This window comes from Leuresthes tenuis, unplaced genomic scaffold, assembly GCF_036924035.1.
Source record: "Leuresthes tenuis unplaced genomic scaffold, fLeuTen1.0.hap1 SCAF_12, whole genome shotgun sequence".
Lineage (NCBI taxonomy): Eukaryota > Metazoa > Chordata > Actinopteri > Atheriniformes > Atherinopsidae > Leuresthes > Leuresthes tenuis.
The window spans coordinates 22,102,681-22,225,809 of NW_027325366.1; the positions used below are offsets into that span (position 1 = coordinate 22,102,681).

At 38.6% G+C, this 123,129-nt stretch overlaps 5 protein-coding genes across 7 annotated transcripts; 4 read left to right on the plus strand and 1 right to left on the minus strand.

Moving 5' to 3' along the window:
- The first annotated feature begins 22,891 nt into the window (after positions 1–22,891).
- Positions 22,892–69,296, plus strand: LOC140319216 (voltage-gated inwardly rectifying potassium channel KCNH7-like). The gene is made up of 16 exons (XM_072396812.1): positions 22,892–22,967; positions 23,272–23,502; positions 34,840–34,995; positions 43,250–43,690; positions 45,698–45,909; positions 50,181–50,606; positions 53,466–53,865; positions 54,092–54,291; positions 54,458–54,460; positions 57,211–57,463; positions 59,374–59,579; positions 59,744–59,831; positions 59,996–60,157; positions 62,325–62,481; positions 65,679–65,859; positions 66,020–69,296. Exons 1-16 carry the CDS (start codon positions 22,892–22,894, stop codon positions 66,308–66,310), a joined length of 3,483 nt encoding a protein of 1,160 aa, XP_072252913.1. The 3' UTR covers positions 66,311–69,296.
- Positions 69,297–70,558: 1,262 nt separating this feature from the next.
- Positions 70,559–81,412, plus strand: ifih1 (interferon induced with helicase C domain 1). The gene is made up of 16 exons (XM_072397104.1): positions 70,559–71,118; positions 71,489–71,657; positions 71,943–72,074; positions 72,536–72,586; positions 75,093–75,322; positions 75,956–76,166; positions 77,393–77,610; positions 77,858–77,953; positions 78,086–78,209; positions 78,498–78,713; positions 79,156–79,412; positions 79,504–79,653; positions 80,237–80,398; positions 80,490–80,683; positions 80,782–80,875; positions 81,203–81,412. The coding sequence occupies exons 1-16, from the start codon at positions 70,684–70,686 to the stop codon at positions 81,398–81,400; spliced, it is 2,937 nt and encodes a 978-aa protein (XP_072253205.1). The 5' UTR covers positions 70,559–70,683; the 3' UTR covers positions 81,401–81,412.
- A 736-nt stretch (positions 81,413–82,148) lies between these two features.
- fap (fibroblast activation protein, alpha) lies at positions 82,149–93,750 on the plus strand. The gene is made up of 26 exons (XM_072397105.1): positions 82,149–82,438; positions 82,671–82,752; positions 82,974–83,063; positions 83,184–83,278; positions 83,377–83,451; positions 83,583–83,635; positions 85,187–85,259; positions 85,442–85,562; positions 85,659–85,813; positions 86,017–86,114; positions 86,238–86,367; positions 86,506–86,544; positions 86,636–86,734; positions 86,832–86,902; positions 87,013–87,066; positions 87,216–87,340; positions 87,507–87,557; positions 88,064–88,162; positions 89,952–90,021; positions 90,101–90,295; positions 90,449–90,503; positions 90,575–90,674; positions 92,638–92,696; positions 92,815–92,887; positions 93,068–93,141; positions 93,314–93,750. Exons 1-26 carry the CDS (start codon positions 82,436–82,438, stop codon positions 93,413–93,415), a joined length of 2,241 nt encoding a protein of 746 aa, XP_072253206.1. The 5' UTR covers positions 82,149–82,435; the 3' UTR covers positions 93,416–93,750.
- A 461-nt stretch (positions 93,751–94,211) lies between these two features.
- On the plus strand, positions 94,212–96,000 carry gcgb (glucagon b). Its single transcript, XM_072397698.1, has 4 exons — positions 94,212–94,282; positions 94,426–94,531; positions 95,123–95,278; positions 95,481–96,000. The coding sequence occupies exons 2-4, from the start codon at positions 94,437–94,439 to the stop codon at positions 95,599–95,601; spliced, it is 372 nt and encodes a 123-aa protein (XP_072253799.1). The 5' UTR covers positions 94,212–94,282; positions 94,426–94,436; the 3' UTR covers positions 95,602–96,000.
- Positions 96,001–97,604: 1,604 nt separating this feature from the next.
- slc4a10b (solute carrier family 4 member 10b) lies at positions 97,605–121,075 on the minus strand. 3 transcript variants are annotated; one of them, XR_011917958.1, is made up of 27 exons: positions 120,922–121,075; positions 119,802–119,843; positions 115,085–115,166; positions 112,865–113,020; positions 112,601–112,739; positions 111,973–112,133; positions 111,655–111,840; positions 110,512–110,600; positions 107,131–107,288; positions 106,885–106,972; positions 105,306–105,452; positions 105,116–105,219; positions 104,201–104,375; positions 103,836–103,969; positions 103,369–103,614; positions 103,135–103,240; positions 102,587–102,748; positions 102,263–102,376; positions 102,007–102,168; positions 101,675–101,926; positions 101,503–101,571; positions 99,660–99,833; positions 99,072–99,191; positions 98,915–98,979; positions 98,706–98,805; positions 98,465–98,500; positions 97,605–98,373 (listed from the first exon to the last, which is right to left on the minus strand). XR_011917958.1 is itself a non-coding variant. In XM_072397107.1 (26 exons), the coding sequence occupies exons 1-25, from the start codon at positions 120,967–120,969 to the stop codon at positions 98,730–98,732; spliced, it is 3,234 nt and encodes a 1,077-aa protein (XP_072253208.1). In that variant the 5' UTR covers positions 120,970–121,075; the 3' UTR covers positions 97,605–98,500; positions 98,706–98,729. The 3 variants fall into 3 exon arrangements, 2 of the variants coding, with proteins under 2 accessions (XP_072253208.1, XP_072253207.1); XM_072397107.1 differs by having other exon boundaries at positions 97,605–98,500; positions 120,943–121,075; XM_072397106.1 differs by having other exon boundaries at positions 97,605–98,500.
- Between the last annotated feature and the right edge of the window lie 2,054 nt (positions 121,076–123,129).

Consider the following 123,129-nt stretch of genomic DNA (forward strand, 5'->3'; position numbering starts at 1 on the left):
ATTCATGTGCCTCCCCTCCCCCCACTGGTTGACTAGAGGCTGCCCCTTTCTTTGTATGGGTGGCCTTGTCAGTCCTCATCCAGTTCCCAGCAGCAATGGCCTCCACAAATCCTCCTGCTCTCACCGGTGGGTTAAGAGAAGCTTCTTTTGAAAGCATGTCCTCCAAGAACCAACACAAAGGAATCTATTAGACTGACAAAATATTTCTTGTTGTTTTTGGCTACATACATAGTTACGGAAACTGTACTGTGGAGTTCCACTGACATTAAGGATGTAAGTGGAGCATACATATACAGTTTAACATTAACAACATTAAAGATTTATTATCATCATCATCATCATTATTAATATTATCATTATTATCAATAATATTAATATTACACATTACTATGTGTTCTACAGATATTTTAGTACACCATAAGACAAACAGCAATAAGAAATTTAAATGATTAAATAATTGAATTAATAGATCGATAAATACAAATTCACACTATAGATACCCTGTAACACTAGCAAGGGCCATGTCATAAGTAGATTTTCAAAGACATTCAAAATTTCCAGCTGTTTCATAGGGCAGAAATATAAAGCCTCAAAGCAGATACTATATCGTCCTCAGAATCTGTGAGTGAGGACTGAGTGGGGAGCAGTGGGACAGCCTTGGGACTGGGGGCCTTCTTCATGCTGGCTTGCCAGAGAGCTGCCCAAAGCATGGACAATTAGAGGGGTCCCTGGTGCCTCTTTGCTCTCTGTGCGTCTGGTGGGCTGCTCTGTAAGGCACCGGGGGGGCTCAAGCAACTGACTGGGTTGGCTCGGCTGGCTGGGCCAGAGGCATAGAGCTGGGGGAGGCTTGATCTCAATAATCCCTTTGCCCCAAGAGGCTGTCACACCACTCACACTGCTGGAAGCTAGAATGGAAATGGACCGAGGGCTTTCTGAAGCTTTTACCTGCTTGAAGAGCTCATCATTGAGAGACAGAGACATACTGGGAACTCAGTGTGGTTCATACACAGAGACAAGTTGTTTTTATAAGATTGAACCAAAGCCACTGATTTGACACCCAGCACTGTAAAACACCTGTGTCTTCAAATCATGGAAACATGAGGTTACAAACTCTTTCTAAGTAGTTACAAACATTTTTTGATTTGTTCCTTGCAAATAAAAAAGCAGTGTTTTGCACCTCAGACATCTCCACCTCTCCAGAGATCTGAGGCTCCTTTACTTAAAGGATGGAAAGTAAAAGAGCAATAACCCTGTCGCAGTTCCTCTCCGCAGCCATTCTCTGCTTTCATTATTGTACAATTTCAACTTGAAATTCTCTAGACTGTGTCATAATCTATTGGCCGGGTGGCGTATACATGATGTAGAATCACCTTGTTGTACAACTTAAAGTGAGCTGTCCCATATGAATATGGCCACAGTCAAAACCATTGGCCTAATTAGACCGACATGCCTCCGAATGTGAGGGGAAACTTAGTACAAATGGATAAAGGTCTTTCAGCACTGTGCCACCGGCTGTCTCAGTCCCTTAATGTATTACCACCTGCACCCACAATCAGCGCAGGAACATTTAAATGACTGCAATTCAGAGGAGACCAAGCTTCAAACTGGTGGGTAGCACATGAGAGGTGATTTAAGATATTGGCTGTAATGAAGCTGACCGTTGGCAGGTCTGCTCAGAATGTGATAGGAAAAATTAGGGGCGGGAACAGGTCAAAGACATACATATACTGAGGGCAGGGCGGCAAATGAAATGCAGAGTAGAAGTCTACACTCCAATATACTGTTTATTTCATGTCAGGTAAACATCAACCACAGAGATCTTTGGGTGTCGGTAAAAATGATAAAATCAATGTTTTGTGTTTGTTTTCCAACATCTAGAGTATATTGTGGTGTTCCCTTCTTATCACCTCTGACTGCTCTCTTCCACAACAGCAGCCCTCCCCTTATAGACTCAAACACAAAGCGAGCCCTCCTTTGAGCTTAAAAATAATGCATATTCTTTTTTTTCTCCACTTCTGTCTATAATTGTAAACCATGAACAACACTAAACAAACAGAATGAGCTAATCAAAAGGGTTAGGCGACATAAGATGTATAAAGGCAGAAAGATCAAAGAACAAATAAAGAAAAAAGGTCAGTCTGTGGAGGTAGAGCACAAGGAGATGGAAGCCGGGCAACAACTGGGTACGGCTTCTCAGACTGATGGCAACTAACTGATCCTTGTGATTGTGATTGACAGACACTGACCACCACTCTACCGGCCCCGGCTTCTCCACACTGCTGAACACAGCAGGTAGTGTGAAGGCTCGCTGAGATTCCCAATAAAATGGACATTACAGGGATAAACAACAGCCAGCCTCACAGAGGTGAATGTTGGGCACGTAGCACTCCTCCATCACAGAATGTAGCAGGGTTCACTGACTCTGCACTGTTTCGGGATTGCAGAATATAGAGCCACACTCAGGTAAACATCTCATTGAGAAAACTGAAATGACCAAAGGTTTTTCTTTTTGCTTCAAAAGGAGCTTACTGAAACCTCGGAGTGAAAGTCAGATGCTGTGTTCCAGGTATGTTAGAGATAAGTAAGAATTTTGAGTTAGCTCTGAAATAGGTTAGAAACAAAGCAGAGACGCTTACATGCGTCAGTGTTTTGACAGTTGCTGCTGTTAAGAGCATGCTTTAAATAAATGTTTGTCCTTGAAAATGGTAGCATATCATTTGTGTCGTCTCCAAAAATAATACTTTTTGGAGACCACATAAATGTAGTACAATGTAGGTTACATAAGTGTCGTTTTTATCTGCTAAATATCCCCATGAGCAATAAAAATAAAGGCTCAAAGCCATTTACATCACTAATTTTTACATCCATTAAATAGATTAATGCTTTGATAGTATTTCCATGTTTATCTGCAGTCTCTGGGGATTCATTAAAGTGAATGCTCCTTTCAAAATATAATCTATTGCTTAATTAAACTTCCCAAATATGATATTTGAACCCACATATGCGGAGAGAAGTTGCTGCTTTGTTGTTCCCTCATTTGCACAATATTTTAATGAACAAGTTGCTAAGATATATTGCCATTTGCATGTAAATAAAGCTTCTCCTCAAGCACTTAACAGCTTTCATTTGGATTACATGTGTCCTTTTTTGGGGGGCCAGACAAACCTCCCAAGAATAGGAATTCGAGCATACTGACTGTTTCACAGCTTCTAGCTCTGAAGCACATCATTACAATGTGTGAAATTTTAATCAGAGATGTTGTGAAGAAACAGAGATCAGCAAGTGAACGTAATTAATGTCCTCTGTCATAGAGATTATGATGGCAAATTTGAATGTGCAAGTGTTTTAAAGAGCAAGGGGAAATGCATTAACTAAATTACATAGCATGACACAAATGAGCCATCGTGCTTTTCTGTCAGTTTATACATGCACAGATATCCCTTATTATATAGGATGCCATTACTTCCCTTTTAATTGAACAGCGTTTTGTTTGGCGCAGGCCTAGTGAACTTTGCATCAGTCATGCATAAATTTTATGCATGGCTTCTTCATACGTGTCCCAATCAAAGCATATTTGCAAAGAGCAAGATGCAACACTTGACTTGCCTTGTGATGAACATACAATAAACCAAAACTAAATTATCAGAAAATATATATCTATCTTAAATGTTCCTATTGATTTAAAATACACTTTCGATGCACTCAGAAATTTAATTGTAATGATTACTTACTTAAATTAAGCCAGAACTTTATTGCAGAAGTAGCATTTGGCCAGGATAACTTGTTTTATGATGTTCATTTCCACATTAAAATACAGATTGAGCATATGCTGTCATTTGACAGAACTATTATCCAAGTTGTTAGTCCAATCATCAACCTCACCTTCAAGACAAGCTATGGTTTACAGTATGCTGCTGTGAATATAAGGCGTGAAACCACTTATTGGCCCTGCACACACAAAGTCACACAGAATAATCCCCCCCCGGCACACTTATAAATACTTCAGTTCATCAAGTCTGAAGCTCAGAGTAAAGGCACTCAACGTAGTTCAAACTATCTTTGACTAAAGCAAAACAGGACTCATTGCCTTGGTTGAATATTATTCTTGAAATGTTCAATTTCAAGAGTCCTGCAAAATCTAGATTTTGTTTGTTGGACATTTGAAGAATCCTGGCTTGCAAACTCTCTGCAAGTGGAATTAAAGGAAACAAGCTAAATCTGGTCAAGTATGTAATGAAATGCAGAGAGATAATGCTGCTAAGTTATCCCAGTGGTCGCATTATGGGTGTTTTTAATGTGTCGCTAATGTGTGCATCAGAGACAGAGCGGGCGAGAGAGTTACTGCAAGGAAAGACCGCACACCTGGCATTCTGCCCAACAGTTGCCGAGGCCATACTCTTGTTTCTGTCACCAGCGTTTGTTTCACAAGCCTCCTAATCAATTGGAATGCAGCCCCTGAAATAGAACTTGGCAAGAGACTCAACTCCTCTATTGTGCCTGCTGGTCGATGCACAGAGAATACCGCCCATCACTCGTGTCACCTCCCAATTTCCCTCTTTAACATGGTAAGCAGGGACGACATTATACAAATTTTGCATTATTGGCCCGCCAGCTCTTAAGAAGAGGTTTTCTGCTCTTCTGTAAATTACTCTGGTGTTGTTTGCAGTGAGTGTTATGCCAGGTGTGTGTCCTTTTGTGTTTGGTTGACAAGCAATGTTAATGAAATCAGAGCGGATGGCATAGAGAATAAAGAGAACCAGTTAGGTTGGCTTGTGAACACTCCCGGTAAGCAGAATTGGAGGATGTGAATTCATTCTAATTCACTTAAGACAGCAGTGAGTGGGATCAACACTCAAGTACACTGTCATTAGTCCATTTGATACACTGTTAGGCACTGGGATGTAAATTGCAGATTTCTCTCACACTGAATAAACAGCTGATAAACAATCCCCAGCGGGAAACCTGAAGACTGATGGGTCATTGCCTCGGTGACATGCCACTGCATCAGCCTCTGCATGTTGCCGTGTGTTCCCCAAGTAATCAAGGGCAGCCCGCTTCTCACCGTCTTCTTCTTGGCCTGCCAACAGATTCATCACTGGCTGGGTTAAACTGGAATAAAAACACATTAGTGTCATGTTAGACTGATAGAGCGAAGTGCGTAGCTTGCGCTCCACAAAGGTAAAAGTCTGAATGTGTATTGATTTGTGCTACATAAATCTTGTTTTCTGTCTGGACTAGTGAATCAGTGGTGACCCCTTGGGTTAACAAACATTGTTAAGGCTTTCAGCTGGCGTGTGAGCCAACAACGCCTATGCATTGCAATAGCCATGCCCCATCTTGTCATTTCTCAGCCTGCCTGGCTTAACTAATTGCTGGCAATCAAGAGACAATATGATGGGGCTGAAAGAGGTGGTGGGATTCTTGCAGTTTTTTGGCTCTAACAAGGAAGTTAGAGGCTCCTGCAGCCAAAAACTATCAACAATGGATGTGAATTGGTCAGCAGGAGTCTGTGAGTTACAACCTGAATTAATTGGCATAGGGGGATCCAGCATGGCTAGTGCCAGATCACATTAAGCTGTTGAGATTTGACTCAGTAAACTTTCACAAAGGCAAACCCCTCGTTACACTGCCTGAATGACACTATAGCATGGAAACTTTTATGTATCTTTTAGTCCACTATTGGACAGGACTTTATTCATTAAATAAGCTGCTGGATGATTTACATTTACAGGAGAAACTAGCACAAAACGTTTAAGACTTTCATTGACAACTACTATTATCCCATGCTGAGCTGAAAGCACCAAACAACATGTAGGCTGAGCAATATAAACCCTGTTATATTTTGCAGCTCCCCAATGGCCTTTTTTTTTTTTTTTTTTTATAAATCATAGAGACATCAGGTGTTAAATTGTTTAATCTTTCAGTACCATATGAAATCCATTTGTTTGTGGGCTTGGAAGATTACCATTGAAAAAGTAATTACATTATAACAGGAGCTATCATCATCATTTGTCTTTCTGACATTTAAAGACTTAGTAAATGCCAAGTTGCTCCTCAGAGAGAAGAGCTTGATCCTGTGTGATCTCCAAACAATTTTAATTATGAGATCTTTAAATTCTAATGAGATCCATCTGCAAACTTCAAGATTAGAATGGGCTTATGACGAAACATGTGAAAAACTCCAGGTATTGTTCTGACAATAGATCTCACACACCATATGTCTGAAATTATTTTTGCACAATATCTATTTGTTCAATCCGTCAAGTGACTCAGTTATTTTATGCCAGTTGGTCCAGTTGCAAGGGCTTTAGAAGTCATAAATGTTCTCGTATACAACTGGCAAACATTAATCAGTGCGCCTGCTGAGAAGGAGGTCTGTTTGTGTAAGTGTTTGTGTGCTGGCCTGAGAGGTGGAATGGAGAAAGTTTAAGAGAGAGAGGATAACAGAATTAAACAGCCAGATATAGAAAAGGGGGATGGCGCGTCTCCGGAGGCCTCCACACCAGTGCTCACCCTGCTGGCAGGCACGCTATGCACACCAGAGACCTTATTTACCCATCAGCCCTGAAGATGCTTGGGCCCCAGATCTTATTTACTCAGAGACTGGGCAACCATCAGGTGCTGAGGGGATCTGGCCAGCAGCAAAAGCAAATACCCTAGATCAAAACCAACCATGGAGGAAGAAAGGGGAGCACAGCCAAAGCCTTGGTCAAGTGCTAATGTTTACTCTTTGGTTTGAAGGGCTGTGGATGGACTCCATTTGAAAAACTCCAAATTGACATCCCCACCTCATCCTCCCCACCCCCGATCTCCAACTTCTAAAAAGGAAAAAAAAAAACTCATGGCTACCACTGTCTCATATCCATACGTCTAGAGCACCTGCGGTAATGTGGACTTTGCTTGTCTTTTAAACCAAACGCTGCCACCGGTCTTCAGGATCAGACATGGTGTCGGGGGGAAGGCGAGATGAAGACGGAAAAAAAGACCAGCTAATGACTAGCTCTTATGCATCAGTGCACTTACTAATGAGCTTCCAGGGAGAGGCTGGCAAAGCCAGAGCGAAGGCTGAGCTGGGATGTGAGAGGCCTGGGCCATCACTTCCCTGCTGTGATCCCTGCCTTCCCACTCACAAGGAGCCCCGGCTTCCAGCCACTAATGAGTGTTAGAGGGAGAGTCCAAGCTCGCGTCCACCTGCCAGCCTTCAGAGCCCAGCCTGCTGCAAGACAGTAGGGGTCAGACGCATTCCTGAGCTCTTAATAATTTACATCATATTGATTTCCTTTCTGTTAGACACTCTCACCTGCATGGGCTCTAACTCCCACTTTCTCTCTGCCTCACTCTCACCAAAATGAGCACATTCCACCAGAGAGAAGAGTTTGAATGATACAAAAGCATGTAACTGTGCCCTGGCTCCAAACCAGTTAAATACAACATTCAATTTAATAGATTACAGACAATGTCTGTGTCAGTGGGAACAGCAGGCAGTCTAAGCATGTCATCTATGAGATCATGATCCTAGAAAATGAAGGTTTTGTTACAGATACAGTGTTGTGCATGTGGAATATTTTGCACAATGACAGTTAAAACAGATCTTTAACATCTTAAAAGACAAAAGGCACCTCTTATCCCTCATTTGCATTTTGTACCATGCCAGGTCTCTAGTTTAAAAAATGAATAGATAAAGAAGTTATCAAATCTAAGAATGCCAAATCAAAAGGTACAAAAATGCAAGACTGAAAATATATCATGCAGTTTTGCATTCTGCTTAACCTCTAATCAGACTCAAAAAAGAGTACATTAGTATTCTCCCTTTGTCAATACGATAATCTGTATATTTAATCCTTTAAATATTCATCATCTTAGAACTTAGAACTCTCCTTATGCTGATTCATAATTCAGATGATATTATTAAAGTTACATTGGTATGGTACCAATTTACCCTCCTCACAAGAATAACCTTTTATCATCAGTACCACAACTTAAGAATGACTTTTAACACTGACCACCCTTTTTTAATTTTGTGGCTTCAAAGTACACTCTAGCTATCTATCTAGCTAGCTATCTAGCTACCTGCCTGTGGCAAGCCTATATAAGCATATAAACTTCACTCCATAATTCTTGGTGTGATAACCCAACACACATTGCACCACAGCTTTGTTCCTTTCAGCAACTTTGAGGGCATCTGTCCAGTATTAAGCATGAATTGAGTCTAAAGTTACCTTTCAATGCTTGTTTCCATGCATGTGTCATGCTTCCTGGTCTCTCTAATTTGTAGACACCGACTGAGTTCACTTTTTCAAAACTCACTGTTGGCAAAACAGGGGTCAGTGTAGACTAAACTGCAAATCACTAGTCATCACTTTGATGCAAAAGGGCTAACTCAAAGTTGTATTGTTCAAATTTTAAAAACTCCACAATCCGTAACTCTATTCTTTTTGGGAAAATATGAAGTTTCATCACTTTCTTCCAGTCACAGTGGTTTACAACCTTCTTCAAGGTTGGTGTCACTTTACTTTCCAATACATTCTCCATTTCTAAACCCCACGAAGGAGCTGTTTTCCTCATGGAGGTGGAAAGTTTATGACCACTGGCCACATGATCAGATGTCTTTCCTGGATGCAACAAATGCAAGATGTCTGGCTATATTTCCAGGAGATTGCAGGTGATGGATCAGGCATGCAGTGTTATTTCCCAGGTGTATTGGAAAGAGGAAGAGAGTGAATATATTATTTAAGTATTTGTTGCTTCTTGCTGCAGCCTACTTCATACAATTCATGCAATAAAAGATACAATGTGCTCCCATGTTTGTTAAGACTGAATCTTGCATTTTCCCTCGTAGATACATGACATATCAATTGCTTAATACGTCACATATTTGATTGTACTGTGTTTTGGTTCCTTGTATGGGTTTTTTATGTTTGCATAACTATTCTGCCAAGCTGCAAAGTCAGTCAATACAACTGTTTGGAAAATGTAAAATTTCCATAGAGAATAGCATTATTCCGATTGTAAACACAATGTAAGTGTGAAACTGAAGGCAGGGTTTTTTTTTCAGGTCATGAAGACCAACAGTTCTTAGAGAATGTCATACAAACAAATGAAACAGTTGGTTAGTTAGAACTTGTTGGTTATGCATTGATCAACACTGCCCTCTTCTGTTTTACAGGTGTTCCAAAAATGTACAAGTGAAGGGGAGAGTTTTCCAGCAATAAATCACTTTGGCATATCAGCTTTTTAGTTCTCAAATGATTATGAATTATTGTTATCATTATCATTATTATCAACAACATGAAAAAAACCTTCACACCACTGGCACATTGTTGATGACAGATCCAAAAAGCAATTTCAATAACTTTAACTTGATCCATGTGACGGAGTGGATATTGTTCCTGATTTTCTGCAGTTACCAGTTAGTATATTTTTCTGATCAAAAAGGTTTATGTCACTCTGTCTACTGAATAACTATAATCACCTGAATATGTTTGAATTATTATCTGAGTCAAGCAGTAATCACATTACATATCGCAGTAATCATATGATTAACATCACAGCAGTGTGTTGTTGTTTTTTTGTAATTTTGTAATGGTAAAAAAACTCCAACAGAATGACAGCATTTTCTGAACCTGATGCCCAGGTAAATAATCATGAGGCGGAAGAGGAGTGACAGTGGTAAAGATTAATGGTTGTGTAGGGAAGGGAATACTACCACATGGAGCAAAGGCAAAGAAGGACAAGGATATATTTAAATTGTGCAATAGTGTGTTAAATTATCATGATCTTTGCTTCTTATCTGTAGTTTAATTTACTGTGGCGGTGGTAGTGTGTGTGTGGTGGTGGGGGGGTTGTTTTTTTGTTTTCTTTGGAAAGGTTTGTTTCTTTATGTGTCTCGTCTTATTTTACTAGCCATTTGTCCCAACAGTCTTTCATTGTTCATGTTAATTTGTATATCCTTAGTTTTAGAACGTTTATAGCTTTGTTTAAGATTACTTTATTGTCATGTAGTCATTGTCACATGAAATACACAAAATTACTCCTCCGCATTTGACCGATCCAGGTTGCACATGCACAGGATCATGGAGACAGATGTCATACACTGGAGCAGTGGCCAGCCATTCACAGCGCCTGGGGGGCATAGTGCCTTGCTCAAGGGCACGCCAGCCATAGCAAGGAGGTGAACTGACACCCCTCCACCAATCTTTTGAGCAGTGAGAATGGGAATTGAACTGCCAACCTTCAGGTTATTGGACAACCTACTCTCACCACTGATCCACGGCTGCCCGATGATAAGCTGCCCGCTTATCGTCACGTATGCCTTCGGTTTTCTGCAGGTAGGTCCTCATCGTGGAACTGTGAGCATTACACTGGAATGTGAACATTACACTGAAACAAGCATGTTATCAAATCTATGTTTCTGTTTACTGACGAGTTGTTGCAATAGTGTGCAGCAAAATAGAAAAATGTTGCTAAAAAAACAGAATCACAAATAGTTGAAAGCGAGATCATGCACACATACAGGCAGATATACATCCTGCACACTGTACATCTTTAAACACAGAAGTACATACTGTATGCTGTAATACAATATTATATATTTGCAATATCCAGTTTGCAGAAGAAGATGAGTACCTTGTGCAGGTTTCAGCTTTTACATCGCCACAAGGAAAATAAATGTGAAACATAATGGTAGCAAATAGTACTGCAAATTATACTGTGAGAGATGCTGTGTGCTGCCTTAGAGGAGAATGGCATCTTTCCAAATACAGACTCTATCAGAATCTCAGCTACAAACAATACATCATGTTACTATGAAACTAATTTACTACAACGTCCATTGAAAGTAAAACTATGACATAGTGAAGGAGCTACACACCCAGTATTTACAGATAAAGCAGTAGTATACCTTTGCTGTGGTAGTGTTGTGTTAGTAATTGTTATGGGTTTTCCTTCACCGTAGCCTGCATATTAACAAAGTTTCAGAGGAGGACACAGAATATGTTTGCTTTAAGTATCTGTATAATTGTACAGTAAAAATTATTCTTTTAAATTGTTCTGTTAAAATTAAGCTGGAAAGAAGGCAAATATCTTACAGCTGTGGAAATACCTGAGAATGTCATAAGTACATGTAGTTATGCTATTTACTCATCCCATATCCATATATCACTTTCTTTGACACCGTTGACACAATACCTATTCTGGAGATTCGGGGAGTAAGGCACTTGATGATATTTGAAATTGTGTCGGATAACATAAGCATACGATATTAAAATGCAATAAAGAGACTGTCTGCCGTTCACCATAATAATGAACTGGTTTTCCTTCCAACGTCTTCTCCATCCCTGGATCCAAGTGTATGAAAAAAGTTTTTCAGTGTTGAGGAGGAAGGGACACAATCATCTGTCTCAAGACCTAATGTCTACTTGTTATAGTGGATGCTGCTTTCATTGCCGCAGAAAGTTGGTGGGGATGGTTGCAGCGTGGAAGGTTATATCAGGTGTGATGAATAATGAAAATCTGTGGCAAGACAGGCTTGAGCAACAGGAAATCCACTGCAGAATGATAAGGGAGGCATTTCTACTTCAGAATGTTAAGCCAAAAATGTTTTCAGCATTTATGTCATGTCATTTATGCTCCAATCATTTACACCAAACCAATGATGCAGAGTATGTCCAAATACAATTATTAGTTGAAAATAAGTTCATATCAAATTGTTGCTAATTTGAAAGCAAAAGGGCACATTATATTTACTTTTTAGGATTCTGAGGTTTTGGGGTCAAATTGATTGCCAAAGTAATGTTTTCAAACCATATGTGGAAGGGAGGAACAGGAAGTCCAGAACTTAGAGCAGGCAAATGGGGTGGAGTTAATAAAAGGGGCCGGAAGGCTCATTTGGGCATTTCTTCCTGCACTGACACACCTGTGAGCAGCTGAGCTGAGGCCTTTGTTTGAAGCTGAGTTGGTAGGCTCTACTTTTTAGATGTTTTAAAGCATGATTTTAATATTACTTGATCACTAGAGAATAACCATTTGGCTGTTTATTTGTGGTATGAATTCTTTGTAGGCATTATATGTTGGGAAGGGACTGATCTATTGAATGATTGTTTAAAGACATCAGCCAAGAGTCGCCTGCATGCCCAACTGAAATGAAGGATTATGTTCCAGTGTGAAAGGTTTTCAATGGAGATGTGTCTAAAAAAAGCCAACCACTGTTTTTCCCAGGTTTATTTGATTTGAGTTTGTTTTTAATTTATTATTTGGGCAGGTTATTTTTTGAGTGTTCTGCCATCTTTAAGGGGGGAGACTGCGTAGCATTGCGGCCCTTTGCATGTGTGCTCTATTGTGTGGTTTGTCACTTTAAGATTGCTGTGAATAGGTAAATTGAGTGTGTAGTGGTATTACAATCATAAATTGCCATGTGTTTGTGATGTTTTATCTTGCTGTGCATAACTTCAGAAGGCTCCCCCCGGTCGTGCAGTCTAGTCCCAGGGTTGTTTTCTTTTTAACCGTCTTATGTTTGATTTGATTGTATCTTTTGTCTTTTATAATTTACTCACTCTAGAGGTTAGTATTTTATTAAATATATATTAATAAAATTTATATTTTTTGTATAGCAGTCTGGTTCCAGTTTATTCTGGGTCTGTGCAGTTGATATCACTTGGTCACACATATAAAAGAGTAAGTTGAAATAAGCCTTTGGACTATGAGTTTTCAGAAATGTAAAGATGTCCAGCTCCACTTTTTATGGTTGAAACAGATGATAAATCCAAAATTATATCCTGGAATAGGGTTGAGTCTCGCATGGTAATCATATTTCCAGCAGTCTGTAGGCATAATGCAACTTGTTGTAGTAACCACACGATGTCAGCATAGAGACATTACAGCCCACAGACTACAACGCCTTAATACAGCAGTTTTTGGTAACCTCAACAAGGTGTCTAAATACACAACCAGACTGGGATTTTCTCAGCTTTTTTTATATAGCCCACAATCATTGACTGAAATGCAAATGGTGAATACATTAAAAAGATCTTTCTCTACTGAACGATCATAAAGTAATTTCAACTGTATTACTGTTGCTTTTTTATCTAAGTGATTGCCACTGATAAAGGTGCCTCCAACAGCCTCAACCCAGTAAGACTTCAACAACCAAGACATGCTAGTTGCAGACTTCTAGACACATTCAAAGAGCCGCTCGATTTAGATACATTGCATCATTGTAATATCTAAACTTGTGGATGAGCTTCTTATACAGCTGATACAGACTTGTCTCCCTAAATGCATTAAATCCCCCCTTTTATGAAGCTCAGTTTGTACAAGTAATAAACTACACAAATAATTGATACAAAACCACCCACACAAGAAACGTAGACTTAAATAAGAGGAACTCAAAATTAAGTAGGGTAGTGCTTAATGCACTGGGCTCCTTCATCTCATTTAATTAAGAAATAATGTACCATATAGTGTGAACATAAAATCAAAGGCTAAAAGCAACATAAAAAAAGCTTTACCTCAAAGGCTGAGTTCATCAGTGAGAGCTGTATGTCTTGAACATCCAAATTAAAAACCTCGGCTCTATTTTTAGTCATAACTGCATATGCACCACTCATGGTGAACTGCATGATAGTAAAGATCTGAGAGAATGTACATTTAAAGCTTGTTTATGTGGCTGGTATTTCTATAGAAAATAAACCTTTCAGCTATGAGGGGGAAAAAAAAACATAAGCAAGAAACAGTTACATATAAAACAAGCATTTGCTTGTGTCATTGATACATACCTTCTTGTTGTATGAAAAGGCATCCATGCAGTTGTCTTCATTATAAAACAGACCATTATTGTATTTAATTGATTTATTATTATTATCATTGATAATTATTTTTATTTCTGGCTTTCACGTGGGACAAATTACTCAGAATGCTTGTGCATGGTGTGTGGAGGTTGTTTCATGTAAGGCATGTAAGGCAACATTGCTGCCGGTCTGTTTTGATGACTTTGTCATTGGCTTCCCTCCAGAAAAAGAGCAGTGTGCCAGTCACTAAAAGTCCCTCATGCTTGTTGTGCCAATCACACAGAGCATAGAGAGATATGACTTCTCTTAAGCATAACAGGCTTAAATATCACACCCAATAGTTGGGTGTGATATTTTTTGTATTGATAGCTCAAAAGCCTAATTAAGTATTTCTTTACAATATCTATGTCGACCAGCTCATCTGATTAGGGGTAAATGCTAGTTTAGCAGCACTCCCAACAGTTATGAGAAAAGCACCAACATAGAACAACATAGCTGTCGGGAGCAGGGAAGTGACACATGCTCCGTGGCACACCAGTTTCCATGGTAACCTTTGATCACAGAAGGGATAACAGAAAATTAAGCTCTGCCAGCAGTTTGACAACAGTGGTAATAAAACGCTCCTTCGGAAACTTGGCATAAGGATAGCAGAGATGGCTTTTCCTCATCTTGATTAAATTCTTAAGGAAGTTTCTGCTCCTGAGGACGTTATCATTTTATAAAGTCCCCGGAAAAGTGACCCTTGAAAAAGGTCCCCAGAAAAACATTGCTAAAGATGTGAGATGACTGCTAAATGATTTTGAATCATTTTCATTTATATTCGCACAGAAAGAAACCAATTGAGACTGTCGAAACTAATAAGATGTCACCATAATTTGTCTGTAAAAACCACAATCTGTAAAACAGGAAATGGCTCGTCATACCTACAAAAGTTTAAAAGCAGCTAATAAGATATCTTTACTGACACTTGGTGTAAACCTCTCCCTCTATGAGAGTAATTCCAAACCAGAGGTATTAGTTACTGGAGAAAGGGTTTGTAAAAAGATCCACCTTAACTGGACCTTAATTACCTAACCTCATGCATTAGATCATTTAAGCCATCTGGGTAGTCCACCATACAAAAAAATTGTGATTAAAATAAGCATTTTCTATCACAATTATGAGCAAACTCTAACCAGTCAGAACACAGAAGTGCAACAGACTGAGCCAAGTCACCATTATTAACTGTTTTCAGACTTAAAGACCCTATGCAGGTGCAATTTAAAGACTGACTGATCTGAACTTCTGTGTTTTAGCCACTCGTCTTTCAAGAATCGAGCTTTCTTACATCGATAGGTTTGAGAAGAAAATTTCATCATTGATTGAAAATAATCAGTACTCTGAATTAGGCAAAAAGAAATAGTCTCAATTTAGAAATATATTGGTCAGTTAGCTAGCTGGAAGTATAGCTGATGGTTGAAACTGTTTTTTTTTTTTTTTCAGGGTTCATGGTTTGTTTTTAAGTTTTTTTCCATGTTCTCTTCATGTGTTTGTGTGTGTGGCTCCTGTTCCCGGTGGGCGTGGTGGGTGGTGCTGCCTTGATCACTCATTGTCTTTACCTGTGGTTGAGCCTGTCTCTGCTGCTTAAAAGCTCCAGTCTTCCAACCTCTCGTTTGTTTGCCAAGTTTTCATGTTGCTCAAGTTTAAGTCAAGATTTTGTGGCCCTTGCCCCGTCCTGGTTTTACTTACCTTTCATGAAAACCATAACTGGATTCACCACTGCTTTGCCAAGCAGCAAACGAAAGGAAAGCCACTCTATATTGTCATCGTCGTTGCCATTAGCATTACAAATTTGTTTCACCAAAGGGAAGTTACTCCAATATTTATTTGGATAAAAAAAATAACTTACTCAACCATAATTGAAAAGATGTAAGCTGATTGCAGCCCAAGCACACTTTAAAATTAATTAAATGAGAAATTTTAGAATGGGAGCAGTGGTGTTGAAGTTTGGGCACCATTCCCACTAATTCAGTAGTTGTATAGCAGCAGGAGATGTACAACAGCTGTTTGTTTCCTATTAAATTATTAATCTGCTGTCAAATCTAAGTGATTTAGAAGGGTGTTTTTAGTCAGTATCAGATTTTAATTGTCAGTATTTTAATAATTCATGAAGGGAAAATTGTGTCTTAGTGGGAAAAGGTTCAGTAATGGTGTTCTTTTCATATCATCAGGCACTGGGCTTTTACGAACTAAATTATCTGTGTTGTTAAATGTTTGCTGTATAGCCTTAGAGAGTTATTTCCACCGATTTTAAAAGAAAGCAATTTTGCTGATGCCAATTACCTCAACGGAAAGGACTATCATCAGGAAAAGATTGAGAGCTCTAATGTCCCTTCTGGTTGCCTCAATCCTAATTATTTAAAAATGTGAATGATGAGTGACATTCATTCCACTTATGATCTAATGGTCTTTTTTGTGTTTTTTTTTCCTTTGGTACTTGGAGGAAAATCGTTTTTTTATTAGCTGGAATAATATTCACTGTAAGCTTTTTTTACACAATGCTCCAACATGTATGTAATGTATCCACAGAAAAAATTAGGCCCTCAAAGAATTTATATATCGAGACTAATTATTTTTCCACTGACCTTTTGATAAATGACAATGGATGGCTGACCTACAGATGATGTCCGGCCTTGTGATGAATCGGAAGTCATGGCCTGGATATAGGCAATTGGCAGTGCATGCAGCCAGTGGTTCACTGTCAAATGATTTTGTAGTCTGTTTGTGGGTGGCAGCATATGGTTCCTGTGCCTAGAGACTCCAGCTGCATTCACACAGGGCCGAGCAGCGAGGACACTTGGGACAGATGCTGCAGTCTTCCTGACCCTGCAAATTGATAGAATCATGAGATACAGAATGGTTGAAAACAATTCCTGGGTATAGGCAAGCATAAAAAAATAACTTATTTTATTTAATGTAATTTGGACAAATCGTTCTTCAAAGCACATTTTCCGGCCAGCGTGATTGGTCCAACATTTGCGACAGGGCCAGAGGGACAGAGCACTGACCTCCAACAGATTAAATGATATTGTGAAGTCTCACACTAAGCCACAAGTGCAGGGTGGTCTTTTTTTCTCATTGGGAGCAGATGGTGTAGAACGACTGCTGTGGTATATAGGGCTAAGGCACAGAGGCAGAAGCAGCAGTGTTTTGCTATGGATTATTCTCAGAGACGGTGCTGTGATGGTTTATATGAACGATGAGTAAGCCCTGAGACCATCCTCCATGGGTGTGAGCATACAGGCCACATAGGCAGAGAGAGTGGGAGGAGAGAGAGAAAGACAGACTGAGAGACAGAGAGAGCACTTCTGTCGTGAGACCTGGATTAGGCTCTGGCCACTGCATGCTGCTGTGGCGGCTGCTGTTTTGCAGATTGCTCTAGATTCTGAGATTATGTGCTATGTATGAATGACAAACTGAATGAATGAATGGCAGCATGATGTTCAAAACGACACCTCACGGTGTCAACACGTGTTAGAATCATTTGGAGCTGTAAAAGCAAGATGTTTATTAAATGTATTCAAGTGTGTCAGACATTTTTGTAATATTAAGCGAGTGAAGTTGTTTTATTGTGCAAAAATGTGCATCGAGATCACAAATTTGAAGCTGTAGCTCAATGGACCAATCAATGGCCACAGAATGACAAATGTCATCATCGTATTCACTATGAGACAGGATTGTTTATCACTTATGTAAAGTTGACTGATTTCAAGTAGAGTTAATTTGCACAATTCTAAAAAAGAAGATTATATGCCATGTCGCTAAAGTCAAGACTTTATTTAACACCAGCATAAGACCTGTATAAAATTCCTTGTGATGAATTGTTCATTCAGTTGCTTCCACTTTAGATTAAGACTAAAAAAAATTCAGATCTATGATGCAGCTGAGGTGAACAGTGACACTGAATTACTTGTATATGTACTGTATATCTTTACCCAAGGCACAAAGCTCTGCATGATAACATTATTTCTCATGTGTGCAGCTATCAGATAATATCTGCCTTCAGTACCCACCACCCCATCACCATCCTTTGCTTTTACCAGTGAGCACATGTACCAGTATTAATCAAGTGTGATTTGAGAAATTATATTTCTCACATAAGTCATAACAAGGTAAGAGACCCTGAGCTAAATCAACTAAATTTCTATCCTTGCAAGCAAAGCTAAACACAGAGAGAAAGGAATCATTTTAACCTGACTGTAACTGAGCAATAGGTGTGTGCTGAGAAGTTTCAATGTGGCTCTGTCATGAGTAATGGATATGAGCTACAGGCCATCTTATGTAATTCTGATTCTCAATTTGATCAAATACAATAGACAAAGCACTGTGGCCTGGGGAGGCCTCGCTTTATGGGTACAGAGAAAAAATACTGCAAGATTATCTTTGCCTGTTACTTGCAAAGTCAAAAAATTGCTTCCCAAGCTGACTTTTAAAGTAAGCTCATTTCACAAAGCACTGCAAAACAAGTGTTTAGCTCAATCCTCAGAATGTAGGCCAATAATACTGAAGAGGAAAAATCCTTTTTTTTTTGTTTCAGTTCTATCTATTTCTTTATCTATTTACACAGACAAGCACCAGTAGCACCACACATGAAGAACATTGATTGGACAATAAAGGGAAAACAAAACGATGAATAGAAAATATAACGATGAATAAAACTTTAGCTGGTTGCTGCTGACTTATTCCAGTTAGTCTGACATATTAACACCCCTGTACCTCTCCTCCAGCCACCCTCTAAATATTACTACTGCGCTTATTACTACCTCCACCATCACTAATAATGATAATAAAAAAGACAAATGCTGGCACCAGTGGAGGTGTTGGGGCACCACAAGGACACGCCAGAAAGTGCTAGTAGGGTCAGTATTTTTATTACTTCAGTACCTTCTAAGGTTATTGCTTTGAATTTCATCTCTGCATTTTCAATGCTGTTGCTTTTTATGTAGAGATTTTAATTCGATGTGGCAAATGTTGGGCCTACTTTGGATCACCCACCAGACCAATATAGGAGGGGGCTGGCCCAGTGTGGGTTTAATCCTTTCCTAAACCGCTCCCAGACCCTGAGAAGGGAGCCTATCTATTAGGGATTGATGGTCGGATTTGGTCGTGGACTTTGAGGCAGAGGTTTATTATGACCCAGCCTTACCCATCATGTTGCCCATTGCCAAGAAATCTGTCAGGTCACCCAAAGAGAAGAGTTAAAAGAATTACTACCTAACGTGTTTGTTTTTTGTTTGTTTGTTTGTTGTTGTAGTTTTTTAAGTTTTGAAGGTGAGGTTATGGATAAGAATTCATTCTTTATATTGATAAAAATATATATATTGTCTCTGGATGTAATTATGTTGTATCTATATGCATTAATTGTGTTCTCTCACCCTCAATTGGCCAGATGTTTGATGGGTTTAAGCTGAAATACAGGGCCAGATGTTTCAAGACTGGAAGTGAGGTTTTGCATTATGCATACATTTTCATTTGTTCACCACATGGCTGCAGCCTGCACAGATTAGACGCACTTGAATGCCTGCATGAAAAGGAGACTATTGCTTCCATGCATCCATTCATGAAAATCAGAGAATGTGTTTGCGTGTGTTGGTGGCGGGGGGGGGGGGGGGTATGGTATGTGTGTGTGTCTGTGCAATGGTGTTTGAGTGAGAGTGAGAGTGTAAAGATCCAATTGCACATCATAAAAGCAAATGCCTTTTCTCCAAAAGCCAAGGAATGCAGACAGTGGCACTGAAATTGCAGCACCATGGACAGCGTCTCAGTCAGCACGTCAGTCAACTCTCCTCAAAATGATTTGAGTTTGACTTTGGAATCTGTTCTTTTCATTTGAAAATGCAGTTTTTAAATATATGCCTTCCATTTCCAAAACTTTAGAAACAAAACCATAACTACACACTTAAACCCAAAAGTATGGGTCGTAAACCTTCCACCGCCATGCAGAAAAAAACCTACTTGGTATTCTAAAAAGGGTTATATGATGCTGCCAAACAGTTATTGCTGAATCAGCCGTGGTTTATTTGTTTTGGTTGTGACAGTTCAAGCTCTTTTTTTATGTTTGGCTTTGTATTTAAATTTGCATTTTTTTTGTTTTTCCTGTGTTGTTTAAAGTTTTCTTTCCTGATTTTATTTCAGATCAGGTCTCAGTAACTGATAACTACATCTCTTATTAATTTGTGATTACAACTATTAGTTTAGATACTTTCTGATTTTCTTTGTCAGATCTTTTTCACACCTTCCAGTTTTTTACTGCACTATTTCAGCCCCCTCTGTAAACCCATGTGGGCTTATGTTTGCACTTTTGAATTCCCTGCCAGGATTAGGGTCCTCTCACATACTGACAGAACCAGTTACAAATCTGAGCAGTCATGTGAGAGCTGATGCAACTCTTTAATGTTACAGTAGAGGAAGTTTTGTATTACAGCCTCCCTTATTGACATCCCATGGAAAGGGACATAGCAGACAAGAAAGGCACGAATTTCATCTTACACTACTTGTCTTGTTGGCCATTCCCCCATCCTCCACTTTGTCCTCCCTTGTCCTCGCCCTCTTCCTTCGTGCCTTTCTGAATCCATAGTTCCAAAGCTAAAGAAAACAGACCCACGGCACTTTTATCTATTACACTGGCTCTCACTGGAGTGTGAATAATTTTGACTCTTAGTGTTTCCACCTGGATAATTGTGTGCTAACTGGGTTTGCTGACTCAAGTAAACAATATTGACTGCTAGGGCTTTCTAAATGAGCACCTGGTGCAGGAATAGATGTATGAAGAGATTTGTTTGAAGAGTTGGGCTCTAAAGGTCCATCACATTCTAATTGTCTCTCAAAACAAGGGAGTAATGTTAGTCTAGGAATATTGGTGTGCTATAGGTTAGATTGCATCATAGTTGTTAATTATTTGCTTTTACGTCTGGTAATGCAGGCAGTTGAGGAAGACTGTAACAATACAACAAAAATGCATTACATAAAACTACTTGTGAATCCAACATTTTTCTATTCAAACCATAGACTTTACATTTTGTCAAACAGAACAAAAAGTGCTTGATTGGCACTTAGACCATGTTGAATACAAAACTCTTATAGATATTTTAAAACGTATCAACAAGAAGCAGTGCTAATTGGGTATATTTGCAGCAGCCATCATTTGGCTGTGTCGACTCTGGATAGAGACATATTGTTGTGCTATGATAGACTGGGAATCAGGACCTTCTTCCTGATTCCCACAGTCTATCCCCAAAATTATTCTTATTTTGGGGTGATTTTATTGTGTAATAATGAAAACCTAATAATGAATTATATAATCAATTTTTGCAAATATGTCCTCTGACATCATAGATACTGGATCATCATTATGCTTCTCACTTCAGCTCAGCAGTGTCCATGTCAGCAAGTGATAATGAATGCATAAAGCACAGAGAGTAGAGCAGATGCAAAATCTATCAGCAGATGCTGTGGAAGAATGATTTTAGAAAGATGATGACTTGTTTTTAAAAAATGTCTTCCCCAATTTACCAGAAAATAAGTAAATAAATAAAATAAGAAGAAAAATCCAAACAATTTTCTTCTCCTGTCTTCTCCTGATTTGGTCATTCTCATCACAAAGACAGACAGCAACTTTATAAAGTTATTGGCAGTCAAGTGCTGAAATGGACCCTGAAAGGCCCAGCACATCTGGTGTTTTTTCAGCTATTCCTGAAAAGTACCTGCTTTCAAGTTAGAACTATTCTCTAAAAGACAGGAAGTCAACACAGATTATGTATGGTATCTTTTCTAATTTCATATTTTCCTAAAATTAAGAAAAGGTACATTTGTGAAAAGGCTGTACATATTTTTCTATACATTGTGGAACTTCACTGAACATTTATCTTTCTTGACCAAATGTTTCATGAATCAATGGTGCAGATCAGAGTTCTTTTTTTAACATTGTTTGACAAGTTAAGCAACACTGCCTGTACTCACACATTTATGAGGTAACACAGTCTTGACCTCAAGGTACAAAATATTGCATTTTCTCATATTGTGATTACATAACATGCATAAATAGAATTATTTCCCTATGTGCTCAATAAAAAGGTAGTTTGTCCAACTTGAGAAATTACCCTTTGCTTTTCTCACAAGAGTTGAGCCAAAGGAGGATGGATGCCCCTGCTTTGTCTATCCAGTGCAGTTGGTCTACTCCCTTAATGTTAAACAACATTTTTACAAGCCTTTTTCCCGTAATGTTGCACTACGTTTTAAGATAACTTCTTTTTTTTGCTAAAAGGCTTAAGAATGTTCATTTATCAACCATCACTCTTCTCTCCAGAGACATATTCAAATCAACAGCCCTCTAGCACAAATCATCGCCTAAGTGATGTTTTAAGTAGTGCTTGTTCTTGACTTCGACACCATTATTAATATGGTCACTGTCAATTTGGGCACATTCAAAGGTGCAATCTTCACACTGTAATATGTTATATGTGCAAGCCATGCTTAGTTTCAAGAGTGCACTGATGAAACAGCCATGTAACAATGGTTTTGGTTCTTTGATAGTGATGTGCGTTCTAATAATAGTGCAGTTTCTCCCCTTCCTTAAAGTGTCCTGGCAGTTTGTGAAGGGAAATTTGTTGTTTTTCACACAGGGCAGCATATTGTAGGCGCAAAGTCTATTCCGGTGATGTGTCGCTGCACAAGGCTGTGACACTCTACCGGAGATAGAGCGAACTAAGCCCGCTGGTTGCAACGTCACTCCCCCTGGCATATTAACCGCTGTCCACTGTAAGCGCCCAACACACTACGACAGAGCACGTCAGGATCGCACCTAACCTCAACGCGAAATGCTTGGCGAACTGAATCTAACTGACTCTATCCTCCCCGATTCCGCGCGTTTCGGCGAGGAGGCATTTACATGCTCGGGCATACAAGCGGGATAAATAACTCCTCGACGAAGTAGGGAGGTCTTTAAAGTGGAAGGAGAGCTCGCGTCGAGCATGGTAAAGGAAACATTGCAAAGAGCCAACATTTGCAACTTCGGGATTTACTTGTAAAGGCGCTTTTAGTGGAGGTCGTGGAATTATCTGCGCGTAAGCATGCCTGTGAGAAGAGGTCACGTTGCGCCACAAAACACCTTCCTTGGATTAATCATTCGGAAATTCGAGGGTCAGAGTAAGTATTTTACTGATGTACAAATGCTACTACTATCATGAGTATGGTCTGACAAACACTGGGATAAAGAAGATAGGTAAATGGATTCAGATTTATCTTACGTTTTCCATTAAAATACTTAAAATATTTTTGACAACAAAGCAAACAAAATATGTTCTCGACGAGGTTAGGGAGACAAATAATTTGCAGACTGCTGATTTTTCTTTACAATATTATTGGAGCATTTTCAAAAATAGCCATTGAACACCTTTATATGTTAACTGTACCACAGCTTCACACATTCTTATTTCTTCTTTTTATACAGACCGAAAATTTATTATAGCCAATGCAAGGGTGGAGAACTGTGCGATTATATACTGCAACGATGGTTTCTGTGAGATGACAGGCTTCTCAAGACCAGACATAATGCAGAAGCCATGCACCTGTGACTTCCTCCATGGGGACCTTACTGACAAAGAGGCCATCGACCAGGTGTCACAGGCTGTGCTTGGTTCTGAGGAGCGCAAGGTGGAGATCACCTACCACCGTAAGGATGGTGAGTAACTGACCTGCCTCAATTGTGTGTCTATCACACCATGCCTGTGAGCTCAGAGGTATCTTTTGTGACGTGCTGCTGCTGAGAAAGTATCCAACCTACTGCAGCTTCTCTTATCATCCACTTCATGATGTGGCCTGTCAGTAGGCTCCTAACAATCCGCCAGTTTTAGGGTGTGCTGCCCTCATTATATCTCAGAGAGGAATGCAATGATGGCAGTCAGCTTTAAAATAACTCCATCCTGTAAGTTCATGTCGGAGCTATTCCTGTAAGCTATTGTGTGGAAGTAGACAACTCACTCTAATCTTCCTCATACATTTCTTAGCAAATGTTTAAACATGAAAATAGTCTCTTAGTAATGTTACTTTAATTGTGAAATGATCATTTACAGTCGAGTTGTGAATTTTCAGATATCACACGATTTGATTTGAATGAGATCTTTTAGGGTTAGCATTTGTTTATAATCATTTCTGGGTTTTTTTAATATTCTCTATTCAATAGTAGAGTGTGATAATTTTACAACTGTTCAAGTAAATTGTAAAGAAAAGCAAGCTTGAACTAAAGTATATATACAAGTTTATGGAGTTTTTTAATTCAAAGGAGCAGTGTGCTGAATTTTTGGATATCTGGTGGTGAAGTTGCACATTGCAACCAACTGAATGCCATCTGCCTTTCAAACAAATAGGAATAACTAGAAAAAACACCAAACATGTGAAAGACTGTCTCGAGAGTCAGTCTTTGTTTCTGCTCTGGTCCGATGTAGAAACAGGGCAATGCAACATTCCAGAACTAGCTGAGGCCTACCAATGCATCATTTTTATGAAAACATAGTGATGAATATGCTATTGCGATGCTGTTAGTAGTACTGCCTAAATATTATGCATGGTACTTATTCAGTAGTACTCTGTGTTAGTTTTATTCTTGACGTGCATCATGCAATATGTGAAAGATGGAGTACAAAAGAGTCATTGTCACCAATGTTTCAGGTCATAAATATTATAAATGATGAACAATATTTTAAGGTTTGGTAGACTTTGAAAATAGTGATGAATGCAGCAGACTTTGTAAAAAAGGACACCGTCACCATAAACATCCCCTACTAACTTGGGACTGCCCTATGAAGCCTTTTGTTTAATATTTTGGCTGCTTCCATCTTGATTGGAGCCATGGAAACGATGCATGCCTCAAATGATGTAGCTCCACCCTAAAGCATACCCTGCTTTACTGTCTGTATTAGTCTAAGTTGTGTCATAATTCACAAAATGAACATCAGGCTTAAGGTAAGATGTGAAACCTCTGAAGATATAAACCCATGAGAACAAGTTTACCGAGTTCCCAAATACTGTAGATTGACAGGCGGAGTCTTTTTGCCCCATAGGCTTCTGTACAAACAAACTTTACCTTCCATCACAAGAGTAACACCCCTCTACCCAATAGAAAGAATCCACATTTAAGAGACTTCCACATCGACCTGACTTTTCAAACAGAAGGCCACGTCTGTATACATGCAACTTATGATGGAGACACAGCTAACCAGTGATACACAACTTGGCTAACTCTGATTAACTGTGTCATAGCTTGAAAATGATCTAGCCATACCCATTATCATCTCTGGTATAAGCCTAAAAAAAGCAATTTGATCTGCTGGTATTTCTCTAAACGAGTCAAAATCACTGTAGGTGATACTAAGATCAGATATAGCAATTAATGTTTGTTGGATTTTGGTGTGCCCATTTGGCAGATATTCAAGAACATTCATGATAGACAGCAAACGTTGTAAACACATTTTTTGTAGATTTTTAGAAACTCACCAAAAAAAAAAAAAAAAAAAGCAGGCCTGTGCAGAAGAGGATTTCAAAAACAGTAACACCCAGCATAAGAGGCAGCAGAATGCTTTGTAACAAAAGCAGCCAATCACAGGCTTATACCAACAGCCAACATTTTTTAATACAATATCTGCTGCTCTGTAGAGTTTATTATATATTTTCTTACTGTAACATACAGAAAGTGCTTGTTTGGCTTGAAATATTTTTAAATATAAATGATGTTATTTTTGTCTATGAAACTTTGATGCATTTATTAATAGTATGGTTTGCTGCTGTAGATCAATGCTCTGACTAGTAAAACTGCCATACATGTGATATGTTACAGCTTAGCAGATTTGCCTAAGAATGTAAAAATGCACTCTCTTTAATGGTGGACTGGTGTTTGTCATTCATATTTAGTAAATCCCAGTCCTGTTATGAATGATGTACCGCAGAAACAGCAATCCTGAGTCAGAGAGAATTAATGCGATGTTACCACTCAGTGGTATAAATCCCCAGCTTGACCACCTCCTGCCATGCTCTCACAATGGTCAGCATGACATAACTGAAGAGGCAATCTGAAGGCCGTCCTTTTCAGATCAAGACCATACTTTTTTTCTTTTAACTTTGAACCTGTCTTTGCGCCAAGAGATCACTTCTGTTTGCAGTGCAATAGGTTTGAAGCGAAATTCCTCACTTTGTGAGGACTTTCAAGGCATGCACAATCATCTGTATTTTATTTAAGGAAGAAATAATTTATATTTCATTTAGTCACAATGATCCAGGGTTTAGATTTTTAGCTGAGTTTGATTAGATTCTAGGCAGTGGATACAAGTTCAATCTACCATCAGCAGCAATGTTTATCATATGATGAAGTTGATGAAGCATTTTTCAGTAACAGTTTTAGTTTCCCATCCTCCCATCATGCATGTTTGTTTTGTACTGCATCTCAACACTGTCATGTGCCTGTAATGTTTTAAGAGTGAAGGATGAGAACAACAAAAACCTTCTAACACTGTCATTGCTCCCAGTCTCTTGACAGTCCTCCCTGGTGTGCATCACAGTTTCAAGACACAACTCTTAATACTCCTCAGAGGAATTTACAGTGAGCATGTGTGCTCATGAATAAAGATGTCAGAGCTGACAGTGCAGTGACTGAGAATGAGCAGCTTACAGAGTAAATGCATTAAAACTGGTATGGAGGACACAATTCATGCGCTCCACATGCTAAAGGGGAATGAAAGACTCATGCCATCCTTGAGAGCAATAGACCTCTTGATTACAGACTGTCAACAAAGTGAAGCTTTTGGGTGGAAAAAAGAATCGCTTCATGTCTACCCTCCTGACAGTGTTTCAAATGATCAGTTTGAATGCAAATCAGTTAATCCTTTGTATTAAAACCCCCATTTTCCAAACCATCAAATGTACAGACTTTAACTCAGACAGGTTACCAATGTTGTATTTCTCACTGTTTAACACACAGGAGATTAACTCATTTTCAATATCAGTTGACTAACCACCTCTTGTTGTGGCTTTTATTTCACCTTATGGACTAATTGAAATGTGAAGGTTTGGGTTGTTTTCCTGTGCAGTGGAAAAGTACAGTGGGAAATCTTAAAAAGGGAGGTTTGAATTTGATGAAGCCCATGTGACATGAGGGACAACAAAGCTTTGGCTTTTTTCACTGAAAAGGCAAAAAGTTAAGCTGCTTATGCCTACGCTTAGAAATTAAAAGTAATGGAAAAATGGGGGGAAACTGTGGGAACACAACAAAACCTTTTGCACAAGGACATTTTCTTTTGATTTATGTCCCATTCTGTGTGAACAACGAAGACAGGTTGTGAGAGAAGATGCCACACATGCAGTCTTCCTCCAGCATGAATACATAATCAATGAGATAAATGCTTTTTCTTGATGGCTTTGTAAAGCTATCCTATTCCACAGGGTGTAATAATACTTTGTACCTGAATGAGTCTTAACAAAAGGAAGCTGACACCGTGGCGCAGGGAGAAGCTAAATGGATAATGGCTACATAACAGCGGCAGCTTAGCTAACCATGCTGAATGATCTGGGACATGTGGTGTGCGTGGGTGCAGGGTTTCATAGGTGACTCCCTATCAAGGGGGCTAAAGGGCCATGTGGCCCTGCTGAGGGTTTCATCGCAGGGGAGTCAGGGGACAAGGGACACAGAGTGCACAAGGTGTGCTGCAGGACACTTGGATGACTGCACTTTTAAAGAACACATCCATTTTTCATCATGCTCAGCCTTCTTTAGTGTCTTGCGCTTTAGTTTTCCTCATCTGGTTTCATATGCTAGAGTGAAATCGGCTCTGCAAGCAGATGTATCAAGTTGTAAATTGCTCTAAGTACTATGAAAAATATGGACAGCACGCTGTAACCTAAGCTCATTTCTAACAGACGATGAATATCAGCTTCATTACTGGAAAATTTGTGTTAAGGTGTGAATAATGCCCATAGTCAGATGTGAAACCAATTTTTTGGCCATGAGAAGAACAAGTGGATAAAAAGCAAAAAAGATCTCAATTTGTAATGGATAGTAATCCATAGACTACTGTGTCATCTCATGAGGTTCTTGCACTTGGCAATTTACTGATGTGTTTCTCTCCAAACTGTACCATCTGTGTTTTCCTCATCAGTTACTGTTTGTCAGTTTACAGTTGACTCTCGAGTGTATTCATTCTGCCAACATTTGTGCTAAATCAAACAGAATTAAAGATTATGAAGAAGTGTATCAAGAATTGATAAATAACAACTAACTGAAACGCTGGAGCTGCAACTGCTAGTTATCCCTGATGGTCCTGAAGACACTGATTGAAGATGAAAATAGGCCAGGCTGTGTAGCTCACAGCAGCCTCACTGAGGCGAGATATTGCCACAAGCCTCAAGGACTCTAAACAAAGGGTTAGCTTGCACGGCCTCTCCCTCTATGCCATAGCCCTTGTGGGCAATGCCCTAGTAATGTTGTGTATTGGCTTAAGCAGAATAACCCTTAAACAGAAACATGCCAGATTTCATTATACAAGGCCTGCTACAGGGCAGTAGTTTAAAAGCTGCAGTGGTGGAGAGTGCTCTGGGAGAAGGACACAAACACAAAAATCAGTGTTCGATTATGTTGCTCAAAGCAGATCAGCTTTTTCAGATTAATATGAGGCTCTGATGCATCAAAATCATAAAGCTTCTCTGTTTTAAATGAGATTTAAATGTGCTCCAGTACACAGATATAAACCCATCTATGCGTCTTTAAGACACCTTGCTATTTCACCACAACTCTGTTTGACCTGTGAGTCATTATTGTAATAGATTCCAGAGGATCACTTGATTAAGCAGCAAAGGTTTAATAATTGATGATGGAAATGGAATCTGCAGTAATGAAATTTCCATCATGAAAAGGGAGCTAGTCTTAATTCATTCATTCAAGCAGGTGTAAATAACATTTCTTGGCTCACAGGGAAACACTGTAGAAATGTCAGGGAATGAATGGACATTCTCTCTCTCAAACAGCTGGGACCATGATCAAATGATATGTGTCAGAGAGGTGTTTTGGGAAAGACCAGAAAGATTGAAGTCCCTGAAACTGAAATAGTGAGTGGTCCTCAATTTTATACATACTCGACACTATGGTTCACTCTACACAACAGCTCACATGAATAAATTTACAGGGCTAGAGGTTACTTGTGTGAAATGTAAATTAAAACCTAAACAAGTAAGTAATCCAAAGGCCTCCATGCAGTTAGAGAGAAATAAAAAATATTGCTATAAACAAATGGACAAAAAGAGCATATCTTCATTATCACATGACAAATTATATGTAAATGTGCATATTTACGAAAATAAAGTATATTTGATGAAGAATAGTATTAGTAAGTTTAAACTAATACTAGTTATGCTCACAATGATGGTTGTAAGAATATAAATCCATTGCCTGTACAAAAACAACCCTGTTTGGAATAGGCTGATCCCCTGGCCGACATGCAGTATTATCTCATTAATATTTCATTAGTTTATTCAATCATCCAATCATCATGCAATTTCCACGTTACTGCCTTTTTATGGTATGAAAACTGATGTAACCCTCTTCATCTTTGCCTGTTCATAAAAATACTGGACATAAATTTTATATAGATTGCTATGCTACAGAAGTTACAAAATTATGTATATTACAGAAATTCTCCTCCTAAAAGCTGCCACCAATATTTTTACTAAAGCGCAATGTACTTGGATTTAAGATTGAAGTGATTATTATGTTGACTGATTGTATTACTGGAATAGCATGCAGTTAAAGAACATCACAGACAAATTAAACTTTGTGTGTCATTTTGGAGCAAGAAAAGTAACTAAAATATTTAAAGACTGCAGCAGTTGAAATTTACGTTACCTTAAGCCTTTTTATCACTCAGAAAGTACACAACTGTGAGAGGAAACAGAAAAAAACACATGGTAACATAACAGCATCAGATGATTAGATGTCTCATAGTGTTGCTTTATGAAACCTTTACAGAGGCGGCGCAGAAATTATCCTTTCCTTCACCAAGACTAGACCTGTGGTAGCCTTATAGGACCACTGTAGTTTGTCTGTTTGCTTGCAAAATTCTAAACGAATAACCACTCAAATTTCATGAAATTTGTGGGAGAGTTGGAGAATGGGCTGAGGAAGAATTGAAATGGAATTAAGGCATGTATATGATTTACATTGATCAAAAAACGTGTAATACAGCATAGCCTTTGGTGAAGGACATGCCTACTGCTAACACAGTGCATTTCACATGTAAACATTTATTCAATAGCCGTTTTATGAGATAGAGCTCATCCTAGCTGTCACAGTGAGAAAAGATTACCAGTCCTTCACTTGACCGACACAGAGACAACCAATCATATATGCTGACATTTATTGTCACTTTAGACAGAGAAAACTGTCTCGATTGATGGTAGGATTACATGTTAACGCCACACAGAAAGACCCCAGCTGAGATTCAGACTGGGGACCTTCTTACTTTAAGGAGACAGCACCAGCCATTGCTCCACTGTGCCACCACCTTCAACACGTTTATAATCCTAACTATATTATGTTTGGTTAGGGAGAAAAGGTGAATTCATGGTGCTTTCCTGCTGTCACTGAAGTCTTTATGAATCGTCATCAGATGCTTTGCTATAAAGCTTGTGCAATGGTGTTGGTGTGATAAGCCAAGTTAAGCTCACAGCACTTGCAGAGCAGCTCATTGGTGGGTCTTTGTCTAAGATACTCCAACACTTTAGATGATTGTGGGAGGTTTTTTTTAAGCCTTTGCTGTGTTGGATCATAGTAAGTGATTTCTTTAATAATCATTGATATGATTAGAGCCATTAGTTGTCCCAGCTTGTACCAAATGCTGTTAAATGCTTCTTTCTATATTATTTTAGAAAGGCTCACCCAAACAACAAGAGTGAGTGAACAAGTTGTACACCTCAGATCCAGTCAAATAATAAATCCAGTGGCATGCACAATATTGTTATGATCCCAGCTGCCAATGGGGGAAAAGCAGGGTACATCCTGAACAGGTCGCCAGTCCATCACAGAGACAAACAATTATCCATGTTTGCGCTCACTTATGAGGTCAATTTAGAATCACCAATTAACTTAACAAGGAGGTTTTTTGGACTGTGGGTGGGAGTTAGAGTTCTTGATGAGAACACATGAGAGGTCCACACTGATGGTTGGGGCTGGTTCAAAACCAGGAACCCTCAGCTACGACATTACAATGTATGCACTGGCAGAGCGGAGAGAAGCAAACATGTCAACCAAGAGGGAACAACTGGAAACAGCATGACAATGGCATATCCAGTTGACTTAAACTGATCAGTTTAAATGTCAAATATGAAACAGATTCCTGTCTAGAAACGCAACAAACACAGACAAAGCTAACAGATTCGGTCACTTTTAACTGAACTTAATTTGGTAAGTCAGGTCAAATCATGAGAGTGTGCCCTGTTAAGGGCATTAATATAATATAAAGCTCCTTTCCTGTGATCTTTTTTTTTTCAGAAGTTAAAAAAAAAAAGCAAAATAGATAAATGTCCAAATCCTTTTCCATTTTTAACTCTGTGCTCCAAATGTAAGAATAGTATAGAGAATCACAATAGGTTGTAAACAGGTCAAATTAGAAATTGAAAATCCCTTCTCAATGACTCTGGAAAAAGCCTAAAGCTTCTCATTAAATTGTCTGAGAGCTTCACTTCAGCTGGAAATTATCTCTGCCAATGTCATTTGTTACTCAGCGGGTGGTAGCACAACACATCTGGATAATGGGATCCTCCTATCTGAATTCTGTTTTTTTTATTCAGATACTCTATGCCTTAAGTTTAATTTATCATCTCAATTTGATTTTTATCCCTTGTACGATCACACAGTCTAACACAATAACATCTAGTTTTTGCTGTTGTGATTTTTTTTTTTCAAGCTTCCCATCTAAATCTGCTATGATCTCCAGTTAAGTATTTGCATCTAGTATCGTGGAATGTAAGGGTTGTGCAGTTAATCTAATTACATATATGGTTATGAGTTTCTATTCTAATTATTATGATAACAAGATAATGTCAGAAAACTGATCATTGTGCTACATTCCATTTAGCAATGATGTTCTCAGTTTAGCCTGCGTTACAAATCTAGCGCACCTTTTTCTTTGGCAACAGACTTTTTATTTGTATGTTTCTGATGAACATTTCTGCATTATTCATTCAGAATTAATGAAAAGGATACATATTGAGATACAATCAATTCAGCTTTAGGTTATGACTCCAGGAGACTCCTTGGTTTGTAAAGATCAAAAAGAAGATGAACACCACAGTTGTTCTCAAGCAGTGTCTTTGGACGCTTTTCTTCAGGTTGATCACAAGGCTCAGTGCCTCAGATTTTAGGTGCAGGAAAGAAATGCTCTCCCTATTCCGCTCACAAAATGTTCTGCATGTTTGCCAAAATAAGAGCACATATGTAAGTTCATATAAATGATAAAGAGTACGATGATTAGCCTGTATTTATATCTCAAATTTAGTAATGCACAGTATCTGCTCATGCAACTTTATACATTAGTTAAAAGACGCTTTCCTTTCATCCCTTTTTCTGTAGAGGTGACATTCAGCAGGAGATCAGATGAGAAGGGACCCCTATAGCTTAGCCTTTAAGCATGACCATTGTTTCCACATCTGTTAAAGTAAACCACAGCACAGAAATCGTTCCCCTGAATTTATCATCTTGTTTGCACACAGAGCTTTAGGCTTGTGCAATAATACTACATCTCTGTTGTTATTAACACTAACTGTGGTAACTCAAGTGGAAAATATTAACTTCATCACTCTTTTTAAGATTTCAGGTAAGTTTTACAGTATTTCACATTACCTTGTTGTCCTTACCTTTAATATTAATTGACAATGCAACTGTCAATCTCTATAACTATAACATGGGACTGTCTAAAATTCCTGTAAAGAAACATGGTGTATCAATGGTGTGTTAACATTTAGCATTGAAACCTTTACGCTGTTTAGAACGAAGAGTGAATTTATATGCTTTCTGCTGCATTTAGAGAACTTAAGCTATTTATATTTTAATGGGCTGTTCACTGGTCTACTCAGAAAAACAGATAACCTCTAGTTGAGTAGTTGTGGTGCATACCAAATGGGCAAAATTGCCCCTCAGCAGCTGAGGCTCCAGTTCAGCTCCCAGTCAGCCGGACCTCTGCAGCATGTCATTCTCCTGCTCTCCTCCCACACACTTCTTGTCAATCTCTACAGCTATGGCAAAATGCCAAATAAGAGAAAAAGGGAACTTTGGAAAACTCCCTGACTGATAAGTGAAAATTAAATAATTGATCGAAGATGAAACCTGCATGTTTCCCTGCATAACAACGCAAACATTTCAGCATCTTTTTACTTTTACATATAAACAGCTAATTTTGCCTTCACCTTACTCTGTTTTCAGGATAAAGCAGTAATCTATATTTAATTCAGGGAAATGCTGTCTCACTCTACCTACAGGTACTCGACATTAAGTTGGATCTTGCATTTCTATCAATGTACTCAACCATACTGTTGAGTGATGTACAAAATGTGATAAAGCAGAGGTAAAAGAGTGTGGTTAGATTTCTGATAATATGATAAATACGTTGTGCTGTTTGTGATAACTATACGCTCGGCAGTGGTGAGGCTGTTGTTATTCTAGCGGGAGGATTTTGCTGCACGCATTTACTTTCTTCACTATCGAGAATACAAACATCAGTGAGTGTTCATATGTTCAGGAACCACTTTCACACGTTACAACCACCTACTTTTATGTTCTCAAAATTGACAAACAGTTCAATGCAAGTTTGAATAGAAAAAATGATTTTCTGAGGAAGAACGTGCAGCTCCCCAGCCCTGTTAGCACCACTCTCCTGCTTTATTATGAAACAAAGAGGGGCGCCCCTGACACCAGGCAAGATGTAGTTCACACCTGCTGGTCATTTCATCCTCATACAGCTTATGCAGCTGTGTGTTGCTTCAGTTTGCTTATTATAGTCAAAGCACTGAATTTGACCTCTTCTCAAACATGAATGTCACAATCTTTGGTGTCTTCCATCTCATTAAAGTCACATAATCATATTTTTTGTATTGACGATGCATCATTATTGCTTGGAGTTTTTCATTCCTACCAAAAGAACTCTGGCATGTTGAGGCAGACCGGGCTTGTTATATTTAGTCGGACACCAAGTCTACTGCTAATGAATGCTGCTGGCAGGGTGTCTGTGAGCCCCGAGGAAACTACAGGGAACACTAGTAATATGTGTCCTCTGTGTATACGAGCAACACAACAACCCAGACAGAATGACAGACAGACTTGCATACAGAGAAAGACAAAGGAACGGTTTTGCCATCGGTGCTGTTTTCATAGCTCAGTCCCACATGGTACATGCCAGTGTTATTTATATAATCTCTAAAAAATATTCAAGTATTTCCTCAGGTTTTAGAAATAGAAGGAAACACTATTAAGAAAGCTTGATCCTACTGCTCATTATGTCACCTTAGCAGTGCAGGATAATTGTTAAATTAACTCATATTTGTCCAGTCTTTTTATATTAATACTAAATCATGCTGTCCACAATGTGCTGTTCCTCAACTTTTATTTTAAAGAAACCTCTGCCAGCATAGTTATTTGCCTGGATTACGCATTCACCCATAAACACACACACACTGTAGTTGTACACTTTATAAACCTCAAGGCATACTTATTTTATTAACAGTTTTATTTGTTCTGACATGCAGGCATTGACCTTTAAATCAGGGCAAGTTCCCCAACGTTTGGGTTAAATCAGAGGAAGGTGTTAGTTATTTTAACATGTGTGTTTAATTAGCATTGTAAATAGCGGTTTCTGCAATCACTTATCATATATACTGTGATTTTTTTTTTTTATTTTTTTTTTGATAATCCTTTCTGAAAGAGACTATTCACAGTTTTAGAGATGGAATAATAAAGCGCTTTGGCACTGACGCTTTCTCTCTCTTTCAGGGTCTGATTTTCAGTGTAATACTCACATAATCCCAGTGAAGAATGAAGAAGGCGTGGTGATGATGTTTATCTTGAATTTTGATTACGTCATGGATGAGGGAAGTGACCACTCTGCAGAAAATATAAGCCCCACATCCCCCACAAAGTCGGATCAAAGTGAGTATTCGACATCAGCGAGAAACTGCATATGTCATAATATATTCTTTGTTTTACCAGTTTCTAAAAGAAGACGTTGCTATATGTTTGTTGTCATGAAATTTTTATCCGTTGACATCTCAATTATCTATTTTTTTTAAATAAGTTGCTCCACACTAGGGCTGTGTGTACAAACAATGTAGATCATTGTTAGCCAACTGTGGATGCGGACACTCCCCTAAAAAGTAATTTCATATAGAAATATTGATGACAGTGCACCACAACTACACATGATAATGAAAGCAACAGCAAACAAGAGGTAATGTTTTAGGAAATGTTTGAGATGCTCATCAATAAAGTACTGAAGATTGAATCTATTTTATTACCAAGTCTCAGTTCTATAATCATGAAAAAATTCATAGCAAGCAATAAACTTGATTCTTTTGCAGTAAAAGGGCTGTGCATGATTTTAAAGAAAATGTTAGAATACAAATAAGAGAAAACACGCCTCAGCTCACACATATCAATAGTACCGGCACAGGAACATCAACTTCTCCTAAATCTGCAACTAATGAATGCATAGCCTGTACAGTGTAGCTTACAGCCTTGCAGAGAAAAGATCAACCAGGTGGAAACGGATGATCATGGTCGTTTTTAGTAAACAACCTTTGGAACCCTATAGTAGTTAATTGAAACAATCCCAGCTTACTAAAAGCATGGTCTTCCACTGCCATTACCGAGATGTATGGCTGCAACTATTTATATTTTACTAATAAATTAGTGTATTACAAAAATTATCAATCACAAACAAAGTGAAAAGAGAAATGCTATCAAACTGTTCAAAATCTGTGAAATTGTCCATTTGTTTTGTACTTAATTATGGAGTCTTTCTTTTTCATTGGCTCTGCATGGTCTCATTGCTCTAAAAAAATGTGTGTGCGCATTGTTTGAAAAATGCATGAGGGTTGCATTTCTGTCTTTATGAATATCTTTTGTATGTAGGAAAAGGCATCTGCAGGGTTTTTCTGTGTACGCATCGTTTCTTCATCTACACCTTGGATTATCCATCTGCAAGAATTTCACTAACAAAACCAAAGAATTGTGCCATGATTCCACCTGCACAATTCTGTGTGACCATGGATCTCAGATATGCATTTGTTACTTTTTATATTTATCATTATACCAGTCCTAAAACAAAGACCTCCTCATTTTTTTGCAAAGTGCCTGAATGTAATAACTGAAAATGAGATCATTGCAAACAAGAGTTTGTTCCCTTTTTTGTAAAGTGTAAGTTTTGGGCATGTTGACCGCATCTGTTACTCTAAAAATTGTGAATAATTTTGTTAACAAGCACAATGCAGTTGACATGCACAGGAATAACAAGCGCCATGTGCATGCAGGAAGGGAACAGCCTGCTTACGTAATTTTGTCTTGTTGAAAATGTTTCATTATTTGTCTCTTTTAATGTTTTCTTGGGAGAGCAGCATTTCTTAGTTGTTTTTTTTTTAAATGCTTGTCCGGTGGTGTAAATGTCAGTGAATTACTGCTTCTCTCTGATTTGATGTAGTCAGCATCTTCAGAACAGAGCTCTGTTGTCTTCTTTTCTCTGTATGAATTCCTCCAAGGCTCAATGACATTCATGGTGCATGTATGTAGGCCCATGTTTGCCCATCTAATGTTGCTAATCAGAGTTGATGACTTGTGATGGTGTTTCATGAAGGGAACCTGTGGGTAAATGAGAAAGATGAACATATGATGTGACTTCAGATCAGTAGATTCAAAGAGACAAAGTCATGACTACATGACACGTAACACTTATAGCATGATCTGAACATTGTCTTTGTCTTTGAGCCGAAAGTAGCAGCAAAACATAAAAGTCAATTTAACTCAATACATGGTTGAGATTTGGTGCCCATTCATTTTCATGAAAGCTGCATGCTATTGGACTATAGATGTCCTTTTTTCATATTAACCATTTCAAAACCCTATAATCATTATTGCTACCGCAGACAACAAAAACTGGCTCCAGCAATAGAGGTGTAAATCTGACGGTATCACAGAAATTGATTGTGTTGGCAGTTATGGGGTTTTGACGTGATTGAAAATTGATTCTTGAATCAAAACTGATTCAGCTTTGTTGTATCCCTGATTTATGAATCAGTGAGATTGTTTATTTAGTTATATAAATGATTTATAGGATTTCCGTGTGGCCCTTTTTTCCTGTTAACAGAAGTAAGCAATTCGAGGGAAGATGCATCCTGTGGCATCACAACAGGCTGCATTGAAATAGTGTAGGTTGAATGGATACCGTATTCCATGAAAGATGTCCTAAAGGAGTTTTAAACAAGTTGATGGAATGGAAAAGCACCGTTAAAATCTCTCTAATGAGTCATGTCAAATGAATCATGTCAGTTATTTCTTTCCTAGAATACTGTAGAATCCAAACAGTGCCCAAATGCTTGCCTTCTTTCTAGACTGATTGTGTTTCCTCATTAATTTCTTGCTTCTCCATTAATTGGACACTCAACTCTGAGAGCTAATTTTAGCTGCTAGTGGCTGCTAGTTTGTGCTGCTACCCCCACAACTTCAAATAGCCTAAGTCTGAAAGCCATTACATGCAAGTGGAAAATCAACTTTGCCAAAGGAACTTAACAACATTAAAATGATCAGAAGCTGTAAATTAATTGTAAGTCTTAGAAAATAGGAAATGCAACACCTTTTCCCATATATCCTTAAAAGGAACCTGACTAATATAACTGTTACGACTTTCTTAGATTAAGATTGAGATTGGCTGTATAAATGTGCTGCTTCTGTTGTTTGAATCGCATTGCATTGTGGGCTGTCATGTCAATGAACTAGAGTGGTCCCAGTCTCTGGAATCTGCTGTGAGATAAACAGTACTTCTCTGCAGCCTTTTCAGTTTGAATCTGAGTGAAACAAAAGTGGTGAAGACAACATTGAATAAATTACTAGAAATGTACTCCAAAATTGAAAATATGAGAAAGGTGAAAAAAACTAAACTTGGAACAAACTCTGTCGTGTATTTGCAGCACCTGAGACCTCCAACTTCTGTCATCAGTTGTTAAACTGTAAGCTCATTGTGGTGAAAGGAGAGGGTAAGGACAATTTCAGGCTTGTTTATACAAAGACTTAGGGGACTGCTGAGTTAACTGATATCGGATCTGAAGTGGTCACTCAAGACGTATTTGGGGATGCATTGGAAAGTCAGGTGTGAACAGGTGTCCACTTGTTGTCAGATCACTCAGGACACATGTTAATGTCAAATGTGAACAGGCCATCGGTCCCTTATCGATGCAACAAAATCCATCCTGACGATATTATGCTAGAAGGAGCTGTTTTTTTCAGTTCACTCACCATCCTACAGGACATGATGTGGGAGATAATAACAGGCATGAAATTTTGCTGACCTCTGTGGTAAAAAGCAATGGGAGGTTCCATTTCCCATTAGAGCTACAAATGTATCCAATGCATCAGGGGAGATGTGGCTGTGGGTGTTTTGGAAGCTGTCTTTGCTCCTTTTCTTATTGGCAGAAAATCTGTGAAGCCTCTCTTTGCCTCCTATGTTGCCTTTCGACTGGAAACTACAATGAAATGCAACACCAATGCAGTATTGTATTGATAGCTTTACAGCTGATTGGTCAAACATTATTGAGATCGTGTCTCCAGGGGAGTCTGAACAAATTAAGGCCTATAATTCTTATTACTCAGGTTTCCTTTTTAAAATCAAAATTATCTCGGGTTAACAGACCTTTAATACAAAGTAATAGAGCAGTGCCAGAGAACAAATTCAGGCTCAACATTGCCTGCAGAAACTAAATATAGCTTATTTTTGTTTGTTTTGCTTTGTGTTTAATCATTAGAGAGAGCATTTTTTTTAGACTACCAAGCCCTTCATTTGGATGTAGCAGCCTTGAAAAGAAGATTTTTGGACATAGAATAGCTAATTACTATCTGGGGCTGACAGCAGGAGCTGGAACAAAACTGAGTCTGCCAGAGAGTAATCCCTGTTTTTCGGAGCTGCCATCTTGAACACACCTTTCATGTTCAGCCTGACTTCAAAGTATCGAACTCTAACTAAATCCCTCATATTTTGAAATATAACCAGCACACAGAAGTATCATTTTACAGATCAATCTTTAGCTGAATGTGTATCATGCCTTGTACAATATGACAATTAACACTGATGGAGGAACTCTTTTGAAGTGTTGCCTTGATCTTCATGCTTGCACTCATTGTAGTCTTCTGTTTTAGACTTGTGCCTTCTTGACTCATTTTGCTGAAAATGCTGAGGTCTTTGATGTTAAACTCCTCACCCTGCTAGTGAACAACAGTTTTATTCTATGGAATATTTTAAACAAATCATGAGCTGAACGGAGTGCTGGAATGTCAAACATACAACTTTAGGCTCAGCCAAAGCCACTGCTTATATTGTGTTATTCCATCTTAATGATTTCATGCTGTATATCTTCCACTTACACTCACTGAAGATGACCTTAAGATTCTCCTTCACTTGAAACAGCAACTTGCTTGGAGCTCAAGGGACACAATCCATTAAGGTTCGACAGAGCTCCATGTATTTGGAATTTTACATTCACACGTGCGGCAAAACACTATATATATATATATATATGTATATATGTTGGTCTACATACATACATTTCCCTCAGGATTTTAAGAAATCACCCTCCCTTTTAATTCACTCCCTTTCATCCAGGTAATGAGATAATAGACCGTTTAGTTCGGTTCTTAGCCTGTCTCTGGTAAGCCTCTTTTGACTGAAAATTCACATGAAAATTTTTAATGCCCCACATGAGTCACTGGGATCACATGACAGTTGTGCATGAATTATGTGAATTTGTTTGAAAATGTCTCAGCATGGCTGTCAAGACTGCACTGTGAGCTGCTTATAAGCTTCTTCTGTAGATTTTAAGCAAATTTATTGCAACGACATCTTGTTAAAACTGAATCATCACACAATGAACCGAAAAAAAAAACACCTAATGCAAAAGGATTGACTGTCCAGCAAACTTAAGGTGGATTGTTTATCCCTATGTGTTTAAAACCCAGCAACACATCCATGACACTTAAACACAAACTATTATTGTCATCATTTTCTTTATTACTTCATGACAGTGGCACACTATTTTATTTAAAATAGAGGGCCCCAGGAGGATCAACTGGCTGAGCAGCCATCCAACATACAGAAGCTTAAAGTCCTCGTCACAGCAGGCGTTTTACCATATGTTATCCTCTTCTCTCTGCCAGCTTTCCAGTCTGTAGACTTAGTCAACGTTGTCATCCATTTCAATGTAGTGGAATGCTAAGATGTGAGACATTCATGTGAGAAAACCAACTTTCCAGAGATTAAGCTGTTTTGTAAGAATGAATGGGCTCAAATGTATCCATCATGGTGTGCAGGACTGATCAACAGCTACTTAGTCAGACCAGACACTGGAAGTAAAGGTTCATGTACTTTGGTTAATCTAAGATATGTTGAATATTATCTTCATCAATAAATAAATAAATAAAGTATTATATTTCAATATCTTTTTTAATTGGGTTATTTAAATCTACATTTATCCTTCATACATTTTCTATACCTGCTTAATCCAATTTCAGGGTTGCAGGGGGGCTGGTGCCTATCCCCTCTACCATTGGACTAGAGGCAGGGTGCACCCTGGACAGATTTTCATTTATGATATATGAAAATATTCTGATGTTTTAGGTCATACCATAAGAAATATATACATTTTCAAAATGTTAAGGGTGCTGTACAAGATACTGATACATTGCCAGCTGCTTCTCACATAATGTCATGTAAACTAACAGCATGTTTACTAGATTAGTAGCAGACTTGAGCACAAATTTACTGTAATTACCTATACAATACATCTGAATACGTTCTACTGGCCCTTTAAGAAAGTGCATGAATGATCAAATTTTTAAAGAAGCATTTACATAAGAATCAATTAACAATATAATCTGATAGATATTTCAGGAACGTAAAAGTTTTTAAATAAACTAGCTACATTCCTGTGTAGTAATAGTGCAGTGCAAGAATAACACTATTCTCAGAACTGAATGTTAAAACAGATTTTTGGTTCCTGTCAGGTTTTCCTACATATACTGTATGAATGAATGCATCTTCTTCGTTTTTTTGTTTTGACTTGAGGACAGTGATCAGATATGTCCCATATGGCCTAACAGATTAGAGCTTCACTTCTATTTGAACCAAATGTAATATTTTGAAAATCAATGCTTTGACTGGAAGTCGATGTGACTGTAAAATCTGAAAACTGGACTGAACGTCTTTCTGGTTTTACTGAGTGGCTGTCTGAATCAGATAGCAACTGACTATCTGATTGACTTCTTAAGGAGACCTGTAAACATTGCTTCAAATCCCACTGAGACATAAATCCTTTAACGCTTGGTATGCTTAAAAAGCGTCCATATGATGAATTTATAATTGTCGTCACATGAATATTAGAATATACATTTAAAGAAATTATTTCTAGTTTTTGTTTGCAGTCCAATTACTAAAGCTGAGCTCTGACTTTTGACCTCTCTGTGGGAAGAAAACATTTTTCTTTTAGTTTTATTGCTCTAACTGGAGAAAATTTAGGAAGATCTAATAATTTATTTCTTCTGCAAGTAACTGCCGTCTTCTGTTGATATTGTTATATAAATCTGAGTCATTAATCTGAGATAGTTAGCTAATGTCAACTTCAAAACTTTCTTACAAAATCTGCTTTGGTTGTGTTTCAGTATTTAAACACAGTGCTTTCTAATCCTCATGCCCTGCCCTGGTCCGCACGTGTCAGATGTTTCCATGCTCCCACATACCTCACTGATCAAATTAACGAGCTATAATAAGGCTTGAGCTTGATGCCAAATGGCCAAGCTGACAGATTTGTTTGAATGAGGTACCTTGAGTTGGAAAACATCTAAAACATGCAGATGGGTTCAGAACATCTGGCTTAAGCTATTGTTGAATACCAGCTAATAATAGAAACAAGTTATCTAATACTATATATCCATACTGTTAGGTAACAATCTTTACAGTTCATTTGTATATTTAGTTTTAAGTTTGATATTTGCTGTTCGCGATCAAGTATTTTTCTAACATTTTCAACCAGTCCTCATATTGTACTTTAATCTAACAATTTTGAAAATATTTATTTATTATTTAAGATTACAGTTTCAACTGTTTATCAGAACTGTAGTTAACAGTTTCACCAAAGTGTTTCTAGAGTTGGTCTGATGAAATCAATATTCAAGACAGCACCTCCACAATGAATTCAGCTATACTCGGGTATGATGCTCTAACACGGAGAAAGTTTGAAGCAGCTGCATATTATCCCAAACAGTCCACAGCAGCGCAGGGCAGCATTGGTCATACATATTAATTATTAGTATGACTTGGTTTATAATTAGGTTCTGCTCATGTGCACGTATAGTGGGACAAGGACCAATTGAATGGTCAAGTCAAGCAGCTACTGTAGCTCAACTCAGCTATGTATGTTAATGTGGATGTCAGAATATAAAAGGGTGTGAGATGTTGGGAATGAAATCAAGCAAAAGTGTACCAAAAGGCATGCAAACGCCAACAGGAATCAGTTTAGATAAGAGGGGGAGAGAAAGAAAGAGCAAACAAAACTGGGCTAGATTTTCCATTTTTTACTTCTATACAATGCTTAAGTCACATGTGTCTTCAACTTCTTTGAGCTAGATATTTCCCAATAAAAAAATGTTGTTGGATAGTGTTGGTATTGTATAATTATGTGTAGAACATTTCACAGAGCTACACAGTTTTCATGTAGAAAAGAGTGAACAAGGTCGTCCATATCTCCCAGCTCTCGTTGTAATTAGGTTAATCTCCAGGAATATTGTTGAGTGTCATATTAATGTTGTAAGCAGCTGTATCTGTAATATCAGTACATTTAGCCATGCAATGGAAACAGATGGCAGTGATGTTATGTAAGCAGAGTGCTGAGGGATGGATGTCTCATGAGTGAGACAGGGTTCACGTTCTCCTGCCTATGTTTTGCCAATGAGTCGGTGCTTTTACTCTTAGGTCAGTTACATTTGTTACGCTATTGTTTTTAGAATGTGGTTGTGTACAAAGATATTCCTCAAACTTGTCTCAAATCCATGAGGCATGTTGTTTGCTTTTTCTTGTGTGTATTTGCATGAAAGCACTTATGTTCAAACCAACATGAAAAATAATACGTCTTACTTTGTTCTCAATTTTTAGGGAGAAGTAGATTCTTCCGCTTCCGGCAGGCTGCGTTGAGCCTAATGAATACCAACAAGCAATCTCTTCCGCAAGAGGACCCAGATGCTGTGACAGTGGACTCTCCCAAAGAGGATGCTGATTCAGTGCCCCTGGAGAGCTTCCCTTCACCTACAAGGAGTATTTGCAGTCCTATTGAGTCCAATGACACTCGTGCCCTCATAGGCTCAAGTCACCATTCTTCCAAGGCTAGCATCGGTCCTGAACCACTTGACCATTCATCCCTTAAACTCCCGTGGGAGAAGCTTTACCAGACAGAGACACAGCAGTCCTCTACCTCCTTGTCAAACACCTTTCCCAGGGGCAGCACCAGCACCATGAGGAGAGCCTCATCCATCCATGAAATTGAGGGCTATAGCTCTAATTCCAAAAGCATATTCAGGGATCGACATACAAGTGAAGGTATGCACAATGATTAGATGATTGAATAACAAGTTGTCTTGAAGAGGTTTGGGCAGGAAAGGAAACAGCTGTTTAAAATTATGGATGAAAATGAATTAATTAATGTCAAACTTAGTGTAAAATGCCTGAGGCTGACTAATCTGACTGACTGAGCTACGCAAACATTTCCCAAATAAGTTCATGGTCTTAGTTGCTATTTTCTGCACAGTACGGTATATGATTATTTTGTCATTTATGATCCCATTTAAAGCCAGGATGAGCTCCAGGTTGAGTGTACCTTGTGATTTATAACTTGTTGAGCTGTTGAGAGATGTTGTTGATGAGATTCTTGAGTCCATAATAAAGACTTGTAGGAGTTCATTCAATTGATAAAAGACAGGGAACCAAACAACAGTATGTTGTTCAAATCAAAGCTTTAATTTAGAATCAGTGCACGTCACCTCCTGAGTTGAGAAAGCGACGTAGTGTAAGTTGATATGAAAGCTTCAAAGTATATGTTTCAGAGAGATGATGTGTTATGCCATTTACTTTTTACTTTACTATTTTACTTTTTATTCTTTCTTTCTGAAATATAATCTTACATTTCTTATACATGTAAAAAAAAAAAAAGTTTTCTTCATTGTTTTCACTGTCTGCTCAATGCTGCTTTTAGACAATGGTATCCGTGTCAGAGGTAATTATGAATGTCTGTCTAAGATTTCATTGCTCAGTGCTCCTTTAGAGCATGACTTTGAAACAATGCAATGAGCATTAGTGCTCCTCGGAGATCCACTTTTGTTGGATAAATTGACTGAGCATATTGCACTGTGTTATGAGCAGTCCATTTTCATTCCCAGGATGTAAAATACTGCAGTTTTGTCAAGCCTTTGGCCTCTCTGAGAAACATAACAGATCTCCGTTTTTACTGGTTCCTGACAAAGGCCAAGACGAGCAGCAGGGTGTAGCTGTAGGAGCTTGAGGATTATAGGATCCATAAATATGAGACTTGGTTCACATTAAAAGTGCTTGTTTGGGCTTAGGCAATACAGTTTCTTGATTTAGGTATAGGAATGGAGTACTAGTAGAATAAAATACTCCATTACTCTAGCTTCTGTAGGGTTGATGCCAGGGCTCCTGACAAAACTCTAGTATACTGTATGACACCATCCAAGTGAAATTGGGCTGCTAGTAGAAGTAAATGCATAGTTGGTCATTGTAGCTTCTATCATCTAATCACATATACATTATATGTGCTTTCGTGAAATATTACATTTAAATTAACTTGCATGACTGCTTGTTCTGCTTGACACCAAAGTAACTCTTCTTGATTATGAGAAATCCCGAACAACTGTATGGCTAACGTTATGGTTCCCATATGGTTACAGGGACACCATACTCAGCAGCTCTTTCTTGCCATGCATGAAATTTCATTGAAAATTATCTTAGAAAGAGCTCCTTGTCCAATCTCCTTCTGTCTTAATACATTACATGTGTGCTGATGCATGTTTAAATGTGTCATTTAAAAGCAGGGTTCTAGAGAAAAATGTCAAATTCTTCTAAATTTGTATTGTTTTGCGATTCACAACCAAATATGGTCTATAGCATTTTAAGTAAGCTAAGTTATAGTTTTCCATATGCAGAAAGAAAATGAGTTCTGTGGTTCCTGCATTATGCACTTATGTAGGATTACATTGGTCAGTAGTTCTGTGTGCGTTTAAAAAAAAAAAAAAAAAAAAAAAATGCTACCATCTGTCAGTGTTATGTCAACCTAATGCCTAAAAGATGGCCATAAGGTTTAAAACCATCAGTTTCTTTAATCTTTGTTAACTCTGTGCTTGCAAAACTGAAAATGACTCATCATTATGTTATAAAAACATTACTATATGGAAATAGCTTGGTTTCGGCTTACTAATTATATTTTTTACAAACATAGTCATTTTGTAAATATTAATGACTTCATTCTCAGATTAATAAAGTTGCAAATGAGTAGGGATATTAAAATGGGTGCTGTTTGTCCTGAATCACTAGGCCCTTTCAACCATGTGAAGTCCAGCTTGCTTGGCTCTACCTCTGATTCTAACATCAACAAGTACAGCACCATCAGCAAGATCCCTCTGATTGCACTCAACTTCTCAGAGGGGACTGATAAGAAGACTCACTCTCCTCCAACATCTGAGAACACCATCATAGCACCAAAGGTCAAAGACAGAACTCACAATGTCACGGAAAAAGTTACGCAGGTGAGTCACAAGGTTCCTCTTTGTTTGTTATTGCAGTATAGTATTGGCTGTATTGTCGCAAAGCACCACTTTTTTTTTTTTTGCCACTTTGTCACCTGTAGTTTGATCCCTAATAATCCTTGGCTCTGTATTTCAAAGAACACAATTGGCGGTGTTTGTGAGTGGGGAGGGATAATGTTCTCATCACAGTCTCAATCCCCAGTCATAAATCCTGGAATAATCTGGATGTGTTTGTTAGTGTTTCTCAGTTTTCTCTGTAATGACTCTATTTCGAACTTGGCTGGTATATTTTTCTAGACCCTAAGAAATATGGTGCGAACCTAAAGTATTATTTGGATAAATCTTTCTCATAAATGGATAAAAGCTGCGTTCTGTTACACTTTAGCAACTATCAATTACCTTCATGGGAAAAGAAAGAGTTGCTGTGCCACCCACCACCACCAGTAAATTATCAACCTTGTTGTTGGTGCTGTCACTGTATCAGATTTTCAATGGATGATTAGCATGCCAATAAAGAATTCATAATAATGATAATAATTATTTTCACAATATTTATCATTTTTAACGCATAATGCTGTCAGTTAAATTATGTTTTTAGCTTTTGTGGCACATTTTATACTATTTGACAAATCAGTTACACTACATGAAACGACTCACCACTGGTGTGAGGCGTATTTTGGAGCACCTGCTCTATCAGTTCTTTGAACTCTGTCCTATTTACAATTATAAAGGGCGTCATAAACTCAGCTGAAAAGTATGTTAAAGGTTGATCGATGGCTTCATCCTCAAAAACACTAAACATGGCTCTTTTTACACTGGTCGGAAAACCCACTAACATTTTCTAACATCCGGCTCTTAAGCATAATGGGAAAGTGTTTTATTGGTCAGTTCTATCTCAGTCTCTACAGTACAGAGATTTTTCCGGCTCCAGCTCTGCTCAGCATCAACAGGAACAAAACACCATCTAAAGCTCACGGCAACGACTTTGGGATGAAAAAAGATGAGATTGATTTCAGTAACGATAACGTTTAGATTTTTTTTGTTTTGTGTTTTGTTCTTTGAATTGTTTAAACTGGCAGCTGGAAGCTTATTCTGCATTCTTCTGTTTGCGGCTGAAATAAGATATAAGCTCCAGTTGATGTCAAATCAAACAACTCAACAAAAAATAATCATTGCCATTTCAGGGATTGTTAAATAACTGCAGTTAACTCTATCTAACATAGCAGAACTTCCAGAGTGGTAGATGCAAGAATTGTAATGTTTTATTAGAGTCTACAGAAATAACTTGATATGCAATGATTTTTAAAACCACTTTAATTTTTTTTCTCATATTGTATGTACATTGCTGCAGCATCTCTGGTTACCTCCTGTTCACTCTCTGTTTCATTTCCTGTCTCTTTAAGACTCTTAATGACCCAGCCAGCTCTGATGAGTCAACTGTTTAACTAAAACAAGCCAACATAGGTTATGTACTTCCATGGGAATAACCTTAGCTCTCTGTCGACTACCAACCACACCAAGTCCATGTCCATCTGAAAAGCAGATGTGCTACATGATGACAATGAAAAGTAACAAACTAAAAAGTTGGACAACAAATAAGGTGCTTCATGCAGTTCAGAGTGGTGCCTTGTTACTGTGGGACAGAATAGTGTGGCAGATGGATGAGCCATTGTTTCCACAGTTTAAACTCTAAACAAGCCAAAATTCATTTTCAAGTATTTTTTTTTTTTATTTTTTTTAAATACATTCTTACAAGTCGGATTAACTTAGATTAATGGGAAATATATTTCACTGGGAAAATAATTTTGCACTCCACACTGGAAAATATGTTGTGGGTGACTCACAGTAGTACAAAAATTGTTGCAGGGAGCATCTAATGTCCATAACAACCCAAGCAAAAAGGAGGCCAGACATCTTATGTTTAAACTCTATTCAAGATACAGCAGCTTTCTCATTCATAAATGAATAACCATCTTCTTGATTAAACGCTCCTCCTCCCTGCAGACCTTGGTTTGAAGTTTGGAGACACCGCTGACATATGAACGCTGCATCTACTTCCTGACTGCAAAATCTATAATTCATACGCTGAAGACAGGGCAATGTGCTGAAAAGGAAAGAAAGACCAATTGCCCTCATCCTTACTCCTACAATATGTTCTACCCTAGGATGACCCTGTTTTTGTCTACAGCAGGTTATTAAGCCAAGAACAAGGGAAGGCTTGGCCTTCCAGAGCACAATGAATAATTTACCATCCAGGCAGAATTCATTCATCTTGGGAAATCAAAATAAATGTTTGCTAACAAGAAAAATTGCACGATATGGTCATATCGCCATGTTTTCTACATTATCATTTGCACTGTAAGGTGATTTTTCCAGGAGTAGTGCAATTTAGCTAATGCAAATGTAAAGCAAGTCAGTGGTGGTTGCATTATTCACGGTGCCAGGACATAAGCTCTCCATGTGTCACACTTAAATGGCTGCCTCCACCTAACACAGTTTGACTGCAGAGGACACTTTGGATGTCATCATTCATGTCAGATCAATTATTTGAGTCTGTGAGTTTACTTTATAGACTTTATATAAGAACTTTATGAAAAACCTGACACCTGATCAAATTCTCAGAACGATCATAAAATGTCTGGTGACAGAAACCCCAACTTTCTACTTTTAACCCTTAGAAGCATAAGTGGGGTTGTTATTCTTCAAATTCTCTGAAATTAAAAGTTTTTACACTTCCTCATAAAACATGTTTGTGACGTGAGGCCTTTTGAATTTTTTATATATTTTTATATATTTTAAGAAATTGCAGTTTTTGTGTCACTACCCCAGTTTTTCATAAACAGGGTCAAAAATGACCCTAAGCATTTCCTACAGAATCTCAAGGGTTTGCTTCGGGAACCTTTGATTCCTACCAACTGTGACTGTCAGGATACATTTTCTGTCCCACTTACACATCTGATGCCTGCAGTCTCACCACCAGGAGGTCAGTTTGACACAGCAGCATACATGTAACACTTTCCGTCAGTTGTGCAGTGGATTCAGACACACAGGTCGCAACATCACCACAGACAACTTCTTCACTAGTGTGCCTCTTGCAGAGCATCTCCTGGAGAAAGGTCTGACTATTGTGGGAACGTTACGACAGAAGAAGCCAGACATCCCTCCAGTGATGAAGGCTTCCAAGTCGAGGGAGGTCCACGGCACTGAATTTGGGTTCAATGGCAGCATGACCATGATCAGCTATGTCAGAAAAAAAGGGAAAGGCTGTTCTGCTTCTCAGCACAATGCACCACAGCAAGATGGTGGACAAAAACAGCCAAAAGAAAATAACAGAAGTAATCCTCTTCTACAACCAGACCAAAGGAGGTGTAGATACCGTTGACCAGATGGTTGGCAACTACACCTGCAAGCGCCAGACACAGAGGTGGCCCATGGTGCTGTGGTACAACATGATTGATATAGCCACTCTAAACACCTACTCATTTTTCAGGGCTCAGCACCCTGAATTTTCCACAGGTATCACCAACGCACGGCTACATTTCCTCACAGAGCTCTCAAAGGAGCTTGTGACTCCTCACATGAAAAGTCAACTGGAAGTGTACACCAAACCTACCAACCTACATCACTGAAGCAATGGGAAGGTGTGGAGTGACAAACGCTGCAAACCAGCAACAGCAGAAAAGCACAGAGGGCCATCAGAAGAGAAAGAGGTGCCAGATGTGTCCAAGAAACAAGGATAGCAAAGCCACCAATTGCTGTTGGAAATACAGTACCCCAGTGTGCAATGGTCAAAGCCAAAAGTAAATAGTTTGACAACTGCACACAGTGAATAGAGAAAAGACATTTGTGTGGGAACGTGAGTGGACAGTGCTCTGGTCTTATGTATGTTCATTCTCTTTTTTGTCCTCCAGACAAAACATTACATTACTAACAATAATTTTTGAAGATTTTTAATGTTATTTTTTGTTAATTGTTTTTATAAAAAGTTATAAATAAGCATGTTAAATGTGAAATTAGTCTTTTGTTGACCCAAATATAATAAATATAATCAGCTTTAACCTAAATTAAAGACATTTTTTAAAATTCATTGCAAAAACACATTGATTCTAATTGGGGTCATTTTTGACCCGACTCATGGAGGAGTGTAGGTATTAGTCGTCCATGCATCCAAGGGTTAAGTATTTGAAATGTGCTTATGTGTTATGAAAGTGGGATGTCATAAATAGGTGGTTTCCCTTGCTGTTGTTGACCCTCTCTCACCACTTCTTCAGGTGCTGTCACTTGGGGCTGACGTGCTGCCGGAGTACAAACTCCAGACAACCCGAATTGACAAGTTCACCATCCTCCATTACAGCCCCTTCAAAGCTGTCTGGGACTGGCTAATCTTGCTGCTAGTCATCTACACCGCCATCCTCACTCCTTACTCCGCTGCCTTTCTTCTAAATGACCAAGAGGAGCAGAGGAGGCGTGAATGTGGATACTCCTGCAGCCCTCTTAATGTGGTCGATTTAATGGTGGACATCATGTTCATCATTGACATCCTCATAAACTTCAGGACCACTTACGTGAACCAGAATGAGGAAGTGGTCAGCCATCCAGCCAAGATAGCAATCCATTACTTTAAAGGCTGGTTCCTCATTGATATGGTTGCAGCAATCCCCTTTGACCTTCTTATCTTTGGCTCAGGATCGGATGAGGTATGTTTCCTTTTTTGGATATATGGTATTTTTCTTTACCTGTTTTTTTCTTTTTTCCCTGAAGCTTTACTGCACATTACCCCAGGCATACTTTCACTTATGCTCAGACTTGTGCCCCAGGGGCACTACTTAAATGCTGAGTTTTTCTGTGTCGGCTCTGAAAGGATTACTTTAAAAATTGTATGGGATTTTTTTTCTTTCTTTCTTTCTTTCCTTCTTCTTTCTCTTTTTTTTCTGAATGGTCCTCATTCTCGAATCCATTTACACGGATTAATGGCTTACCAAATGGCAATCAATGATGCATTTAGTGAGAAGGAGACCAACAGGCCTATGTGCACAGCTTACATGCAGATGTGAGATGGCCATTGGTAGGCTGGCTGCCAGGCCTGCCGGCTTGTTTGTGTGGTAGGTTATTTCCCCTAAGGCTCTGGATCTACTTCAGGGCTTTATCGTGCTTTATAGGCACTCCATTACACCAGAAAAGCTCCTGATTATAGACCATAATCATCTTTTCCATCAGTACGGCTGCTGCCACTGCTGAGTCAGTTCATTGAATCACAATAGGTCAAAAAGAAAATGGGACATCTGTTTTTCTCACAAGAAAAGTTACTGACAAAAATTTACGGGAAATGTACACATTTTTCAAAAGCACTTTTGTCTTCCGAGGCTATAAATAGATTGACATATGTTGTTGTAACATGTAGATTCATAACTTCTAATTATAGCTTCCTCCTTTGGTTTTCAGAAATCTCAGACTGATCACGTAGTCCCGCTCAGCTTTATTCTCATTCAGAAAAATGAAAGCAACTGAGTCAGTGGCTGATAGTTTTCACAAGGCTTTCATTTAGCAGCTTAATAAGATGGTTTTAACCTACAAGCGCTTAAGCAAACCTTTTGATTAGGGCAGCAAATATAATTGAAATAGATTTTAATGTCCTACCTAAAGATTGAACATAATGTCAAAGACTGGGGAAAAACTGGTTCCTTGCTGTGAGGAATGATTTTGATAGAAGCAAAAATATAGAAGATTTATTCAAGTTTCACTGTGAATATGATGATGAGGAAGTTGAATGCTTTGTCCATGCTTTAACCTGTGAATGTTGTTCCCATTAAAGATGAACATTCGACCAACAACACCCAGAACTTAAACCGCCCACGTTTTTCTTCAGGGAGCTTAGAAAAAGTTATCTCAACAAATGGATCTTTAGTATTTACACTCAAATTATAAATACAAATATGCAAATTATGTATGTGTGAGAGTCAGGTATCAGAGTCAGGACTTCGGTGCTGGTCACAACACAGCCTCCACAGCAGTGAAGTACACAGGAAGTAAGCCTCGGCTACATTAACTCAAAGTAGATACATACATAGACCAAATTAACCTCAGTTGGGGCCTTTTATTTTAGATGAACAGCTAAAAGCTCTCTGAGAAGCAAAGCAAACATGTTTGTTTACCACTGGGATGGTGAAAGCAATATTTAGATAGTTAAGTACTCATAGCAGTGCAGTTTTTAGGAAGAAAATTACTGTGACTTGAATTAATATTTTATAATGATATAAAGTGCTGGGAAAATATGGTGATCCTCAATACTTCCACTCGTACAGCAGAAAATTGTTGCAAATGGTAAGAAAGATGAATAAAATTCCCATTTTGAAAGCCAAATTAACATGTCACCTCTGGGCAGAATATTTGCTGGTTTCAGAAAGAATTTCTAAACTGTCAAGCATATTCGCCATCTGCATTATTATTTCTAGTTTTGCAGTAAAAGTAAATAAAACCACAAATTTAAGGTTTTCAGAAACTGACAATAAATTAACAAGATGTACCTAAAATGCAGTGCACTTCATATGACTAATAGATTATTTACTGTAGGTTTACTTGGAAATTTGTGTTATCTAACAGTAAAAAGGCTGACAGTGTATCTCTGCAATGCATTTGTTTTCAGTTGATCTTGCATAAAATCAACACTAATGACTCACAAACAATCTCTCCTTTCCTCTCTCTCATGCATCGCTCCCTCTCTACGTGCTGCTCACCATGTCAATATTTTAAAGACCTTACAAAGATTCACAAATCATGTTTCAGGGGAGCTCATGTCTTATTAAGAGGAGCCAAGCCTCTTTGAGTGTGTGCTGTGGCGTTGGAGCACAAGGCTGGTCTGCTCTACTGACTCTATGTAGGCACACTTATCTCATGTGCAAGTAAAAAGTGGTATAAACATAAAACGCTACAAAATTTACACTTGTGTTTGATCTTAGAAACAAGTAATACCAAATGTTTTTAACACTCCCCCTTGCCAAATATAGTTATAAGACACTGATAAGTAAGAGAAAAACTACCAATACCACTGAAAAGAGAGGAGATGTGACACTTCACTTGGTTATTTATTGTTTATTGCTCATTATTCACATTGATAGGCGCAAACAGTTGCCAGCTGCTATAGATTTCAGCACATCTGCAGTTACTCTGTCTGGCTGTGATGGTTAAGCTGTTGCTGGATATGTTTTACAGACTTTGGCTGCTGCTGACACTGATTGCTGATTTTGCTCATAATATGCTTTGTAACACTTCAAAGACACCATATAAACATGCTGTAACCATAGCAACACCAGCACATCACCACTATGCACCCGTAGTATTTAAGCCACTAAAGAATTCCTCCTCTAGTTCTCATTCAGAATGCAGTGGTGCAGACTTGCTTGCGTCACCGCAGCTGAGGACACGGTGACCCTTGCTGTGGTCGAAAACAGCAGTGAGGAAATGTTCAACAAGAATTGCCTCATTATGCATATACTTACAAGACTGACATTTAAACTACTACTGCAAATGCTAACAAATTTGCTGTGTGATTTGTTTAGACAACCACTTTGATTGGCCTGTTGAAGACAGCAAGACTCCTACGGTTGGTACGTGTAGCCAGGAAGCTGGATCGCTACTCAGAGTATGGCGCCGCAGTATTGATGCTGCTAATGTGCATCTTTGCCCTGATTGCCCACTGGTTAGCCTGCATATGGTACGCCATTGGCAATGTGGAGAAGCCCTACCTGGAGCACAGGATTGGCTGGTTAGACCATCTTGGCGTGTCAATAGGGAAGAGATACAACTACAGTGATCCTAACTCTGGTCCCTCGATCAAGGACAAGTATGTCACAGCGCTTTACTTCACCTTCAGCAGTCTGACTAGTGTGGGCTTTGGAAATGTTTCCCCAAACACCAACTCAGAGAAGATCTTTTCCATATGTGTCATGCTAATTGGCTGTGAGTATTTTATTTTCTCTATACATTATATATTTTCATTGCGTATTACATCATTCCTTGACACCACATGATATTTATCAATTTGTCAATCTATTGTTTTCAGTTTGTATACAAAAGATTGTCTGTTTGTAGCGATGTTTGTTCATATTCATTAGCAGATATGACAAACTTGCAAATCTCTTTGTAGTGTATAACTCACCTTTACTCATCACTCTCTATATTTCAGCCCTCATGTATGCCAGTATTTTTGGAAACGTCTCTGCCATTATCCAGAGGTTATACTCGGGGACGGCTCGCTATCATGCTCAAATGTTACGGGTGAAGGAGTTCATCCGCTTTCACCAGATTCCCAACCCACTGAGGCAAAGACTAGAAGAATACTTCCAGCACTCGTGGACCTACACTAATGGCATTGATATGAATACGGTAAATAACAGAAATCAACAACCCAACCTGTTACTGTAACTGAAAAAGGACAACCAATGAAATAACAGATTGCACTGATTGATCAAATATGCAAGACTCTAAAAAGAGCTTTCTTTCTCTTGTCTGCCTTTCATTTGGACTGACATCTCTTCATCGGTAAGAGCAGGAGGTACAAATTTTTATTCTCTCTTTGAATTCCATTTTAAACAACCTTGTGATCCAGAGTGTCATCAGTGGAATTTTTCATACTTACGCATAATGTCTGGGTAAATGTATCAAATAGCACAGAAATCATATTTTAGAGCAACAAACTCCATATCAATAAAACTTCAGAAGTGTTAGGTGAGGAAAAAATGGAGCTGATATCAGTCACACTCTGCACCATAATCTATACCAGTTATTATTACAGGTAAGCTGAAAATTTTAAATATTATTTGTGTCTTTGCCACCTTAGATTGGGACAGTTATGTCTACAGGGGACACAGTCTGCTTTGTTGAGTCACAATGTTTCCACATTAGCATAACAAAGACAAATCACTGCCTGTACAGAGGGTCTTCCACATTTTTGCTTTTTTTACTGGCCAGCTTGTATTCTCCAACAGGATTGGAAGGGCTGTGAGTCTGACAGAGGCCTCTTTTAAGTAAATTAACTGGAATAACCATCAATTTGTAACTGTGCAGGTCTTCAAACCAAAAAAATATATATATTCTTAGCTTACTTTTGTACATTTTATTTTCCATTACCTAAAGAAAGAGTATAAATTTAAGTGAAAAGCTGAGGATTCCTTATAGGTATTAAATCATTACTTTTCCATGAATTGATTCTTTTTATTTATTATGTTTGCTCTGTTTGATAGTATGCGTAACCAGTCTAGAAAGAGAAAGTTACTAAAACAAACTACAGTGTACCTTTTGCTGTGCATTTAGCTTAGGGGAAGGTTGCAGAAATCCTGGTGTTTGTCATTTTTAAATAAGATACTTATTATTTATACAAAATACAATGCATGTCAGGAGATTTTAATATGATGTCAGCAATGCTTGGCCTCCAGTGCTCCCACAAATGCTCAATGCTGTTGAGGTCAAGTGAGTCCATGACAGGCAACGTTTGTTCTTCTTTAGCCTTCGAGTAGATTTTGCAAAGCTTTGGGCTCATTATGCTGTTACGCTATGAATCTCCTTCCTCCACAAAATGCAAACCAGATCACGTCTCTGCAGAATGGTCAGGGAAGAGTCAGTGTGGTCCAGGTGTTGAACTGAAGACTAGGCAAAACAGTCCCTGATTTAAATATTCCCACCACCGTTTCTCACTGTGGGTTTTACGCTTGGCTGTATCGTTCTCCTGTTTTGTCTCTTTACTAAGAGCCCTCTATGATTGCCACAAATCCCAAGCAGTATTCAGTAGTATCCCAAACAGTATTCCACTACGAAATGTTTGAGTCTTTGCTTACCCCACACATTTAGCCTTGTTTCCCCTCATGAAAGCTTGATTTACTACTCGACAGTCCTTTCAAAGTTACTTTTTTTGGAAAATAATGTATGTCATAAAAACCTTGTTTTAAATCTCTGTTTTAAAAAAACAAAAACAAACCTAATGTATGGATATGGTGATGGTGTTATTACTCTTTGGTCTACCTGACTGTGCATTGATAGATAGAACTGATCCAGGATCTGCAAACTGTTTAAAGACCTCAAAGAGACCTCCAGTCTAGCTATGGTTTCAAGCAAAAATAGACCTTTTTTGGTCAGGATAACAAACTGCCTCCAGACTTAGTTCTGATACATGTTTCTCACTATCACGTTGCGACTCAAAGCAATGTTCCGTTGGAAGCTGGAAGCAAAGGCGTTTATAAGCTGTGAACAATTACTACAAACTTGAGCAAGCTTCTGATGAGTAAATGAATTCCAGCCAAGTGTAATCTGAATCCACGCTTCAGTGGGAAATTGTGATGAAGATGACCTTTTCTACAAAGAAGTTAACATCGGCAGTGCCACATTTTTGCTTGAATTTGATTGCTGACCTGGAAATAGTGCAGATTCCTGTACGATAGTTATATATTCATCCTACAATATTATCTTATTTTTTTTACATAATATCTCAAGTTTTCATGAGAATTTTGGGATTTTCACAAACCTTCAGACACGACAGTATTAATCCTACTGTAATAGTGCATCTTGATATTTTAAAACACAACTTTGAACAAGAGAGAGTAAAATGGAAAAAAAAATAACAAGTGGTGCTAAAACAAAATAACAGCAAAACCAAAAAAACACCACATTACATAAATCACAACAAGGAAGGTCACAGACATCTCATAAAGCACAATAACTAAACCAAAAATACATCACAGATCCAGGAACCACAACCACAGCTATTTAAAGAACACAACATTTAAAAAAACACAACAAAACAGATATTTTTTTCCTGAATTGTTGATTTTCATTCTGTGAAATATCATCATTTGTTGGGTGTCTTTATTGTCGTGTCCTCTGTAGTTCTGTTTTGTGTCCAGTTGTATTTTTCTGCTTTTGTGAAATACTGCATGCTCTGAACTGTTGGGTATTCTGTTTGATTTGAAATTTTCTTTGTATATCCATTCTTCAGTTAAGCAACACAATAGTGTCTACATTTTTACTCTTGATCTCTAATCTTCTCCCATATTACACAGAAGATTTTTATGTAAAACATGTGCCTGTTAAATGGTCCTATGACTCAATAACATGCTTGGTTTCATTCTGTATCCAGATATCTGTGCTATTGTCAAGCCTAATTACAACTTCTCTTAAGAAAAGTGAATTGATTTAACACTTAGCTGAACACAGAGTCCAGTGGGTAACATGATTACTTTTCAAATCCATCTCTTAACGGATATTTAAGCATAATTATGAGCATTTTACTCACATATTTTCTCTGCTTTACAGGTGTTAAAAGGTTTTCCTGAGTGCCTGCAAGCAGATATTTGTCTTCACCTCAACAACAATCTGCTGGACAACTGCAAAGCTTTCCAAGGAGCTACTAAAGGCTGCTTAAGGGCTTTGGCGATGCGTTTCAACACAACACATGCGCCTCCTGGAGACACTCTGGTCCACAGCGGCGATGTTCTTACTGCTCTCTACTTTCTGTGCCGTGGCTCTATTGAGATCCTGAAAGATGACATTGTGGTAGCCATCCTGGGTAAATACAACCTTTTGTTTGTTATGTTTACAGCTGTTATAACATCTCAACGTACATTCCTTATTTATCTGATGTGTTATCAATTCCCATAACTTGTCAGGGATGCAGGTGGTTAAAGACTTTGATGGGAGTCTCGTTTGAAATATTAAATTGTTGCAACTGAAACTAACATGCATCCAGATTGTTTTTACTTGACCTTTTCCCAGAGTCTGTAATTATTTATGGACTTGGTGACAGTCTCAGTTGCATGTAAAACCTCCATCACCTTCTAAATAAGTGATCAATTGTAAAAGGTCAGTGTCTCCTCACCATTGTATACAAAAGCTCTCAGATTCCTTTTTGTTGAGTGTTAGCACCAGACAAATTGCAACCCTTTTTCCACAACTATCAGGCAATTCCTTTAAGTCTTTTTTTTTTTTTGTATCATGCTGTTACCCACATATAAAATCAATATTGATTCGCACATAGAGAATTCAAATGTGAATTAGAAAATATAAAAATCAATTACAAGGCAATACTGATTGTCTTCATAGGTTTTGATCTTCCATTTTTTTTTGGGGGGGGGGTTTTCAGATTAAGTGGCTTCATTAAAGACTGTTTTGTGTTTTCAAAGATTATGCTGACATTGGGATCATGAAAAGAGCACCATATGAAAGCTGTGGCTGAAACAGTTTTAATGCTACATTTGAATTAGATTTTTTCCATGTAAATGTAACAATTAAAATCCATTCTTCCTAAAAATAATGATAGATATTTATCTTTTTCTCCATGGCTGAACTACAGTCAGGTGCTACAAGCTGAGCCTGGGTTAAATATCTCATTATTTATGTGATGAATGTCCTCCAGAGCTGCACCTGACAGAATGAGGTTTGAGCGTAGCAAAAGTTGCTGCATCACAAGAAACACAATGGTAACAAACATGCCTCAGAAGGTGCACATCCCATAGGTCCACCTAATTATTCTTCAACAAACACAGTGCTCAATCAGCAGTATTTTCCTCTAGTTTGTGCATCAGGCCTTGTGTGTTGCTCCCTGCTCAAAGATTGCACCTTGAGCATACACCTCTTTTGATTATATTGATCCATGCAAAGATACAGTAGTTGCATTGTTGCACAGGTGAAGAATAAGTCTGCTACACCAACAAAAATCTAAATCTTTATGGTGAGAGCTGTATGGGGGGTGGGCGCACATTGCTCTGCGTGAAGCATTCCTCTGTGGTAGAAAGGTGTCCGGTGCATGCTGTGAAAGGCACACTGGCAGCCAATGTATCATATCTCTTTTTCCTGAATCCCTGCTTACAGTGTTGGCATTTAGTGAACCTCACACACCAACAAAGAGATTTTTCATGATGGCCTTTAAACCAGACCTGTTGTCATTTGCAAAATGGATCCTTTTTCCAGTAGAGGTAACCCTTTTTATTCAGTCAGACAACTAAGCCCATGGTACGGTATATTTTGTAACGTCATGGAAGTTTGCTGAAGAACTGGCTTCATTATGTGTTAGCCGTTATCAACACAAATATTGGCTTTGAAGTGCACAACAAATTAAGGGTGTCAGTCGCTATCAAGCCTCCTTTTCGCCTCACATCAAAGTTACTTTGTGTTAGTGGTTAGTCCTCAGGATAAATAATGGATCAAAGATAGAAAGGCAGCTGATGCACAGGCCTTGGGAGAACGTCTTCACAGAGAGGAGAGACCGTTTGATTTTCATTATCCACAAAAACAGACACGCCTGTTGGCCTTCAGTGAATACTGAAGGTATATGCCCCCATGGAAAATACAACACAAATTTCCATCTGTAAACACACGGTTACTTTTAGAAGTCAGTGCAGGGAAAGTCAACAGTTTTCTCTTCTGCCATTTGATTTATTGAAATGACACGTAGCCTGTGTGTGTGTGTGTCACTACCAGGAAAAAATGACATTTTTGGAGAGATGATCCATCTTTTTGCCAAGCCTGGGAAGTCCAATGCTGATGTGAGAGCTCTGAGTTACTGTGACCTGAGCACCATTCAGAGAGAAGATCTGCTGGATGTGCTTGACATGTATCCAGAGTTTGCTGACTACTTCTTCAACAACCTGGAGCTGACCTTCAACCTCAGAGACGAGTCTGTCAAGGTATATGTCATCAGAATCGTCAAATGGGACGTACAATTTTACTTTGTGTTCTTTAAAACACACTAATATAACCAGGTGTTGAAATACTATCAAATTCTAATATTTCTGTGACTTCTCAGTTACCACTTTTAATTTGTTAAAAAAAAAAAACTTTCCTTTTAAAGCCCCCCGATACCCAAGGATGTGATTCAGACGGTGAGGGCAATAAAAGTGTGAAAAGACGAATCTCTTTCACACCAGATCTAACTGAAGGTCAGTACAGACTAATCTACAGCGTAGCCCTGTTCAGCATGCTTTGTGGTTTCAGATGTGTTCTTTGTTATTGTTTGCTAAGGGGTGCTTGCTGAGAACAAGTATTCTCTGTGGAGTATAGTATAGTGTTATTCCACTGACTCCCGCTGATTGCCATTCTCCAGGGGAAAACGAGGAAGTGGCTAAAGATGGTCAAAAGGAAAGAGGGTCTAACTCGTGCCTGAAGAGAAGTTCAGTAGTCCTGGGTTCCTCCTCACTCAGTGTTCCAGTCCTGGACGCAGATCTTATTGTCACTGACAGCTTGGACAGAAGACCATCAGTTGAAGGTGAAAGATTTTGTTCTTTAAATTAACTAAAACTATAATTTTTTAATTGTTTTGACAGGACCTTCTAGGGCTGCATTATGTAGAAATCCTTCCTCTAGTAGGTGTTGCTGTTTCACTGCAATAATGTGTGGTTGACTAGTTTAAATCCATTGCATTGGATCTTTTGCCTCTTAGCCCAAATTTCTTTATTTCTTAAATACTTGAACATCAGAGCAACAACATTACAGCCTAGAAATTGTTCAAAACCAACTTAAACAATTATCTGCTGATGAAGCTCTTTGATTAACACCTGCTGCAGGGACTTGGCTTCTTGTCCATGTGACTGGCATTCTTGGGAATATTGCTCAAAGCGGTTCAAACTGTTTGTAAACTGTTTTCTTACCAACACTTTACGTACTTTGCCTTTTAAAGTGTTGGTCTAGTAGGAAGCCAGTTAGGTATTATGTCCTTGGTGCTGCAATACTAACACCAATAGGGAGGTTTAAATGCAGGTACAATCATGTGTTTATTCAACAGTGTAGTCTTTTGATTTAATTTTGAAAAACGAATGCACTCACTGAAGAATCCAGAGAGTGGCTCGTTAACAGGGTTCACTTGTGATAGATCACTTGTAAGGAAGAACTTCTTACTTTCCGCTATAGCTCAAAAAAGTCGGTGGTTTCATAGCCGGCTTCTTTTTGTCAAAGTGTCCTTGGGCAAGACACATTACATTCTTTTATAATAACCTCACTAGATGCTGTCATAGTGGCTCTATATTTTTTTTCTTCCTTAAATTATGAATCATGAAATGGAGTGATATTTAATACCCACAGTTCCCACTGAATCTTTTTGGCTGTTACTTCTTGAAATTGTTAAATAAGTTGCAGGCATTCTGACACAGACCTGAGCTGTCTTCACTCACAGAATATGTAATATACTGGGTGATCCATGACTGCAGGATATTTATATCTTCAACAGCAACAATTTTGAGATGGCCTGGAGGATATTTGCATGCGAGATATAACTTTCTAGCATGAGGGCAGATCTTTTTAGGGAGAGAAGTATAATATATGTGCCTGAAATCAAGAAATCCTGCTTTCAAATTGAAAAATAATGCTCTTGAAGACAGGAGTTTATGCCCATAGTGGTTGGATGAAATGTTTTTGGGATTTAGATCTTCCCGGGCTTCCAAGGTTGGTTTAAATGTGCATTTATTTCTCATATCACAAAAGTCTGCATTAGCAAATTATAACACAATAAGACAACATATGGCATCCGTGGAAAGTTATAAATGCCTGTTATTTCGTCCTGCATCTCAGCAGTTGCAAAGTCAGCATTATTCACATTTTGTGTTAGAGTAGTAATGTCACTAAAATGAATAAGGAGGTTACTTATTTGCAAAGTACTGTTTGTCTGAACAAGTAACAAGGATCATAGTAGACACAATTAAAAAAAGGCTCAAGACATGTTGTATTTGGTCTTGATTTAATATTCTAATCATCCAAATAAAGTACACAGTAATAATGGAACAATACAAGCATTGTATAGTTTTTATTGCATGGATCATATTTTTTTCTCTCTCTCTATCCCAGGCCTGTATAAATGGGCCAAATAGCAACAAATGCAACAAATATACAGTAACTCCTATCAACAATGAAAATCAATGTTGATCTGCTGTTTCAGTTGGTCCAATAGAAGAATTACAGAAAGTGTTTTCCTGCATTTAAAGCTCTGTGTTGTCTAGCTGACACATCTAACATATGCAACATAAATAAACCACCTACCAGCCATGAGCACCTGATTAGGAAAAACACAGGGTTTTTCTGCAATGGAGATATGTGGTAAAATAAATTTAAAAAAGCCACCTCGCAGACCACCCCATTTGATAGTTAAACTGCAGAACTAACCATCCCTATGTTTAAAACCACAGGGCACAACACATACTGTATCACAGAGCTGCAGGCTGAAAACTACCATGTGCCCAACAGAGATAACAACAGGACAAACATTGGCATAATAATTCTACTGGTACAGTACAAAGGCTTGATAAATTACAACAAAGGTTCTACACACAGCTTTCCTGCAGAGATTAATTACTTTCTATTTTAGTTTTCTTTTTGTGTAGTGATGACGTCGTCCTGACCCACATGTGGGAATGTAAAGCATGTGTGTTGGTGTGGTTTTCCAGATCTTCGCTGTGATAAATGGGCCTGTAATAAGCCTACAGAGTACCTGGATGAGTCAGCACAGTTCCAGGACCTGAGAGAGGACGATAATTCTGCCAGTGAAATCACGTATGGAGAGGTGGAACAACGCTTAGGTCAGCTTCAAGAGCACTTAAACAGGTAGATATTTTTAGAGTCAACAAAGGGATGGTTGATCCTCATTTTACTGTCATGAACTATGATTTACCCGTTCATTTGAACTTTACCAGTTGATTTACTAACGTGACTTTCTTTTATCAGTTTAACACACATAGCTCATGTGATATTATCAGATAATCTTTTATACCCACTCATTACACCTACTGCTCTAACTCCATTTAGCCCTTTACCACGTTTACTGTAGAACAGTTTTTGTATGATTCTACATGAAAGAAATTGTTCAACTAAAACTTATACAAATAAATGCATAGGCCTATTTTAAGTAACAGAATACATCAATAACATTAAAGATTTTGAGATTAGAAATGTAACTAGGCATTCGTAAGATTTTAAGTGAAGACAGAGGGGTATTTTTTTATTTTCTCTAAAATCATTTGTCATTTACCAATATGAATTATCTAAATGATTAGTTTGTTAGCTAGACTGTTAACCTAATATGGTTGTCTGCTGACAAAAAACTTAACATGATTCCTCAAACTTCCCCAATTCCAAAGAAAATATAATCATCACTCATTGAAAGCAGTTATTTTTAGCTGTATATAAACCAGTAGATGTATCTAGATTTACATCTATGTTTTGTAATTTACAACAGTTTCACTTAGAGGAGCCAGGAGGCAGACTTTTACTTCATCAATCTGGAGACTTTGGCTTTCACTTGTCCTGCAATGTAACACAATATTTGTTGTTCAGTCCCATAAAAGTATGTTTCGAATAATTTGGTAGTTCCCAAAGTTACTGAGAAGCTAAAATTTGGAGAATGCATTTTACCTGATACACATGACATATGAAATAATTTATGGAGTCTTGCCACTGAGCATTTTCTTCAATACATAACCATCAACTAGCAGATATAAGGTCTGGGAATGTGAGACTGCCACATGAATCAAAGTGGTTTGTCTCTGGTTTGTCACACCAGTAGACTCCTATGTGTAATGGAACATAATTTACCACTGCAGCAAATAATCCGACCCTTAGTAACGATCTAGCAACAGAAAACATTTTCTAGTCCCAGATGAGTGAACTCAGAGCCGACATTAATGTTCAGCAGCCTCGGAATTTCCCGAACTAAATCAATAGGCCTACTGCACAAATAAACAGTAAATGCTTATTTTTTATCGGCCAAGTTATAGTAACAAAGATGCTGATTTTTTTTCTTTTATATTTTATAAAAAACATTTTCACTGTAGTCACAAAAAAAAAATGTATTTGAATTGTTTTATCGAGGTCTGTAGATGTTTGAAGTCACCGACACAGCTGATGGAGAAAGCCAAACATTTCGATTACTCCAGAATATTTAAAGCCCAAACGTTGCAAAAAAGTCTCTCCAACTTTGCAATATTGTTATAAACAATGTTGCCACAGACTTGGCGGAGTAATATTTTAGGTGATGAGTCAGGCGTGCTGTCATGCTGATTTGAGCAGTTCTAAATTTCTTATTGACCAATCAGATTGCTTGGTCAGAACTACTACCACACCCACTTAGATCAGTTATTACCAAATATTAAGAACTGACCAAGTAATGACCCTAGATTGCACAATCCCACTTTAGTTCATGTCCATGAAACAATTAGAAATTTAATATTTAAGTGTATTTAAGTATATTTTAGTACATAAACTTCTAAACCGCTTCCGAATCACTTCTGTCTCAAACATCAGATTTATAGATCAGTACATTCACATTAAATTCAATTTTTGAAAGTTGCCTGTATTTCTAAATATTTATTATATTGTATTGATGGACTGATATATTTAAATTTCCTTAACAACACCAACACTAAATGATCCTGAATCGGTTATGATATGAGTGGTCCAGCTGTTTCTTACATAAAAAATACTTTTTCAAGAAATGAAAAAACTTTTTTTTTTTTTTTTAGAAAATTCGTTTTTAAGCTAAAGAGTAATTGTGAAAAAAAAAACAAGATTGGAAAGACTATAATAGCTCAAAATTGAGCCCAGCACAAGGCCATTCACAGGAGAAACGAGCAGAAAATCTTATCAACCTTTCTTTGCATTTTCATTTAATTACTGATCATACTCTCCTTTAATTGTTATGAAGTGTTTCATTTTTAAAGTTGTCACCTCCCACAAAGTTAAAAGTACACAGACGCTACATCGAATGTTTACGAGTAGGTGGATGAAAGCAGTTCCCTGGCAGAAGCAGTTGTAGGACTCTGAGTGGGAGTCTGGATCTGCTGGACGCAGGATATACTGTACCAATGTAAAGCTGCAGCGTATCATACTTTAGAATAAGTTGGAACAGGAGCCTGTGCTAAGTGCTTAAAAGTTCTGCTGCTGATAATAGAAACAATGTCTTGTATGATATTTACCAGGAACACACATTTTATTTTTCTAAAGGAACAGTTTCAAACAGCATAACAGCAGCCACCTGAAAAAGACAAACACAAATGAACAGCATTGAATTATAAGGATGAAAGATAGCATCGTGGTGCCTGACATTCTGGACTAGGCCGTTTTATTAGGCACACATAAGATTTTTTATCCAGTGCACTATACCTGACCTTGTTTTTTCCCTAATGCCTGCTGCCTACAGGATCAGCAGAACATCCCTGTCATATTGCGTTTTTCAGGCTTAAACTAGTTTAAAAGCATATGGCTGGAAAAAAATGTTGTAGCATTTTCTGCAAAAGATCAACGCAACTGCCAAAAAAAAAAAAAAAGCAGTTTGACGCAATGAAAACATGATTCTGCGACTGCCTATGGTGAAGATATGTGACTCAGATAATTGAAAGGTTTTTCTGCATTAACAAATCTTTTGCCTAACACCCTAAATATAGAGCTTGGATGATATCTAGATATAATTAGGTTGACTAAACAAGTGGTAAAATAATTTCCACACTAAATGCTGAACTCACACCTCCCACACAAAGCTCATTATCACTCCTGGCTGGAGCGTTGTCTTCCGTCTCCTTTTCATGCAGGATGTTTCCACACCTTCACCATTTTTTCATTTGTCCACCACTGAGGAGCAGAAGCTCCATCTACTGCTCAGAGCAGTATAGCCGGTCTTGCTTTAAGCCATTTTCAGACTCAGCCAGAATCCCACTCATCAGTATTAAGCATTTCATTTCTTCTTGTCTGGGATTAAATGGTGTACAGTATCTGTCTGCATGTCCTACTAACTCACTGTTCTTTTTTAGACTGGAGTCACAGCTGACTTCAGACATTCAGACCATACTGCAGATGCTGCAGAGGCAGCCGACTCCAGGACCTCCCGCCTACAGTACTGTGACTGCCAGTCCAGAATATCACAGACCTGCTGTGAAGGTTCAGCCAGTTGCTCTGACTGCAAGCAGCTTTTTCAGCCATACAGGAACTCAAGTACATATGATACCCTTATTCAGAGAACAATTCATTTTCATTTTTGCCCTGTACATACAGCATACAATGCGATCATGATGTATTTTTTAATTGTTAAGCTCAATATTACCTATGATAAATTACATATTTTTTATATTTATAGTGACATTCTTCTTCTCAGGGCTCCAGCTATAAATTGGAGAGTACCATTCAGGAACCCAAAGACTCCGTGTCGAGCTTGGCCATTGTGAATACACCTGTGGAGGACAGCCTTACAGCATTTTTTGAACAGAGACATACAGAACCGCTGCTACAGCAACAACACATTACAGTGCATCAACAGTTAGCATTGATCCCTCTTCCAGCTGATACCACGTCTGCCTCCTGTTCCCCTGCAACACCTTCTGACCCCAAGCAGGACATCACTGAACACCACAGACCTGTCTCAGACCCAGAGTTTCAAAGGCCATGAACCTCTTCAACAGCACTGTAAGCTAATGTCAGGGTTATAAAGCTGTAATTACAAAGTAGCACTTTTTTGTTGTTGTTTTTATACGCATGCTGGTACAGCCATCTGTTTTGTTACTTTACAGTGGCTATGTAATAGAACTAATATTTTCTATCATTGTGCATGTGGATAAAACATTGTTTTTCCAGTTAAAGGGAAATAACAGTTCTCAGCAGCTACCAGAGTACTAGCAATACTCACATATTTTCAATTTTAACTTTATTTGTATAGCACTTCAAACAATATTTTGTTGCTCTGTCTAAACAGAATCTTTTATCATCAGAACTCATTTCTTTATAAATTTACGCAGATATCCAAGTAAGTCACTCTAAACCTATTTGAGTAAGCCCCTGTTAGATGACAACACTTTCTTAGCCACAGAGTCTACAGTTTCAAGTAAATTCAGTGGTTCTGGTAAAAAAAAAAACAGATTGTAACTGATTGTAATATAAATAACACCACGCCACATGACCAACTTTCTGTTTTACCAAGGCTTTTTACTCTTTATCAGCCTCTTGTACTTCAACACAGTTGGTCACACTGGTATGGGCCATCAGGCTAGGGTCAGCAAGAATGACCTACTGTCATGAAATCTGGTCTTGTCATCAGTGCAGCAATCTGTCTCCATCAGCAACTCAATTCACCAACCATGGGGAAAAAAAAGCTTACCTTGACAATCAGAGACATGTTCCATCCTCCACTTTCTAAACAAGAAGAGCAGACTGACCTACCTCACACAAAACAGGTCCTGGTGACTAGCACCTCAGACACCAGAGTATCATTTCAAATGTATTTTCTTTGTTTTATTCTGGTTTCAGTAACTTAGCAGGGAAAGACTAGCTCCCCCACTACCAGGCCCCGAACACCACAAGTCACCAGTCTGCACAGCAGATGTAGGAGGAAAAAAACACCAGGAGGTGCACTGCCCGAAAATATGACTCCAGCCAGCTGATCCTCAAAACCCCCGATAAGGGGATATGGGTGAGATATGAGCATGCTTGGCAAGAGTCCAGACTGATACCAAAACGACAGGGTCTTACAGCCAAGACAGACTCTCAAAAACCAATCATTTCTGATCTGGCAGATGGAGAAAGCAAGAGTGACAGTAGCACCACATGGGCAGTCACATAGCCTCATTTAAGTAAAGAGTACTGGCCAGAAGAAAGACAAAAGTTCAGCAGATGATGGAAAAGGTGACAGTCACTAACCACCAAACTGCCACTATATGATACTTGTGTATAGTGTAATAAATGCAATAGACACAGGGCTGATACAGAGTCTTAATAAGGGGCAGTCACTGTATTACTCACTGCCAAAATGCAACGCAGTTGATCGCTCAGTTTGCTTTACTCCAGAGCAACAGGCAAAATAGATGGTGCTTTGACTCGAGATTTTAAATGGTGGACGTTGACAGCTCATCGCTGTTTTTAAGGCTGTTTGGATGGCAGCTGGTGAACGCAGATGCTTGTTCAGACTGTTGACCTGTGCAGCTTGAGACTTTGAAAGAGGGATGCGAGCCAAAATTAGGGCCCAGTACCGCTTTGTGTCCTCATTGGTATCGCACTGAAGTACAAGGTGACTTTGCTCCAACGGGAAAATGATGACACAGCTGTTTTTATTGTAGTTTCTGAAATTGTTGCCTAGTAAGTGACACTGAGGCACGGACAAGGCTGTGGTGAGGCATCCTGTGAACTTGCTCTCCTGGGACAAAGGAACTTGCGTGTTACTGGCAACATGGACACACTGTTGAGCCTGGTCACTGATGTTAGAGCCTGCACGGGTGACATAGACAAGCTATACAAGGAATGTTCTGAAGCTATTAGTGTAATACAGCATTATTATAAAGGTGTGAGAACAGTTTTTATCATTAGTCGTATGCCTGTCTTCTCTGAAGTGTGACTCAGGGGTTTTGGACAATTGCACTGCAATATACAAAACTAAGTATACTATAGTTTTCTTCTTTAGATAATGTGCATTATTACTGTAGTCACTGTTGTGCACCTACTGTACAGCGATTTGTCAACAGAAACACATCACACATGCTTGTTTAGGCAAATGAAGCACGTAGATTTGAGGATTTTCTGTTGTTTTCCCAAAACTAGGCCTCTGAAAATGCAAATATGATGTAGGCATTTCTACAAAGCAGTGCATGAGGGTTTTTTTTATATCTAAATATTTACTGTCTTGCACCATTTGTTAACCCAAAGTAGCACATAACAATTTAAAATGATGTCAGGATATTTGTTTTTTGGTACATAGTATGAATTGGGAGACATTGTGGTATTTAAGGGAAATTACAGTAGCACTTGCGCATATGCAGGCCCAAAAAGGGTCTTGTGCCTCTACAAGAAATCCAAATACTAAGTTAGTATCTTAATATTTAGCTAAATATAAATAACTGAATCCTGTTGTTACCCATACAGTTTTGACCAGTGTACATTGAAGCAAATTATTATTCAATAGTTGTAGAAAAGAAATGCATCTCATTACAAAATGTAAATAATATTATTTTTGTTTTTTACTGAATGAATTATTTGAGAGTCTATTGTAAAGCAGAGTAGTGAATATGCCTGTTTTGAAGCTGTGGAAGCAATAAATGAAAATACAAAGTCGCTGTTGTTGCTTTTTCTCTTAATTTGAACATATTTATTTGTATTTATTTTTTCTATATACCAAACCAAGAGATGAACATGAGATTATTGTACAGTATTGTTTAGACAGTTATTTGTTACTGTTGTTAGTTGCATTTGGACTGTTTGTAGGTTCTGGGGGCATTCAGTGATGTCACGGGGGCCTCCGAACACTGACAACAAGTTAACCTTAATTTAACTGACACCTGCATTTCATAATTAATTACTTGTATGACCTGTAATACTAATGTGGGGGCACTTTAGCATTTAGGTGGAGTAAAAGGGTTGCAAATGAATGCGATGCATCGTTGAGCATAAGTAGGGACACCATGTAAAATGTAAATAAGGAAAAACTAAATGTCTTGATTTGCACATCATTGAAACTCTCTAATTAAAATATTAAATTTGAAAGAAAACATGTAAACTCTTGAATCCTGACATTTCTTGTTATTCTTTAAAAGAGGAATATTCATTTTGAATTTGAAACCAGCAGAACACACACGCACACACACTGGGACAGTCAGATTTACAGCTGTCCTGTATTGGCTTTTCTTTTAACCACAGTCTGTAAGTGTCAAAATGACCATAGATTGAGAAGCAAAATGTTTTATCTTTATTGCTAGATATAGGATTACAACTGCTGAACAGTTTGCAGTCTTTTTTTGTTGCATTTTTGCCTTTTATAGTTTTCCAATTGATCATTCTGGATTGCAGGCAGACCACTTTAACACCTGAACTCTTTTACCTTGAAGCCATATACTAATACAGTAAATAAAGAGCGGGGTTTGAACTTGCCTTGCTGAAACGTGCAAGGACTTGCTTAAAAAAGACTTTCAGCATATGTCACCTTAAGTGCATTTTGTTGATCACTTATCATGCCTACACAGGTGTGCCAATTATTTCTGCCATGTGAACTATTGCACCATCGTAACACCAGAAATGCTGCCTTTTCAAAAGTGCACTGCCAAATAAACCAGATGCTTCCTCTCCTCATCTCTTTATGTTGGATGCCAAACTGTCCATAATTTACAAAAATAATTTCAAATTGGTTTTCATCAGACCAAGGGGCATTTTTCAACTTCACCTCACCACCTTCAACTGTTTTTTGTTTTGTTTTTTTATTGCTTGCTTTCTTTTCTTTTCCCGATTTTTGAAATATGTTTTTGATGAAAAAATTTAACATATGGAAACTCAAAAGAAAACTAATAAGTTAGTGAAACATGCCAGACATATAAATGTCTGTTGAAATACAGTCTGGGAATTATTTGGACACTGAAAGTTCCAACTTTTACATATAAATATAAAAGGATTGTGTTGAAATAAATAAATATGTACAAATGGTCGTTGTACATAATATTACTCTCTATTATCGTCTATATGATTACCTTATATAATGCTCTAATCATAGTCTATATGTATTATCAAGCAAGTGTTCTTAAAAACAGATAAATGCATCTAAATAAGAGCAGCCGTGTCAGTCATTACATGGAAGCGCTTGTGCAGCAGGCTGTGGTTAAAAGAACCACTGTGTGCAAGTAGTGACATCTCGTGGCCACAGTAAGTCATGGTTCGTTTTGGAAGAAACGAAGAGTTTCACTTTCCTGTGCAGGGACTTCCCTGATGGCAGTGACTCGTCATTTCGAGTTTGGCTTTTAACTCCAGGACAACAGACACTGTTTGCTTTTATCAGCAATTCAATGAGTCCCAATGGCAGCCAATGAAGATGACATACACGAGCGGCTCATTGAGGAATTAAGGCCTCGGCTGCAGGAGATTATTACGGTGGAGCAGGTTGTTGACTATTTATTTTTTGTCGAACCCACACGAAAGGAGCGGATCAAACAAAAGGCGAGAACCGACGGCAACGTTTTGGCTGCGAATGTCCTCATCAGCGCAGTCGTTGAAAAGCCACATACTGACGGCTGGTTCAGGGCCTTCGTCGATGCCTTGTTACAAGCAGGCAGTGGATTGGCAGCGGACTATTTGGAGTTAAATCCCCCAAACCCTGAAGACGAAGCCGAGAATGACTACTGTATCCAGCTGATCCAGTTGCTGGCCCCCAGTCTTGTGGACATGAAGACAGAAGAAGTGTGTAACCACTGCTTCTCTCAGAAGCTCCTCACCCTTAAGGACAGGGAGCAAGTAAGTGGCTCAAGCTACACAAACGTGAGGGTGGGCTGTCAGATCTACTGGTGATCAGTTATGTCATGTTGTACAGGAGCAAATCGGTTATGACTACAATTACAAGCCTCATGGTGTTGCAGCGTGCGCTCAAACGTGTCATGCGAGTGCCTGGTAAGGAAGCGGGTGTTGTTTCTGTTAACGTCATGCGATGTAGCCTTTCCTATTAAACTTTTTAAATAACAAATCCAAATTTCACTGCAGGGACACTTGCGCCACAAGATGGCAGACCAGATGCGCGTATAGTCCGAACGCAGTTGAGACCCACCTCTGCCTGATCGACTCCAGTTAACGTGATGACGTTTTTTGTTTTGTTTTGTTTCATTTTTAGATTTTAGCCGAAACGAAAAACAAAGGAAACGGAAGCGGAGCCGCTGAACTTCTGAGCAGGATAGTGAGGTGTCGGCCAGGATGGTTTTCGCAGTTCCTGGAAATTCTGCGGCTCACTGAGCACAGGTTCCTTTACGAGCTGACTGGAGGATCACCTGACGAGAAGCAGGGTGTGTGTGCGGTTTCTGCCGCAATCGAAACAGACACACCCATTCCAGTAAAGACCAGAGATGTGTCGGTGATGTAAAGACAGGTTGTGCAAAGAAAGCCTTTGCGCATAAGTGATAAAAGCTGGCTTACAGTAACTTTAATCCAGCTTCATTAGAAGTCATTATTATTAATAGCAATTCAAAATAACACCGAGAAGCTTGTCTTATCAGTTTACTGTAATTCACAATTCTTCAATTCCAAAGATGTTTTTTTCTTTCTTTTTCTTTATTTACTCATGTAATCAGATGGGAAACAGCCTTCATCGAAAGATGAACCTACAGGAAGTGATGCCGCAGCGGAGGAGACTCCAGCGGCTGCTGAGAGCCCAGAGTCTATGGTGATCAGTGTCACAGAGGAGCCTCAGGAGGAATCCACAGGTCCTACAGAGCACTTCTGTTCAATGCTCACTGACAAATATACCAACGTGTTAATGCTGACGTGATACCGGCAGTGGGAGGGGGGAGGGGTGCTCATTGTTCATTGTGCTAACTGGGTCAAAAGCAGGTGGAAGGGGAAAGGTGACATTTCCGAGAACCCGGAAAACACAAAGATTTCACGAAACAGGAAAATTAAACAACATCTGTGTTTTTGTTGAGTTTTGTGGATAGTTGTTTCTGTACTGAAGGGTTTAGTAGTTCTATTCTTTTAGGGGGAAAGAGTAGAACTAGAGCTTTGTGGTTTTGCATTCTGAGAGGTTCTTGTTTTTTTTATTGAATGATGTTTCTTTTTTAATCGTGAAGATGAGCCAAATCTTTCAGCTGCTCCCTCCACTGTGAGCAAGGCTATAAAGTTTGCCTTTCGTGTGTATGTTTTAATAAAGAATTTGATATCTTTTCAGATCTGTATGCAAGTCCTGACCCGTCACACAGCATGGGACCCTCGCAGCCAGGTGGGACTCATTCACCCTTACTCACCCTGCTGATGTCATCATTTAAAGTATGTTAGTCATTTAAGTAGGGCAGTTTGGTTCTGCCACAGTGGAGCACATGCAAAATCCAAGAAAGTTCATGCCTCAAAAACACAAATGTTTGTTAGAGCTGTAGTTACCCCTTTTGTATCCTAAAGGCAGAATTAGACTAGGTGGAACATTTTTTTCCATCCTGGCCGCTCTTCCCCGATGAATAATTTCCATGTGTGAACCATAAAGAACCAGTGACTGAATAATGTGGGGCCTCAAATGAAAACCACATGCTGACTCCATATTGGCAAATTGCAGTGGAGTATTTTCACTCAGGTAGCCGAGAAGTGCTGCCTTCCACCACACCTCTGGACTTTTACTGTTGTGGAATTTCTTTCGAAGCCATAACACTCAGGAACTGATTTCAGATATCAGTTTTCAGAGGAACACTCTCTATTGGAAGAGGAACATGAAGTGCAGAGGCAGGGATCTTACTCCCATGCGTCTGTCATTTCACTTGTGCTGAGATCCGACCAGTGTCCTTGCAAGGCAAATGTCTGTTTATCAAAAGATTTACTCTTTTATACACGTTCATTTCCTCATCAGATTAGATTTTTTTTAGTGTCATACTCGCCACACTCCTCGTCGCTTTAGCGATCAACCTTCTACCCAACCATTACAGGGCCCAGAATTATCCCTAATTACTCCAATGTGACACCTAATGCCCAAGCTGAAGCCCAGATAACATTAACACACACAGGAAAATCCATCGTATAAAACACAATTTTATTATTTCAAAAGGTACTCCATCGTTATGGCCTCTGATTGCATTTTGCTCATGTAAGGTGCATTTAATTACATAAAAGTTCACAAAAGAATATTCTAGTCACCTAATGGGGTGGAACAAATAACTATTCCAAAATGAGGAAGCGCTGGAAGAGTTTTGTAGTTTTTTAAATATATATAATGAATCTCAGCTGTATTAAAGCCCTAAACCATGGAGTTAGAGCAGGACTGTAGGTTTTGTGACTGCATATCAGAATATTTGACAGAATGAAAACATTTTGTTTAAACATATTCTGACGTTAGAATGTGAACATTTTTTGATTAGATGAACTCAAATGTGTGCATGTTGACCAAACAAATCTGCACCAAGAACGACTCGATTGTCCAACCACAGAGCCAAGGCTCAGGCCTTCTTCGCCACAAGCTTAATGGCTTTTTAATCAGACATGTCCTCTCCTGAGTGGATAATGAAATCATAGAACAATGCTGTCGAAGGATTCGCACAGATTCCCACGTTTGAATGTGCTTATTCAAAACGTTTCCACCAATTCAAATATTGTTTTACCTTTGGTAAAACTTCCATCTCTGTCGTAGCTCAATAATAAGCTTCTCTATGCAAGGTTGCTCCACCAGCCGCGAGGTGAGGCATGTGTAGAAGGATCTGCATATGAACTGACTTCAGTTCTTATTGGAGAACTATTAAAAAAAAGCGCTGACTGTTTGCCGCCCCAATTATTCTAGTGTCTGGAAACTGCTGGTAAAAGCTGATGGGGCCTCACAGACCACTTTTCTTATGATTGTTAAAGCTCTATCTCTCCATCAGTACATGCTTGTGTTTACTTAGTTGGTTACAGTAGTTTCACCTCTGGCATATAAACTCTGAGGAAAATTAAAAGCTGTCTGCATAGAAAATTTTTTTTTTTTTAAATGCCTGAGGTTTTGAACTAATAACTGAGGGGAAATGTGGAACTAGGAGAGGAGAGGGTCGCAGGGAGGCGGGTACACACGCATTTTGCGTTGTGCCTCTGTAGTGAATTATCCCTCAGCCTAGACAGAGTGGATTAGTCACTGCCTGCCAGCAACTTCAAATCTGACTAAAGTAGATCACATGAAGTCTGCTTCATTAAAAGGAGAAGAAAAGGAGACAATGTTCCACTACTTAGAAGACACAAGGAAAATATTACTGAAGTGACATGCAATGACACACTAAATCGTGTATAAACGCATGCACAAGTAAGCTTGCAAAGGAGGACGCGGCTCCTGCTGTTTGTGTGTTTTTGCCAATGTTTTTTTGACTTTCAGTTTACATTTATACAATTTACTTCTTTGGATTTGAACATTAATATCTGGTACATATACTGGTCCCCTTTCAGTCCATTGTTCAAGTATGATTTCTACAAAGCAAATATGGCTCGAAAGAGAACTTTCAGCAGCTTGATATGCAGTGCAGAGAAGACATATTTCAGTGTTGCTGAGGATTGAAATCAGCAGCCTGACAAAGAAAACGTGTTTTAACTAGAGATCCTACATACCTATATACATTTAATTTGTGCACTATATGTGCTCCTTTTAATAGCAGCCTCAAGAAGACAGTTCACTAAAATATCAAAACCACAAACTATGTCAAACAGTCTTCTTGCAGGAAGAGTGTGTAATTGTGGCTTGCTGACATAAACAGAAGTTTCGTCTGAATCGCTGCTCTGTATTGCAGATGGAAGTGACTTAGCAGCGGCACCAGCCAGAGGCCCAGAAGAAAAGAAAATTGTTCTTTGGGATTATCAGATGGAAGTCGCCAGACCTGCCTTAGAGGGGCAAAACATCATCATATGCCTCCCAACAGGAAGTGGTAAAACCAGAGTAGCTGTATATATTACAGAGAAACACCTGGACAGCAGGAGGGCGGAGGGAAAATCAGGAAAGGTGGTTGTCCTGGTGAATAAGGTACGACAATACGAGTCTCGTGTATCTGACTTAAGGGCTTTTTACTATTATGCTAACCCATTCCTGACCATTTCAGTTCCAAGGAAAACACCCAGTTAATTTGCACATGTGGGTCAGCCCAACCACAAAGTTCCATGTCATACATTTCAGATATTTTCTTGCACTCCTTGCTTCTTGGATAAGTCAGATCTGCTTCAAACTGGAAGAGAAAACTCCTTTTTGGTTTTGTAGCTTTAAAAGTATGCACTTGTTTTTTTAGAAAGAGCGTGTTAAGTAGAGATCCTATGCGACTGTAAGCCACAACAGAGGGGCACTTTTCCATCCCTGAAAAGAACAGAACAATAACATAGTTAGTTGTGTCTGGGCAGAAAGGGGTGTATATTCCTTTGTAAACAGTGAGCAAGAAATCCTGTCCACCATTACACAACTCATTTTACACTCCCTGCCTTCAGCAAAAGTGAATAAAGACAACATATATCCTGACGATATTTAGCTGTGGTGGGTGTTAACATAGTGCCAAACAAACAAGCCTTTAAATCATCAGGAGCTGTGTAGGAACAGAAACAGCTCTGCCTCTTTTTTCTGCCAGTTTTAAATAATCATGAAAGTGTTACGTGTTCTTGTGCCCTGCAGATTCCTCTTGTTGAGCAGCATTACACCAAAGAGTTCTTGCCCTTTCTGAGGCACACATATAAAGTGGGGAAAGTCAGCGGAGACTCGCAACTCAAGATCTCCTTTGCCAAGATTGTGCAGAAAAATGACATCATCATTTGTACGGCCCAGATTCTGGAAAACTACTTGGAAAGGGCTAACGATGGAGAGGACGAAGGGGTGCACTTGAGCGGTATGATTTCACAACGTGATTTTCTGAAAAATTCATCAGTTTCACAGCTTTCTGGGACTGCAGTAGGATTAGTCTCCCACACTACCCAGTGAACAGTCGGTACAACTGTAATCTCCAAAGGAAAGGAAAAAAAAAGGATCAAAATTCGCTAAGAGGTGGAAGTTGTTTTTTTTCCAACAAGCATTTAGACCAAGTTTCACTGGAATGCAATAACCTTCAATTTACTCCACCCAGTTCACGAGAGCAAATTCCGACATTGAAACACTCCATAATATATTCATGTTGGAGGGACAGATTATTTTTAACCCACTTAAAAACAACATATAGCTTATACTGTTTAAGATTTCTGTCATTTTATGTTATCTACATTGATATTTTCTATCATCTTCGTCATTCGGTCCAGATCTTTCGAGGTTTTTTTTTTCTTCTTTCTTTTTTTTTCAAACCTTTAGATAAAATCTGTCCTGGACTTAACTGCAGACATTGACACATTCTGGAATAGAAAGCCACCCAGAGGACTCAGAGCAGCATTTCCCCCGACACGATCTTGTCAAAGTCTTCCGACTCTGCTGTTCACTCCTGTTGGCATTCACCAGTCCAAGGTGGAATAGCCACCTCGGAGGAACATATGCTGTTTGTCGAAACGCCTGAAAGCATGTACTTTTTTTTCTCTCTCTCTCTCTCTCTCTCTCCTGGTTTCCAGGCCACACGTCTGTTCAAGCCATCAGTGTGTGGCTGATCAAATTCACATGAGAGTTTCTATCATCAGCAATCCATCAAGCTGCCACTCGACATTCTCCTTCTCCCCAGGGACAAATTTGAATCACACCGGTTAAACTTTATTAATTGTGATTCACCTTGCTTCCACAAACACAAGTCATCTGGAGTTAGTTTTGTCGCAGACGCCTGTCCGATAGATGTTATTGTGTGGTTTGAACTGCTGTGTCAAATGTTCCTACAACAGTGCTGGTTTGTGTGGGAGGGTTTTGTCTCACTGAGAGCTGCTGTAATCTGTGAGGGAAATCCCCTTATTTTATTTAAGAAATATGAGCAAAAAAGGTAAAAATGGCAGAGCTTTGTTAAGAAATGTGTAGCCTTTCTGAGTCGTGAAAGAAACGAGATAAGATAGATGTTATCGTTTTATTAAAAGCAAGCAACAATCACGCAGCATCCATGAAATGAATTTTATTGTATGTTCATTTTTCGTGTGTTATCTTTTCTTTCAGATCTGTCACTGATCGTCATAGATGAGTGTCACCATACGCAGAAAGGAGGAGTCTATAATCACATAATGATGCGATACCTGAAGCAGAAGCACAAGAACAAAAGGCTCAAAAAGGAGCAGAAGAAGACTGTGCCCCTCCCTCAGATTCTGGGCCTGACTGCCTCGCCAGGCGTTGGGAGAGCCACAAAAATGCAGAAAGCAGAGGAGCACATACTGCGTGTAAATACCGTTCTTAAGCTTTGCCCGCACTCATATAGGCACAAATGTCAGGACACCATAGCCTATGTCAGAAAATATTAGCTAATGAAATCCAATATGTCAAAGGCTATGGCCTGTAATGTATTTTATTGATATATTAAATAACAGCCACGTGGTTTTAACTCTGTGGTGGATTTATAGAAAGTGGGTAATAATGCAATAGTCCGCCTTACTTTTAACAGCCCAAACATGTGGATTTCTTTTGTAGATTTGCGCAAACTTGGATGCTTCCAAAATCATGAGCCTTGGGGATTTCAAAAGGGCCATAAAGAAAACAGTTCTGACTGTGGAAGATAGAAAACAGGTACATATGTTTCAAAGGAAATTGTTATGTTCTTAGTTAATCAACTCGACTCCAAATCCATATTAAGTTGAGATGTCTATTTATTTTTTTAATACAGTGCTGTGTGAACAACTAAATGTTGATCCTTTTCAGGATCCCTTTGGTGAGGTAATCAAGAGAATCATGAACGCCATTCAGGATCACGCCAAGCTGAGCCCCACCTGTGACATGGGCTCTCAGAATTACGAACAGTGGGCTGTTCAGAAAGAGCGACAGGGTGAGCACAGATTTTCTGCTCAACTTCAGCAATATTAATTGTCACAGCGTTTTGGGGAATTTTAGATTAAAGATGGAAAAGAGAAAGAGCCGGATGAGGGATGTAAGATGCTGAGGAAAAACACTTCTCCAAGGAAACAAAGTGTTCTCCAGTATATTTGTTGTCTTATAGAAGAGTTATTTTGATGCATTTTGTTTTACAGAATACTACCCTCTCAGTTTTTTTTTCATTAACCTTGTAAGACGCACTAACCGTTGGGCCTAAAAAGAGTTCGTCTCCATTCCTCAGCTGCTAAAGACGAAGATCAGACCATGCGAGTTTGTGCAGATTACCTTCGCAGGTACAACGAGGGCCTGGTTCTTAGCAACACCATTCGCATGCGCGATGCTCTCAGTTACCTGAGCAAATACCACGAGGAGCAAATGAAGAAAAAAACTGCCCCCGACGATGAGGAGAGGATACAAATAACAGAAACTGAGAGATTCCTCTTCAAGTTGTTTAAAGGTATTGTCATTCTTGGGATTTGTCCTTTACTATTCTAAGGCAATAGACTTGACATTTTTGTAAATACAATTATTAGCTTTTCCAAATATAAAATGTAAAGATGAATGCTTTCTCTTTGCTAAGAGCATAGCATAAAGGCGGGAAAAGCGGAGGAATATAATCCAGCTCCTGAAATCTCCCTATTATTAGTGTAACTGCTTTAAAATTATATTTGACAACAAAAAACAAGGTACTGCAGTAACCTCACTCAGCCAAGCATAGTGAGTTTTAATGGATTATTTACAATAGTGTGCTCTGGAATTGCAGGTAGATGGATTTTAATGACCCCTTTCGCCCCATTTTCTAGTCCTTCTTCTAAACTTAGCGAACCTGCATGTGGCTGCAGTTGTGAACTTGCTAATGGGAAGATCTCCCTCGGTTTTTTTAAATCTATATCCTGCAGAAAGCAAGGCAGAGCTGGAGAGGCTTGCAAAGATTCCAGAGTATGAAAACGACAGCCTGTCAAAACTGAGAACAAAAATCCTGTGGGAGTTCAGCAGCAGGAAAGAGGCCAGAGGGATCATTTTCACCAAAACACGTCACAGTGCCATCACTCTCAGTCAGTGGATTCAGGAAAACCCCAAATTCGCTGACATTGGAGTGAAACCTTCGTATGTGATTGGAGGAGGAGACCAGAGTGATGTTAAACCCATGACTGCCGTGAGTCCACGCTGCACAGGCTACCCTATGTTTGTCTCTAATATCCTGAGCACTTCATGTGTACATTGCATCTGAAAATTCTTCTCATCAGGCAGAGCAAAGGGATGTGTTGAAAAAATTTGGCACCGGTGAAGTGAACCTGCTGATTGCTACCACGGTGGCAGAGGAGGGTTTGGACATACCAGCCTGCAATTTTGTTATCCGATATGGCCTTGTGACCAACGAGATCGCTATGATTCAGGTCAGTGACTTGAACCGTGGCGACCATTAATTCTTTGTCTACAGATTTAGATGTGATGTTGTGCTCCCCCCCTTCTGCTCAGTATGCTTGGCCTGTAGACAGAGTTGCAAAGCCCAATATCAACATCAAAGAATTCCATTCTCCCTCAGTAAAAGTCTGTTCTTGAATTGTATAAAACGCCTCGTTTCTCTTCTTATACCTATCAGCACCACAATGTACCCTATTTGCATAAAGCTAATTTATCCAAGTTTCTAAATCATGCACGTTGTATTCATATAATGCCAATTCATAAAGAAAATGGCCTAACTTTGAAAACCAACAAATGGCATACATTTTCAGTCCCTAGTTTTCAGAGCAGCAACTGCTGAAAGCGCAGTTGTGTAAAGGCCAGTAAATTATACAAGGCCATTCTTTTCTTCTTTTCATTCTCAAGCAAACATCTTGCTTAGCATCAGACCTCTGACTCACTTACAGGTTCACTGACAGTGCCACAGATGCGAGCGCTGTCCATTTAGAGTGCCTCGTGGCAGTGGCAGGAAGTGGTCGTTTACTTTGTCTTTAACGCAGCCATAACATTTTTCAGTCTCAAGGCAGAGGAAGAGCTGAGGACAGCACTTACACCGTGGTTGATGTCAAGAACTCTGGAGTGGCTGAGAAGGAGTGTGTCAATGAATACCGTGAGGACATGATGGACAAAGCCATTAAGAAAATCAAAGCCTTAAATCAAGCAGACTATGACAAACAGGTACATAAGTAAATGGAATTATTTTTTTTGTCTTTCCATCTGAAGCTCATATTGTTGTAAGATTTTTTTTTTTTTTTTTTACTTTCATCAGATCACAGAGTTTCAGCTTCAGGCTATAATGGAGGAAAAGGTGAGACAGACAAAGCAGAATCAGAAGGCCATGAAGATCGAGAGTCCGTCTGCTGTGAAGTTTAGCTGTCGATACTGCAGCAGACAAGTCTGCACCGGCGAAGACGTCCAAATCATTGAAAATATGCATAGAGTCAATGTTACCCCAGAGTTTAGGTATGAAACGCAATTCAGAACTGACTCTATGTCTGTATGCTTGTTGTTGTCGGTGTATGTGCTCTGATAACGTATTAATTAGACTGTGTTTTGCACAGTAAACTTCTCATTCAGAGGGAAAACACTGCGCTGCAGGAGCGACTTCTGGATTATGAGACCAATGGCACCATAGCCTGCAAGGAGTGTGGCCAGGTAAATGTGTTTCGAGAGTTTCTGGTCCTTCCTCAAAAGAGGAAGTGACAGATCAGATCTTCTGTGAATCTTAAAAGAATTGTTTTAAGAGAGAAAACATTATATGAGATGAGGTCTCATCCCAGCCACGCCTGTAGAAAAATGTTCTGTTACCGCCACTGGTTAAGATTTTAGCTCCTCAAAGTCACACGAGGGCACAAGATGGTGTGAATTAGCTCTTTATTAACTCTACATGGTAGTCACTGATTGGTTTATTGATGAACCTGAACTGAAGCTTTGTGCACCAGATATTTTATGTTGCGTGTTAACCTCCATGTTTTGTTGCAGCAATGGGGTTCGATGATGATGTACCGTGGGATTGAATGCCCCTGTCTCCATGTGAAAAACTTTGTGGTGAACATAAATGGGAAAAAGCTGAGCAATTGCACCAAGTGGAGTGACCTCCCCGTCAGGTTTCCTGCCTTCAACTACATTGAATATGCCGGCCTGATGGCACAGAGCACAGATGAGGAGGAAACAGTGTAACACGATAAAACACGAATGCACTGATTTCTATTGTAACTTTTTCATCCTTAATCATTTTTGTGATTTTTAACCCCATGCACTGTTTAATGAAATTCCTCCTTTCCCTGCTAAATTGTGAGATTGTTTATGGTGACTGGTTTAATTGTGTGTCCATCACAAGTACACTTTCTTTTTCCTAAAAGTACAGTAATGCAAGGTTGACAAGTTACCAATGTGTTCAGAGATATGTGGAACAGATACTGCAGTGAGTTGTTGCAGCTATCACTTGAACTGGAAAAATGAATAATAAAATCATGTTGTCCTCTCAAACGCCTGTTGTCTCATGAGATGGGAGCCAGTGAGCGTGATAGCCCCTCAGAGCCCACCTGTCAACTCACATTCACACAAACAGGCGCTGTTGATTCTCCGTTTAACTCATCTGTCAGCGAATTGCTGCTATTGAAACTAGTCCATCTTTAAAAGTAGGCTTTCTAACCCTTGTTTCCACCTTCACATAGATAACCTGATCGATTAAACACTCTTTTTCAAGTTTTCTGGATCCTTGAGTTTTAAAACTGAGTCCCCAACCTGGCATTACTCGACATTGTTATTTTCAACGTTCAAATCAGTTCAATTCAGGCTCGATCAGGATCACTTTCTATTGTCGCCCACAAGCGGGATAAAAGTTCAATTAACAGAGAGAAAAAAAAACGGTTTGTCTGCTTTCTCACGTCTGCTGCGTGAGTGACTTGCGCCCTCGGCGAAAAAGCCACTTCCGAATACCAGTAAGTTGTGCGCTCCTGGAAAGTTGCGCGGCGGATTTCAGGGAGGCATCTCTCTGCTGTAGGACTGGTCTCAGGAATGCAGCGGGAAGTGTAGGGAGCTCTGACTAAAGTAGGACGGAGCCACTGTTCATGTTGTCGTATTTAGTTTAAAGTTGCTGTCGCGGGTGTTCTGCTGTGAGAGTATGTTCACCCAACTGCAAGACACTTCAAGCACGCCAGCGACTTTAAAGGATTATTAGACTGAGAGCTTCACGGCGACTTCAGCATTATCATGGTCAGTAATCGATTTACCATCAGTTTAAGTATTGGGGTGGGTGACGGGCGGGGGGTGGTCTAAAGGTAAAGAAAACGTGTAAAAGCTGCGGAGAGTCTCTGTAACCCGTTGGGATAAATTAAGAGGCTACCGAATGAGAGACAGCAGCGACAGTTTATGTGGTGTGGTTTCAAATTTCAGGTATTATTTGTTTGGTTTGTTGTTTTTATCTTTCTACCGTCACCTTTCACAGGGCTGCAGCAAGGTGATGTGGGGAGTGGTAGGGGCGGCTGTCGTCATCACGTTAATAACAATCCCAGCAGTTTTGTACAGCAGTAAGTTATAAGTCCGGCCTGTTTTTTTTCCTTTTCTTTCTTAATGTGCCTGCGCTGCCTGCTCAAGTTGAAGTTTTTCTGTGTGTAACCACACTGCAGAAGTTTGGTCGTTTGATTTAAGCAAATCATCTCATAAATGAACAAATGCTGCTCGTGCCGGGTTTGTGATGTCATTTTCCTTAGTCTGTGGTAAAAAACAAAAAAAATGTGCATCTGTTTAGAATCTGGAGCCACCAAAAGGCCTTTCACTCTTGATGATTACTTCAATGACACCATATCGAAGAGATCCTACAATTTGTACTGGATATCAGGTATCACTGTCAGTCAGATCCCCTCTCTTGTGTTGGTTAACATTTTGAGCAACAAATCAGTCTTGCATGTGGTGTTCAGACCTTTTTTGCAATGTGATTTATCCTCCCTTGTGTCCGCAGATAAGGAGTATCTGCATAAAACAAGGGATGGGAATGTCTTTCTTCACAATGCTGAAACATTGGAGAAGTCACTGTATTTGAGCAATTCAACCTTTGTAATATATCTGCTTCCTCTAATTGTTTTTCTTTTTTTTTTTTTTACAACAAACACAGTGTGATATATTTTATCTTAATGTTTGTGTTTCAATTTCAGGCCAAAGTGGATGCCAGTGATTACTTTTTGTCAGGTGATTATAAATACGTTGCTTTTGAAAGCAATTACACCCAGGTGAGAGGTCTCCAGTGAATGTTCTTTATATGCTTATTCGTTCAATTTGGTTAAACGCTTCAAGTGGCTGATCATTAAAAACCTGCTTAAAAATATGAAAACAATTGTTGTTGTTTTTTTCAATCCTACAGAAATGGAGACATTCATACACAGCCTCATATACCATCTATGACAGGGAGAAGTCGTAAGTAGCGCTATCTTTTTTACTTTATTATATATTATGTGCACACACCTTACAATGTTGCTGTCGCATCAAACAGTTGGAACACCTAAATAACCTGAAGAACTGTAGCTACAGCCTAAAACATGTCAGAGTTGATGAAACTATTTACTATGTCAAAAGACACCACTTTATTTGCTCAAGGGAAGACTTCCTCTCAACTCAGAATTACACATACATGCCCTGACTTGGTGTTGTTGAACCTCCCCTAATGCCACGATGGCAACAATGAACAATAAATCACCTTGTTATCTTGAGGAACTAAAACTTGTTTTGAATATCATGATCTTGAGAAAGCAAATAGCAGACTTCTCAAGATGAATGAACTTCACACAGTAACCAGCTTTGATATCCCAGTATAACAGAACAATCAACCCGTGAGCAACATAGATAATTACAGGCAAGGCCACTCTCTGCGCTCTTTTGTTGGTCCTGAGGAGGAAAACACATCAGCAGAACCCAGAAACACACCAACATTTCACATAGCAGAACAAAGCTATTTTGTTTTCTTGGGGGAAAAAAAGATGTGTTAGCGTGGCATGTTGAGTCAGTTGCCCGTTTTTCCAGTGTCAGAAAGTTCCTTATTTAAACCTTGCCAGATCACTGTTGTAAGATAACCAGCTGCTTATATCAGATTTAAATATTCCTTCTGTACATGTATTCTATATGGATTCTCAGCTGAGGGGATACACGGTAATGAACTTCTGTAATTACATTATATTAACAACAGGACCTTAGAGTATTGAATATTAAATGTAAATAACTAACTTAACTGAACTACATTAACTTACTATTCATCCTTTATGTTGAACATTGATTTATCAAGATAAAACAGTATGTATCCTGTCAAGTATCTACCATTATATGTACTTCGTAAAGGTCTGAAACCACAAGCACAATGAATTATTGGATTGATAATCATTTCTGTGTTGGCACGGTGAGTAAATATAAAAAGAGACTCTACGAAAACTCCAATTTCAGAGACAGGATGTGATCTGCCTGTCAAGCTAGTTTTCACAGAGGCAATCTCTCTTTTTATGCTAACTGTAGTTAGGGGTGGGCTTGACGTTATACTGCTGCTGCAGATTGTAATTCAACGTGCAGTAATTTACTGGTTAAACAAATAACAGAAGCTGAAACTGTTTGTGTATGGGTGTCTCTGCTGACATTATTTTACAGCAGAGTCCGTTTACACAGATGATAGAGGAATCAGAAATTCAGTCAAAACACACTGTAAATGCTCTTTGAATATGTCCTCTTGATATTTGTTCTTTTACAAGATAAAAATCTTTTACTTGGTATATATCTGAGCAGTTTTAAAGTTACAGGTGGATACTAAGTGCATTCAGAACACAGATAACTTCTGTCAAATTAACTTTACCTTGATTTGTGATTTTCACACACCCCTCTAATGTGCTCTAATCACATCGGCAAACAACATTTTTCACCTTAGGGACACCATCAGACTTATAAATAATGATTATCCCTCTTAATACTTTTGTTGTCTCATTGTAGAACATTCATTACACCAGTGAGCCTTCCACCTGTCATACAGTACTTTACCTTTGCGCCAACGGGAAACAAATATGTAAGTGTGCACCAATATTTCACCTGTATTTCAGCTACTTCTAAATCCTGGAATTTGAAAATTTGACTGAATGAGCATTTCTTGTGGATATTTCGTTTCACTTCATTTGTGACTTCTGATGTGGGAATGGGATTTAATTGTATGTGAAACATCAAAAACTGTATTTACACTGTATTTTACAGGCCTACATCTCAGACTTCAACATTTACTTAAAATCTGATGTCAGTGCTGAAACTGTGCAGGTGACACACAATGGGAAAAAGAATGAGATTCTTAACGGTGTCCCTGACTGGGTGTATGAGGGTTAGTATGAATAAGGTAAAGTTATGAGTGCATCTGTTTTTACATAAAGTATGGTTACTATGTTTTTTTTTTTGTTTGTTTTCCTCCAACTTTCAGAGGAAGTGTTTGCGTCGAATGGTGCAATATGGTGGTCCTCAACAGGAAAATTCTTGGCTTATGCAGAATTTAATGATATCGAAGTTCAAAAAGTGGAGTTCTCTTGGTATGGATCTGAGCAGTATCCTGAGACAGTGTCTGTTCCTTACCCAAAGGTGAGATCATATACCTTTTCCAATCACAATATATAGTTATCTAAAAGGAAGATATCAATCAGGGCTTCTTGCTTGCTTGACCCATATGATCTTTAGTTCTCTTGGTATCTGCTGTGAACATAGCCTTTGTGAGGATTTATTGTCTTCACAATGTAATACTATCTAATTATTTATCATAATTGTCACACTTTTCTTTGGTACAGGCAGGATCAAATCTTACCAAGGTGAAACTGTTTGTGGTTAATACCACAAATACGTCCCTCCGCGCACAGGTGTTTCCTCCTGCTTCTATTGCCTCTGGGTCTGTATATTCTTCAGCATATATTATCACTTAATAATCAAACTTGTCAATTAGAGGGAAATGCATTGTCTTTGTCGTGTACCTCGTGTGAACACCTTGTCACTTTCTGTTGCCTTTACTCAGTGATCACATTTTGTGCTCAGTGACCTGGGTTACAGACAAGCGCGTTGCTGTGCAGTGGCTCACAAGGCAACAGAATCATGTGGTTGTACAGATGTATGACCACGATGGAACGAACTGGAAAGAAAAACAGGTAGCTGACATTTGTCTGGTTACCTGTCTGCTCTGAAACTCATCACTACATTCCAATTAGGTGGTGTTTTAAGGATTACCCTGGCTTCGTGATCCAGTGATTAATTGTCTGAAAATGATTTGCCTTTACTCTCTACAGAAATTTGAGCAACTGAGCAAGACAGGCTGGATTGGCCATGTAAGTTTCTAAAAAGATACAGTTATTTGCGTAATTGATTCCCCACAGTTTTATTTAGTGTGTGATGATAAGATATTATGTTTTCCCTCAGTATATGCCAACGCCTCTTTTCTTTGCTGAGGATAAGCTCAGTTTTTACAAAGTGATGAGTGATACCCAGGGCTACAAACACATTCATCACGTCAAAGATGTGAGCGTTTTTATTCATATTAGTAAAAATATGTACTGTTGCATCAGTTTCTTTATGTCTTTGGTGTTCAGTGACTGAAAAAATGTATTTTCTTAAGGGCAAAGCAACACCCATTACCTCTGGAAAGTGGGAGGTTATCTATATATCCAAATTAACAATGGATGCTCTGTAAGTGATGAATCCACATATTGTGGGAGAAAACTGCATGAATTGTGAAATGAAATATATAGATTGGTGAAAAAATATTTATGAGACTTGTGTGAAATTATTTTCTTCAGATATTTTGTGAGTAACGAACACAAGGGAGTACCTGTAAAGAGAAATCTCTACAAGTAAGTCAATCTGCCTTCTGTGTGATGGCCAGACCACTACAGCATTTCATCTATTTTCAGAGCCCAGAATGACTCACAAACACATTATTTGTAGCTAAGTTGTGTCCCCTGAACAATGTGTTATATAGCATACTCATTTTTCTCCTCAGGATTGTGATTGGAAGCAACCCATCAGCCCCCAAGTGCCTCACCTGCGACTTGTATGCGGACAGGTGTCAGTACAACTCAGCTTACTTCAGCTTTGACGCTTCTTTCTACCGAATGGACTGCTATGGTCAGTTACCCTTCCACACGTTCTCTTAAGCAATAACTCACCCACGTGGGGAATATCTGTGAGCAATAACCAGAGTTTAGACAGTTTCTCCCCAACATCCCCATCATCAACGACAGAAAACCTGGTGCGTTCTCAGCCACTGTTTATGCTTTTTTGTTATTACCAGGACCTGGTTTACCCCTCTACACCCTCGTGGACAACAGGGGCTCAGGCACAGGTACATGCTTTTTATGCTTTTACTTTCTTTTTTTTAATTAATCTTATATGTGCAAAGTTTGTCATTTTATTTAAACATATTTGGAGGCAGTTTCTTTTTTTTCTTTATTTTTTTGCCAGATAAAACCACCCTTTTATGACATAAGAGAACAAAGATTTGCTGCTTATCTTTAAAAGAGTGTTTGGTCTGAATTTTATTTTAGTGCTTGTTAATGTTCCAAAAATCTTTCACAAATATGAAAAACTGTATCTATGACGGAAAATGTTAAGAACATTAACATATATAAATGATCAAACAAACCACTATAAAAGTATCTGGAATGTGACCAATAATTAATCAGGCAGCTGAATAACATGATGAATAATTCCACCATTACTGTAATATTTTGGGTTTGTACAACATAAAGAATGACCTTTCACAATGACAAAATAGAACAAAATGATAAAAGTTAGATGAAAATGTCTTGTTGACTTTAGTTCTAATTATGTTCACTTTTATTTTTTTAGAGCTCTCCATGCTCGAAGACAACAAAGTTGTGGGAAACATTCTCTCTGAGTTCCAAATGCCGACAGTGCAACATGGCACCTTTAAGATTGGAGGATTTGGTGAGAAATTACTTCAGTACTTCAAAAATACCTTCTTGAAGTGGTTGAAGACCTGATCGTACCCTCCTTTGAATGTTCTTTTTGTACGATGTGGGTTTATTTTCCACGACAGAAAGGAATACAGTTGTTAGAGAAAGCACAACTTGTTTTTCTCCTTTTTTGAAACACAGAGTTTAGAGTGTTTCGCCTCTTTAACAGACACTTTTACAAGGCATGAAAGTATCTGTTATGTTACTGAAGAGTCAATCTTTTGCTTATGTGAACTAGAGGTTTCAAGTTTCCAAATTGTGCAAGTTGAATATTGGACTATGACTGTCTTCCAAATGTCTGTGAGACCTATCACAGAATCATGTTTGCATGTAGATACTTTAAACAATGTTTACTTAAGAACAGAAAGAACTGCCTTCAAACGCTGCATGTTTGTTGCTTCACTGCATAGAAATAAAACATGTTTCATAAATGGTAAAGGTCCATACAAAACGGCTGATGTCCCATTCATGTCTGATATTGGATTCTAGCTGCTCAACAGTCCCAGTTCTTCTTTTTCATATTTTGCGTTTCATGATGCTCCAGATGTTTTCAGTTGGTGAAATGTCTGCAGGCAGGACAGTCCAGCGCCTGGACTCTTCTACTAGGAAACCATGCTGTTGTAATAGATGCAGTATGTGGCTTAGCATTGTCTTGGATTGGAACATGTGTTACTCTAAAACCTTTTTGTACATTTCAGCATTGGTTTCTTTCCAGATGTGCAAGTTGCCAGTTCCATAGGCACTAATGTACCTCCATTTCGTCAGAGATGCAGGCTCCTGACCTGACTGTTGATAACAAGTCAGGTGGTCCTTCTCCTCTTCAGCTTGAAGAATGCAATCTCCATGATTACCAAAAAGAATTTTGAATTTTGATTCATCTGACCACAGAGCAGTTGTCCACTTTGGCCAAGTCCATTTTAAATTAGCTTTGGTCCAGGGATTTCCGGATAATGTTTACATTCAGCTTCCTCTTTGCATGATAGGGCTTTAATCTGCATTTTGAATGGCACAGTGAACAGTGTTCATAGACAATGACTTCTGGAAGTGTTCCTGAGCCAATGCATTGATTTCAATGACAGAATTCTCTGTTTTTACTACAGCGCCCGAAGATCATGGCTGTCCACTGTTGATTTTGTTTTGTACAGAGATATCTCCAGATTTTGTGAATCTTTTGACGATTAGGTATACTGTAGATGAGGGATTATTCAAAGTGTTGATAAGTTGATGGGCAGTTCTCTGAAATTGCTCCACAATTTGTAGTTGTTTTTTTCACATAGCTTAGCCTTTTTCTTCTAAGAGGTTGTGTCTCTAAGGTGCTTTTTTATACCCAATCGGATCACTAATCTGTTTATAAGTACCGTTTACTTTCCCAGAATTTTTGTCTCTCTTGTGAGATTTGAGATCCCTTTGAGATAGGTTGTTGCCATCAAATTAAAGATGAAGCAACATTTGTCATGAAACCATAAAACGGTCTCACTTTCAGCATTTGATATGTTTTCTATGTTCTACTGTGAATTGAATATTGCTTTCTGAGATTTGCTAATCATTGTGTTTTTACATGCATTTTACAAAGTGTTCCAACTTTTTGAGTTATGTAAGAAGCTCTACATTTTTCTAATTTTGGTACTTAAAAAAACTTTGTCCCCGATACATTTATTTGAGTTGAATCAGTTATATTAGCATAGAATTTTTGAAAACACAAACAGTATTCTTCAATCAATTTGACTCCTTTCTCAAAACTTTTTTTTCCAAATCAACAGATCTTTGGTATGAAATGATGTTACCACCGAATTTCCAGAAGTCCAAAAAATATCCTCTTCTCATTGATGTGTAAGTGAACTCCTCAGAGCGCAACAAAAGGTCCACAAAAAGTTTTGGTTGCATATGATGGTGTTGCTGTCCCATGCAGGTACGCTGGCCCCTGCAGTCAGAGTGTGAGCTACCGCAATAAGCTGAACTGGGGCACGTACCTCTCCAGTTCCCTGGGGATCATTGTGGCCAGCTTTGATGGAAGGGGAAGTGGGTACCAAGGTGATGAAATAATGCATGCAATCTACAGGCGCCTTGGTACGTTTGAAGTGGAAGATCAGATAACAGCTGTGAGGTAAAGTGTCTGAATGTTTAATTGTTTCTGTGATATATGTTGTCACTACACTGCTGTCTTACAAATATGTGTTTCATAATGTAAGTAAAGGTGCAGATTTTCCAAATATTCCTCTATTTTTTTCCTAGATAAAATGTGATTTCTATCTTACAGGAAGTTCATTAAAATGGGTTTTATCGACAAAGATAGAATTGCAATATGGGGCTGGGTAAGTTACCAGTTTTCTCTTCTTCTGTGCCTTTGCCTTGCATTTTCTAAATAATCTGTTCTGCTCTTCAGTCATACGGGGGTTATGTCACCTCAATGGCCTTGGGTGCTGGGACTGGGCTCTTTAAGTGTGGGATTGCTGTGGCCCCAGTTGCCAATTGGGAATATTATGGTAAGTGTACAAAAGGGAATAGCTGCTATGTATGACCTTATTCTACAAGCTGTTCTAAGAGCACTGTAATTTTGCTTTGGCACTTTTTTAAAGAGGAACTACTCCACCCACTGATTTAGTCAGTGGGTTTACATGATGAGATTAACTCAATTATAGCTATAGTTGGGTTATGCTCCTTATCTGAGCAAGGGTAATTATCCTTTGTTACATGGCGGTTACATGCAATACCACAGTAGATAAGTGGTGCTGTACCCATTTCAACTATCGCTAATAGAGCCACTTCCGGCTGACGTCTCCACCACCAACAACAACAAAACTAAGGCATTCAAGAAAGATGGCGAACGAAGAGCAAGATGAAGCTACGTCCCTCTACACTTGTGATGAGCTGGTTATGGCACGAACGCGATGCACAACGGCGCATTCTCCATCGCGTTGTTTGTTTCTTTCTGACGGCGGCGACAACAACAGTAATATCGTCTCCTTTGACTTCCAGGTGATGATCGTGAGAAAAAATCTCAAGCATGCGCAGAACTCTCGATCCGATCCGCTGTCGTCTCCGGGCATGTTAAGTGGGTCGGATCGACTTATCCCGGGGTCTTAATTCGATCGCAACTAACCCGATCCGATTCAATTTCTTGTCAGATTAAGCTTGAGTTGAATAACTCCAATCTTATTGTAATTTAGCCATTAATCCAATCCGATTGCCCGCATGTAACCGCACTGAGTGTTGCAGAGTGTCAACATATCACCTTGTGGCCCTCACTCCAATACTAATTAAGTGCTTTGAGCACTTTGTCATGCAGCACATCAAGGTCATATTGCCAACAAACTCAAACTCCCTCCTGTTTGCACACAAAGCAAACTGTCAGCTGAGGATTCAACATTAACTGCACTTCACCTGAAGAACACCAGGGTTCTTTTAGTTGATTTCAGCTCTGCTTTTAGTAACATTATACAACAACTACTGGAGAAGGTGATATTGCTGATTGCTGACACTCGCACCTGCAATTGGGTCCTTAGCTTGGCTCTGTATTCCCTGCTTCCATAAGGCAGAAAGTGCAGCAGCATCTTCGCTAAATCCAGCAGAATACTACAAAGTTTCTTTCCACAAGCAATATGCATCATCAGCAGTCTTTCCCCCTCCACTGCTATACTGAAGTAAAAAAGTCACAACACTGAATAGACCTCTTAACCAGAAACTTTACATTTGATAGCACTTTGTTGCAATTAATACTTGAGTGACTGCTCTGCCAAATGTATGCTGCTCCTTCTATTACTCTTTGTATTCATTTTGTACCTTTTTTTTTTGTTATGTGTTTGGAGCACACACAGATACACCAACACACAGCAGTCACAGGATTGATGCAAGGCAGTTTATCAGACTTTTAATAAATTTCTTAATAGTCACAAAATGCTTTTTGCCCTGTCATTCACTATCATGGCAGTTTGTGAAGCAATCAAGGAATTCATATTATTGATCACAATTTCTTCTTCTCTGTTGACACATAAAAAAAAAAACAACACCACAAAGGAATGTTTTCCATCTAAAAGAGCGGCATAGGCCATTGGTGATGATGAGAAACTAATCGGTGAAGTTTAGCTTTTTGGAACTTTTTGAATGTTCTGGTCAAATGAGTGCTTTCACGATGTTAATCGCATATCACTTTTAGGTTTATTGCCCAATTTACATTTTTTACAAGTCTCACCATATCTGAGAGGTTAATGATGCATTTTTATGGGATGAAACGTTCTTTTTTAAAAGATTTGTCATTCGGAAATTATGTACCATTCATGTCCATCCGCAAATAGATTTGTGACTATCGCAAGTGTTCATGAGTGTAAGCTGGATATTTAGGTTTTAAATATCAGTTTATAGATTTATAGATTACCGTGTACAGACTTGTTATTACTTCTTTGTGTTTGCACTGCACAACACAATTGTATTTTTTTTAATTTTTTGCAGATGCTGTGTACACTGAGCGCTACATGGGAAAGCCCACAGAGAATTCAGACTCTTACAAAGTAAATATCATACAATTCAGCCCTGATCTAAGAATTCTCCATTTTAGATCTATAAACTGCACATATACGCACATATGTAAGGTGCAATTTTAACTGTGAATTAACTTTTTTTTTTAAGAATTCCACCGTCACATCCAGAGCAGAAAACTTCAAATCAGTAAACTATCTATTGGTCCATGGCACAGCAGATGGTACGTTCTGTCATTTCTTTCAGTCACTTTTCAGTCAGTTAATAAGTTGTGGCAACCCTGTTTCTCATCAGGGTACCAGGTAACACAGTAAAATCATGCACAAATGGGCCTCTGTTTGCCTTGAAAGAAACTTGAGCTTTGACGTTGAGTCACGTAGTGAAAGTGCTGTTTTTCCTGTAGACAATGTCCATTTCCAGCAGGGCGCACAGATCTCCAAAGCTTTGGTGAATGAACAAGTTGACTTTGAGGCAATGGTAAATATTGGCTAAGGGACTAATATTTGCCTTGATGGTGTTGATTTAATGATGGCATTAAATAGAAAAACAACTGTTACACAAGAAATAAAGCATGATTTAAAATGCTTATAAGTGAAATACATAACATGGAATCTGATCATGTCTAACTTTATTTTGCTGTTAATTTCAGTGGTACACTGACAAGAACCATGGTCTCAAGGGATCAGCCACGCATCATCTGTACACCCTCATGAGTAACTTCCTGCAAAAATGCCTCCTTAGTCCCAAATAGATATTAAAAAGAGACAGCATTTTTATTGAATATTACCACTGATTTTTTTTAACCTTTTTCTTTATCCTGTTGAGTTTGTGAAAGGTCAGGTCAGTTGTAGAGATTTGTATTGTCTGCACATGTTGCATTGCTCACTCTACTGAGCACTTGTATCATATTTTGAATTATAGAATTTCTGTCAAAATATGTGACCAAAGCATGCGTTAATAGTTTAACATGAGTGTGATAACTTATAGAACATGAATTACACTGCACTGATTTGTTGTGGAGTTGTGTCAGTTGTGTTTTAGTAATGTTCTGATGAAGGTGAAAATAAACATTGTTTTGAACCATAACAGTTTCTTTTCTTTCTTTTTTGTGTCCAGTGGTGATACAAACATATAAGCCTTCACTGTAATATAAAATAATTTAGGTCTGTACTATTTCTTTCTCTCAAAAAGCAACAAGCCTTTTCTTCATATAGACAAAATGACGTGACGGCCAACAGCATAAACCATTTTGACCCGCTAAGAAGGCATAAGTTCAACACATGTAGGCAAGTATTCATTTGTCATTCGTCCTTTTTGATTTGGACCCTGAAAGTAGCAGATTTCACTATCCAGATGCGATGCTGTCATTTTTTTTTTAAACCAAAGATAAATACATTCAGGGGAGTGAGCCGGAAGCTGTGTAATGGGTTGAGAATAACAGAGAATATGCTAAGGTTCCTGTGATGGGGGAGTCACCTGGGAGAGCTCCTCAGCTCTGCTATATAAGACTGAGCAAATCAGGAGGGGACCATGAAACAGCTCCAGAAGCCAGAGGGAAAAAGACACAGATCGACGCGCCTCATAATTCCTCTCAAACGCTCAACAGGAAGGAGCACAGGTGATGTTTTTCTTCGCAATTTTTACTAAACTTTAAAATACATCTAGAATAGTAAGACTAACTTTAATATATGCTTTTTTTAAATATTGACTATTGAAGTATCACATTGTCTTTGTTTCTCTGTCTGTCTGCTGTTTTTTTAGAGGGTCAAACAATGAAAAGTGCTCAGTGTCTTGCTGGTCTCCTGCTCCTCATCATCATCCAAAGTAGCTGGCAGGTGCCTGACCAGGGCACAGACCGAAACTCGGTGTAAGATTTCATTATTATTATTTTCCATCCATCCAGTCATTTTCTACACCCGCTTTATCTACTTTAGGGTCATGGGGGGACTTGAGCCTTTCTCAGCTTATCCTGTCATTATTATTATCATATTTATCTTTTTTTTAACGTTTTTAGATTTCTGAGCGAGTAACATTTGTGAGAAAATACCATTGGCAGCCTATTTGGTTGCATTAACAGAGGAAACACTAATCCTCGCTTAGTAACAGCAAATCAAATTTAATTGATAATTTTTCTGTTAAATTTGAGAAACAGAAGTTATGTGAGTTTTTTTTAAATGTTTTTAATCAATGTTCATCAACTCTGTTATCAGCAACCATTGTATTTATTGATGCTAAATGTCTTATACAAATGAATAGCATAGTGAAACTAAATCTTCTCGGTATTTAGGCTCAGTGTAGTGGGAGCATATAAGTAGTGTCCGTTTGATTAGATTATTGAGCCAGGAAACAAAACTGTAATGCAGAGGAGGACAGCAAGTAGACACTCCCCATGGGATCTTAGGGCGAGTTACGGTATGTCCTGCTCTGCTCATTTGTTGCCATGATGTGTTCCTTTTAGGTTATTGAGTGAAAATTCAATGCTCAATGAACCCATTGAGCTCCCAAACATGAAGAGGCACTCAGAGGGAACGTTTTCCAATGACTACAGTAAATACCTGGAGACAAGAAGAGCACAAGACTTTGTCCAGTGGCTGAAAAACTCAAAAAGGAATGGGTGAGTATATATTATTCTTCACCCTTACAATGAATTGTTTCATATCTGCAGCATAGCTTTGTTATGTTTGAATGATAAATATGGATGTAAATCTAGTTCAATTGATGCTTCTGACTTTTTTATCTGAACCAGTGCAGTGATTTCTGAACTTCCTTATCCTCGATTATTTGTCTTTATTATCTGAATGTGTCTGCTTCTAAAGGAGTCTATTCAGACGCCATGCAGACGGCACCTACACCAGTGATGTGAGCTCCTACCTGCAGGACCAGGCGGCCAAGGAGTTTGTGTCTTGGCTGAAGACCGGCCGAGGCAGAAGAGAATAAACTCAAACTGAGAGCTCTTCCAGCTGATACCATTCTCAAAAAGAATGCAACCATTTTTCACTAATTCTTTTCCAATATATATGTTCTACAATCTGTAGTATACTTTCAACTGATAATGCCATCAGATTCGCCTCACAAGAAGCCCTGTTGGCCTTCCATGGTTGAAGGAACTCCTGTCAAAATGCAAAAACTTTAAAAAATGCATCTAAATCATAAATGCTGTTGGAAATTTTACCAAGCAGTCATTATTTTTACAGTTTGTCATTTTAATCTCCCTGTTAAAAGAAATTTGGAGTATTTAGCTCTTTTTGTCACATTTGGTCTTCACTAAGTACATCTGTGGATAGTCTTGATACTTTTTCTTGTTTTCAGAAGTGTCATATTTAGTTTCAATAAAGAAATGTGTACGATCCATGAGTTCCGTCTTCAAGACATTATATCCAAAGGGGTGGTTTGACTGCCTTCAGTTATGTCTAATGCCCAGAATACATTCAATAATGTCCAGTAAAAATAAGATAATATATAGTCATTTTTATCAATTGTAATTTCAAAAGCCCTTTTTCACAGACCATTTTGATCCAATATTCAGTGTCAGTGTTCACGAGATGTGACTCCAGAGTGTGCAACACTTGTTTTTCTATCATTCTCTCTTAATCATCCATGCTTATGGAGGCAGAACAAGAATAAATAAACACGTCCCTCCCTAGAGAGAACGGTGCTGTGGGATTTCTACAAGGTAGCACGATGGTATGTGTCACCTGTCAGCTGCTCACCGGAGAAGGATTTCCCATTGATGTTCTGACTGCACACCGAGGACAGTCATGCCAAATAAAAAAAGAAAGAAAAAAGAAATCATGTCAATCAAGTCCGTATCAGACTCATTGGTAACAGTGACTGGGTCGACACTTCTGATTTCCTCCTGGCACTGAGACAAAACAGTAATTCACATGAGCCAGCTGCCTGACACGCACTGGGATGTGCCACCTCTCTAAGCTGTCATCTGCAGCACATCAAACCATCTGTTGATTACAAGAGAGAACCTGTCCACTTCTGTCTGTTTAGAAGCCAAACCTAAGAGGGTAATGAATTTGTACTTGTGCTTAGCAGAACTTCCACTGGGTGTTCCTGTCTTGTCATCTCAAACTCAGTCATTAGTGCAGCTGCCAAATCGTTTAGTTGTTGATTTGATATGTAATTTGAGACAAAATAATACACCTGATGAAAACAGAAGAAAAAAAAAACCTGAAAATAAACAGGTAACAATTGCACAAGTCATGATGATTTAATGCATGAATTACATCAGGGTGTTGCTGTTAATTTTTTTACAGAGGAAAATATGCAATCAAATCATTTCTGTAAATGTGCCTATGTAAGCTGGTTGGTTTATATTCAAATGTAGTCTCGGCAAGATATTCTAAAACTAGTGCTAAATGGTTAAAAAAAAATTGTCTGCTTGATTTTGTAAGCAGGTATTTCATGGAAGATTACCTTTTCTTTATTTCTATCTTTTACAGTACTACTAGTGCTTACACCTGTTTTTAAAATGAGGGCTCTCAGCGAAGACAGATTTTCATCCATTCATTCTTGGGCTATCCTGCAGGTAACCTAAAAACTAAATATAAATAGTTTCCTATAGCTAGTCCCTGTGGTATTGGAATCAATTATTTAATTGTTTTATAGTGCTGTGCAGCTGCTTTAAGGAGCCCGCAGCTGCTTGTTTTGGGGGAAAGGATTAGGGAGTCAAATTAACATCACCTGATTTTACCGAATGATAGCTCAGATGCCCACACTTTTACGTGGTGCTGCTTCTATTTTTTCCTCTCTGAAATTCCACGCTTATCTTGCGTAAGTCTTAATAAGAATGTTTCATATCTCGGTTTATACCTTTTGAAGAACAGTACATTTTATACTCACTTGACATTTCACAGGAACAAATATTTTGACCAAAATGTGTGCATGTTAATGTAATAAAAGACAAGCAATGACGTTCATTTATGCTCAAATTTATTAAGGTTAGCACACTGACAACACTTAGATAATAAAACTGTTTCTTCTTTTTATTTTTCAAAAAACAACCCGTCTTGTGTTTTTAATATTCATAAATGTAACAGTGCTGGAATGTTTGTCAGGATTAAATCCCTTTTATTGTTAATACTTTATGATTAACGACTCAGTTTAAGTTCATACAAATACATTAGGATCATCTCGCATTGAATTTATAATTGCAATATAAGCATTACACTTACACTTGAAAGCAAAATACTGTAATTCTTTGAACATTCTGCAGCAAAATAAATACAAAATAGATGCCACAAAAATATATATAACTCAATCTTTTCCTATATAAATAGGGTGCAATCATTTTGGCAGAAAGAGTTATTGCATTTGGTTCCTCAAAATATACAGTCTATACTGTTGTCACATACAAGAGGTTCGAATGAGAAATGTTTGCTTGAGCAGAGTACATTCAGTAAATCAGTAACTTTCAAGATGCAGAAAAGTTCCATTAGAAATTAGAACAGAATGGAAATCTGAAGGTTTCATTGGTTCCTAAACAGAATGTTTCTGATGGATCACACACATCTATTCACTTACACACAGATTCACATGGCTAAAGTTGAAGGATTGATAATCTGCAGTACATAACACAGATCTGTATACCACCACAGAGGGAACAGAGAAAAATACAACACTGCCCCCACTGTGTTTCATTTCTATCTCGCATTCTCATATAACGGTGAAATAAAGGAGCGGGATGATTAACTTTCACAACTGAAAATCAAAAAACAAGAAATGTTTAATTAAGAGACACCGAGTCCTGCATACACTGTAAATACTGAGGAGATAACAGATTTCTTCATACCATTTGCATGGGATGCAGCCAGATATCTTCATGAGTCTAAAGCAGGACAGCAGCAGTGGTGAAAGTAGAAAAGTAAGGTATTATCAGCTAAATATACAGTACCTTAAGCATCAAAAGTACAACAGTTTGTGAGCATTACATAACATCATCAAATTAACTTGTGCAACTTTGAAAATTTAATTTACACAAGCTAACAGTATGCAGTAAAAGACTTTTCTGTATTGATGCTAAATTGTCTTACCGAATAATTATAAGATTCTTTCTCCTAACTGTTGGCATTCCATGTATTTCCAAAGGAACCTTTTGACATCTCATCTGTGATGTTGATGATGGGTATTCCTCTGCAGAAACGGAAATCGGAGAAAAAGTAAGTTAAGTAAGTTAACTATTTCCATTTACACAAAGATGCAAATGTTACCTGCAGACTTTCACAATTCTTAAACAACTTACTTATACTCCCCTAATGGCACTTGCACAACTTCTTCATCTTCTGCTAGTACACTCTGCTCCTCCTCCTGAATGATGAATGAGTAAACATAAGAATATCATTTAAATTATTTCAAATTTACATGCAGACAGTAGTTGTTGTCTATGAAAACAACAATACCTCTTCAGCATCCTCAAGCTTCTTCTTCTTGCTCTCTGGCATGAGATCGTCCAACCAGCTCAGCTCTCTCTTTGTGAAGATACAGTCCAGTAACTTCCTGATAAACACCAGAGCCAACACCTGCAGAGGAGACAGGGAAACAAACAACTGAATCCACAAAAGGATTGTGTGCTAATCGGTTAAATGCTAACTGTAAAGGACGGTGCCATACCAAGAATGTACTGTGGATGGCTTTAGAGTTACAGGAAGCAAACAATGATAGAATTCTAGCAAGAAGGCTTCATATATATTTGACCATACAAAAGGGGACTCATGCTTCATTTGGAAGAATTCTTAGCATGATAGTCGGAGAAGCCTAATTGTGTGTAACAAGCACTAAAAGCTTGAAACACTGTTATTTTCCAAGGTAACATTTAGAAGGAAAAAAAGGGAAACACAGAGAAACAGAAAACCTGCGCTTTTTGTTTAGACAGTTTGTGCATTCATCTTTTAACACTCTTTTCTCATTTGTTTTCCTCAGGCAGCTTACAGTTTGTCCTTAACATGTCAGTGGGACTGGCAAATGTTATAGCTGGGTTAGTTACTCACCATCATAGGAAACACAATGGCAGCTTTTGAGGTCTTGATAACCCACAGCAGAATCAAACAGCTGAGCTGGATTATGGTGAAGAGGTGCACCTTCCTCAGTGGTACATGTCGTAAATAGATGAAGTCTGGCTGATGCTTAGCTGGCATACCAAATAATGTGATACGATCGAAGAACTGCAGTGTACAAAAGATAAACCATGGAAACTATGGCATTATATGTTGATCCAAAACCTTATATATCATTTAAAACCAATAGTTCCTTTACAGAGGTGCAAGCTGTCCATTTCATGCGCATTAATGCTCCTCCATACCTTCATGGATGCTGTTTTTTGTTGTTGTTGTTTTTTTTTTAAATATGCTGTGAACAAGCTGAATGGTTCCTCTCGAGGTTATAGTTGTAGGAGCTAATCTTTCATTCATCCATTTTCAAAAAAGTATTTCATATTTTGAGTGGTCAGACCACAGGATATTTTATTTAAATTAATCTAAGTCCATCTTGTATAACTTTAAGCCATTTTTTTTTTTATCTTTGCATGGTTGAGTTTTTAACTCCATGACATATAAGGGCACATTTTTACCATTACTGTGCTAATAATGTAGTAAATTTAGGATATCAACCCAACAGCAGCAGGCAGCTATTAACCATTTTAAAAATCTGTTTTCCCTTTTGCTTTGCGTTATGTTGTATGAGCTTGGTCCAACTTGACACTCACCTTCAGAGAAATTGTACAAAGTTTAGTGGCACAGGTAGGGCTCTGTTTTTACATGAGGTAAAACAATTAATGGTATAGGGATACTTCTGCCAGCTCTCTGTGTTGGGGCTTCTAAAATGCTACATGGTGTAGCATTTAGCTACCACTAAAGGGCAGTATACACTAATCAGTCACATCACTGAAACTACTGACAAAGACAAGTCCTGTTCAATTTGTTGCAATGTAATGTTCTGCTGGGTAAACCTACATGTCTGTATTCATGTGAATATCACTTTGAAACCTGCCCTGTACCAAAACATTTTCCAGACCAGTTGCCACCTACCCAAAAGGCAACAGTTCTCTCTCAGATCAGCGGTCTCTCACATGATCTGACAGCTTCTGTGGGCAGCAAACCCAATACACAAAGACCCCACCCTACAACCTACTGGGCTCAAAGGCTCTAATGCTAAGTCAGTACCAGACACTCCAGGTCACCCTAAGAAGTTCTTTGTCCATGCCCTTACTGGTCACAGCTTTTTCATAGCTTTAGGGGGGCTTCCTTAATACTATGAGGGTGATCATAATGCTAATCAGTGTAAATCTATAGCGTGGCGCTCCCTTGCAGCATGAATCTGCAAACAGACTAGAGTGCTGATTAGCTGATGAAGATAGTCTTTGGATATGTAACAATAACGTGGATTATCTGAAAGGAATAAAGGGATAACTGTGTAATGCTGGGCAGTTGAACAACAGACTCTGTAAATGCTTGGAACACACTAGGGGCTAATTAACTTCTTCACTTGGGCAGCCGCACAATGTGGAGGCAATGCCTCCGCTAACAGCTAACCCAAATTGTCCTGTAGACAATAAAAATAACACCACACTGATCTACTCCCTGTCCAACCTATTAGATGTATATGATTTCAAGTATGACAATAAACTTACCCACAGGTGCTAAAATGTGTGTTGAAATGAAAATACAGAAGCACGACTGCAGCTGTCATGCCTGGTGAGAGGATTTAGACTCACACAAGAATGTGATTTTTTTTCTTTTTTTTTGTTGTATGTCAAATCATGTGTTTCATTTTGAAGGGACAAATAACTTCAGTTAAAAAGACGTATCAAGTAATGTCAAACTCAATTCATTTTACCTGAATGCCTCTGAGAGAAGATGCTCCCATGTAAAGGAATACTCCATACAAAACAGGCATGGGAATGAACTAAAGAACAGCAAAAAAAGAAAGTCACAAAGGGAAACTTCATAATCTTGGGATCAAAACTGTGCCAGAACCCAAAGCTTAAAAAAAAGAAACAATGGTTCACCTTAAGAACTGATGTCATGAAAACAGAAGAGCCCATGAGTGTGAATATCATGAGGCCCGTAATGCGTTGCTCTCTGATTCCAAGAAACTTGGGCTGTTCTCCAGGAGCTGAGCACTCCGACTCCAGTTTCAGACTGTTGACGTGGGTGATTGAGAGGACAGTGGCTGCAACAAACCACGGTAAGCCCATCAAAGAGCACACGCCCAGCATCACCCCAACCATGAACAAGTCAAGGTGGTATCCACAGCCTTTCTGGAGGTGACAGACAGTGATGCAAATGTTGAGTAATTTTTTTTAATAATCATTACTGTCGTTATTTTGAGGCTAAATACCTTGAGTTTGTGTTCCTTTCTGTTGATGATTACAGCAGTGATCTGCTGGTCCATGAAGATGAGGATGGTACAAAGTAGAGCTGGTAACACAGTTATGACTGCTGTCCACCAGGGGTTGGGCCCCAGCGGGTTGATGAACCAACCTCGATCATCTCTGGTTGGCTAATAAGGCATTAATGCTTTCAATTGTCATTTTTTTCTACATATCATTAACATTTTGTCCTAAAATAGAATTACAATTTGTGTTTTGGCCCACCTTAAACACACTGGGAACCTTCAGTTTTGGAGAGGGGATCCCTAAGGCATAGTCAATCAAGACCATGGTAAGAATAGTGAAGAAAACAGCAAAGTCACTGATAGAAGATCGTACCTGAAAGAGAAAAAGGCTGTTGAAAGGGACTTTGATCCATTCCTGTAATCAATCAATTTCAGCCATTTAAACAAACAGTGAACTTCTTTTAATCGTGCAGTAATTATGTTTAACCACTAGAGTGTAATGCTGCACTATACTACCAATGTGCCATTGACATCGCTGTTGAATTATAAAGGTAGGATAATGACAGTGGAGAAGGCATAGTACCTTTGTGGGAAAGTAATTGCTGAACTTGAACTCCTTCAGGAATGCAGACATAAAGACAGTGGAGAAGAAGAGAACGACACACCAGAAGAGAACATCAGGGACGTAGGGTCCATGAGGGCCACAGGCGCTGCCCACAAACTCTCCTCGTTTTTCAATACAGTCCTGCAACAAAGAGCGGGGGAGAATTACTCAGACTTATCATATAAGTAGTACAAATAACAGACTGGGTTCATGAGCTTTCATGTCTACATAAAAACTTTGTGACTCAGCACCAAAATGTGTTTTCATAATGATTTGGAGTGCTGTTTGATCCAATATAATCCAATATAATCCAGCATAAATGCCCTTAATCTCATCTGCTCTGCTTCCTCCATTTGGAAAAGCATGCCACTTTAAGACAGACAGCCTACTTTTTTGTTTAAGTCTTATAAGTGGCTCAGATGTTTTTGATTTTTTTGTCAGTTATATTTGTATAATTTCATAACATGACCAATATATCTTTTTAGTTTTAGTTTTTATCGGTTTTGTTTATTGTTACAGATTCGTACCTTCACCTCCAATGCTTCCCAATAGATTTCTGTGGCGGTGATGTTGTTGATCTCCCAGTACTTCAGGGTGCCATTTGTGGGATCCGAAGGCTCGACACAGGAACATCTGTAACAGCATATAAACATCTAGGTAACTAAACAATCCTCAACAGTGAGGTATTTCCTGTAGCTACAAGAAATCTACTTAAAATCACTCTTTTGTTACTTCAGCGCATCAAGAATATGTTCACATACGAGTATGTGGTGAGTTTGTCCAGGTTGTTGTTCTTGTTAAAGGGATAGTGCACTCCCAGGTGGAAAAGTTTCTCCAAGGCTTCATAAATGAATATGATGCAGATTAGTGATGCAAAAGCTTCCTCTGTGAAACGTGTGATGTAACAAACAAGGGAACTTGCATCTGTGGCCACCAGCAGAATACAGAGGAAAGCTGTCCAAAGACCTATGCAGGTTCTCAGTGAGAGATAGGACAAGCCATACTCCCTATGTGGAAATTAACAGAGAGAAGAGGTATGACTGTTTACTGTTTGAACTTTGATGGATTGGAGGAAGTCATTATCACAGGGAAATAAGATGCCGACAGAATGCATTACATGGAAAGCTGATAAACATCAAACAATGTGATTGTAAATGTGATGTGTAAAGTAAACTGACATAGTCATTTAATATAATCAGTCATGCAGTATCATTTTAGAAAAACCTACTTGCAAAATTTGAACAGTATCTTTTCAAACACCAGTACAGGGCCTGTACTTCCCAGAATGGTGAGTGGCTGCCCAGCAAACAAGGAATAGGCTATTCCAGTCAGCGAAGCTCCAAACAGTGACTCAATTGCACTCTGGGGCGTTGGAAAGGACAATGAGATTATTCATGGATAAAAACAATTAAGATATCTTGTAATATTAAACTATCATTGTTGTCTGGTTTAACGCAGCAAAAGGTTAACACATTGCATATGTAATGTGAGTAGAAAACTGGAAATACTTAAAGGAAAAAGCTTAGGCAAGACAAGGCAAGGCAAGTTTATTTTTAGAGCCCAATTTGTACACAGGGTTTTCAAAGTGCTTACTATTCGTCCTTCTGTTGCTTCGCCTAGCAGCCCTCCAAAGGTGATGACAGGGGACATGCAGGCACAGTAGAGGAATAAGAAGGAGGCGACACACTGTAAATTTACAGCTTCAGTGTAGTCAGATAGGTAGTGGGGGACCTTGCGCTTGATGTCTAGAAAGAGACCACCGAACCACCTGAGATAAAAATAAACATGTCAATTCTATTATCATTTCTTTTCTTTTCTTTTTTCTTTTTAAACAGTAATGTAAATAAAAAACCTAGGCCTATGATGAAAAAGCCTAGCAGCAAATAGAGATCGGGAGAAGAGGATGTTTCTATGGAAACGGCATCATGACTGCAACTACAGCTCAAGTTTCCCCAGAAATAACTGAACAGCGTCAGAGTGATTATTTCGTAGAAAGACTGGTTCAATTGGTGTAATTTTTAACAAACATATAATGATAGCCAAAGTTAGAAAATTCTTTAGTATACTATATGGGCCTGACTTATCTATGTAGACAATATGGTATAACTGTATTGCCACTTTACTGAGAGGGGCATATTTAGTTCAAATCTACAGGAGCACTCTGAGCTATCAACATATAAGCACTGAATAAAACTGCAGAAATATTTGACAAATCCCTTCTTTGGCTGCACAGCAAGTTCCCTCAAACTGCTTCCTCTTACAGTACAAAAAAAAAAACTTACTAATTTATTACAGTGTGAACTTCTAGAGGCTGAGCAGCGGCCCAAATGTTTATTAATAAATTCTCAGCAAATAACTTGCATGAAGTTGAACAAGTGGCATACTCTGTTGTTATGTAACTTCCTCAAGTCTGTATCTAGACTTAATGTGAGGACTTAAATGGAAGATCAGAATTCACTCCACCAAAAATTTTTCAAGATTTCATCCTTTCCTGTGTGACTTTTTCACCTTCCAGTACGCTGCAGTTCTGGACCACCATGGCCACCATGTTCTTCTTCCTCCTCACCCTCCACCAATCCATTTGGTAAAATGTTGCTTTTCTTCCTTTTCTCCTGTATAAAAAAGAAAAGTTTCTTTTTCAGGTTGAAATGACAAAGGAAAACTGAAAGAGAGGGAGACCAACGAAGTTCCTGCTAACCTGAGATGGTACATTTTTTGGTGGCTCTATTCTAATTGATGGGTCCCATTCTCCTGGGGGAAGGACCGTCACTTGGTCGAGGAATTCATCGATACCAGCAATCAGATCATTCCGGTCTTTAGCTTTGTAGGCAACATCATGAAAAACCTGAAAAAAAAAAAAAAACAAGCTGGAATCTATGGCAATTTCTTTCGTAAATGAGCAAACATTTCACAATTACCTGTCAGTGTATTTCATTTTAAATAAGTAGACTTTATCTCTTCCTGTTGTTATTGTTTTCAGGTTTCAGAAAATGTAGCCTGTGACTAGGGACTAGCCAATCAACAGTAGATTTGGACAAGATAAAAAGCTAACGTAAGCCCTGCAGTGCACAGGAAGCAAGATGGACACTACCCGGGTCGTTGGACAGGGCTAAAGTTATCTTTTGTGATTGCCTGTTAGGGTTAGAGAGGCCTACTCCCACTAATCCTCAGGAAATTATGGAAGAATTTAAAAGGTTCTGGCAGAGAGCTTTAGAAAGTCACATGAGGAAATGTAGGGAGCAGCAAAGTCCACGTGATTAGCAGGTTGCAATGGATGAAAAGATCTTATTATCAGCTGGGAGACAGCTGGGCTGGAATTCTTTCCAATAGATTTAGTTTATTTCTTTTAATTCTTTATCAGTGTAATTTCAGTTTTCTGTCACAGTTTGGTTTGGTGTTGGCAATATAACAGCTTGGTTTGATTCGGGTAAAAATGGTCTGAGTGAGACACTTTCACGGTTAACCATCACTTTCAAAGGCAAGATTTGAATCCTGTTGATGATGATCTTTTTTTAGCATTTCATTCATCGTATTTGTGAAATTCTCTCACATTTAAAGCTCTTAATAACCAAGCTTAATTAGATCTTAAAGATCTCATGTTTATGTAATTTCCTAACAGAGCTATTCTTTGTCAGACAACATTTGTGGTTCCCAGTTTCCAAAGGTAGAATGGGAGGCGGAGCCTTCAATGGTCAGGTCCCTCTCTTTTGGAATCAGCTGTTAATTTGGATTCAGAAGGCAGACACCTTTAAGATTAGTCTAAAGATTTACATTGTGACTTTTACTTAGGGCTGATCCTTCCTTTTGAAGTCTCTTGCGGTTGAAAGATAGTTTTTCAACTGTTATCACCACCCTGTTCTTAATAAAGAGGGGTGATTGAATCAAAAGTGAAAATTGAATGCAATCTGTTGATAGTTTGTCAGTTTCTTGTCAATTGGTATTACAGGAATAAAACTATTATGAATTTGACTGATTTGGATAATGAATTGAATTTAATCGGATGACTTTTCTTGTCATGACAACATAAAGTCTGGACAAAAAGAAGTCCATGAGGGCTGAGTAATTGCCAGAAGTTATGAAAGCTCTGAGCTGTTTCACACTTTGAAATGTTCCACCACTTCAGGAATTTGCTGAGTTCTGCTGGGCTGTGAATTTATTCAAAGTGCGTAAAATCTGAATTTGACATTTTACTGACATTTAGAACATAACAATCACTTTTTCAAAACATCAAAAACCCAACCGGATTGCAATACAGGCATTCTTCGGTGACTCCTTACCTCATCTGTCATAAGTGTTGCAATGGACCTTCCAATTTCATGGTACTGAGCCCCCCTTCCAAAGGGCCCTAAAAGAATAAACAGAAACCTGACGGCAAAAACACGTCATTTTTTAGTTCTTCGTCAAAGTAAATGTGAATTGTTGTTGGTGTACAGTAGCTACTTATTCACATGTACATCACAGACAGGGATGGACTAGGTTAAAAGAGAAGCTGAACAGGTGTAGTTTAATCAGCCTGCAGTAACCTTGTGGCAATTGGGACTTCAGCCAGCCCATTGAGCAGGATCGCGGGGGAGAGGCGGACAAACGCCACCACCGGCTTGTTCAGAAATTCCAGCTCTCCCACTAACACATTACACGCCTCTGCCCCTGCTGGGATCTTCTTCATGAAATGAAGGTCTATCTGAAAGAGGACACAGTGTGCAGCATCACATAAAAGGTCCTGTCACCCTGTCAAGATAGCTTAACATCTAAGCAGCTTTGACTATAAGGATAATTTTAATAGTAGAGAATAAAAAAATCACTTATGCGGCGCGCATGCATATGAAAAGGTTATTATTCGTACTGTTTATCCTCAGAATAATCCCCTAATGTTAGAGTTTAAACTGGCTTCTCATCCAAATACAGGCCAGCTGTGCGGGCTTTGTGTGTCCTAAAAGTCAAGTGTTTCACAGATGTGTGAATGAAATATTACAAGAGACTATCAAAACATAGATAGTGTAACAATATGTAAGGGTCTGTTATTCCCAAATTAGGATGCCTAATTGTACATAAAAGCCCCTGAACCTAAAACAAATATTCTCCCTTCGTCTGCTTTCAACTGAACTGCATTGTGGAGGGAATTTTGGAATATTAAAGGTGTTGATTTCTCTGTGATAATCATATAGAGATGATAAGTGTTTGCTGGAGTGTTCTTTCATGGAGTTGGCTAAAGAGCAGCTGAATCTATCAAAAAGAAATGCTATGACTGATTGAGAGGTCAAGACTTGGATAATGAGTTAAATGAATGAATAAATGAAATTCTGCTTAAGTGAATAATAATCTGCAGCTGGCCCGAATGTAGAAATTGTTCAGAGAAGTAACATTCAGAGAAGTACTGTGTGACTTAAATGTTTCTGATTAATTTGTTTAATTTCATTTCAACCTCTGTAAATATACCCTGAGAGCACATTAAATAATCATGTCAGGGAGCAGGGACCAGCACATGCACTTCAAACACTGATCGGCACAAAAGGTTAAACTCACGTACATTATGCAAAAAGGTTTCAAAAAGGATTTGTCTTTTGTCTTTCCTACATGTGTTTGTTGCCTGTGTTGACTGACTTTTTTAATACTTAACATGGTTATAATCCTAATCCTTCAGTAGGTGGCCTTTCGGTTAAAAACGACCTCTTGTCCATTTATCCGAACATACACTTACATAACAGTCTGCTCATATTTGTCAGATGTGACATACTTATTCTCATATGGACCATTGTTACATAAACATGGGGGTTGAATTCATGCATTCACATGGCACTTGTATAAAGTGGTGATATCAGTAAATAATCATTCAAAGGGGACATGCTGTATTGTACTGTCTTTGGCTGATCTCTTTTTTTTTTCTTTTCTAGTGTGTTTGCAAAGTTATAAAACCTAAATGCATACCAAGCAGAGTTTCTCACAAACTGCCTGAGAAAAGCATGTTTAAAGTTCATGCTTCTCTTCATTTACATATCAACATCAGCAGGTAACACATTTGCAGAACACGTTGTGGTCAACTTGGCACATGGTCATTGGTTCAGGTCATTTTTTTTGTTGGTAAGTTTAGACTTTGACTTTGGTTCTGATTTTTCTGCTTATCTTGCTCCCTTTTTACCCTCAAAGAGGTCCCAAGTGTCTGTTCTCCTGTCTCCAGCTTGCGGCTTACCACACCTGTTCTGTGTTCATTATCAGCACACTGCAGGTAGCAGTTGCACAGTGTCATACATTGGTGTGCTAAAATGAGTACATTCATAAGTGACGTTAATCTTTTTTTTCATTTATTGTGAACTCAACAAGTCTGTTTTTAACTGATAAACGTGAAGTTAGAGCACCTTTCTCTCATAGCATTGAAGCACTTTCGTCAACAGTGAATGTGTCATGAGTTGTGCCAGCACAGAACCCCCCCCCCCCCGCCAGACATGACACTTATATCAGCACCAGACACAGACGACACAGCAACCATAAATACAATCCCACATTAGACAGAAAAACATAAAAACCAACGTAAAGTGGCTTACTAAAACAAAAGGACGGATAAGAAGTTTTAACTTTTATAGATTACAGTTAGTGAGGCCAGCTGAATCTAGGGTCAAGGATGTAATAGATTACTCTACTCTGTAAAAGATGTAGCAGAGAAACCGGTAATGTAGGTTGAATTTTAGTTTGGCACAAACAGCTTTGCTGTGTACAGACTCTGTTCTCACATGTGTCACACACTGCTATTAAGTAGGATTTTATCTAATGTCGTGCTCCAACAACAGATTTTGTCACACAGCTGCTGCCCTGTTTTCTCAGTTTCTTTTAGATACATGACATTTTGTTGGCGCTAAAAAAGAAAGAAAAGAAAAAGCTGTGTGAACACGTTGAAATTGTCTTGAATGTTTCGTCTGAAAAGTCTTGAATTTTTACCAGGGATGAAAATGTTGTAGACAGAATGTGACAACAGATGCTGCATTCATTTGCAGTAAATAGGGGGAAAATAGAAAATAGAGTGTTTTTCGAACATTAAGTTATGTACACCTGTTTTAATGGATCTCTAAAAGAAATCATCAGATGCTAGATTGGCATTAAATGCTGGAGATATGGAATAGACTAATCAAATTATGAAAATGGAGGTGACAAAAGTGATGTGAATTTAGAAAAAAAGAGCACCGAAAATGGATGTAAATTGAACAAAAAAAGTGAAATTCCTTTAAGTGAAATAATTTACGCCAACACCCAGTGATGATTTATTCATTTACAACACCCAAACGATGTTTGTTGTTTACAACTGCAATTTTTGTGAATGGCAGCAGAGATAGACACATATGACTGTAAATTTGTATTCTTTTTAGCGTCATCTTTTACTTTTTGGACTGCATCTCAGAGGGAAATACTTTTTATTTTACTACATTTACTTGACAGCTTCAGTTATTCCACAAACAAGATTTTAGTAAACATTAAACATATATTGAACGTACACGAGTGTATTTTTGTGGTAAAAATATACTCCGCAACAGGCAACATAGTTAGATCTGAAATTAACAGTTTACCGATCGGCCAGTCAACCCATTTAAAGGTTGTGAATTTTTACTAATCAAACTATCAATCAATAGAGAAAAAATACATCAGTAGATTGATCCATAATGATTCTAATCTTTTGTTGCAGTTTGAAACAAAACTCCTGCTTTTGCTTTAGTGCATCAGAAATAATGATGTAAGTGAACAACATACAAATGTAAAAGAATCACTTCACTAAAGTAACAATTCCAGTTGCGGGGCTTTCATTGCACTCGAGTACGGTTGTAATACAACTGAACAGTAACTAATCTGTTTAATGCATGCAAGAAAGGTAAAATCAGATAAAAGGATATTTTTGGCTGAACGACAAAAGAGAACCATACCTTGCTGAAATCCACAGTACTGTTTTCTCTGCTGACTTCTGTTTTACCATCTGGAGCGGCTAAGTGGGACGAGGAGGCTGTCATCTGACCTGGACAATCCACAACAGAGAATCATGAATCAGTTCCAAACACTTTCCAGCGTCAAGTGTCGGGGAAATTATTTCCTTTAGGGATTTCTAACTAGATGATGAAAGATTGGGATTAACAAACAATGCTTAAAAATACTGAAAACATGGATTGATATTTGTGGTTTACCTTTTGGGTGAGGAAACTTATGATAATAAAGATAATAAGAAATTATAAAAGAAAATCATTTGAATAAAAATAGGATTCAAGAAATATATTAGAATAGTGAATAGAATAGTGAATAACCTGTATCATTAAGTATCTGAAATGTTTCAGTATCAGCTTGAAGATACTGTTTAAAACTGCATACAAAGGTATCATCAGTGCCACGACACCTGAATGGTCTGGCCTGATTTCTATATTCATTGATCTGTGTGATTAAAAAATAGCACAAAGTATGATGTGCAGCTTACCAAAGAATGTTGCTTGAAATTAGCATGAAAATGCAACACCAGAGAAATGATTTTGCTCATGATGTTCCACTAAGTTTCCAGGTGAGTCAGTGAAACAAACATTTTGTTGGGTTCTGTTCTGTGACTGGTTCTGTCATTCTGGCAAAAATGACAGTTACAGAATTAGAACTGGCAAAGAAAGAGGTAGTGGGGGGGACTGCTTTCAAGTTTTTCCTGGAATAGATTGAACTCAGATTCTGACCAAATGTTCCTAATACTGCTAACACGTTTTTTAATACGGTTTTCTTTTTTTATATAGGATGTCCTACTGTGTTAACTAGAACTTGGGGCTGTGTCAGTGGCTGCTAGACTTAGGTTGGAGGGGATGAAGGAAAATACACAAGTGAAGACCATCTGTACATAAGGTGCATATACACAATACATGCTTTGAAACTATTGTTCAGATTCATTCCAGCATCTGTTCAGACAGGGTTTCCCTCTCCAAACAAAAGGATCTAAGATAACTTTTGAGTTTGCATATATCTCAACATATGATCAACATATGTTCCTCAAACAGTCCAATCCAATACTTAATTTGCAGAGAGCACAGCTCAGGCTCTCTCACCATTCTTGTCCAGGTGCTGCTCAGATGACCGTCGGCCCATGTCAGCGATGGAGCGCACAATGGGCAAGCGATTAGCCAGCTTCTTCTGGTTCTGGTGATGGTGCTGCTTTAACAGGGTTTTGCGCACTTTTTGTCTGAGCTCATCTCCCAGTGGTGAGTACAACTCTTGGTGGTCTAACACCATGTCTGGGGTTAAAAACAAAAAAAAAACACACACAATCTGTTAGCATTTGTGTTTTAGAGGTTCTTAGATTTTGGTCCAGTGCAAAAATAATCAAATGAAAGCCTTTTCTCGCTGACTCTCATTGCTGCAGTCACCTGCAATATTCTCAATGCTATTAGCCCTCATATCGAGCAGCACGGTGCCGTTGATAATGCAGCTGCGCAGTTCAAAAAGACTGTGAAGAGACAGTGTGGCCACGTAGGGTTTACTCCATCGCTCTCCTCCGTCCTCCACATCCTCCTCAAACTTCAGCCACCTGTAAGAGGAGTTTGAATTTACATCATGAGAGACCAGCAGACGGCAAACAGGATTACCATCTGTTCTGGTTGCAATTACAACACATTTGTTCTGAGGCCCTCACATATAGTTCTTATATCTCTTTTTCTCTCTCAGCGTCACGCATTTACTCTCCTTCCTTATTGCCTTTCTTCAGGTTATTACTGTAAATACAATATGTCTGCTATAAGAGTGTCTATATGTTTTATTTACCCTGTTAACACGTCACCATACAGTTACTTTGCAAGGTCATTTGAAACGTTAAAACATTTAAAACAATGAATTACAGTTACTTAATGTAATGGAAACAGACATTAGACAAGTGTGTACATTTTTCATCAATGTAAGTGGGATCAGAGCCATGACCACTCCATCTAATTCGAGCTGCCCGTAATGAAAACATGACAGTGTGTAGATGCAATGTAGTCGTATGAGAATCTACAGTACCTGGCACTTTCCCTCCACTCAGAGTCCTCTCCGTCCTTTAGACAGATCTCATCCATCTCCGTGAAGAGATCGTGAGGAATGTGCTCCTCATCATCATCCTCTGCCCCCAGCAGGAACTGCACTCTCTGGGATGGAGTGTCTGGGAACACAAGGATTTGCACTGAATTGTAAGAGCAAAACTGGTTGTACCAGCCATCATAAGTTAGGACAAAACACTTTTCTTTCAATGTTTTAGCACATGCACATTCATGTTGTGACTAGTACCATAAAGTGGAGACTCTCTGCCCTCCTCCAAGGGAAGGTTCAGCTCCCTGCTCCTCCTTCTCCAATGTTTGTTTCCATGGTGACGATGCCTGCGATGGCTGCGGTGCCTGGTACTACCCAGTGGGACATGGACCCCAATGTAGAGCGTCCTGTGGCCTGTTGACAAATCCCACAGAGCTTAAAGGAAGATCAACAACAACAACACACTTGTTTTCTGTGTATGTACGTGTCTGTCTGCCTGTCTGTCTGTCTGTCTGTCTGTCTGTGCATGTACATGATGTTTAGAAGTTGGGCTTTCACTCATTATGCTTGAGTACTTCTTCTGTATTTTATTCTACTGAGTTTCCCATGTGTTGCTGTTACATAAAGGGTGATTTTAGTGTCACCCAAATAGATAACACCATATGTAATAATATGAAGCCTACTGCTGCTGCACATTAGTCATATGCCATGCCACAATTGAATGCAAAGCTATCTTTTAAATGTCCCATTCTGAATTGCAATTTTGGCCTGGGTCATCATAGGCTGCAGGGGAATTGTATTTATATTAGGTAGGAAACTTTGGAACGGTTCTTTGTATATTTATTTCTGTTTTAGATGTGTATGCAACCCTAATTCAAAAACAGTTGAGACATTGTCTAAAATGCTTATCCTATAAACCAATGATGAACAGACCAAATGAATCCCATTAAAAGTGAGACACTTTTTTAGTGAGACACGCCATTTCATTAACAATATCTTGTCTTGAGTTTGATGGCAGCAGCAGGTCTCAAAAAAGTTTGAACACAGCCATCTACCATCCCCTCGTCTTTTAACCACAGTCTGTAACGTTTATGAATTGAGGAGACCAGTTGCTGGAGCTTTGGGAGAGGAATGTTTTTCCACTCTTGTCTGATATTGAATTCTAGCTGCTCAACAGTCTTCTTTTTCATTTTTTGTTTCATGATGTGCCAAATGTTTTTAGTTGGTGAAAGATCTGGACTGCAGGCAGCTCAGTCCAGCACAAGGATTCTTCTGCTTTGAAGCCATACTGTTGTTATAGATGTAGTATGTGGTTTAGCATTACCTTTAGCTCAGAGAAGACTACATCCTTTATGGATCATGGCCCAAAGATTGCAGCCATCCAGTTCAAATTTCTGAACAAGCTTCTTTTTTTTTTAGCAATTACTGAATCTCTACCATCTTAACTTCTGTGAGACTCTGCCTCTCTAAGATTCTCCCTTTTTACACAGTCATGTTCCTGACCTTTTTCCAATTAACCTGATTACTGGCAACATATCCCTCTGGCTGTTTCTCATTAGTACCAATTACAAATTCAAAATTAGCTCATATTTGTCACACAATAGAGACACTGATTTATGAGATTTGCAAATCTTGGCATTCTGTTTCTGTTTACATTTTACATTTTACATAACATCCCAGCTTTTTTGAAGATAGGGTCGTACATAAAAATCCAGTAGCTGTAAGCTCTATATGAAGCAGCTTATATTTTTACATTATAACAATATTATATGTGAAATATATCACATATATATATATATTCATTATATATTAAATATAATATATATATTATAGCAATAATCTATTCATGAAGGGTTTTCTTGGGGTTACAATTCCTATCTGTAAATCATTGTGATTACACTCCTGGCCTGGGCTTGTGTGAATTTGGGTTGCCAAGTTGTTCACTGATGTTCTGCCCTTTTGGTACTATATATGACTACAACATGTGGGAGATTGTGCAGGTATTAAACACTATGTGAAAGGGCAATGAGGGTGAGCATGTGTTTGCGCTAAGGAGTTTGAAAGCGAAACACAGGCCCACACTAAACAAAAAGCACAGGGCAGCCTTGATGGGCTCCCACTCAGACACTAACACTTCAATGCCTAAATAAAATACACCTTTACATCCAAACTACTGCCAAAAACTTAGACAAAAGTTTAAGTTATAAAGCTGTTCATTGCCTTCTATATCAGCATATGTCGATGGGTATAGCTCCTGGCCTTTAGTTACCTTAAGTTGCACACTGTTTGTATCTTTGTTTTGATCGTCCGTGTTTTTCTGAGTGATCATTACTGATGCAAACTCAGCTCCCCCACAGTTTCTGCCTCCTACTCTGCTCTTATCTTTTACCAGTAAAAAAAAATCTGTAGAGAGGAAAGCAGAGTGGGCGGACTCAGGAGCAGCGGCAGCATCCATTTGCTGCTTGATGCTTTTGGTACCTTCAAAATCTTCCTGCTCAAAGTTGGCTCTCTGTTGGGACCGTGTTCCTCCCCTGTCAACCACCGCCTCATCATCGTTCCTCTGTCAGATGCACAAAAGCACACACATAAATGTTAAAGTTGGACCCCACATCAGGAGTCCAGTCACAGCATCACGTCAACATTACTGGAACATGAAACTCTGGCAGCATCCTATAGTCTCATGAAGCATTGAATAAAATGTTTGTTGACTTGGTGTTCCTTCACAGTTGAGGGCATTACGAACAAACACATTATCCCCCACTGCATAGCGCAGTTGCCTTGGAAACTAATTGCACATCTTTATCATGAGAAGGAAGGAGTTTACGGAGAGTCCAAACAGAAAGCTTGTCATCCAGGGGGCAATATATCACCCACCTACAATTAAAGTTTTATGCTGTGGAAGAGGTCTGACCTCAGTCCAAATAAGTTAGGTCAAAAAGATTTCTTTACTGGTTGCTTGTTTAATGCTTCAAATTGTGTTTTTATATATATATATATATATAATATTACAGTCAGTATTCATGGCTTTTATAAATCTTTACCAGATGCTTATTAACATTATTGTTAATAAAATTGTAAATGTTTGTAACAGCTCCTTTTTATTGTTAGATTGTGAGAGTTTGTGAATAACCTATAGTGAAAGTTTCATTAGTTCACACAAAGCTTAAAAATGTCTTAAAAATGTTTCTAATAATAGTTAATATCAGTCTTTAACCAAAATACTCCAAAATGATCTTCTGGTGAGTCCCAAGCTTTTTATTGACTTATTGATATTAACAGATACATAGTAGATACATAGCATTTACTAGTGACTATGCACTTTTTGAATCTATCTAAAACAAGAACTTCTTATATAACTTTTTTTTTTTTCAATCACGCACATATTAGCTCTTAACTTCCCTGTCTGGAATGAGCAGCACATATTGTCAAGTTTGACATGTTGTACGTACAATGTTATAGCAGTGACGGACCAAAACACTCTTTTATAATTCATCCTTTGAGGTCATGCAAATAAAACCTTCTCTTTGTGCAAACATGTGGGCTCCATTTAGAAAACTGATGGGAATTTTTTGAAAAATATATTTTATTTGGTTCTTTTCAGTCTGTTACTTTGTACCTCATGGCTACATATTGCTCTTCTATGTAACCCTGACCACATGTACTGCTCCCTCCAAACAGGACAGGCAAAAAAAATCAGAGTTGGCTGTTGCTAAGGGCTCAGTAAAGGCTTTATTAGCCTTTGATAAAACACTTTCACACCTTTAAACACCGTTAATTGGCTTAAATTAACCTTCCTGTTATATCATTGACAGACCTTTACTCCTTTTTGCATTTACCATATCTAAGCATGTTTGTAATGCTCTACATCACGGGACAGAGAAATTTATATGGTTTCTATTCCCCTATTTAAGTGGTGTTTAAACACTTAGAACAGTTAGAAAGGCTAATCAATGCATTATAAACTGATAAATCACATGTTTAGAATGCTGTCGTCAACATTCAATTAGTAGTTTTCTCACATTAATTAGTAAGTTTCAAGGATTTATTAGGGCTTCATCATCTCTTATCTAATGCTCATAATAGGAACTTTAATATAAGGGTTACTGTCTGACATTTTATCCATTAACTGACTATCTTCTACCACCGACACTGTAACCATACAGCAATCATGTATTGTAATCATGTTTGTATGATTGTCAATCAGATGCACACTTCTACACCCAAACAAATACATTGCATACTAAGCTAAATTACCTTTAAGGATCTGCTGTGACATCAAATAATCAATATCAAATCATTTTTTTCATTGCGGGACTGTGGTTCAGCACTGGATACACATTGGAAGACTGTCAGAATATGAGACAGATTATTGAATGAAGATTTCATCAAGCTTGTTTGAGCAATTAGTTATGTTCTGGACACCCTACAGCCACAGAATATGGATCTAACTAATTAGATCCAGATCTGAGAGAAAATCTGTAGCTTCTGCAATGACCACTGGCCTGCTCATCTGCTTATGTAACACTTGTGAAAGGAAATGAGAGTGAGGAGGTGGTGAGTTGCTTTAGACAGTGACCGCTATTTTCTATTTAGCAGCGTGTGAAAAGATGAAAACTGAATATCTGCTTTAAGCTCTTTTATTCATAAAAGCCTAACCTTTGTTTGTATCTAAGTATGTATTTCAGATAAAAGATTTATTGTGGTGTGGAGGCTTTTAGATGGAAAAAGATGGATTCTGAACAGGAACACCATTGTAGTATCACAACACAGCGTGAACACTCGCAGCTAAACTGTGCTGCCTCACACAGTCAGACTAATGAGGGAAAAAGACAGCACAAAGGTGGCATAACCAGTGCAGTACATGGGGCAGAGTAGGTGGAGTTAGCAGGCCACAAATCTTCAGTCTAGATGTGCAACATACTCTTTTGCACAGAGAATACACATATTTGTACAGAGGTATAACACTGAGATTTGTGAATGTTTAAAATGTGCATTAGTACGGCAAACTGTAAATGTAGAGAGAAAATTAATTTCCCCTGCTTTGTGTCTGTCATCCAGTCAAGACATGCAGCGTTGTTTAAAGTGAATAAAGGCGACAACTTGCTGTACATTTTCAAAAGTAACAAAAAGCTACAAGCACCTCAACATCTTGCTTGTTTAATCAGCACCAAAGCTAATGTGGTAACACAACAATATGCAGTTTTGCAGGAGGTTTTTTCCTCACAAACTACGGTAATCATTAATGATAGATCGAGATATGACACTGCAGCTAAAAACAGACTGGTGATTGCACTTTATACTTAAAGCACTTAACTGATTAAATAAAAATGCAGGAACACTTGACATATTGAGGAAAAAGATTAATAGCACTATTGTCTGTCTGATCAATGTGTGACATATCTCAATAAATACAGTCAATAATACAATAGGATTAATTTTCCCAGCTGTGAAGGGTTGATTGGTGTGACACGGATTTGTAAAATAATTTGGCGCTGTCATTTACTACAATCCCATGTAGCAAAAGCTGGTGTTAAAAAAGCACACATTTGCATCTGGAGATATTCATAGCTAAATCTACCTAGAGAAGAGTCAAAGCACTTGTTACAGTAGGTATTTTTATCCTGAAATTGAGCTGGATTCCCGCTCTTGCCTGAGCCATCTTGACCACCAGATGATGAACAAAGCATTATGATAATGAAGTGAACTGCTGTTCACAGCTGCAGTGCCACATGGTCTGGCCAGAGCACAAGGCTGATGTCCATAATCTGTATACTGGCGATGAATCAACATCCCTGCACAGATTAAATTGATAGTTTTTGATATTCAAACACCAGTCATACTAGCCCTTACTAAATGTTCACCAGTTTATAAAGCAGTACTGATGACCAGTACATTCAGCATGAACTGTCATCAAGTGGGGTGCATATTTCCAAGAGCCGAACCCACCATAATCAGTCAAGGATCTCAATCAAACCATATTAACACACACACACAGCTGTGTTTCTGAATTTAAAGGGCTTACGGGAAAAAGACATGCTTGAATGTCAACACAAACAGACTCGCACACCATTTTCGGACTGGGTTGTGAAAAGGTTTTGTAAACTAGAGCCTGAATACAGAGAAAATGATTGTCCAATGAGTGCTGCTTTAATTGTAATAATGAACAGCTTCTGCCTGGCAAAATCATGGCAAAGCCACACACGTGAAGTGGCATCACGGGATGTGGCACATACTTGGATCTGATCCTTACAGATGGTGGTGGTCATTTTGAAACCATCATTGGCACCACAGGCTTTCGTGTAGCATAAGATGTACTGTAATCCTTAAATGTTTCTGCTTTGAGCCTCCCGTAAGAAGACACATAAGTACTAACCTACAAACAAAATTACTCTTTTTACTGAGCATTGAGTCATCATTTGGCCTTTTAAAATCTGCACCCATCCCCACGCTGCTAAATGTTCACAAATGTACTACTTTTATCAGGAAGCGGATACTCAGAAAGAGCTACAGAATTCTACCTTGTTACTTGACATAATTTATCCTCCTGTTGCAGCCATATAAATAAGTCTCGCATCAAAGGTGCTCTTTGTGTCAGCAAAGTAGCTCACACACATAATTCAGGCATGCCAAAAGACTGCAAATTAACCATTGTCCTACCTGATTGCTGAAGGACCAAGGAACGTCTAAGTTTTCAGAACACATGAGCTCTCCCTCTGCGTCTTCTGCTCTATAATTAGTTCAGACAGAGTGGGACACTGTCTAAAAGCCAAGCCCTGAGCAAACTCCTGCTGCCCTGCATCACACCGTGTCTGATAAAGGCTGATGTCCGTCTGTTGTATCAAACAACTGGAATTTGTGGTTGAGCATCCGTCAGCAGTGCCACCACTCTCTGTTCATGAGATTATAGATTATGCCGCTGCTGCCCAGCATCAGCATTTTACCAAAAATTAAGCTTGGTTTATGAAGTGCCTTTTCTCTCCCTTGAATGATTAGGAAGAAGTAAAACTACAGATAAACATGGGCTGCATCAAATCAATTTAGTCCAGCCAAAAAAAAGTGTTCTGCAGAGCCACCGTTGAACACTTTGTTGGGATGTATAGAATTTTATCAAAGTCTGTAATATCAATGCTATAAAATGCATCCTTTTGCATGTAGCTTCAAACAGATTGCACGTAAAAACCAAGGAGTAACTCACCAAACTTCTTTGCCCAACTGATGACGCAAATGAAGAGTTGGCCTGAAAGAAAAATAGATTTTAAGGGAGTGGTAATCATGAATAGTTCAGAGTTCCATATTTCTGGAATAGACCTCCTCAGAAAGCCTATTTATGCTCTTTTTTCCTTTCTTTCTTTCTTTCATTATTTCTTTCTTTCTAACAATCAGATGAAAGATTAGAATGTTTTTTCCAAACCAGGTTATGACCTGACATTTCAAAGTCAAAGCTTTAAAAGTAGCTTCAGAGAAAAAAAAAAAAAGAAAAAATCTCAGTCTCCCACTAAATGGAAAAAATCTGTTTTGATATGAACAGCCAATGGATAATGACCACAAATCTCTTCCATTATGCTCAGAAAAGACCAATAAGCACCGGCTCTCATCTCTTTGCGAACATCCCCTGTGAGGATTTCTCTGTTTTTCATCCAAAATGGATATATTCAAAGAAAGGTTGTAAATGATTTTGATTAAGAGAGGGTTGAATAGATTAGTCATGCATAAACATTACAAATGCCTCAATACATTTGTATAATGTACAAGGTCACTTCTGTCTCAGTTCACTGTAATAAAAATAAAACATTTGTAACAGATGTTGGTTATGTAGAAAAACATGTAGCACAGCAAACCGAACATCACTTAACCTCTTCTATTAGCCTATATGCATATCAAACCGTAAGAAGGGCTCTGAAAAGGCAACTAAACTATGAGAGAAGAACACGTGAGTGTCTCCTTGTCTTAATTCTTAGGGTAAATAGTTTGCTTTCAAGTGTCATTTTGGCTGAATAAAACGATGTATTGAATGGAAAATAACCCAAACTGAAATCATGTAATCCCTGTCAATATGAGAAACGGTCATCATAAGTGAGAAAGCTCAAGAAAGTGAACCACTCAGAGCTCCACAGGTAGCAACACCACCTGAGCTGTTGAATTAACCACTTTGCGTCAGCCTCCTAAAGATTTGTTGTATATTCAGCAGCGTCTCTTACAAGCTCCAATTTCCACTTTCTCCACGTAGTATACAACACACGTCAAGCTTGACGTTCGTTCAGAAATATGAATGTGCATTGAGTAAATGTTCGTCCCATGAGATCAGTGCTCTTTACCGATGGCAGCAGCGGCTCTACCTGAGCTCCCTGATCGGCGGTATCCATCCTCCTCTCAGCAGTTCACCGGATCAAAAAGAAGGAGCAGAGACCTCGGCTGTGTATAATCCCGTCAGGTGTGGGTGGCTGAGCGACCACACAGCGATCACATGTTTATGAGATCGGTCGGTCAGAGGCTCGCTGATGATTAGCGCTCCTCTGATGCTCGTGAAGAACATGCGCATCTCTGCCAGCTGACGTGGACGCGTCACTCTTCAAATGTTGCTCCTTTATTGTTTGAGGCTGAGAGGTGAAAAGACTGGCATCAAAACCAATTACCAAAACAAAATGATTTTCGTCATCTTCCGTGTTGTTCTGTAAAGTGTACTATTGTACTCTAGTGTAAGCATAAACCTGATAATGATCACAGGTGTTCGCCTGTATCCTACAGGCAGAGCACCTTAAAACACCCCAAAACTACTTGAAAAAAAGCTAAAAGAAACACAAAACTACAGAAAGACTCCAAATCACTCCAACGATACACTGAATGAATGCAAACAACTGCAGAGACTTTCAATGACAGAACATCCATGAAACTCTTTTTTTAAAAAACACTAGATTTTAAAACTACCAAAAAGAGACTGAAAGTGGCTAAGAACATCTAAAATGACTCAGAGATAGATACAAAGATACATTAAACATTTGCAATGAGACACAAAACAACTACACAATCACACTGTGATTATGATATTATAACAAGCAAAAAAAAAACTCTTTGCACGAGCCTTCTGGGCGCCATCACATGCATTAATTTCCTTCGTGGAGTTCCTGGACCGGCAGGTTGGATTTGAGGTTTTGTGTTCACAAGCCGGCCCGCAGAGTTGATCGTCTTCTGGATTGCTGCTGAAAACATCTGATGGTTTTGCACAGCAATGATTCCTTCAACTGACATAAATATCTTAGTACCACCATCTGCTGTAGATCAAAATCCACAAGTAGTTTGATCCAAGCGGAGGGAAATCGCAGCTCCTTTCATTTAGTCATAAATAGAAGTTTGTTTATGAATAAAACATCATTTCGGGATATATGGCCTGCCTCTGGAATAGCCTTTGGACCACTAAACTTAGAGGCCGTTCTGCAAACAGTTATCGCCATCTGCTGTTTATCCCTGGAAAGGTCTATTGAAGATAAAGTGAGCGCCATGAGGAGCTAAACGCCACACACTGACAGCTGTGAGCTTTCTCTTCGCGCTGAATTCCAATTAACCGCACATTGAGCTTATTATGCATCAGTTTTAATTATGGATATCTATAACTTCCTATATGTACACATTCTCGAGCGCATTTGCTGAACGTCAGTGTTCAATGATTTTTCAAATGACGAAAGGGATCAAATGATTGAAGCAGAGCACAAATAGGTTTGCTGTTGTTGTTGTTGTTGTTGTTTAGAAAGTACATTTCCACACACATTTATAAATTCACGTTCTGGGATTATTTTTGGTCGTTTCTCTGTCTTCTGCTTGCTTGTTCTGTTGCTTTGCACATTTTCACAAGACTCCTCGTGCCATTTCCTTTGGCTGCAAAAAAGGAAAGAAAAGATAGAAAAGAAAAGAAAAGAAAAACGTGTCGTGTTCACAGTATCGTGCGCAACCATGACCGAAAAAAGGCACTCCACAATGTTTGGCAGTCTCAGTGGTAATCCAACCAAATGTTGCGGCAACATTTGTTGAGTCAGGAAAAGATATCTAAAGACGGATGAGGCGCTCTCCACAGTAGGGAAGACTTCTGAAAGATGGCTGGTCACACAAAATCACTTCATTTTCTGCCTTTTTAGGTTAGGTTTCGTTTGGCTGCACAATCTGTGAGTTAAACGGACATTTGGATAAACTATATATATATAGGCCACTAAATGGAATTTTCTTTCTTTTTCACATTGGGAGTGAACACAGAGCAGAGCAAGGTGTCCACAGGTGTTGGAGGAGAGCAGGGGGAAACAGAACGTCCTCTCATAAGGATGATTCAAACACGGTATCTCTAGTGCGATTAATGTATTCTTATTTCCGCCGATGTCTAAAATGATAGTCGACATGATGTGAAACTACCAGATTCCCTGCAAAAAAATGCAAATCATGTCAGTCGAACGGGATTGAGTCAAACATACCCTGACCATACAGTTAACATCATTTATTATGTTTCAGTCACGTTACAGCAGATATACAGAGATTTTTTT

Excerpts from the sequence above, each read along its gene's own strand:
- LOC140319216 (XM_072396812.1), top strand. The coding sequence starts at position 22,892 with ATGCCTGTGAGAAGAGGTCACGTTGCGCCACAAAACACCTTCCTTGGA. Across the intron at positions 34,996-43,249 it reads CCCCACAAAGTCGGATCAAA|GGAGAAGTAGATTCTTCCGC; the intron begins GTGAGTATTCGA and ends CTCAATTTTTAG. Across the intron at positions 62,482-65,678 it reads CTTCAAGAGCACTTAAACAG|ACTGGAGTCACAGCTGACTT; the intron begins GTAGATATTTTT and ends GTTCTTTTTTAG.
- ifih1 (XM_072397104.1), top strand. The coding sequence starts at position 70,684 with ATGGCAGCCAATGAAGATGACATACACGAGCGGCTCATTGAGGAATTA. Across the intron at positions 76,167-77,392 it reads CGAAGGGGTGCACTTGAGCG|ATCTGTCACTGATCGTCATA; the intron begins GTATGATTTCAC and ends CTTTTCTTTCAG. Across the intron at positions 80,399-80,489 it reads AAGCAGACTATGACAAACAG|ATCACAGAGTTTCAGCTTCA; the intron begins GTACATAAGTAA and ends TACTTTCATCAG.
- fap (XM_072397105.1), top strand. Across the intron at positions 85,814-86,016 it reads TGTCTGTTCCTTACCCAAAG|GCAGGATCAAATCTTACCAA; the intron begins GTGAGATCATAT and ends TCTTTGGTACAG. Across the intron at positions 86,903-87,012 it reads AAATTAACAATGGATGCTCT|ATATTTTGTGAGTAACGAAC; the intron begins GTAAGTGATGAA and ends TATTTTCTTCAG.
- gcgb (XM_072397698.1), top strand. The coding sequence starts at position 94,437 with ATGAAAAGTGCTCAGTGTCTTGCTGGTCTCCTGCTCCTCATCATCATC. Across the intron at positions 94,532-95,122 it reads GGCACAGACCGAAACTCGGT|GTTATTGAGTGAAAATTCAA; the intron begins GTAAGATTTCAT and ends TGTTCCTTTTAG. Across the intron at positions 95,279-95,480 it reads AAAAACTCAAAAAGGAATGG|GAGTCTATTCAGACGCCATG; the intron begins GTGAGTATATAT and ends CTGCTTCTAAAG.
- slc4a10b (XM_072397106.1), bottom strand. The coding sequence starts at position 120,969 with ATGGATACCGCCGATCAGGGAGCTCAGGTAGAGCCGCTGCTGCCATCG. Across the intron at positions 103,241-103,368 it reads GACAAACTCACCACATACTC|ATGTTCCTGTGTCGAGCCTT; the intron begins GTATGTGAACAT and ends ATGCTGTTACAG. Across the intron at positions 102,749-103,134 it reads GGGAAGCATTGGAGGTGAAG|GACTGTATTGAAAAACGAGG; the intron begins GTACGAATCTGT and ends TCTTTGTTGCAG.